The sequence below is a fragment of the Magallana gigas genome, chromosome 9, assembly GCF_963853765.1.
Source record: "Magallana gigas chromosome 9, xbMagGiga1.1, whole genome shotgun sequence".
Lineage (NCBI taxonomy): Eukaryota > Metazoa > Mollusca > Bivalvia > Ostreida > Ostreidae > Magallana > Magallana gigas.
In genome coordinates, this window is record NC_088861.1 from 43,344,370 (window position 1) to 43,488,548 (window position 144,179).

Consider the following 144,179-nt stretch of genomic DNA (forward strand, 5'->3'; position numbering starts at 1 on the left):
CATCACGATTATCTGTATGTTCTTTTTTTAAAAGGTCAATTAAATCAGTTTAGATGGAAATGTTTTTGTTAAAATAATATGTTTGACTCTGTTGACAACCTTAGTCGTTTTATTAATAATCTGTGCGAAGCGAGCTCTACCGGCATGGCGTGTGTGAATATAAAGGTCGGACTATAGTTGCACATTCATTCAACGGATTTTTGGCGTCAGTAAATCGGACCAGTAATGCATTGTTTTAATCGTCCCAGTAGTTCCCTGTAATCATGGCAATTTTTATCACTTCACACTCTCACGAGAATCAGCAAGACAATATAAAAACAATAACGATGTATACGACATACAGTCAATGCTACTTCTAAAGTTCACCTCACTTCACTCTCAATCAAAAATAATCGAGTGACGTCACAATAGTTTATTCATTGATCCAAAAGATTTTTCGGCGTCAGTTAATTTTGACCCACAATACATAGTACCAATGGTTTCCAACCTCACGTTCACGAGAATCAAAGTCAAACTTTTGAGAAACATATAAGGTGAGTAATTTTAAGAGCATCATGGTTTTTAAGTGAATAAAACAGTATACTTTGCGTACTTTTATTTCTCAGGGGAGTTTTAAAGAGTCAGACGACACTTAACAAACGTCAGCTTTATCGTCACAATAAGCACTGATAAGGGGAAATTACTCTAATTGAAGTTATTGTAAATCTGCTGATATGACCTCTCAAAATCTTGCAAAGACTAAGCTAAAGAACAGCTGAAGAATGAGGACATCTCTTTAGATACAGGAAACATTTTGAATTGCACTCATTTGGATGAATACCAACATTTATTTTATTCACTATAATAACGGTAATTTCCTAGAACGTACACGTAGCATCGTCTTTTTTTAAAAAGGGGGTGGGTGGGTGGATGGCAGCCTCATCCAAAAAATCTTTGCAAGCAGAAAGAAAAAAAATTATGAAAATTCTAATCCTTCAGCTCTTTAGAAGTTCAATGGTTTCTTTATTTTCACTTCCATTTATTACATGCGGAGGGAGGGGGGAGGGGGGCAACACCATGTTCTTTTAAAATGATAAGCAAATATCTTTAAGCGTAAATTAAAAAAAATTAAACATTAACTTTTTTTTAAAAGTGGAGGGGGCAAATTCATGATAAGTCGATTTTTTATGTGTAAATTGAAAAAAAGAAACATTTTTTAACTTGGGGGGGGGGGGGGGGGCTCTATGATGAGTCAAGTTGTCGTAAGTTTATATGTAAGTTTTAAAAAAATGTCTACTGCAGAAATAGGGATGAAATGACGTTACAATCACTTTCAAAAAGGCCGGAGATACAGTGCAATGAATATTTACATATGAAAATCTTTATTATTCAGCAACATTGTATCTGAGATTAAACTACTGTTCTACTTATAAATAAATAAATTATAACATATCTTATCAACTATGAATAATAAAATAAAATACTGAAAAATGTTTTATTTTTTTGCATTCAAATTTTACGTTGTTAATTTTAATTTTATTGATTTATCATAATTCATTGTTTGATCACATGCTGTGCTCGCCCCAAAGGTCCCACCGTAAAACATATCATTTATCTCTTTTTTTTTTACTTTTTAGCTCACCTGAGCTGAAAGCTCAAGTGAACTTTTCTGATCACAGTTTGACCGTCGTCCGACTGTCTGTCTGTAAACTTTTCACATTTTAAACTTCTTTAAAACCGCTTATCCAATTTTAACCAAATTTGGCACAACGTATCCTTATGGTAAGGCAAATATAAATTGCAGAAATGAAAGACCTATCCGTATTCAAACCTGAGACAACCTCGAAACTGTAGAAAAAGGGGGGTGCATTTTTAAAAATCTTCTTTGCAAGAACTACTGAGTCAAATTGAACGTAGTTAAGCATAAATTATCCTTCTGGGAAGGAAAATATAAATTGCAAAAATTAAGGGCTTATTCTTTTACTTTGAGTAATTTACGGAAATGATAATAAGACAGAGAGAATGAGGGTCAATCAGTTTAACTTCGGGTTCGGATTTCATATCTCAAAACCCTCTTTGAAACAAAGAAGCGGCCATTTTGAACGTATAAGAAATGGGCCAAACTGACAAAGATGAATTTGGTTGTTGTGGAACAGTTTGCATGCGAAAAGAATATTTGAAACGTGCAAGATACATTAATGCCGATTTTGTGAAGTAAATTGAGATTAAGTATTCCAATACGTTGACATGTTCACCTTTGACGGTGGTTTTAGCTCGTTTTGATTTTCGTTTCGTTTTCATGAATTACGGTTTGTAACTTAGGGGAACTATAGCCTGTTTTTTTGTAATTTTTACGTACCAATCAAATATAGACATCGGAAAATAAGACAGCTGACTGTTACTTGCGGAAAATAAGATACATTAACAGGTACGGTACTTTAACAAATTCTAATGGTAATACGGTATAGTTTTTGCGTAATAGTTGATGACTGCAAAGTGTTCAAGGCTAGTTTAAAGTATTTTCTCGTCTATTCAGTCTAAACGGAGATGAATTTGCTGATGGAAATAATAGGTGCGTGTACATGTAGCAGAGACATAAATAATTGTTAGCTCACCTGAGGTGAAATATACACAGAAATATCTTTAAAAATATTCTTCTCAAAAATCAAATGGCCAAAAAAAGCTGTAACTTGTGTGGAAGCATCCTCAAGTATGTAGATTCAAGCTTGTCCAAACCATGACCCCCAGGGGTACGGTGGGGCCCCAATGGGGGATCAAACTTTTAGATATAAATGTATAGAGAAAAATCATTTAAATCTTCTTTTCAAAAACCAGTTAACCAGAAAAGCTGGAACTGTGGAAGCATCTCACGATCCCCGGGGGTAATGTGGGGCTACAATGGTATGTCGAAATTTTTGCATAGGAATACATAGAGAAAAATCTTCTCAACAAAAACCAGTGGATCAGAAAAGTTGTAACTTGTTTGAAAGCATCCTCAGGTAGTGTAGATTCCAATTTGTTCAAACCATGATCCCGGGGTAGGGTGCGGCCACAATGGGTGGGTCGAATTTTACATAGGAATGCATGGCGCAAAATCTTTTTAAAAATTTCTTCTTAAAAACCAATTGGCCAGAAAAGCTGTAACTTGTGTGTAAGCATCCTCAGGTAGTGTTGATTTATTCTAGTTTTTTCAAACCATGATTTAAGGGAAAGGATGGGGCCACTATGGGGGTCAAATTATGGTGGTGCGTGTAATTCGGTATTATCTCTACGCAATAGTTGATTAATGCAACATGTTCTATTAAGATGTTCAGCAATTTCAATCTAAACGGAGATTATTCTCGCTGCTAGAAATATATAACTAAAGTATATATATATGATGAAAAATAAATTGAGTTTTCTCTTTGTTTTAGTGCAGTTTTTTTCTTGTTTTAATTGTTTACAAATTCCTATAATTTTACTTACCCGAGAGTCAAGCTTCGAGTTATAAGCAAGATACAGAGCTTTGCGCATAATGCTACTATATGTTTGTACACAAAGCTGAGGTCATCCTCTAGTTTGTTTATATTTTAAATGCAGCTATGCTGAATAGGAAATTCCAAGTTTAAAATTCTTAAGTTGAATGTAATAAAATCGTGTGAACAAAAACATGACTCAAACCAAGCTTTGTATCTTGCTTATGATTCTACGATTGACACTGAAATTTTGGTTGATCAATAGAAATGTCTTGCTAAAAGGATGATATGCTGTAATATCTTTCTGGTGCCCCTTAAACGATGAATTGCATAAAATCTACACAAATTTGTGATTGTTTTCTAACACAAGTTAATGAAAACAATGCCTTTTAAACAGTTTCCATAGACCTGACACATTATTATTATGAGGATAAAAGCATTATCGGTGTTCTTAAAAAATTATTGCAATGGAAACTCATCTTTGTTTGACAAACAAAGCTGATTTTCCATTGCAATGATTTTTAAGTGCAAATTGTACACATTTATTGTTTTTTAATAAAGATGAACATAATGGATGGGCATTGGTACAATAGAGCGACATGCCTGCCAATACATTAATTTGAATTATAGCTCTTTAACATATGTGACAACATTTTCAGTTAAGTTTATTTTCTTCAATCAATTGAGTAAGGATATGAAAGGTCATACGAAATGAATTCATGCCTGGTAAATGACAATCGTCTATAATGGGGAAGGCCAATTAAATTCTTCCATGTTTTTAATTGGAGGAATTGAGCGCATTCATTCTGGTGCATTAAGGTACACTTTTCTTCTTTCACATATAGAATTTTTTAAAAATACAATAAGTAGCAAGTAGTGGAGGGAGAAAATGTACCTTTATGCTCTCATGTATTTTAATCGTTTTATAAAGTGATGTGGAGAGGGCTAAAATAAAATGAACTGGAAGTTAACCGTGAACACCAACTGAAAATTTAGTTATTCATATTGCATATGATTTTATTTTCGGTAAAAATGGTATTCCATTAGGGTCAATATATCAAAGATTAAGTATATGCAAAAATTAATGAAAATTCGGATATTCATTTTTGGTTAATCTACCGAGGGGCCACATGGCACAATATCCTTTGAACGCCCTTATAAAGCCAGTGTTGCTCAGGTGAGCGATATGGCCCATTGTGCCTCTTGCATTTATTTATTGTTTATTTTTAATTTATTGTTTATTTAATTATTTTTTAATTATTTATCTATTTATTCATAGGTCGATTAATAAATGTTTTTATTTATTTATTTACCTATCTATATATTTATATTTTCATTTATATATGAATTTATGTTCATTTACTAATTATTCATTTACTTCTTAAATCATTAACCAAGTCGAAGTCTGTTAAACTCTGAAATAACCAATTTATGTTCATGTTTGGAATTGGAAATAAACGGTAAAAAAATCTCGGTCCAAATTGCTGCTTATATTGCATTATTGCATATGCGTATATTTGCAACATCATTAAGTTCAACCTTAATTCTCTCCTTGCGTAATGCAAAGAAATCGTTCTTCCATGTGTGCTGCTCCAGCCTGCCCTGTTCTGGTTAACCCCCAACCATCCATCGCCATGTTTATTGGAGGGGGGGGGGGGTCCACTCTTCTTTTATTTCTTTCGGCGTCCATCGGAGGGCCACAGCCAGTCAGTTCTTTATATTTATTTGCTATTAGAATAGCAGAAAGTTCATTTCTGTGTAAACTTTTGAAAGACGTCAAAATGATAACAGCATGCGCTCATATTTTGACGGCTGCATTTTTCCAAACATAAAACAAGATTGATAATTCCAAACGATTTGCCCTTATCAAAAGTAAATCTTAAGAAACAAATAAGTTTACCGGGACAGGAACTTTGCTCGTACAATATAAAAAATTTTGTGAAATATTTGATCACATGACCGACCAGGTTCATATACCGGTGAACTCTTTAACATGATGTTTATTCTTAAATGAATGAAAATGCACTTCCTCTTTACAATAAATAACATTTGTGTAGTTCTCCGACATCACCAATCAATAAGTTGCATTTGTCGGAATTATTTTTATACAACTTTGTGCCTGGTTTTTAACAATGCAAAAATGCTGTGCAGTACGACATATATAACTTTCAGTAATTTTGTGTTGTTATATAACAGTTTCGATATTTTATTATGTTTTACATTTCTTAACATTGCATTTATTTTCATGAAATGTTTGGCAAAATGAATATGTAAATTATGCATACTCTTTTTTTTGTTTAATGTTAATTCAGGTGTTCACTATAGGATATTTAATCCACTTCATAGAAATAAAATGGCAATATTGTGCTACCATAGCGAAGTAGTAACATTGTAATAGGGTAGAGGGTCTTTAACAATATCAATATCCTTGAGTACCATATATTTTCTTGTTAGCCTGCACAAAGGAACGACTTCTCTAGCAATACTTAAATTAAAAGAAGTGACATTTTATTAATATAAATATTTCGGACATGGTTGCTCCAGAAGGTAATGTGAAAAAAAACATGTTCACGCAAGTTCGGCGTGTTATTGTCATACAGCTGTATGGATAAATTAATATTTTGTCGAAGAATTCATTGCAAGGATTCACTCTCCTAATGTACGTTTTTTTAGATGGGTATTAAATTGAGAACGTAAAAATGTATTATTATATTATAATTCTTAACCGATTTCTTTAGATTTAAACTTTAAAAAATATTGTTTTATGCCGTGGATTGGGTTTAACGGGTTACAGCTATGTTTGCTTTAAAAGTAAAAGTTAAAATAATTCAACAATACGAATATCAATAACTTTCGAGTAATTCAAACCGGCATGTATTTTTGACTTTCCTTGTCTGTAGTTTTAATTATATTGTTTCATTGACCTGTTTATTTTGATGGTGACATTAAATAGAGAATGTACAATATCAATGAAGTATTTCACAACATAAATCTCTTCGTAATTTTTTTTTACTGTGTGATTCCAACAATTGCTCATATGGGGGATATGTTTGTTAATGTGACTGATTTTACTAGTTCAGTTTGTCAGAAGAATACATTTCTCTAAATTGAAAAAAAGTAAAACAAACCTGCATTGTGTCCTAAACACACTTAAATAAAAAAGTATGAATGTCATGAATTAGGGGATTATTTGACTGTAAATAATGTTTATGTATTCTCATTATTCATCTAGTTAACTTACACAATAATCGACGTAATATAGACGTATTATTTAAAAATATATATTTATACCTCTGTTCCTTTCTGTTAACTCTTTTCCCCAACCAGAAATAGAAGTGAAATGGTAGTATTGATTCATTTTCTAAAATAAGCGATTGTCTAAAATTACTTGCTTGATTTTACTAGTTATCACAAGATCTTCATCACCAAAGCAACACCATACTTTTTTAAACACTTGTTTTATATTCACAACACCTCGATTGAATATATTTTGTTTTATTTCTTCTATTTATACAGAATAATAAAAACAATTTAAACGACATTACTATATTATGCAAAACTGTAGAGTTGTCTACCATTCATTAAAACTTACTCAAGCGATCTGTGTTTATGTTGTGATCCTTCTCTTGTTATTCTTTAGACTTTTGAAATCATAAGTCAATTGGAGTTTTATGATATTTATTAAGCACACAGTTATCGTATACTGGTATAAAAGCAATATATAATCAATCTGCTATCAATCCAAAAATCCATCTACAAATTATTAATAAAATCATAAGTATAAAAATCAGTAAAATAAAATAAGCCATTGTTAGAACATCCTTTCGGGTCACAGTTCATAAGTGACTTATCAACGAAGTCCATTGTTAAAGGTTAATTACAATTAAGAGTCTTGTATCCGTTGACCGCTTTCCAAAGTCCAATCATCATCGAGAGTTTTATTCTTCCTTGTCAATCCGCTAACACCACGAGCTCTAACTACGCAGTTGTCTCTCTCGGTCAATGACCTTTAACATTGTTCACTATACACTTATTTCGTATCGAGCGCACAACAAGCTAATGACTCATTAACGTAAAGCAGAATACAATCATAAAATTATATTTCATATATATACAGCTATCTGGTTACAATGTACACTCTTTCCAGTTTAATGAAATCTTGAAGTTTGACCTTTTTCTATAGGAATTTTAATACCGATAGGATTGTATAAAATCCGATAGGAAAACTTAATATCCTATAGGATAACTACATCTCTGAATCAAATTCCTACAGGAAATACCATTCTCTTACAGGAAATATAATTCCTATAGGACTTTTAAAAAATCCTATAGGATGTCAATATTTTCTGTAGCAGAATCAATTCTCTGAAATCGTGAAGTTTGACCTTTCCAGGGTAGTGTACTCTTTTGAAGTCCCATAAGGATGCTTTTTTTATCAACTATATCAAATGCACATCGTCAGAAATACGTTTTTTTTTTTTTTAATAAAATCCAAAATGTTTGAACACTGTGCCGGATAATTATGCCAGTGCCAAGGTGGCATTTTTGCACCCGTCTTAGCTGCATATATCGAAAAATTCAAATATGCCATATCATAGACCATTGCTTACAGAGTTAACAAACCACCTTTGTCATCATTGTATCTGTCAGGTGAGATATCTACCTTTCAAAAACAAATTCCTTTAGGAAAACAATCTTTGTATAGGTATTTTTAAATTTCCTATCGAAATACAAGAACTTCCTATAGGAGTTTTAATTCCGATAGGATTTGATAATAATTGGTATAAAAGGATTTTTCGGAAACTGCATCTTAAGCTGGTGCAAAAATGCCACCTTGGCATTGGCATAATTATCCGGCACAGTGTTTTCGATAAAAAAAAAAATTTTAACATTATATCATCAATTCTGTAGAATGATCACGACCCCTTAAAGAGACTTAAAAAAATCACAAGATCATTGAGATACGGAAATGTCGGAATTTACGTATATTACCAAATTTCCTCTCGACTCCAAACTCTCTCTTCCTCGAGTTGTTTCAATATTGTTATCAATCAAATCATATGGAACTACAGATCTAGACAATCGAATAAAGTTGTTAGCTTCCGAATCTCTTATTGTTTCCGATTCAAAATCATTGAAAGGAGTAACAGACCTAGATAACTGAATGAAATTGGGTAATTCCAGTTGAAATACATCTCTATTCATTTCGGTTCTATAATCTGATACACTGTAATGATTATGAATAACAGATATGTTGAGCAACTGTCCTTGATGTGAAATTGTTCCTTCATTATAACCATTATCATAAGATTGAACATTACTGAAAGAATCTCTTGGAACATAATCTCTACTTGCGAATTGAACTACTTCATAACCTATTTCATGATTGTTTGACTGGTTAGAACGAATAGAAACATGAGTCTGGGTTGTTTCAATATTGTTATCAATCAAATCATATGGAACTACAGATCTAGACAATCGAATAAAGTTGTTAGCTTCCGAATCTCTTGATGTTTCTGATTCAATATCATTGAAAGGAGTAACAGACCTAGATAACTGAATGAAATTGGTTAATTCCAGTTGAAATACATTTCTATTCATGTCGGTTCTATAATCTGATACACTGTAATGATTATGAATAACAGATATGTTGAGCAACTGTCCTTGATGTGAAATTGTTCCTTCATTATAACCATTATCATAAGATTGAACATTACTAAAAGAATCTCTTGGAACATAATCTCTACTTGCGTATTGAACTACTTCATAACCTATTTCATGATTGTTTGACTGGTCAGAACGAAAAGAATCATGAGTCTGGGTAGAACCTAAACTACTAAGGTCATTATCTCGATCAACAGTGGATGCTATTTCATCATCTATAACACAACTACTAGACGGATTATGACTGGACATTGTCTTTAAAAGTACCTTGGTATTTTTTTCCATCACAGAGATCATTACTAATTTTAAAATTCAGTTGATCACTGCTTCTCAGATCTCTTGATATAGAATTTCGACATAAGTTATGAATAGCAACATAAGGATTCACTTGAAATCTGCTTCTTAGACCTCTTATATTATTCTCTCGATCACACTGAACATTACCGGTAGAGCGATTCAGTTGATCTCTATTTCTAGAACTATCTTGGTCATTATCTAGAACATACGTAACATTTTCATTATTAACTAAGCACTCTTTTGAGCGATTGTTTAGAAAATAATCATCAAGTTGACAATTGCTTCCAGAAGGACTTCGACATTTTCCTAAAACACAGGGATATCCACTGTTTCTAGAACTATCTTGGTCATGATCTAGAACATGCGCAACTTTTTCCTCTAATACTAAATAATCTCTCGACTGATCGTCAATATAAATTTCATTAGGTTGACCGTTGCTTCCAGATGGACCTAGACATTTTTCTAAAACACAGGGATATCCACTGTTTCTAGAAGTATCTTGGCCATGATCTAGAACATTCGCAACTTTTTCCTCTAATACTAAATAATCTCTCGACTGATCGTCAATATAAATTTCATTAGGTTGACCGTTGCTTCCAGATGGACCTAGACATTTTTCTGAAACACAGTGATTAAAATAATCATTGTTTCTAGAATTATCCTGGTCATTATCTAAAACATACGCAACCTTTTCCTCAAATACTAAATAATCCCTCGACTGGTCGTCAATATAAATTTCATTAGGTTGACCGTTGCTTCCAGATGGACCTAGACATTTTTCTGAAACACAGTGATTAAAATAATCATTGTTTCTAGAATTATCCTGGTCATTATCTAAAACATACGCAACCTTTTCCTCAAATACTAAATAATCTCTCGACTGATCGTCAATATAAATTTCATTAGGTTGACCGTTGCTTCCAGATGGACCTAGACATTTTTCTAAAACACAGGGATATCCACTGTTTCTAGAAGTATCTTGGCCATGATCTAGAACATTCGCAACATTTTCCTCTAATACTAAATAATCTCTCGACTGATCGTCAATATAAATTTCATTAGGTTGACCGTTGCTTCCAGATGGACCTAGACATTTTCCTAAAACACAGGGATATCCACTGTTTCTAGAAGTATCTTGGCCATGATCTAGAACATTCGCAACTTTTTCCTCTAATACTAAATAATCTCTCGACTGATCGTCAATATAAATTTCATTAGGTTGACCGTTGCTTCCAGATGGACCTAGACATTTTTCTGAAACACAGTGATTAAAATAATCATTGTTTCTAGAATTATCCTGGTCATTATCTAAAACATACGCAACCTTTTCCTCAAATACTAAATAATCCCTCGACTGGTCGTCAAAATAAAATTCACTAAGTTGACAAATGCTTTTAGAGCTACCCGGATATTTTTTCCGACCAACATCTGCAATTCTTTTGTCATCAACAAAACAACAATAAGATTGATCGTTAAGAGAGGAATGATTACGTTGATCATTGCCTTTGGGGCTACCTTCGTTACTTTCTCGAACAACATGTTCGACATTTTCATCATCATCGAAACAATGTATTGACTGATCATAGCGATCAGAAAGATCAACACATACATATGCATGTTTATAGTCATTTCTTTGCAAAATATTTTCCATGTCTTCATCTTTCAGATTCTTTATGACTTATGGTGTGCAGTTCTTGTTGACTCCTAACAGCAAGTGTTTCATGCTCCAATTGATCTAGAAAAAAAAAAATATATATATAAATATAATTTTTACGAAGAAGTATGATCTATCGATCTAACAGACAACAGGAAACAAAAAATTAGTTTGAAAATATATTAATGTCCTAGCAAAGTATTTACATTCCACAAATTTTTTACATGTGGAATGTGTGTAAAGCTACAGATGTGATAACACAGTTTCACACAGATGGTACTTAAAGCTTCAATTTCGAGCTTTGATTTTGGCGTCACAAACATTGAACGCAGTTACTCTGTAAAGTGCAACGTCAGAAGCGAAGATCAAAGAACATTCGTCTGACTGTTGCTGTTACTGTGGATCTTCCATTAATTTGAACTTATCCATAGGAAAACACAATATTTTTCTATGTATATTTCACATTTGCAGACAAGGATTAAAAAAATATAAATGTGATACTTTGAAAGAAAAAGTCTCATAACTCCAACGGTATGCGCGAACAAAATGCAGTAATCAATTTATATGCACACACCGTTGCATTTATGAGACTATGTCTTTCAACAAAAAATGATTCAATGCTTAAACACAATAAAGAATAACAAATCACTTTAAAAAAAAAAACCCAGTTTTTATAAAACAAGTAGCATATAGCCTCTCAGAAGTTCTTATCGCCCAATTCAAATAGTTTAACAATATGTTCAGGAATTTTTCTGTTGTATGAACATATATGGACCGCTCTCTGACGAAACCGGGGTTATTGACATCGCTTATATGACGTAGAAAATCGCACTTGAAAAGTTGACGTCATGTTGCTGTCTCATGCTTTCAGCACATGTCAATATAAACAATATTTAGTATGGTTTAAAAGAGTGCAGTGTCGTTGTTGAACATTTTGTGGAGGAATGGATTTCGAAATTGAGGTAAGCAAATATTTTTTTATCAAACAAGATGTATTTTTATTGACGATAGGCGTTGATTATTATGATAAAGGTCATTGACTTACGGAGAGCAATTTTTAAGATTGCCGTCTCTGTTATGTTGACATAATGATCTTTTAGCTGTTCGTTCACGTATATATGTATATATACGTAAAGACACGACACCAAAAACTTACAGAAATGTGTATCAGTAATACAAAAATCAGCCGAAGTCGGTATCTTGATACATGTTTGAACTGAACAAACTTTCTGCATGAGTTTTGTTTATAGATGCAATTATGCATTGTCTGTGTATTTGGATGGTGTACGAGCATTAGTATCCTTTAGAGTAGTACTTTTAGGGTATTTTGAGGTAAAACGAGTAGATAAAAAATGTGTTTAAAAGTAATAAGGAGAACTTCTTTGTAAGTTGTAGATAGTTTGCAAAAATTTGGCACTATTAGTTTCCTATTACAAATGTAGTGTACGTGGCGCGGTAGGTTAGGTCGGTGCGCTGGTAAATCTTATATTTTGCTATCGGGTGTTCAAATCCCCATGACATCGCATTTTTTTCTTCTTTTGCATTTTGAATTAATTTCTTCCTTCAATATATTTGGTTTAATAATAAATATAACAATTATGAAATATTTACAAACATATTTTTGTAGTCAGAAAAATATAATGCCAATCTTTTTGCACATTTATTTTTATGTCAAAATTAAAAAAAAAAACAATTAAACAAGCTTTGGGAAAAAAATCATTAACGGAATTAATATGTGTATATTCTTAATGTTATAAGGACAAAAACAAGTTTATTATATGAATTTAATGTTCGCAGTTTTCTTCTCTCTGATTATTAATAATAACTGTTTAGTAAGTCAATTTTATCACGACAACTTACAATTATTGAGTATTGACATACACCAAAAAATAACAAATTAAAAAAAAATTACATTCTATGGTTTGCAATTTTCATTAAATGCTACAATGAATTTATTGTTTTCTTATTGGTGTGAAATATTTATTTTTTTATTTTTATTTTCAGGAGCTAAAGAATTTCTCAGCACTTTGGATGGACTCAAAACAGCACTCCGGCAGCTTCCCATGTCACTGATCATTAAGATTAATCAGATGACGCGGACGACGATGGACCGGCTGATGAGACTATTGATTTAAATCGACGGGTTGTGCAGTTTCTTGATGATTATGTCTGGTCGGATCCAAATTCAGATGATGGAATGGACACGATGACGAAAATGAATACCACAAAAGGTAAGCGTCCATTGAGAATGTACCTCTACCCCATGATGATCCTGATCTGTTCAAAATCAGAGAGATAAAGAATCGTGGCTGTAGGAACAAGTGCGTTTCTATCTTCAGCGATGATACTTTGTACTCACACATCCTAAACATGAGAAAAATGTCAAAGGAAGAAAAAGACATGTACACCATGGGGTCGGTTGTGGACAGCTGCAAAGAAACGACAAAACGGGGAAAGAAAACACACGTTCTAGGCAGACTTTCAAGTTTTCTGGGGAAGAGGTTTGCAGAAATACGTTCCTGCTTGTTTATGATATAGGGAAGCATTTTCTTCATAACACCATCACCCATAACACATTGAGTAACACCACGCAAGCATTGGAACCTAGGAAAGAAACCTAGTCATTTGCTACAATATGATGACATTAAGTTTGTTGTACAGTTCATCTCTTGTTATGCAGATGACTTTGGGTTACCACAACCAGCTGCCCCAAGAGGAAGAGATGACACTCCTTCCATATACATTCCATCCGATACAACGAAGAAGGACGTCCACGAGAAATATGTTGAAAGCTGTCCGACATGCGCGGTATTCCTCGTTTTGCAACATCTGGAACCGGTGTCTTCCGCATATTAGAATAGCTAAACCAAGGGACGATGTAAATCGATAAAAAAAAAATGAGTTTTAGATGCATTTTTTTGAGGAGGAAAAGTTGGAGGCAGCAAGAAAAGTGCAGGAACACATCACACATGCACAGGCTGAAAGGAAAGTGTTCAACGATTGTGTGAAAAGGTCCAAAGACAGATACTATTCCCAAGACAAAATGTATGCATTCCTCATCATTCGCGGGAAATGGGCCCCCTGTACTTTAGACACTCTAAAAAGTCCATATATTTGGTGTCCGCTCCGATGGAGAACCAAATCAACTGCACTTTCTTATAAACGAAAATGAAACTTTTAGACCAGATGGAACCGAGGGCAAATACCAGATTCTGTTATTTCTATGTTGGATTGGGCCTTACAAAACCACAATTCGGGCAAACGACATGCACAATACACGCTGATAACTGCCGTGGCAAGAATATGAACCAGCATGTAATTGGATATTTCATGTGGCGAGTAATGACAACGCAACACAACAGAATGGAGTTTAAGATGCAGATCCCCGGACACGCACGGTCCCTCATCGATGGAGGATTTGCTCTTCTCAAGAAGTTGTATAGGCGGTGTGATTGTGATAGTAATGGCCAACTTGACGATGTTGTTAACATATCTTCTTCTACTAACACTGCTGTGAGATATCCAGCGTGGCAATGGAGATCCTGGAAAGAGTATCTGGGACAGTTTTTCAAACCAGTGAGGGGTATCCGCCAGTACCAACACTTTTTGTTCGATTCAAACGAGCCAGGCATTATAACGGCGAAGAAGACTTGTGACGGAACCGAGGAGAAGATTAAAATTTTGAAAGAGCAGGGATTTCAGTTCAGAGAAATAAGAAGACCGGATGTACTTCCCGCTGGTGGACTGTCTGAATAGAAGGTGCGTTATCTTTACTCGCATGTGAGACCGATTGTAAGACCTGCCTTCCAGGAGGAGACGTGCCCCTCTCCAGTCCAGTAGTAAACTTACTGAAGTGAAACTTTACTTTGACACATTTTTATGTAAACATTTTTTTCAGGAGATGGTGGACTTTTTATTGTATAAATCTAATTGTTATAATAGAATTCATCTATTAATTACATCATTAGATATGATTTGAATATATAAGTTAACAAATATGAAATTGAAGAATGATTTAAGTGAAGGATAATTAAAATCAATTTCCTATTTTATGCTATTATTTTTTGTGTATTTTTTTTATTCCGACTTGGAGAAAAAAAAATTTATATGATCAAATATGATTAACTACCAGGAAATTAATTAAAGCTTTTAAAAAGCTTTTTAAAAGATATAATCTAGATCTACAAATTATACAACTTACACAAAAAATTAACTAAGCACATATCTGAATGAAATAAAATGTGTGTAATGTGCGCAAATTCAAGGTAATTTAAGTGACGCCATGATGTTGTCCCAGTTATGAAGGATATAAAAATAAAGGCTGTAACAAGAAAACAAAAGGCCCATGGGGCCGCATCGCTACCTGAGCAACGATGGGCGTTCAAAAGATATTGTGCAATATGGCCCTCGGTAGAATAACAAAAAATAAATATTGTAAAGTATTCGAATTAAACACTTATTTTTGCATACACGTAATTTTTTACATTGTACCTTCATGAAATACTGTTTTTACACAGAATAAGAAAATCCTACGCAAGTAAGAGCACTAAATATTTTGTAGGGGTACACTGTTATATAACTTCTAATTCCCTGTATTTTCGTTCTGCCCCCTCCTCCACTTAATAAAGCGATCAAAATATATTAGAGCATATAGGTACATTTTCTTACTCAACTACTTACTAGTTATTGTATTATATGTTTTAAATATAATAGTTATTGTATTTTATCAAAAAAATCCTACATGTATATATGTGTAGAAGAAAATTGCACCTCAATGCGCTCAATTTCTCAAATTAAAAATATTCAACAATTTAATTTGTCTTCTCCATTATAATTAAATGACTGTTGTTTACCTCGCATAAACTCGTGACTTTTATAACTTTACTTACACTTGATTGATGAATACACTTGAATGAAAAATGTTGTCACGTGACATGTTAAAGAGCTATAAAAATCAATGTTACCGTATTGACAGGCACATCACTCTAATTTACTATGGTCTATGCACCCATTATTTTCATTTTTATTCAAAAATATCAAATGCTACGAACCAGGATAATTTTCCGCTGTAATATTTTCTTAAGAATAGCGATAATGAACTATGGAAACTGTTTTACCGATGTCGTTTTTATTTACTCACATTTCACATTATTCATTGTATAAAGAGGGGGCCCCAGAGAGTAGATATAATATACAGCATATCATTCTTTAATTTGTTTGGTGTACAAGTATTTAACATACTCTAATTCATATAGAATTTCTAATGATCAACCAAAATTTCAGCGTCAATGGTAGAATTATAAGCAAGATAAGCTCAAAATTTTGCTAGGTTTGAGTCATATTTTGTTCACATGAGTTTATAACATTCAGCTTAAGATTTTAAACTTGGTATTTTCTATTCGGCATTTAAAACGGAAAAAATGAATGGCCTCAGATCTGTGGACATAGAATTGTGAGCAAATCTCTGTATCTTGCTTATAATTCGAAGCTTAACACTCAAATATGGTAAGTAAATAGAAATTGTAAACAATTAAACACAAGAAACATGCACTATAACAAATAAAGAACACAATTTATTTTTCAAAATGAATCATATACATGTATATACCTAAATATTTCCGTCGGCGATATTAAACTCTATTTAAACTAAAAAAAACTCGAGAAAATGCCGAGCATCTCAACAAAACATATTGCATTATTCTACCATTACGCAAAAGAAGATACCGAATTACCGATAGCCTGAATGAATTGCATTTTAGTTCTTTCCTAATACATCAGATGTTGCTTAATTTGCGCAGGTAAACAGTAAACTGTTTGATTTACCGAAGTCTCTGTTTGATTTGATACGTAAAAATCAGGAAATACAAGCGACAGTTCCCAGGTTAACGCAAAGCATAAATGAAAACGAAACGAAAATCAGAACAAGCTAACATCAACGTTATCTGTGAAAACTGTCAACGCATTGAAATATTTAGCCTAAATTTACTTCACAAAATCGGCACCAATATATTTTGCATGTTTCAAAAATTTCCCTTCATACGCGAACTTTGCACAACAAGCAAATTCATCATACTAAGTCAGATCGACCCTTTTTCGTATAACGTCATGGCTGCTTTAAACAAAGAACCTCGTTTTAGAATTATGGAATACGAGTCTTGGTAAAATGGGTAAGCAAACCCGGACCGGGGCAAAATAAAAGCCGGGCCAGATCGGCAATCGTCAATTCCAATTACGCATTACTTTGCAGCAATATTTACAGCGAATACAAATATACTGGTCCATCAAATATCCCGAAATTTTAATGAGATTGGCAGATTAATACCTGCCAATCTTTGGTCTTGCTCAGGCCAAGTCTTGCCTACCCATTTTACCGTATGCCGAGCCCGAAGCTATTAAACTGATTAAAACACGCCTTTCCTTTATTATTATTTTCGTAATAACTCAGATTTGAAACAGCACTTAATTTTTGCAATTTATATTTTCCTTACCATAAGGATAATTTATGCTAAACTACGTTGAATTGAACTCGGTAGTTCTTGAGAAGAAGATTTTTAAAAATGCACCCCCCCCCCTTTTTCTACAGTTTTAAGGTTTTCTCCGCTTTGAATACAGATCGGACTTATTTCTACAATTTATATTCGCCCTCCCATAAGGATGCTTTGTGCCAAATTTGGTTGAAATTGGATAAGCGGTTTTAGAGAAGAAGTTCAAAATGTAAAAAGTTTACAGACGGACAGACAGACGGACAGACGGACGGACAGACGGACGACGGACAAAATGTGATCAGAATAGCTCACTTGAGCTTTCAGCTCAGGTGAGCTAATAGCTATAAATTTTCTAACCTGATAAGTCTTATTCTGAAGCAATATAATTTTTCATGCAAATATAAAAGTAATCCGATACCAAATATACATGCCTTGAAAAAGGAAATAACAGAAAGAATCTTAATTATAAGATATTTACAGTTAAATAGATGTAAATATAAGGAATACGAAAACCACTGGCAGAATATCTGTGAAAAATTGAAGTTATATAGATAAGTTTAAATTTTCTGTTTTTATTTGTTTGTTGATTTTTTTTTTGATCTCTGTGAACCCTCATATCATTTCAATTGTCCTCAGTATAGCATAGTCTATACATGTATTGTAATCCACCTGCATAATCTCTCTCTCTCTCTCTCTCTCTCTCTCTCTCTCTCTCTCTCTCTCTCTCTCTCTAAAAATCAGCTTCACTTCATATGAAATATACAAAATTGTACTATTAAGTAGAAAAAGCCTAAAGACTATGTAATATGTTTCTACAAATGTTCCAGTCACCTATTATGTCATATATGTACATATGTTGTGAAATGAAAATCCAATAAAAAACAATAATAGTATGTTTATAAATTATCAAAACTAAAATAAAATTAGAAACTGATTTTTAATTAGGAGAACCACTTCTACATGTAAATGTTAACCATTTTAACATTCAGATGAAATCTTCCATAAAAAGTTGATTTCATTTCAATAATCAAAATTTATCTTACCTATTCTTAGAACCTTGATGTATCAAATGATAAATTAACCCAACCTGAAAAAAAGAAAAGCAATCAAAATCTCCTTATGATATAAACATTTCATTAGTATATACATACTTCATCATATATTCGAGGAATAAATGTAACAATTTAATAAATTTGATGTTCATGTATAAAAAGCGTAGCAACTATGTTTGTAGCAGTTCGTTGTTAAAATAAAAAAGATAAATAAAATTATTCTTAATCAACGTAAATACATTTGAAATTCTATGAATAACACGTTGTTTTGTCATATTTTGAAACAAAGGGTATATCATTTCATCAAACATACGTGTTTGTTTCATAAATAGATACTTGGTCATAATATACAATAAAGTTCAATCTTAAGGGTGTTATTTACTCAGGGTTTGAGTTCTCAAATTCCGATTCTAAAAAAGTTCAATGTAATGAGTAAAATTTGTTCTAAACACATAAAGTATTTATGAAATGAATTATTATTGACAAAACATTCAATAGTTTTACTTTATTTTGGAATTATGCTCAAACAAAAATTGACTTTTACCAAACAGAGGAAATTCGGACTAAATTTTGCAGATTTTGTTTTCTTCTAAAAAATTTTTGGCAGTATTGTAATATTAAAAGTTAAGATTTTATATTTAAGTCTACATAATTTTGCATATTTTCCGTTGGTTTTACCTCACTTATTCATTAAAATAATCTTATGGCACGAATAATAAAAATATTGAAAAATGCTTAAAAACGATAAAAGACATCATATCTCAAAATTTTGATCATTGACCTCATATAAATTTTATGCCAACAGAATAAGGTCAATATAAGTGGTTCAATATCATAAATGTTTTTGTATTATCATCACTCAATTTTTTGTAAAATTGAATAAAAAATGGGTAGGGATTTGAAAACTGATAGAGGAAATTTGGACTGAATTATTTTTAAAAATTGATGCTGAAATCTTAATGTTGTGTACTTATTTAGTGCCACTATCATTCCTAAACTGTATTTTATTTTTTAAAGTGTTTAATTATTTGAAATATTTTTAAAATTAAGAAACTCTCAATCGTAGTGTAAAATTTTATGGGATTTTTCTTGATTTTTCAATAAATATTCAATGGCCATTAACTCAAAAAGTAGGTCATTGACCTACTTTTCTGAAAGTTAAAAATAACAATACAAGCAAAGGTCTATAACACACAATAGATGGTTTTTCGTTATCATCAGTGGATTTTTTTTTCATTCTGAGTAAACGTCATCCTTAAAGTTTATGATTTGATAAATTAACAGATGGTCGAAAAACAGAAGGATATTTTAAACAGGATTGTCAAAATACAATCAAAATACATGTACTATTGATTTTTAATGATCGATATGTCCCGAAGTTATCGCAGTAAAGTAATAAAGAAATATCAGTTCTGTCGTCAAACTTGTTTTAAGATACACATGATCTGACAATATTGGCGATAGTTATTGTAATAGCCGTTCAGGACAAAAAGGTATACCAAAAATATACCATAAGATATTATAAAAATATGCATAACAAACATGTATGATTACAAATACATTTTGTTTCCAAAACTATAATGCTATGTAGCCATTTCGGTTGATAAGTAATATTACAGATATACATGCATTTTATATTCTGTAAGGAAATATATTTGTTACGATAAAAAGGTATATTCAATTTGATGTGTTTACAATTACACTAATCGTACATTTCTTTGATTTTCAAAACCATCTGTTTAAACATTAACAACTACGTAACCGCTTGGTTCTTTGAAAAAAGAAGAGCAGATTAAGATATTTGCCATTATGACAATCCAAGATTTATATGTATATAAAAAAATTACAATAACAAACCGTCAACCATCTCAAAAATCCATAAAACGAAATACAAATTCAAAGCAGAGCAACATGGACCTCCAAAAAGATAGAGGTAGGATCAGGTGCCTAGGAGGAGTGAGCAAATTTTAGAAAAAAATTTGCTGCGAGAAAAAAGGGGTGGGGGCCATTGGCCCACTGATGCTACGTGCCTGAGGTATACATAATCATTAACAGATAGAAAACAATATACATGTTTGCATTTTAAAAGAATAAAAGAGAATGGGACCATGTTTGACTAGAAGAAATAAGTTAATTTGCTGTTTAATGTACATATATAAATTGAAGAATTTAAAGTCAACACTAGTTCTGAAAAAATAAACAAATTACAAATTGTTAAACCTTTTTGTGGCCTTTAAATGAGCTGATATGAATCACAGTCCAGGTCATACTCGACTTCTCATTAAAATGTATTGTGGTAGCAGAAAAGAATACAGTCAAAAATGATTATGGGAGAAAATTGCTAAATATGTTGTTTTATATCAGAGTCGTTGGTCGAGGTAACTCTAGTAAATAAGACCTGTTCATACAAACTAGTATGTCGTAGATAATCGATTAAACCTGTGCAAAGTTATTTGATGCATCTATTACTACGATTGACAACAATTGATTTTTGTTTTGTTTTTCAATTTAAAAAGCAGACTTAAAAATGAACTTTTGCTTGAATATAGAGGAACAGAACTTCAAAGAGAAAAATCAAACTTATTATATTAAATTTATAAAGTAAACTTACAAAAACAATCAATTATTCTCCAATCTGATGTTTAAAAAAAAAGGAATCCGTAGGTGGACCTGATTTTTGGATTTTTAAAGGTAGCGAATGTAATTGGGTCAAAACAGATGAACGTTCCGTGAAAACCGCTGTTGTGGCTTTTAAATACATTTTTTGTTACCTACAGGTAGTCCTATCTCGATGCATTGAAAATTATTGAACTTTGTATATTCATAAAAATCACTTTATCATTCATACATTTGAATGAAAAACAATCATTTCATTACATATTACAGAGGTCTGTAGGACAGCCTGATATGGCTTTAAAAAAACAGTTAGGGTAAAAGACCTTCTCATAATTTAACTGTTTTACAATACGTAATGTTTACACAGTAAGTTTGAGAACATATGTAAAAACATTTAGAAAACATATTTTAACACAGATCAAAAATATTAAGATCAAACAGAAACAATTAATGCCTCTTGTATTAAAATTTAATACACATACCTTCTCTATGTGCACCTTCTTTTTAACTGCGCAGTAGTTAGACAAACTTGTTCTTTAGTATAGTCCTGTTGGCTACGTCAACAAACTTGTATAGATCGTTGGAAAAACCAAAACAAAACGAAACCGAAAGCATGTAAAAATATTTATAAATGCTTTAATTTTTTAATTGATTTATTTTTCCGGGTTTATTTACACATTAAAGATGTGTTATTGGGAGAATGTTATCAACATTGGTAAACTTCTGGTTTTTCTTTTTTGCTTACTTGTTGTTACGGGGGGGGGGGGGTATTATTTGTTTTCAGCTTTTTAATAACATTGCTGGATCAAAAAAGAAACAACTGTTTGAAGGTCAATATGACATGTATTTCATCATATCTTAACAAAGAAATGTACATTTTATTAAAATGCGAATGCTTTTTTTAAAACAAAAAATAATATATTTAAAGAAGTACGGTATGTTGTTGAAACAAGGCCCATATAATCGCTGCAAGCACAATTAATAGAAGATAGTGAACGTAAAATTTCAAGGGTCCTGCGTTCAGAGTTCACCAGATTGTTACCTACAACAAGTTTTGTCACCAAAATCTACAAAATGTAACAAACGTTTGCAATTAGTTACCAATGTTGACTATTGGTGTACTTTCAATTTTAAATGAGGTCACCAAATCTACCAGCTGTCTAAAGCTAAGGCAAATTTGGAAGATGGCGTCATTATGCAAATTCAATGACTGCCATAGTTCACTGATGGCAACCAAATGCTCGTTTTCCACATCCCATGCATTTAAATAACTTTATAAATCTGTCGTGAAGATTTCTCCAATGAGTTGCAAAACTTCCAAAAATTTGACGTTCATCAACTTCGCATGCATTTGTTGTACTTTTTACAGAGCTTTCTTCCAAATAGTTTTTTTTATTCTGTTCGAACTGGCGTATTTCTTCACTGAAAACTTCAATGTCTAATATATCCATCTGAAAAATATGTCTAGAAAATGAATATTCTTCAATACGTTTACCTTCTATATATCTATAATCAGGCACGTAGCATCAACAGCATGGGGGGGGGGGGTAAAGGGGGAGGGAGCAGGATGGGGATGTTTTAATAAAGTTAAAGGTATATCACTAAGAAAATTCATGGTTTTTTAAATATTTCTTTTGTTTTGTTTTTGTTTTGCATGTCTGTCAAAATGCTTTCATCGAGGACAAGTGTAAACTTTTTATTTCTATTGAAGAGGGTTTGGTAATTTTTTCATTGTTTACAATGATTAAGTATTGCATTTCTAAGAATCAACATAAATTTTTATCAGTCGTAGAGCTATTAAGAAGATACTAAGCTCACAATTCTTTATCATAAACAAAGTTCGTGTCATGGTTTTGTTTACATATGTGTAATACTATTATATCGGTAAAATTTAATTTTTAACTGCTAATTCGTTGTCAACATGATTACACAGTTTCTAACGTTTGTTACATTCAGTTTAGGTCTAAACCTGGATTTTTTTTTCAACATGCAAAATGTAAGAAATGAAAACATGACCTGAGTTTTGTTTACATAATAATTAATTTGAGCTCTTTATCTCGCTTATATATCGACGACTGACTCTCAAATTGTGGTTGACCATTGGAATGCCTTAGCGAAGCATTGTAAACATTGAAAACGGAAAATAGGTTTGAATAAAACCGTGGCTGTGCCCATTTAAAGGGGCATGGTCACGATTTTGGTCAAATTTATTTATATGTTTTTATTATTAACAATGCTTTAGGAATGCATTTCTAATGCTCAAATGAAACTTGGGGTGCCAGTCGATAAGTTTTAAGCAAGATACAGGCCTCACAATTCATTCTTCGTCATGTAAACAAGACTCGTGCCCTGTTTTTGTTTAAATATGGTCAATATACCAGAAAAAACTTTTTCAAGCTGATTTGTCTATCTTTCATTCATTTTAAGCACAAATAAACAGTTCCTTACGATTAACACATTCATTTGAGGTCTAAAACTGGTTCTTTCACTTCAACATTTAAATGTAAACAAAAGCTCTATTTACATAGCGAAGAATTGTAAGCTCTGTAACTCGCTTATAAAATCAACAAATGACACTATATAATTGTCAGTTTTACATTATTTAAGGATGCAGCGGGGTCGCCGTGAGGACGCAGCTCCGGTGTGACAGGGGTTTAACATATAGTGTTTTATTAATATGGCCTTTTGCTCAGTTCTGAAATCGCACAATAAGATCTAATTGATTCTAAAAGAACAACTAATATTAATCTGTATGATACGTATCTTCTCATATTTTCCTCTTCAAGTGTAGCATTTGTAATGTAAAATAATTAGATATGCATCCAGGATGGAGGTTTCAAGTACTAGTACATGCATACATGTAAACACATGTTCTTAAGTTCATTGCTTAAATATAAATTGTAGAGATTCATTGATATGGGCAAGTACCGATTAAAAAAGCACGCAACAACAACCAAGCTATGTTGAATTTTAAAGAAATTGAGATCCAACGAACCGTAGCAAAATTCAGCCATTGTCCTCTTTAAACAGTTAAATAAAACCTTGTATGTACATTCACTAAACCGTGACGGCTTACAAAATCCCTTTCAGATATCCAAATTCATTCATCAAATCCATCCATCCATGTTTATTTTATGTATTTCGCAAAGTATGTTGTACAAAATAATTTACGGTATATGCAAGACTTAATACTGGTAATTAATGAAAACAATTTTTTAAAACTACTAGTATTTTCTTAAAATTTACTTTTAGGTGAATACAACGCATTGTATATTGCACCGAAAATATCAATATATTTATTTTCTCTTTAGTGAAATACTAGTTGAAAATGCAAACATCATAAACTGTTTATTGTCAACCACCTCATTGAATACTTTCACCAAAAGGTTTTAAAGTTTTATGCTTTAAAACAATTTCACATGATTATGTTGAATATTATTAAAGAAAAGTTATCAAATCTTACCTCCATTGTCTCACTATTCATACACAGGTTTTACTTGCGCGCAATGCCTTAAATACAAGTTGAGTTTGGCGCCAAGTTTGAGGCTGGAGCTTATTGGTTCTTAAAAATTTGGGTCGTTACAAAACATTTCTAGAACGGAAAGAGGAAGCGGAACGAAACGGAAAACATAAGATATTACATCATTTTGTTAAAAATAGTATAAATCGACGAGAAACATTTTAGGAACCGTCATCACATCCTTGGATCACCAATATTGTAGATGAAATAATGCCGGAAGTTTTTTTGAAATATATAATGTAGTTTATTGATATAAAGATATAGATTCTGGCTTTTGCAATGCAAATAACTTCTTATCAGATGTTCCTGTTTTGAACAACACCTACATGTGGAAGAATTTCATTACGTTTAATTTTGAATATTCGTTTATAAATAGCACAGGTTAAACCTAGTTTAAAAATATAACAAATGGCTTCCTCAATTAACTCTCAATATTGCATGTGATGTATACAAACAATACATGTGTATATTCGTCTGCAGAAAAGCAAAAGTTTATCATCTGTTGAGAAGGGTACCGAACGATCCGACTGTATTATTTGGGAATAATTATCATGTGTAAATGATATCGCATGAATAAACATGCAAGTTAAAAAAGTCATAAATAACATAATCATGATTATAGAAGTATCATTTATACTGAGTAACGCCATTAACATCATATATTTACATTATCCAGTGTCTTTGTCTGTGATAACACTACGTATCGATTTTGTAATATATAACTCATAATACAAATGACGCCAAATCGAGGCGCCAGCAGGGTTTGTTTATTTATATTTCAATATTTAAGGGTGTTATTTACTCAGGGTTTGAGTTCTGAAATTCGGATTGTTATAAAGTTCAATGTAATGAGTAAAATTTGTTCTAAACACAAGAAGTATTTATGAAATGAATTATTATTGACAAAACATTGAATAGTTTTACTTTATTATGAAATTAGGCTCAAACAAAAATTGACTTTTAGTCAAACAGAGAAAATTCGGACTAAATTTTGCAGATTTTGTTTTCTGCTAAAAGTTTTTTGGCAGTAGTCTTATATTAAAAGTTAGGATTTTATATTTTAGTGTATGTAATTTTGCATATTTTCCGTTAGTTTTACCTCACTTATTCATAAAAATAATCTTATGGCATGAATAATAAAAATATTGAAAAATGCTTAAAAACGATAAAAGACACCATATCTCAAAATTTTGATTATTGACCTCATATAAATTTTATGCCAACAGAATAAGGTCAATATAAGTAGTTCAATACCATAAATGTATTTGTATTATCATCATTCAATTTTTTGTAAAATTGAATCAAAAATGGAAAGGGATTTGAAAAATGATAGAGGAAATTCGGACTGAATTATTATTAAAAATTTATGCTGAAATGTTAATGTTGTGTACTTATTTGGTGCCACTACCATTCATAAAGTGTATCTTATTTTTTAAAGTGTTTAATTATTTGTAATATTTTTTAAATTAAGAAAATCTCAATCGTAGTGTAAAATTTTATGGGATTTTTCTTGATTTTTCAATCAATATTCAATGGTCATTAACTCAAAAAGTAGGTCATTGACCTACTTTTCTGAAAGTGAAAAATAACAATACAAGCAAAGGTCTATAACACACAATAGATGGTTTTTCATTATCATCAGTGGATTTTTTTTCCATTCTGAGTAAACGTCATCCTTAATCGTACGATGGCGTAAAATTATATAAATATAAGTAATAAGGAATCATTCTTTGAGTATTATGAGGTGATAATTTTGGTCGGGGCGTGATCAAATCCAATTAAGCCCGAAGAGCTTTATGATAGATTTGATCACGCCCCGACCGAAATTATCACCTCATAATACTCAAAGAATGATTCCTTATTCCTTATTTGTTTGTGTCATAGTGACGTTTCGTGTGCGTTTGTTCAGTTGACGACTTCGGCTGTTATTTCTTCCGTCTCAGTTTGAAACAGTGATAACAGTTTCTTGATCACTTTCTGTTTAGTAATTACTATTTTTATCATCAAACATGAAAATTAATCGTGTGCAAAATGTATGAACACATTATTTACGAGTGATAATGTAATTCGCTGCAACGAGTAATTTAGTCTCCCCTAACAACAGCAGACCCTTTAGTGATTGTAGGGTTAATTTTTAATATGCCACTGTGAAAAAAAAAAATAGCAAATTTCGGGAAAAACATAATTTTCAAAGTAGTTATAAATTACAAGTCAACAAAATTCCTTGCTGAATTTGAACATAGGATTTTTTGGGGTTTTGTGAAAGTCAAACAAAGAAATGTAACGTTATAAAAATGTTTCCAATTCCATTGAATGTCTATGTTGGGATGTATTGTCCACTCAAGCTCAATAAATGAGTGCAAATAAAAATGGGTATTGGAAGAAAAATGAAACAGTGTCTATACTGGTGGAATTATGTTCTTTTTAAAAGATTAATATATAAGGTTTATTTTCCTAATAAAATTTTAACAGCAAAGAAAGCGTTATTTTTGTGATCTCATTTCAAACATTCAAACTGTGACTAATGTACTAGGAAATATCCGTTACTAATCCATTTGTGCCTTATAAATGGTTCAAAGAGACATAAAAAGGAGAGGATCCTAATTAATTTTATTTTTTATATTAAGTACATGAAATAGCTGCAAACCAGTATTAATTAGACTTTTGCAGATACATGTACTTCCGATTAATTTCTATCTACTGTCAGCTAAAAGGAATAACCCGAATATGTTTTTACAAAATCAAATGTCATGTCATAAAATCTAATCATACAAACTATTTCATATTTGATAGAGACTAAAACTACAGGTTTGTTCAAATTTTATTCATTTAACTAACACCAAGACATCTAACCGTTTAAACAAAATCCATTAATCTTTTTATGTGTTTTGGAAACACTTATGGACTAACTTTGTATTACAAAATCAATTACAATTCTGCTTATTTTAATTTTTTTTTGTAATTTCATGGCGACATTGATTGCACCAATTTATTGAGTTTGAGTATGTCGTATGTAATAGAACGATTTTAACAAGTGCTTGGACTTTGAGTAGTTGTGTCAATCGGCGATGTGACGTAGACCTATCTATTTCATTGCTGGCCACTCAGTCATGGCTCTTTGAAATCAACGAGATTTGGCTGGCGTTTGAGCGAAGACTACACAATCGGTGTATATTTCGCTTGAAACCAGCGTTATTTTGGCTTGTTTTGACGCAAAATATAGATAGTTACATCCTACTGACAGTCCAAGGGCTTGTTAAAATGCCTCTAAAGAAAACTCACGGGGTTCCGAAGACCCTTAAACACAGCTTAGCTTTCAGCCAGGTAGGGAAGCTTCGTTTCCATCTAGACCCAATACATATACATTATGATGCACAGCGTACAATTCATATGACAAAAGTAAGTAGATGGATGGATGGATGGATGGATGGATGGATGGATGGATGATGGATGGATGATGGATGATGGATGGATGATGGATGGATGGATGGATGATGGATGGATGGATGATGGATGGATGGATGGATGATGGATGGATGGATGATGGATGGATGGATGGATGGGTGAGTGGACGGGTGGACGGACGGACGAACGAACAGACATACAGAGAGATAGATAGAAAAAAAAGATATTCGAGGGTTGTCCAAAAATTGCTTAGACAAATGGCGTAATTCAGTTGATAGAGAACACAGAAAGCTGAAACTTGTACCAAGCAGTTTGGAAGTATTCTGTACTGTAATTATGCCTTAATATCAAATATTGTTTGGAATTGTATTATTTAAAGTTTTAAAAATACCAGATAATTAATTCGACATGCAGCGCAACTTAAAAAACAAAAACTTCGAATCAACATACAAAAGGAAATTTGTGAAAAAGACAAATTTTCAAACATAATTTAAAAAAAAAAATAATGTTCATAAATCTATGTATTCTTCTATTATGTACTCAATTTCCAAAAAAATTACAAAGTTTTTAAAGATGTATAGAGCGCAGGGTTGCTTTTTACTAGGTCAAGGCTCCTCACTTCAAAAACGTTGTTACGAGCCTGCATGCAAGTGATATAATTGGGACCAATGTGATATGTCAATGAATGTATATAATTCTACTCGGCTAAATGTGAAACAAAATCGTTTCATGCTATGTCTTCATAAAGGGGAAGCATGGCCATTTTTCATTTTTTACTGTATCTTGGTCTTCGAATGCAGTTCATTGAAGGGTCGATCACTCTTACACGCTTACTGCATACTATCAAGTGCACAGACTAACTTTTACGATAATTATTTCCACGTGCAACTTCTTTATTTAGACATGCATTTGCAACTTATTTGTGTTAAAATGAGGGATGTCAACGAGTATTCGAGTACTCGACTATCGCTTGTCATGACGATCACCGACTAAAAAAATTTACTCGTTTTTTTAAGTAATAAAAAATATATACGGTAGTTTTTTTGGCTTCGAATGGAAAAGAAACTTTTCTTTTCTGCATTATTTTATAAACATTAATCTATAATTCGTTGATAAGGCACGGGACAATGGCATAACATGGAACTACAGGTGCTTGTTGACTGGACCCCCCCCCCCCCTCCCCCCCGCCCACCCCCCTACCCACCCCGATCGAGTTTTACAGAAAAACTCATAGGATTTATTCCCACATTACTAAAATAATCTTAAGTTTAAAGATTGCTACAAAATATATACCCAAGTTAATAAAAAAAAACCTACCAAAGACGGTTTATTAAAAAAAAAACCCTCTCCCCGTTGCACATCTCTTTTTTATGTTCAGAGGGTCGGGGGAGGGGGTGTTTTAAAAAATGTTTTTGGTAGGTTATTTTTCTCTATTTACTTGGATATACTGTATTATGTAACGATTTCTAAAGGTTATTTAAGTAATGTGGGAGTAAATCCCATGGGCTGTTCTGAAAAACTAGGTCGGAAGATGGGGGTCCAGTCAACAAGCACCTGTGCATGGAACAGGTCACATTTGATTTGCCTAAGATGATATGGAGCTCATGCTGCAATTCGGGTTATCGTCTTATAAGAAAAAGGAAAATTTAAGACATTTGCTGATGGATATTTGGATAGAACACTTTTCAATTCATTTTGATTAAGTCAAATATATTTAGTACATATTATTATTAAGTAGGCTTATTTAGTTTTTAAATGTTTTTGAGTTTAAGATTAGGTGTATGTGACAGAAGCAATATTTGATTTTAAAAGGACGCACAATTTCAAATAAATCAAGGAGTACTCGACTGTCGCTCGACTAAACCCCCGATTAATCGACTAAACCAACTGTGAAATTGACATTCCTAGTTCAAAATACAAGATGATTATAATATGAAACGTGCATAAAAACTCTAGCTTTTAGCAAGTTGCACAATTTTTTGCATATCTCTTGTACCTTGATACTGTATCTTTACATAGATACAAACGTCTATCTCTATATACAAGTTATTTGTCTATATCTATTATGTCCACAAGTTAAATAACCATGCAACTTTGGTATGCCAACATGCAATATAAATATGCAGAGATGCAATAAAAAAGGATTTGATATAAAAGAATTTAAACAAGTGATTTGGTAAAAATTAAAATAAATCAACTTTATGAAATATCAATTATATAGGTATAGATGAATTAAATCTTGGTTGCTTATGTCGACATGCATATCATTTATAGTCTGTCCCAAGTTACTGCTTCCATCACTTTTTCATGATTTTTAATAAAAATACATGTGGAAAAAATGCTGTTGAAATCGATAAAAGGGGAAATATCCAAAATATCTTCATTGACAAATTATAATTTTTCACTCATAAAAGTTCACAAGAACGTACAAAAATTCTTACGGAGATTTATAATGGGAAATGTTTACATCTTTTCTCAATTTGGAAGTACTCGGGACACCTCGCGCAATTTTTCAACGTTATCATCCGGGCTTAATCATGGCTGATTCAATGCAAAATCACCGTAGACTTTCTATTTTGGGATGTGTAATGAAACCTGAAGCGGTAAAGGGGGCGTTTCAAAACAGAAAATCTGGACATTTTTCATATTAGTGTATGAACGTAATTTGAGCACAAAGGTATTTATGATTATCGAAATATCAAGCAAAAAGTGGTGGAAGCAAAATCCCGGGACAGAGTAGAGCTATGTTGTTTATATAGAATTGGACATGGAATATTTGTCAATATAGAAATAGCTTATACGACTTACAGTTCTACATATTTTGCATTTTACAGGTCTGATTTCGCACACGGAGGATACAATCGGTCATTCGAACGTTTTTTCATTTTGATATTATAAAAAAGGCCCACCTTGCATATCATCATCATAACATTTTTTGCAATATCTTGCTTGTTGACATAGCTTGTTTTTTTATGATTATGTAGATTTTAAAAAAGGACCCATATGTATTAGAAATGAAAACAAACTCATTGACATCTCTCTTTTTAATTTAACAGCTTTGTTAGTCTGTATATCATCTATTTGAAAATGAATGGTATACAGTTCATTAAACTATATTTTCATCTACCGAGTATTATTTCCTCTATTTCTTACGGAAACTTGTAGTTAATTCATAGCTCTATAGAAACATTCAGACAGAAATCTACACGCCCCGTTTATCGATTGGTCGAAATCTACAGCGGCTGAAACTGATAAGAAACTGACAGGAGTGAAATTGACACGCCCTGTTTATCGAATCGTCGAAACCTACAGCGACCTAAGAAAAATCACGGACTGCACGAAATAATCATGATGCTGTCAGACTCAAAGTCTCACAGGAGACGATTTGGCTGTTTTTTTTTAGCTAACGTACTTACGTTCATTAACAGTAATTTAGTGAATTTTACTTACTTTTGATAATCAATGTACAGTATATAAATAGTGCCTGTTTGGGAGGGTAACAGTTGAAATTGACACCCCGAGAAAACCATTGTCAACCGACGCGAAGCGGAGGTTGACAATTGGTTTTCGAGGGGTGTCAATTTCAACTGTTATCCTCCCAAACAGGCACTATTTATTTTGTTATACTGAATGTCTTTTTTAAAATTTTTAAGAAAATTTTACTGCTTTTATATAGGAATAACGTGAATTCTACGGCGAACCGTACGCGCATAATTTTCGCGCATGTAACATTTTTTAATGTTACCCGTTGCCAAGTGCGTTGCTAACGCTGAGGGTAATAGTAAATATTATTAACTGTGTCTTAACCAATCAGATTTCAGTATTTAACATGAAAGTATAACAATATTAATTAGTCAAAAGAAAGATGTAAATATAAATAATAAAATGCTTTCTTTGATGATTCATGCGGGTTATGAAGATAGCGATCATTGCAGAAAAAATTTACATAACCCGCTAACGCGGGTTATGTATTTTTTCTGCAATGTCGCTACCTTCATATCCCGAAGGAATCACCAAAGAAAGCATTTTATTGTTTAAATAAACCAGTGCTAATTCGAACTGTATGACGTATCCAGAACAATATAACACACACAAGCTTTGGTAAGTCAGTGGACTACATGCCTTTATCTCATTAATTTGTTACTGAAAATTTAAAGTAAAATCTTATAATCCAATATCAAGATGGCGACTAAATCCGCTTATATAGTGTACAGGGGGGATGACACGTGTCGTTATGTTTTACCTTAACGCTTGAGATTCGACTTTGGGCATGTTTTGTTTCTAGAACCGACGACTTTCAATTATAAGGTGACACATTTGAGTTGAATCGGAATCACACAGATAATTTTAGTCACAATTTCTTGTTCTGCCCCTCGCTATAACTCTTTATAAAAATTGTCATTCCTTTCTTGAAACATTTTAATGATATACGGAAATTCAAAACACAATTCATACAATTCATGTATTTACATTCACGATAGAGTTTTCCTGAAATCGTTGTAATTCATATAGCTCTATGTTGACGAGACTAAAATCTACGCGATCCAATGAAACGATATTATTATATGCGCATTGCTTACCTTAAAAATACCTAAGAATACATCGATTAGCTAATTTCATGTCAACTTTAATTAGAAGATTGATAAGTAAGTCCATGGACTTGCACGGACTGACCTCAGACTTCATAGTAGTAGTTGTGGTTACCTGCTAACCTACACATATATATGGTAAATTGGCTGTTCCTTTTGTGTAACGTTCTGAACGACACAGATAATTTTTACTCACTTTTTACGGATAATTGATAAATAATTCAATGAAAGGTGCAAATATAACAGAAAATGTTTTGCTTTTTATGATTTATATAAAATATAAATCACAAAAATCAAAACATTTTCTGTTACACATGTATTTACATCTATCTCTGAATTTCATATTGATATATTTACATCTACCAAGTATGATACACTCTATTTCTTACGGACACTTATAGTTAATTCAAAGCTCTATAGAAGCAGCCAGACTGATCACGAAATCTACACGCCCCGTTTATCGATTGGTCAAAATCTACAGCGACTGAAACAGACAGGATTGATATCGACACGCCCTGTTTATCGATTGGTCGAAACATACAGCAACCTAGTAAGAAAAATCACTGACTGCACGAAATAATCATGATGATTTCAGACTCAACGTCTCTTTTGGCTATTTCTTTTAGCTAACATACTTATATACATTAAAGTAGTCCGAGTATCGCACTACGTCATAATACGGATTTTACAATATTGGTTCGACTTTTACAAAGCGTTTTTGATACCCGGTATTGATTTTGCTCTACATCGCTGTTGTAAACAATGGCAATAATAAGCAATTAGAACGGTAATATATGTATTTTATGAGAGATAGAAATGATTAATGTTCAGAAAATCAATTATGTTAAAGTAAAATGAAAAACGAAGTTTCTGATTAACCAGGATCTCATATATGCTTATATCTTCTTTGTTTTGACCCCCCCACCCCCGAATTTTTCTTTTTCTTTTACTAAAACCGGTTTAAATTTAGAGACAGAAGCTATTTTGATTTTAATCAATCGTCAATTAATTAATGTTTAATTGATATCTAACATTGTTGACAGATCTAGGCAGAAAACTGTAGCAAAATGTGATTTTTACGGATTTTTTCGTCAGGGTCTACTTGGTTTAGAGCTTATAGAGTGAAAAGTAATCCGTCAACATATAATTTATTTTACCAAATCTCTTTTCTAAGATGTCAATCTATAGAATAAACACCACGAATTTAAGTTTGAGTCCGTAAAATAGTAAAAAAATTACCAAACACGATACTAGCATTGCATTTTTTGTATACTATTTTGATACATCAGGTTCATAAAGCGTACTTACTTACAAAAATTTGCGCAAAATTATTGATGAGATATGGCTTAAATTAATATTTATACTCTATTTTGTATGTTCAGTCCTAATTTTCCAAAAATTGGTAATTATTTTTAGGAAAAAACGGACGTTTGGCAAATTTCATAATTGTCAATAATTTTCGCAAGTGGGCACACCCGTCTGAGAGGTGATAACAAACAAACTAGCATGTAAACATACATATTTTCTTTTGTATATGAATTGCTAGAATGTATATTTATCATTTAAAGCTAAGCTTTTAATGATTGAGCCCATTAAGTGCCGAGTATAGGACTACCTTAACAGTAATTTAGTAAATTTTACCTACTTTTTATAATAATTTCGTTAATTGGTTAAAAGAAAAATGTAAATATATTAAACAATAAAATGCTTTCTTTGATGATTCATGCGGGTTATGAAGGTAGCGATCATTGCAGAAAAAAATTACGAACGCGGGTTATGATTTTTTTTTCTGCAATGTCGCTACCTTCATATCCCGCACGAATCACTAAAGAAACCATTTTATTGCTAAAATAGTGTATGATACATACACCGTATACATCCTATGTATAAACAATAAGCAATATCAGTTATGGGAGATTTTGATATCAGCAGTGATGGTATAGAATAAGTACCAAGAGAGGATGGTATCAACTCTAGACTTTTAAACTGAGTTCTGTTAATAAATATTATAATAACTCTTCTATTTTTACCCCAAGAGCAGTATTAATTTCGTAAAGGGGGAGGGGGACTCTGATTTCAGTGATTTGCAATGTTACCAGTAATCATGAAGAAGTACATTTACGAGTCTTTCTTTAAGGAGGCTCGGAAGTCAACAAATTAACCCTCAGATTCATCATTCACCTCGTATTTTCCAGACTGATTTTGTTTAGCTATAAACTACATGTATTTTGTAGTGAAGAAAAATTTCATTTAGTTTAACTTAAAATTTGAATGTTTTCATTTATCTTTAATATATATAGATTTCTTCTTTTTGAAAAGTTCTAGATGATATCTCACCAGATTATCTCATTACCTGAACAGATTATCTCACTACCTGTATAGATTATCTCGATACATGTATAGATTATCTCAATACCTGTATAGATTATCTCAATACCTGTATAAATAATGTATAATCTATCTTGCTATCTGTATAAAATGCATAATATTCCTAATCTAATATAGATTATCTAACTTCCTGTATGGATTATCTTGCTACCTGTTTATATTATCTATTACCTGCAAATAATATTTTGCTACATGCTTGGATTATTTATCTACCTGTAAATATAATCTATAGATTAATTTGCAACCTGTAAAGAATATCTCACTACCTGTGTATGCTTAGTATTATTAATTCACAAGTACCTGTAAAACACAATCTCACTACCTGTACAGTATCTGTAGAGAATTTTTACTACCTGAACATATAATATAATACCTGGGTAGATTATCTGACTGTCATTTTACCACCTGTCTTATTTTGACATGTCTAAAGCGACACCCGATTTAACTCGTTTACCTTAGTTTACAATAACTTACAAATGTTGAACCAACCTAAGATTTAGTATAATCAGACTTTCTGTGTAATCAAAAACACCACAGGCTTTACTAAGTTCATGCAGTTTACAAATGCCATATAATCTTTTTAAGAATCAATCCCCATCACAAAGCTTATTTTCTAATGTGGGTGCTAGTTGTTTAAATGTAGATTAAAGGAGTTGGCAGCCGATTAGACTGCATTCCAACCTGAGCTTTATTTGCTTCCAAACTTGTCAATCCTTTATCCTATATTGCAGTGTAATGAAAATATTCATTGACAAGCTTATCCCTCCCCCTTTACACTCTTATGTTAAGGTTAATAGGGGAACGGATGAAAAGGGGAGGGTGGGGCAATATCAAATTAAAAAAAACCCTAATCTAGCTATCATTACTTATCAACAAATATTTTGCTTAATAATCTACATAATTATTAACTATCATGTACAAAAAGTGTGGACACTTGCAGCACCATCTTCGCTAGCCAAGAGTTTTCGGTCCCCATAAAAGGGGAGCAAAGTTTATGGGGAGCAAAGTGGACCGAAAACCCTTGGCTAGCGAAGATGTTGTGTTTGGGATTTTGTACTCAGGTTTGTATGGCATTTGCTTGCATTAACTTACTAGCTTAGCCATTAGACCTGGCAGACAGGATTATAAATCAATAAACATACAAGTCCTGTTTTATTATGCAAAATTAATCTTTATTGCTTTGAACAATCTTAAGAACGTAAAATATTTACCAACATAGGTAAGAGAACAGGATTGTGGACTACTGAAGCCGACTATTGAAGCCGTAGAGGTGGAATTCCGTCAAAGCATTGATATATACAATTATCACAGAAAAGGGGGGAACCTATATAAAATTGGAATTGGTGTATATATAATACTGTGCAATACATGTAAACAGTGGCTAATACAGCATAATAAAATTATACATATGAAAAAGGGGGGTAAAAAACAATGGCAAAAGGGTGTATATATATAAAAGCACGCTTTGTGTGTAATACTGATATTAGAAATCATGCAACAAGGTTAATATACAGATAAAATTTGTAAATTCAAAAATCAACAAGTTAAACTTTCGAGCAAATACTTAATACTGTTAGAATCCTTGCCAACAACAATCTGCAACAATCATTTTTTCACACACATTAAACTGGTTGTTTTCTTTCCTTTCAGAAAATATCCCAAGCTGTAGTACAAAGCACCAGCAAAATAAGTTCAGAATTTCTCTTGAGCAATTCGGATTGGTGCACACTTGTTTCAAGTGGTAAAAATAAAATAAATATTAAAACTCCACACAACAAAAATAAATCAACAAAAATGAATTATATAAAATCACAGATATGCAGTTCTAAGAAAAGTGGCTTTGTCCTAAATTTCCATGAAAATTCCCAATTAGAAAGCGAGTTTATTATCAAGCTTTTTCTTTAACTATTTTCCTGGGGAGCGGATCCATTCACTGAACGAATGACCTCCACTTCACGAGGTCGCTGGGAGGAATTCCAAACTTCTTCTTCTTATTGTCTGTTTGGCGACTAAAGAAATATCCACAGGTGGGCTTTTCCTCCGTGTAGAATGGCGCAATCGAGTTCATTTTCACTTTCTCTCCTCCGATAATAACATACGAGGTGCCTCCCTCCTTCACAATAGTAGCTGGGAGCGGATCAGACATACTGGTGGATTCTCGCTGAAATCGTTGAAAATGGCGAGAGTACCGCTTGGACCCCAGTCCTAGTTTACTCAGTCTCTTGTTTTCCAGTCGCTCCCAAGTCAGGGTTTTTGGATTGGGATTGAAGGACTGGAGATGTGTGAACCCTATTTCTTCCGGCCTTTGATCCAAGGCTGTCGGCATTTCCCGTTTCTTTAACTTGATTCGTCTTCGACGACGAGAGGGATTTTCTTCTTGTTTCTGGGTTGCTAACCAACTCCCCGTGTCCTGAATGCAGTAAGCCTGATTATCAAACGGTGGCAATCAATAAATCGATGAATAAAAGAGATTTAAACCCCGTGTGCAGTTTGGCGTGGAAAAACGCAAATCTTCTTCCAAGTTATTAGCGTCACAATCACTCTATAGCGACGGGAAAATCTAATTCGTGAATAGAAAACGCTTGAAATCCGGATTAAATTTTTACTTGCACTAAGTTGTAGAATAAGCTCTAAGAAAAAAAAATGATAATAACCAAACAAAACAAGCAACAATAATGAATGTACAAGCCCTACGATAACATTTGCAAACAGGATCCCCAAAATATTTATAGATTTAAAAAGGGGAGGGGGGGGGGGCGGGGTTATGGTATGTCGTGCGGTAAATATTGAGGCAAAGGACGTTTCAATCATATTCATAGAATTCTGCAAATATGCTTATATTTTAACACATCCCAAATGAATCAACATTGCACATACCCGTATGCATTCCCTACCTGAGTTCCCGGTCAAACTCACCCCCCCCCCAAGAAAAAAAAGCCATTAAAAAAAAAAAATAATTTCAACGATTGAGGCAAAGCCTGAAGGTGCGTGGTGCATGTCTTTTTTTGACAGATATATTTTCGAGATACAAAATCGGATACATAACTAAATAACAAATATCCAAATATTTAACTACTTTTAATTATTAGTTCATAGATTTTTCAGCAGATGCAAACGATTGTCACTCATCATGTGATAATGTTTCAAAAGATATTTCCATTTAATTTATTCGTATACTCCGGCATTCGGACATTGCTAACCATGAACATTTCATTTACAGTGATTATTTCTGATTTTAATGATTATAACTTAATTAATAGTAAATAGCTATTTTTTTTCTAATCCAGTATCGCCAATAATTTCCAACCCACCCCTGTCATTTCTAAGACACGGGGAAAATTAAGTGTGCATGTATGCAAGAACTTGCGGTACAAAATCGTATTTGATTATCACAAAAATGTACCAGTATACAAAACTAAGAATGGTGTGTGTTAAATGGTCGAAAACTGGTCAATGTCTTTATATAATCCTATTTTAATTGCTTAATAATATTGAATGAACACATGTGATTAAAAAACTAAAAGAAAGGCAACAGATCCGACCCATGCATGGAGATGTCAATGTCTTCTCTCAACAGCTAACTCAAATATATTTATATCTCATTTAATTTTTCTTAGTTAAATTAACCTCCTAAATATCGAACAAAAGTTTTCTTAATGAACTAATTTTTCTTGACCTAATTGCATGACTAAGTTTATGTGTGTCGGAAAGATTAAGAGGTCCATAGGCTACAGTGCTAATCTGAATTAAAGTGAAAAAAGTCTTTTTACCTATAACATCAAACTCTGGGCTCTTCTTCCAACCATGTTTTTTTAGCATGTTCTTATTTACTTCATCTAAGATAGAATTCCAAAGTCCTGTAAATTTTTCAGGATTTAAAGAAAAAGCACCTCTTTTATGGCCTCTTTATAAGTCCAGGGTAAATGGTTACATTAAATCGGGATATTTGAGTGGCAGTGCCACAAACTGTGATAGCATTGTGAAATTCTTCCATTATAATTCCATTTTATCCCTTCTTTGAACTTTGCAACCCTCTTGGTGCCCCATAATTTAATTTATCAAGAGTGACAGTTTGACAATCATTACAAATTGAAAACTGCAAAAATGGTTTTATTGAATGTTAGATACATTGACATCTAACTTTTTTTGCAAGTTTGATCTGAGAAATATGTCACCATGACCCAGTTTATCTTTTGTATATTGTAAATTCCGGAAGACTGCTTTATTAAGTTTATGGTATACATGAATTCTGCTATAGAACTTTGCATTTCTGCTGTCAAGGGCTTAGCATTGATGATTATTTCACACACATTTTTTAAATCTTGCTGCAAAACACAAATAACCTATCTGGTTGCCGACAGTCTCTGTGGAAATAGGGTTGAACAATAAAGGACTCTTTTTTTTATCAAGACAAAAATTTAAATTAAACAAATTTCAATGCAATTACAGTCAAACTTCGTTATCTCAAACTAGATGGAACTATTTAAAAACTTTGAGATATGAGAGTATTTAAGATATCGAGGGTAAAATACTTAAAAAATAAACACTTTGACATATCTATTACATACAGGATATTTCAGTGTTCGAGATATCGAAGTTCAACTGTACTTGATATTGCTTGATATAATACAGCCCAATAAAAGCACTGAGCTTAAATTAAATCAGCAGTGTTTTGAATGCTGCCATTTTGGTGAGTACAATAAAACAATTTATATATTGTTCTAGGGTTGCACACATTTATTGGCCAAATTTATTTGTACATAAAAATAGACAACACATATAAATCCAATACACCTCATCACAGGAACTTTGATGAATGCAGCACCGAGTGTGCTCCTCTCACAACCATGCAACACTCCCACTGTAGCCATTATCGGGGGTGATATTACAGCACTGAATAATAGTACAGTATAGGTGTATAAGTGCATGTATAACAACCATGCAATACTTTCACATTAACAGTTATCTGGAGTGATGATTCCAGCTGTAACAAAACTACACAACACTACCACATATGTCATTAGTCAGGGTGAATTTAACAATCAAATTAGTTGAAATAATCCTTAACATAGATCTATAAATCTTACTTAACACCTACCAGTACCTCTCAAAGTATAGAGTCAATTAATACACAAAGAAAAATATTTTGATCAACAAATCAAAGTGTTGACATGATAAAGTTATCTGTGTTTCCTGCCCAGCCTCATAAAATCTTTACCTTACAAAATTAAGAAAACATGAGGAAATATTTCATGCTTAAAATTTTCACAAGAAACATTACAGAATTAATATTAACAAAAACTGTTGTTATGAATGTATTATTGTTCAGAAACATAATACTAGCAGTAAATGCCATAATTAGCACAAAAATGAAATAAGGCATTTCAAATGTGTGATGGATTTCCTTTTAAAAAATAATAACCTGTGTATAAACTGTAAAATACAAAATTTCCAAAAAAAAAAAATTCCGACAAAATCTTCTCCCCAGTCCAGCTGTATATAAAAATACATCTTCATTTGCCAATGTACACTTTTAAACATTAATACTACATGTATATCTATTTTCTTTAATAATAATAACATCTTGGTTAGTAGAAGAAGAAATTAAAAAAAAAGTGTTTCACAACTCCAGAATATGACACCTTAAAAAATCTAAGGCATTTTGATTCTAATTTGAATAGGGAAAAAAATGGACCTAAGAGTTTGTTTGTAAAATTTACAAAATTATAAATTGTGACTATCATGATGAATGCTAACCTAACATCAAAATGCAAATAAAATACTGAAATCTGATTGGTTCCTACAAAGTATTGTGAGCTCTTCTTGTGTATGGCCATTTGTAGATCTAAGACATAACAATGGATACGCTCTTCCATGCACAGAGACCAGCAATGATCAATAAATGTCTTGTGTTCCTACTGTTCGCTACATGCATTTTGTGGGCATGATTTTCCTGTTTTATTACTTCAATTAATTTCAATGAATGAATTTCAGATTCAAGAAAGTTACATGTATCAATTTTGATCATCCATTACCATAATATAACTATGAACTCTTAATAAAGACAGTAATCTTATAAACTTAAATATTTAAGCACATTTTGCAATTTTCCTGCAATTAGTACAACCATTAACAATGGCCTACACTTGGCCTTTAACAAACATAAAGCTTACACCACTGCACTTTGAAACAATACTAAATGCACACAAAAGATTTAATCTGCACACATAACATGAATAGTAAAGCCATCTCATTGTACACCAAGCTAAAGGGAGATAAATCTACAATGTACACAAAGTCAAAGGGAGATAATCCCTGTACACAAAGTCAAAAGATGATAACTCTCACAGATTTGGTCTCAACAAGACATGAAAAAAAGTTATATTCTCTTAAAAATATATTTTTCATTAAGAAATATTTTTCAAGCTTCCATTCAATAAATAAAGAAGACTACCCACTAATGGTCCCCACAGAATTATAAGTATAAAGCCTATATGCTACGTAATATTGTCATCACTTCCTAACAACTCCAAGACGTTTTTGGAGGAAAGTCGAGGACATGCGGTTTCCACAGCTTTTCAGGAGTTCTCGCCCGCCGTATTTGTTCCACTCGGCCTCAAAATCTTTGCCCAGGATTTCAGCTCCCTTCTTACGAGTGAGTCCTGTCTCATCCAAACTCAACTCACACATTTGTAGATCATGGACACCTGGAAAGGACACGATGTAAAATCAATCATTCTTTTCTATGCATATCATTAAGGAACAAAAGACTTCTTCTATATCAAACTTTATGACCAACATACTTGTCTTGATTTTTTGCAATATTTTAAAATAAGAAAATATCAAAATGGTCATAATTATATGAAACTGTTTACTTTTTTTTTAACAGGTGCAATTTTTTGCCTTTTATTTCTAAAATGAGTACTTGTAGTGATTTTTGTTTTTATTGACAATAAGAATATTATTAATTATAAAAATATCCTAATATGCAAAATTCAGCAATAAACAGCACCCCAAAGAAAATACAGTTATACAAAGGTTCCTGATACCCCGGCCTTCTCACCTGCGACTAACAGCAGTGGATTCTTGTCTGGGTACAGCTCCATCTGACGGGCGATGTACTGACCGTCAAAGTGGGCGTACCACTGACCATGCTTCTTGTGGGTTGGGTCATCACGGAACTCGTCTGAGGGGCGGGCAAACGGAATTCGGAAAAACCTCTGCTGGTTGTCTGTGGTGGGAGCACCTTGTTTGGGGGCCAGACGCGACTCAGATGCTGTAAAAATACATCAGGATTATTTACAATTTTAAGGCACTCAGTGGAGCAATTGCTCTCATATCATTACAATGTCTATCATCCTTTTTATGTTTCTATGCATCTTTTCTTCTCAAAATAAGAAAACATATTCTTTGGATGTTCTCTTTTCTTTCCACTCACCATAAGATACTAGTTTCTCAGGACTCTTTTAAACTCTTTTCAAATCTCTCTCTTACTCTCTTGGTCACTCACCATTAGTTAGAACACTCTCTGGGGCCCTTTCTTCTCCTCTCTCATCAGACTTCTTCTTGTTCTTTTGTTTCCAGGAATGGTACACCTTTAGTCTTCGATGGAATTCCTCTCTACATGCATCCAACAGCTCAATGTCTGAAACATTAACAGTAACAAAATAATGTCTCAATCTTATTTGAAACAAAACATAGTAATATCATTGACACCTCTTTGTTTTCGGAATCTACCACAAGATGTGATATTGGCATTGTTAAGCTCATGGATCTACCACAAGATGTGATATTGGCATTGTTAAGCTCATGGAATCTACCACAAGATGTGATATTGGCATTTGTTAAGCTCATGGAATCTACCACAAGATGTGATATTGGCATTTGTTAAGCTCATGGAATCTACCACAAGATGTGATATTGGCATTTGTTAATTAAGCTCATGGAATCTACCACAAGACGTTATATTGGCATTTGTTAAGCTCATGGAACCTACCACAAGATGTTATATTGGCATTTGTTAAGCTCATGGAACCTACCACAAGATGTGTTATTGGCATTTGTTAAGCTCATGGAACCTACCACAAGATGTGTTTATAGCATCTCTCAGCTCAGCATACTTCCACTTGGAGAGATCATATTTCTTCTGGAGAGCAGCGGCCCGTGTGGCTCGAACCTCCTCAGATCTAAAACAAATAAATTATATTAAAAATCAATTAGTCTAATATATAACAAAGCTTGTTTTGTTAAAAGGTCTTCCGAGATTAGAAATAGCCCAAGCTTATCTTTAAAACAATGGCACAGTGATACATTGCTGGAGTAGAGTGCAGAGGGATAGGAAAAACTTAATGGCTGTATGTATGTAAAGCATGTCTATTGTATATTTAAGCACCTTACAGTCATTTGTATCAATCAGATATCTATTATTCATTAAGTAACACTGACTGACATTTATTAAGTTTGAAATTTTTTGTTTGATGTTTGAAAGCATGTTTTAAAATACTGTTTTTCAATGGCCAGTCTAATGAGTTTTTCCACATGATTTTATTTTTTTTAGCAAAAAATAAATTAGAACTTAACCACATCGCAATATTCTAGCGCTGAGCAGATTTGCAAAGGGAAAGAAGTGAATGTCAAATTATATGTACACGCTTTTACAATTGGAATATTCATTTAAACAAGTTCATTGAACACTTAGATATAATGATGCATGTTGGGAAATGTGATGCATTTTGGGAAATATCTTACTTTTTACTGTCCCCAGTGCTGTTAGTAAAAATAATATATGGTAAAGTAAAAAAGAATAATTAACAAAAAGTAAATAAAGACTTTTAATTAATTACATGTACCTTATTAAACCATAACAACCAGAAGATGGTCTTTATAAAAATATCAATTACATTACCATAACTTAATGAAGATTAAAATTTCTAATTTTGATTTGACATCAATGCATAATATTTGGTACACTGACAATTTGTATCTAGGAGGTTTTACGAGTCAAAGGTTTCCAGTGTTGATTTGCCATTCAAATAACATTTTATATACAGTAATGACTCCTATCTCTGTACGTAGTACTGACTAAATTAAAGCAATAAAATTAATATATATTTGGGTTTTAATTTGCCGTTTATTGTGAGAAGTCATACCACTGTAATACTATCTATATTTACCAGTAAACAACAGTTTCTAGTGTTGATTTATGTTTATTATGAGATTTTTTAAGCAGTAACAACTCATACCTCTGTAGCGGTGGGACGACCACATCCTCAACCTCGTTCTGATCTTCTGACGCAAGACGCAGCGCCAACTCACGATCACGTCGCTCTTGCTCCAAGATCTCCTGTCTGATATTAAAAAAAACAATGCATATCAATTCAATGACCAAACATTTCTTCTTGCAAATCAATTAAGTTTGTAAATTATCACAGGATGTTGGCTGCAACTAATGATTAAAAATTTTTTTGGTTTTAAATGGTGTTGGTAGGATCAAAGTACAGTGGAATCATTAGATTTCGTGGTGGCTCAATGTTCGTGGAATTTGTGGGTACCTTTCATCCATGAATTAACATCCTCCACGAATTGATAAATTAGGGTAATACAATCATGTTTCATTTTGTATGTATAGGAATATACACGAAATTACCTCCCCACGAACCTGTAACATTTAAGCAATCCACAAAAATTGGCCCCCACAAATCTTAATGATTCCACAGTATATTCATTACACTAATTTAACAAATCAAATTTAATCATACTTCCATTAAAACATACAAATTTTAGAAGTTTTAAAAATAAAATACTGAATTGAATAAAAAAATTATTATTTTTTCATTATTTTTTCTGTAAAATTTGTCTAACCCATTAAATGATTTTATCATTGAAAAATTCTATGGCATAAGTGTTTACCATAAAAACAAAGTGCCAGGGACTGGTGACTTTACTTCATTATATTTACATTTACCAGTGTCTTTGCCTGTGATAACACTACGTATCAATTTTGTAATATATAACCCATAACTTCAAATGACGCCAAATTGAGGCCCCAGCCGGGTTTGCTTATTTGTATTTAAATATTTAATCATGCGATGGCTTAAAATTATATAAATATAAGTAATAGGGAATCATTATCTGAATATAATGAAGTGATAATTTTGGTCAGGACGTGATCAAATCTATCATAAAGCTCTTCGGGATTTATTGAATTTGATCACGCCCCAACCGCAATTCTCACCTCATAATACTCAAAGAATGATTCCTTATTCCTTAAATAAGCATAATTATACATTATATCCGTCAAGTTTACAGCATGTAGTATAATCAGCGGGAATGAAAATCACTTTGCTGTAAGTGTCAATTCATTATTAAGCGTGTTCACTATAAGCGTTTTTTACAGTACATCATACAAATCTACCTTCGCCTGTTATCCTCCTTCTCTTTCTCCAGCTGTGCTGATATAAGTGCCTACAAAACAAATCGAGTTATTGACTTATGATTGAAAAACATACATTATATATGAATTATATACATGTAAAATACTCTAAAAAAAATTTATGCAGCAAAAATGAAACAGAAAAAAAATACTAATACTGTTGCTTTGGTACCCATAGCAAGCACTGCTTTATTTGATTGTATATACCTTCTGTTTCTTTTCTTCTTCTTCCCTTTTCTTTCTTTCCTCCTCTTCCTTCTTTCGTTTTGCTTCCATCTCTGCTTTCCTGTAATCGTAAGAAGATATTAAGTGAAGTCACCAGAAATTACATTATTTGAACTCTTGACCAGTATTTAATAATATACTGTAACAAATTACGCTATGAGAATGGGGACTGTTGTGAATAACATTGATTTCAAAAGTTACTGTTGCTACATGTATGAGATAATAAGGCTAAAAAAATTCAATGTTTTGACTCTCTGGCCAAATGCTGCTACATTGACCAATTTTACTGTCATAAGTAAAAGGGGAATAACTAATTTTCAATTTTAAGTTAAATTATGATAATTGAGTTATTCCCCTTTGCAAATATTGCAATAAAATTTTTTTACCTGCCTGCCACATTATATTTTGATATTATTGGCCTGAGAATCAAAAGAATAAATATTTTTGGCCTATGGGTTAAATAAGTGCTTGAGATATGTTTAACCAAAAGAATAAACATTTTTGGCTTAAGGCTTAAACAAGTGATTGTTTAACATACAGTTTCCTGTCTTCCTCTTCCTGTTTCTTCCTTCTCTCCTCTTCTTCCTTGCGCTTCTTTTCTCTCTCCATCTCTTCCTACAGAAGTCAAATATCAATTTTAATAAATAATCTAAAACACTATAACCATACTTTTTGCATTATGTATCTTTAAAAGTTCTTAAAACAATATCCCTTGCTGAACCCTTATCTCAGAACACAATGATTGCTATATATACCTATCTTGAGAATTATATGTTTACGTAAACGACTCAATCTTTTTGGTCATAAACTAAACTGTTTTCCAATCCTAGAGTAGTTTTCCATTCTTTGATTTGTTTTCACCATGAAATCCTTGTTCTAAGCCCTATCTCCTATCTAAGCCTAGTCCCCCTCCCTACAAACCTCACTATTAAACCAACCTCTTCAGCTTTTAACATTCCTCATACCCTCCCTATTTATCCAAACCATGCATTCCCAAGGTTCATTTCCTAAGTTAGTGTAACCTGTATTTCACTTTATAACCACCCTCCCTAACATGGTTACTTCAGGATGCCAACCTTTATCTTCCATACAGGACCTTTTTACTGCTATTGCAAACTACAGTATCCTGCTGAGGTACCTTTCTACTGTTATTGTAAACTACAGTATCCTGCTGAGGTACCTTTCTACTGTTATTGTAAACTACAGTATCCTGCTGAGGTACCTTTCTACTGTTATTGTAAACTACAGTATCCTGCTGAGGTACCTTCCTACTGTTATTGCAAACTACAGTATCCTGCTGGGGTACCTTAATACTGTTATTTTGTGGAGTACAGTATCCTGCTGAGGTACCTTTCTACTGTTATTGCAAACTACAGTATCCTGCTGAGGTACCTTTCTACTGTTATTGCAAACTACAGTATCCTGCTGAGGTACCTTCCTACTGTTATTTTGCGGAGTACAGTATCCTGCTGAGGTACCTTTCTACTGTTATTGTAAACTACAGTATCCTGCTGAGGTACCTTCCTACTGTTATTTTGCGGAGTACAGTATCCTGCTGAGGTACCTTTCTACTGTTATTGTAAACTACAGTATCCTGCTGAGGTACCTTCCTACTGTTATTTTGCGGAGTACAGTATCCTGCTGAGGTACCTTTCTACTGTTATTGTAAACTACAGTATCCTGCTGAGGTACCTTTCTACTGTTATTTTGTGGAGTACAGACCTGTATCTTCCTGAGGCGCTCCTGCTCTGCCTTGGTCTTCTCCTGCTCCAGTTTCTTCCTCAGATCTTGGAACGTCTGGTCCATCTGACTCAGCAGGTGGTTCATAGTCCTCTGCATCTCGTCCGCCGACATGTTCGTTGTCTGTGTGAAAAGGGAGAGAAAGGGATTAAGATAGGATACAGCAGAGAGAGAGAGACACACACACACACAAAGACACAGAGAGACAGAGGGACAGACAGACAGACATACATTGAAACAGAAAGAAACAGAGCAAGAAACCATTCATCTGTTTGAACAGGGAGAAAAACAATTATTAGTAGAAAAAGAGAGAGGGAATATGGGCAAAATAGAGGAAGGAGAACATATTAAAGAGGAGAAAGAAAGACAGATGTGGAAGCAAGAGAGGAGATCAGATGTCAAGTAAAATAGACAGGTTAAGAAAAAGCAAATGAGAAAGAAACATGAGAAGGAGGTAACAATGGAGCTAATCTTACTCTGATCTTGTGAATGAAGTCTTGTAGAGCTTTCTCGATCAGCTTGGCCTGTTTTGTGGCAGTTTCTTTTTCCTTCTTCAGCTGACTGATGATCTCTTCCATGCGAGATAGCTGTCCCTGGGACTGTTTCACCTGGACTATCATCTCATACCTGCAAAACAACATCATTTTCATTATATGCCTCTTAACGAACTTCAAAACATTGTCCTGTTACTATTGAGAATATGTTAAATATAGACCGAGGTCAACAATGAAACCATGGCAACCGCTATACTGTAAAGATCTAATTGAACAAATCAAATTAAACCAATTTAGAGAGATACAGTAATATCTAATTGTTTACGACCCCTACCTGCTTTTTTTTGGTTGGGTCAAGAGAATATCTAACATATTGTGATGGCCCTCACACATTTAGAGCTTAATAGGTTCAAGATGATATTTTGAGAGTTACAGATTTACATTGTACTTACTTGGGTCTTTACCTTTTCCCTACCCCCACCATTGTACCTACTTGGGTCTTTACCCTTTCCCTACCCCCACCATTGTACCTACTTTACCACACCTCCTATAGTTGTACTTACTTGGGTCTTAACCCCTCCCCTTATAGTTGAACTTACTTTACCCCTTCCCTCCCCTAAAGTTGTACTTACATGTACTTTACCCCTCCCCCTTTAATTTTACTTACTTGGGTCTGTTCCTCTCCCCTTTACCTATAGTTGAACTTACTTTACCCCTCCCCCCCTATAGTTGTACTTACTTGGATCTTTACCCCTCCCATACCCCTATAGTTGTACTTACTTTACCCCTCCCCTACCCCTATAGTTGTACTTACTTGGATCTTTACCCTCCCCTACCCCTATAGTTGTACTTACTTTACCCCTCCCCTACCCCTATAGTTGTACTTACTTTTTTAGTTGTACTTACTTTACCTTTTCCCCTATAGTTGTACTTACTTTACCTTTTCCCCTATAGTTGTACTTACTTTACCTTTTCCCCTACCCCTATAGTTGTACTTACTTTACCTTTTCCCCTATAGTTGTACTTACTTTACCCCTCCCCTACCCCTATAGTTGTACTTACTTTACCTTTTCCCCTATAGTTGTACTTACTTTACCCCTCCCCTACCCCTATAGTTGTACTTACTTTGTAGTTGTACTCACTTTACCCCTCCCCTACCCCTATAGTTGTACTTACTTTACCTTTTCCCCTATAGTTGTACTTACTTTACCCCTCCCCTACCCCTATAGTTGTACTTACTTTACCCCTCCTCTACCCCTATAGTTGTACTTACTTTGTAGTTGTACTTACTTTACCTTTTCCCCTATAGTTGTACTTACTTTACCTTTTCCCCTATAGTTATACTTACTTTACCCTCCCTGTACTTACTTAGGTTTGAACCTCCTGACATCCCTCCACATGCGGACCGTCTTCTGAAGCGTGATGATCTGGCCTCTCCTCCACAGGATCTTGTTCTTTACTAAAGGAAACAACAAACAGCATTTTATCATTAACTATCAATTGTAATGAATAAGGGCATGACATTTTCAGGCAGCATTCACCCCAACCCACCCATTTTAATGTACCTCAGACTGGTACTGTGGTTTCATTAATATTCAAGAATATCAATTTACGTGGATAAAGTGAAAATCACTGTTTCAAGGATACATAATCTTGTGACCAATGACTCTTAATCAATACAAATTGCCAGTAGAACTAATTGAACTTCAATGAACATTTAATTTCATGGATAAACTTAACAACGAAATCCATGAAAAGTGATATTCAATGAATATTGAGGAAACCACAGTAATTGAAATGCATTAATTTTTAATTTAAACTATCTCTACAAACAAAAAATAATTATACATGTACATGGTCAGTCACACCTCGTTATCTCAAACTAGAAGGGACTGGTTAAAAACTTCAAGATATCAGAATATTCGAGATATCAAGGGTAAAATAGTTAAAGTATACTATAGATGATTGTGACTTAAAAATCACTTCAACAAATCAATTATATTCAATATTAGATTGTGAAAGATACCTTAGTTCAACTCTATATTAAATTAATGTGATTTTTAGTCACATTATAAGCTTTAAAAAATCAAATAATCTTAGGTTGAACATTATATCCTATATCTATATCACAGTACATCAAAACAGACCAAGTAAAAATGTCAACTATTGTCAAGCCCTCTTAATTTTATATCCATTTACCTAAAGATAGCTATTTTTCCATACACACATGACTGACAGTCTTACATTTGATAACGGACAGGGCTCCCCACTGCGCTTTTTTCCAGCGAGAACACAGCAGCCATCGCTTCACTTTCTTAACCAGCATCGCCAGATTCTCAGGGTCGCTTTTCATAATTTGGTCAAACTCGGCAAACTTTCCGGGACGGAAAAAGACCTTGGTCAGACCGAACTTGAACTCATTTTCATTTAATCCCAAAGCTTTAAAAAGAGCCTGAAAAGAAGAAGTATAGATATTAGATTTCTTAACATGTAAAAATTGCTCGTCTATTAATGATTGTTCATTGTTTATAATTGTTCCTGTATTAAAGACACACTATCAATGAAATTCACTATAATATATAGTATCAAAAGCCCCTCACTGAAAAGACTTACTTAATTATAAGTTTACAGAATAGGGTCCACACAATTAAGCTACTGTATACAGGGAAATATTTTCCAACATTTAATTTTCGCCCCTTTTGCCATCCTCTTTATGAAAGAATTTAAAACTTGGCAAACTCCGTCTTAAATTATCTCTCTTTAAACACAACTGTGTCTCGGGGCGAATTCAAGACGGGACAAAACTGTTTGCAAGTGTGGAAGCTGGGGTAAAAACTGCATGGGGCGAAAATTACTACTGTATACAGTATTTTGTTCAAATCAATTTTTATAATGTCTTATAGTCTTAAGTTCACTGTGGTACAAACTGACCGCCACTGAATAGACTTACTTTACAGAAGAGCCTGGGGTCCAGACGAGCTATATCGGCCGGCATATACTTCTTGTACATGTTGTAGAGGTCCGAGAACTGGGTACGGGACGGGAACCCCTGCTGCATCAGCTCCAGCACGGAGCCCATACCTGACCAATCAAAATGCAGTGTTAGTACAGGGTGACTAATGTCAGGAAAATTCATCAAAGTGATTCAGGCTAATCTAAGTGTTTATTCAATATGAGAAATGCAACTTGAACATACATGTGTGTGTATCTAATGGTTTGTTCAACTTATAGTTTTCATAAATCGAAATATTTTTATAATCATTGTGATAATTTAAATCCATTTAAAATGAATTTTAATACTAAATTATAATTATCTTAAAAATCATTTGCAGTTTTTCTAAGCCTCTCTGTTGGTTTTTTTTTATTAACTAAGAGGCTTACAGAAACATTATTCATTTAAACAACAAATTTGACAATCAGTATGCTTCCTAAAAAGAATGTAGGATGGCCGACTTTGTGCTTCAATAACTTTCTGTATAAATGGTACCTGAACACTCGAGCTGACTAAGAATCTGTCCCCCCTCAAACAGGTGATCCACCATCTTCAAGTTGGGCTTGATACACCTGATGAAATTTGTTCCCTAAAGAAAAATTACATTCATTAAATAACTTGCATCAAAAACTATCAAATATTTAATCTAAAAAAATATTGTACAACTTTGATTCTGACAGTTGTGTCCCTTTCACTGCATTAACCTTGAGTTTAGTTGATACCTAAATTCTTGGACCATTCCTAAACATGTATTAAATTTGTTATTGATTTTCTCACTTTGATGAACATTTGATTCCTTGCATTGACCCAACAACGAAATTTTTCGAAAAATTGGTTTTTAACAAACATTGATAAAACTGACCGTGCTCTTGAGTTTCTCCATCAGGGTTTGCAGCTGGGAGCGGAACTTGCTGCCGACGCTGATGAAGTTGAGTTTTCCGGAGGAGACCTGGATCCCTTCAAACATGGTCTTCAGCATCTTGTTGGAGCTGTCCTGTATCAGGAACTCCAGCGACGCGTGGAGAGCATCGTTATTCTTCTCTATGAACAAAGTCTGTTGGGAGAGATAAAAAACTTGAACGTAACAGTATCATCAAACTACTCTTGCACATCCAGTTCATAAAGCATAATTTAAAAGTCTTATTAACCTCAGTAGGGTGGAATTTGTTTTCGTATTAAAATGAAGTCTGTGTATTATTGACAATCCCCATTATCAACTCTTCAATAGTTTGTGAGGGTGATAAAAAAAACTTTCAGCAGAATAATTAATTTACTAGGAGTATTATAACTAAAACAAAATTTCTCTGATTTAGTCTTAGAATAAAATTATGATTTAAGGGAATTGAAAATCAAATAAGTTCAAAAACAATTGATAGTTTTGCACACAGCTAATTCATTGCATTTCATTTGCCAAGCTTTTTGTAAACATGCATACTGTCAATGTACAGTAGGGATGGGACGATCCACCGGTGCACCGGTGCATCACCGTATTTATTTTGACGATATTTGGATCGATACATTTACCATTAATACAACGATACCTAAGCGAACTTTTTTTTACTTTCCAAAAATATCTGAGCTTCATATATCGGCTATTTTTAGTCTGCGCGCCTAATATGAAAGTACAAAGATGGTGGAAAACCTCGTAAAGTTGTCAAAACTGTTAGGAAGCTAAATCTGGAGTGTGGACAACTTTTGGATAACTTGTTTATGAAAAAGTAGTGTATATGAGACTAAAGTAATTTGTAAATTGTGCAACGCTCATTTTAAATATATCAAAATAACTTTGGACATGCGGTAATACATCGACAGATTGAATAAATTTTTAACCCTTATTCATGTTTTCATTTAGTTGCAATGTATCGTGATATGTATCATATCGCATCTCAAGTATCGTGATATGTACCGAATCGGCCAAGTACAGAATCGTCCTAGCCCTAATGTACAGTCAGTAATCAATGTGAATTTTCAGGACAGCTATAGTTCTGTGGTTAGTTTACATTCTGGTACTTACGGTGTGGTAACAGACTGCCCCCGCAAAGTGACGAATCAGGAAGCCCTCGTCATCGCGCACGTCACGGTGCATTTTTAACTTCGATTTTCTGGGCAACTACAAAAAATCCAAACCAAAATATACCCATCAAAGTAATTAACATAGAGAAAAAACATGGTGGTACTATATATTAGAGAATTATAGTAAATAAATACTACTTCAATAAATACTATGTGCAGCATTCTACTTTGTTTACCATTGATTTTGGTGAATGTATTATCAAGATGATTTTTTTTAAATTTTGGGCTGAGAAGGCATAAAAGGCTTCAAAACATGAAGAAAATAAGAATACATACACTGAGTCTGAAGTGAGATTTGTTGCGGTTGTGAACCTCCATGGTGAAGTGCTCGGGTTTGGGGGTGGGCAGTTTACTCTCCTCATCCAGGAGGTCAAAGATTCCATTGGCCTTCATCTCAATCAGTTCTGTGTAAAACAACACCAGCAAATCTATACAACAGTCTAAGATGACATTTCTTAACCTTATTAGTAATAACACTAAGCACAAAACAGAGACTTGTGATTTGATGTGAAGGGATATTTGTACTCATCTGAAGTTAAATTCTAAAGAGTAAGAAATACAGATACAATTACATGAAATGATGGTGATACCCAAACCACTTCATCATATACTCCAGAGACCTGTACACAATATACCAAACATACATTGTGTAGATCTTGTACATTCTGTACATATCTATCAGTTAGATTTACACCTGTACAAATCTGTTATAGATTTACACCTGTACAAATCTGTTATAGATTTACACCTGTACAAACCTGTTATAGATTTACACCTGTACAAATCTGTTATAGATTTACACCTGTACAAATCTGTTATAGATTTACACCTGTACAAACCTGTTATAGATTTACACCTTTACAAACCTGTTATAGATTTACACCTGTACAAATCTGTTATAGATTTACACCTGTACAAATCTGTTATAGATTTACACCTGTACAAACCTGTTATAGATTAACACCTGGACATGCCTGTTATAGATTCACACCTGGATATGCCTGTTATAAATTAACACCTGTTCATACCTATCAGAGATAGATTTACACTGGTACATACTTATCAGAGATTAATTTACACCTGTATATACCTATCACAGGTAGATTTACACCTGTACATACCTATACAATCCTGGTTATCAGTCCAAGTGATTTTCTTTACATTTAGTCCTTCTCTCTCGTACAGAACTTGTTCCTAAAACATACACTAAACTGTTCATACAAACACATCATACATGTAATGAGTCTGACTGAGGTCCTTGCAATATTCATTGATCTCTGAGATGTTTAAATATTGCCATCTTACCTCCTTGAGAATCCTCTCATTGAAAAACTGCTGTAGTTTTTCATTACAGTAGTTGATACAAAACTGCTCAAAACTGTTCACTTGGAAATATTCTGAAAAATTCATCATGTATAATTTTCCTTTATCAATTATAATTACAATGTAGAAGCACAGAATACAGTCATTATATAAATTTTAAAGCTTTTGGCAAATTCAGCCTAGCTCATGTCATTTACATTATGTTATGAGCATACATTTTTTGACAGTAATTTAGAATACAAAACAATATTTTAAAGCCCCCCCTCCCCCAATTCAAGATGACTTTCTCAGGTACTTCTGCAATGAGTCAAATACTGCCAAATTGATAATTTTTATTGCAATTTGTAAAAGGGGAACAGATCATTTTTTTTATTTTAAAGATTAAATAAGGAAAATTGAGTAATTTCCCCTTTTCAAATCTTGAAAAGAAACCTTGCCCACAGCATTATATTTTGTAAACTTTGACTTCAAAAAACAATTAAAAGACTTATAAATTATACATATAGAGTTATACTGAAAGTCTTATCTGTTTCCTCCTCACACTCAGAAGTCTTGCAGTAAGTCCAATCTAGCTATATAATATTTACAAATGTTTGGGCTGAGGAACTAAGGATTGATTTATAACCATACAAAGCCCATTATATATAGACATATAAAATATGTTTGCTCACCAAAGCCAGCAATGTCCAGTAGACCTATATAGCTGACAGTGGAGGAGAAAGGAATGGCTTTGTTGACACAGGCCACGATGTAATCAAACAGCCGACTGTAAATAGACTTGGACAGGGCGTCTCTAGCGCTGGACGCTTCACCCGCCTTCAGAGGTACCCTGTATAGTACCATATAGAACAATTAGTACATGTAAGTGTGGGGGATAGTTGCTCTACATTGTTAGCACTGAATGACTTGAATAAATACAGTCATAGAACCATTTTAACAAGATTTTGGACTTTCGGAAGAATGCGACAATCTTATCAAAACAAGTCAAAAATGACGCTGATTTCAAGTGAAATATACATAGATTGCGTAGCCTAGCTCAAAAGTCTGACAAATCGTGTTGATTTCAAAGAGCCGACTCACTTGATGGCCGTTCCTTTGGATCCACCCCGTGCAGTCTGCATGATCCTCGAGACCAGACTCTCTCTGAGTTCCTCCTTCGGCAGACCCAGCAGCGAGGAGGCAGTGTCCAGGGAGGTCTCTGTGGAGGGGGACACCTTACAACCACCTGTCAGGTAAAATATTGTACACATTTACCTTAATTTACAACAGCCTGTCAGGTAAAGAAAGATTTGCCTTTCAACATTTGAAAATCATATTTCACATCTTTTTTTAGATACTAAAAAGCATGTGCTTTTCGAACTTTAAACACAATTTAGTCCTTTAGGCAATTTACATATCAAAAGGCTTTTTGGCACTACAAGTCCTAAACAAAATCAAATTACTGAAGTACTGACGGGAGTTGATTTTATTGATTATCATTTATTTTAAAATCAATTTATCTTGCATGGCAATTAGTTTCTAGTTTGTATTTGAATTACGCACTATTTTATAATATGAATTATACGCCCAAGCGAAAACGCATTCAATATGAGGAAAATGTCAAAATTAAGGGCTTATAATCTACCTTTTGTGTCATCTGTGTTTTCCTCGAAGGTGATGTTGCCCAGGTGTAGGACGGAGGCCACCAGGGTGTAGATGGAGTGCCTGTCCTCGTTAGAGATGCCCAGGTGAGCCATGGCACTGTCACACACCTGGAAGTCTCGGACATCGTCTAGCACCGGGTCGTGGAGGCTACCCTGCTTCAGGTACTGCAAGTGTAACAGATAAAATATATAGTTACCAGATAGGTTACATGGATAGAGAGACAGAGTGAGACAGATAAAATATATAGCTACCAGATAGGTTACATGGATAGAGAGACAGAGTGAGACAGATAAAATATATAGCTACCAGATAGGTTATATGGATAGAGAGACAGAGTGAGACAGATAAAATATATAGTTACCAGATAGGTTACATGGATAGAGAGACAGAGTGAGACAGATAAAATATATAGCTACCAGATAGGTTATATGGATTGAGAGACAGAGTGAGACAGATAAAATATATAGCTACCAGATAGGTTATATGGATAGAGAGACAGAGTGAGACAGATAAAATATATAGCTACCAGATAGGTTACATGGATAGAGAGACAGAGTGAGACAGATAAAATATATAGCTACCAGATAGGTTACATGGATAGAGAGACAGAGTGAGACAGATAAAATATATAGTTACCAGATAGGTTATATGGATAGAGAGACAGAGTGAGACAGATAAAATATATAGCTACCAGATAGGTTACATGGATAGAGAGACAGAGTGAGACAGATAAAATATATAGCTACCAGATAGGTTACATGGATAGAGAGACAGAGTGAGACAGATAAAATATATAGGGTATATCCCTCTAACTATTTTTAGAATCGGTAGGACAACAAAGAAGTGCCTTTAAGAAAAATAGTCCCTATACTTGCAGAGTGTATATACATTTATTGGGACATTTTAAATCAGAATGTTTGACACATGTCAGAAAAGAGGATTTGCAATTTTTAAAACAAGTGTCAAAATTGAATTATCATTTGAAGAAAAGAATTGAAATTGTTTGATGTACACCCTTTCCAAAACTGAGAAATTCCCTACTTTTACTTTCATTTTCAGAGTTTTTCAATACAGACGCATTTTGCCGGAAAACGAATCTGACTTCAAACCACGAAATTTTAACAGGAAAGAGACAATTTGATGAGCTTTCATTCAAGAGGTCCCTCGTTGCTGAACGAAAATTAGGGCCGGAGCTATGAACCCTAACGTTAACATTACCGCCTATGGAAAATGCATTAGTGGACTATACCCATATTGAGCTCCATGCTGGTAAGGCATATTTCTTGTTTATTTGCAATTATTATGATAAACGTGCATTTTCTTTTGTACATCTTCTCATTTATGTGAATAAACTAAATTTCCAACAAGTTCAACAAGTTTAATCATTTTAATAGCATATTTTCCAAGAAAATATCCATCACAACACCCCCCCCCCCCCCCCCCCCCCCCCCGGGATTTTCAAAAAACCAATTTAAATTAAAGAAATTGTGATTTTAACTTGAATGTAATTTATTTTGAGTTTTTACATTAAAAAAATGAAAATGTATGTGTGTTTCTAATTATATATGAGTTTAGAAGACATTTTTCTAAATTTTGAGACCAAATATCACTTCGGGTTTTTAGTGCGATCATTTCAAGCGAGCAAAAGTGAAAGTAGAAAAGCAGAAAGTTTCCGGTGAGGAAAAATACTTCATTCTAGCAGTGTCCAGCTATCTAAGATTAGTTTGCATTGTAAGGGAATTGTATTAGTGTCCGGTAGGTTCCAATTCTATATTTATGATGATAGATTTGCATTAAATTGGCCAGGAGTAAATTAATTTGTCATGCATGTGACATGACTATATATGTACCGAAGATGTAGGTATGCACTCTTTAACATGTAGAAGCCTACCATGCTGGTTAGTACTTAATCCACAAAATCTATCTTTGTTTATCATAATCAAAATTGAATGAAATTATCAGTAATCATTTTAAGTAGATATTTACTAGTATTTATTTATTCATACTATTGAAAAAATAGATCAATATGTTGGGGTAGGGGTTGATATTGAATGTTATTGGGGGGGGGGGGTCTTTAGGCTGTATATATGTGTTGTGCATGAAGATGTAGTTATTGTTGCCTATCTGTTGTTCTCTCTTTCTGTATCTTTCCCCCTCTCTCTAATTCTCTCTGTCTCTCTCTGTCTGTCTCTGTCTGTCTGTCCGTCTGTCTCTCTCTCTCTCTCTCTCTCTCTCTCTCTCTCTCTCTCTCTCTCTCAACATATGGCTGCTTTTGATATGGAATTGCAAATGTTGGGAATAGTGTTTAATAATGTAGAATTTAATTCAAAACATTTCATTTTAGATAACATGTAAATTGAAATGGAAGTCTTCTTCAAAGAATAAAACACAACAATGAGCCACACTTGATGTAAGTAAAATTTATTTTTGTAACTTCACTCGTCCAAGTTTAAAAGAAGGAACCTATAAAAACTATATACCCTGCAAGGCCAGTATTTTACATGCAGATAATTTAGAATATTATAGATACTGGGAAACTTTACATTGATCATACATATTTCACAGACTTTGTGGGTATTTCTTGTTCTTTTGGATTTTGAACTTTAGTTAAATGTAGACTCTCTTCCACAGGATATGTCTTTTGATAATTTTTGCTAAATTTGTTACCATGGTAACAAGATACAAGAGTAAAAGAAAAAATCCTTATTAGCAAGTTTCTTTTCCCTATAATGAGTTAAGTCATGGTGCATTTGTTCCGAAATAAGGCTTAAATAAAAGTTCAGCAAATATTACACTTATATGAGTAAAAACAACTCATCACTATGACGTCATTATGACGTCATAGGTGAGGTAATCTCAAGCTAGCATCAAAATGGAGCAAAAACTGAATTGAGGGCCTCACATTATAGAGTCATATAACTTTATTATTTATAAACCAATACCTACGTGTAATACCTTGATGGATAGGGAAATTCCTATACTTTTCTATTTTACCTTTTTCGTGGTGTTTGAAAACAATTCTTTTTTGTAACTAAAGAAAAACTCATGATTTTTACGACAACAATTTTATAAAATCAGACATAATTGAGCTTTTTCATAAGAATATGAACAAAATAAATTTGGTAAAATATTGAATGTTTATGTTTTACATGTATTTTAATCCTTGAGATTAAATTTTCCTCAATTTATGCAATTTGAAGAGCATCGAGTGCCAATGAGCTATATGTTGTTTAGGTAAATTATGACTGGACTGTTTCTTCAAATTTCATGCATGTGTATCACTGCTGCGAAATCCATAGTTATGTATTGAATTTTTCCAAATTTGGAATCATGGTTCTTTATAGTGTCTAGAGTGAATATATAAGCTAAGAATTGTAAATAACCACAATGACTGTTTTATATTGGGTATATCCCTCTAACTATTTTTAGAATCGGTAGGACAACAAAGAAGTGCCTTTAAGAAAAATAGTCCCTATACTTGCAGAGTGTATATACATTTATTGGGACATTTTAAATCAGAATGTTTGACACATGTCAGAAAAGAGGATTTGCAATTTTTAAAACAAGTGTCAAAATTGAATTATCATTTGAAGAAAAGAATTGAAATTGTTTGATGTACACCCTTTCCAAAACTGAGAAATTCCCTACTTTTACTTTCATTTTCAGAGTTTTTCAATACAGACGCATTTTGCCGGAAAACGAATCTGACTTCAAACCACGAAATTTTAACAGGAAAGAGACAATTTGATGAGCTTTCATTCAAGAGGTCCCTCGTTGCTGAACGAAAATTAGGGCCGGAGCTATGAACCCTAACGTTAACATTACCGCCTATGGAAAATGCATTAGTGGACTATACCCATATAGCTACCAGATAGGTTATATGGATAGAGAGACAGAGTGAGACAGATAAAATATATAGCTACCAGATAGGTTATATGGATAGAGAGACAGAGTGAGACAGATAAAATATATAGTTACCAGATAGGTTACATGGATAGAGAGACAGAGTGAGACAGATAAAATATATAGTTACCAGATAGGTTACATGGATAGAGAGACAGAGTGAGACAGATAAAATATATAGTTACCAGATAGGTTATATGGATAGAGAGACAGAGTGAGACAGATAAAATATATAGCTACCAGATAGGTTACATGGATAGAGAGACAGATTGAGACAGATAAAATATATAGCTACCAGATAGGTTACATGGATAGAGAGACAGAGTGAGACAGATAAAATATATAGTTACCAGATAGGTTATATGGATAGAGAGACAGAGACAAACAGACATATGGATGGATAGACAGAGAAGAGGGAGAAAGTTTAATATCAGCAATATCAGTTTTCAGATAAAAAAATTAGTTGAGAGAGAGAGAGAGAGAGAGAGAGAGAGAGAGAGAGAATATTAAGTCTAAGAGAACGTATTAATAAAAGTATGAGAGAGACACACACAAACAAACAAAATTAACAGACACTCAGACACATGAACAATGACAGAAACAAATACTTGTGACAACAAGAAGATTGAATCTCATTGGAGACTAACAGTAAGGATGACAGGTGAGAGTAAAATCATGCAAAACATAAATCATTACTAGCTGAATGTCTTATACAAAAAACCTACTAGATGACAGAATTCACTGAATCCATTTATTATTTTTTAGTCTTTTTCTTAAAATAAATTAATTGGATAGTGATCCTTCAGCAAATGAGTGAAATATTAAATAATTAAAAGGAAGTAACTTTGAACAGGTTAGCTGGTTTCACCTACCATCTGACTTTTTCTGTCTTGTCCGAGTTTCTTGTCGTTTTCTCGAGTACAGAAGTACTGTGTACAGCCTCTGTTTAAATACTACAGCAAAAACACGGCAACAGTAGAACATACACATCACAACAAAACAGCAACGGGCAATACAAATGTACTCCAATAAGAAAATGGCAGTGACCAAATAATAGTTCAACATGCCAATCAAAGTAAAATTGAATGATGATAATGAAGGTACATGGTCCATTGCCAATGGTGAACTAAAACAAAACTAATTTTTCAATGAAGTAAGTCATAATTATACTGAATTAATTACCATTGTCAGCATTTAAATTTTAATCAAAAACTTACCGATACTTACAATGATAAAAAATAAATACTATGATCCCATTCTAACATATGACAGAGTTGCCCCTGCATTGAGAATTTTTTACCCATATCTGTTCTACTTTATATTCTTTAATAAACTATTTACCTCTAATACAATATGGGAATTATATTGATTTAGTAAAATTACAATTTTACATTGGTTAGTTTCCTATGGAGAATTGGCGAAAGTTCAGGAATGAGTGAAATTCAAAATCTTAATGAAAAATCAGGTTTTCTTTCATTTATTCATGAAAATCTATGGTGGACCAGGACAAAGAGTGAAGAATGTTTGACATCAAATATGGTTTTTCTGGAGACACTGTTCATTTAAAATTAACATGCAAATTTCAGAAGAAGGTTTTTCATTCATTCAAGGGGAGACAACTTCAATGACTATATTGACAACACTTACATGGAATTGATCGGGTGAGGCTAATTTCAGTTGTTTGCGTAGTTCCTCGGGCGCCCCGGCACACAGCCGGTAGAATATGTGATAGTTACGCTCGTCTCGACTCTGAACGATGACTCGCGACTTCTCCAGCAGGTAATGGGAGATAAATCCTCCAGCCACGGAATTCTGAAATCAGGGAAAACAAAACTAGAATCCATTTAGAAACAAAGCTACATGTAAATATGTACTTTTAATTTATTTATCCCCCCCCCCAAAAAAATGTAAAAATACACACTATAAATGCACACTGAAACTTTAAAGGAATCTTCCAATTAAAATTAAATAACCTTCAAAGGACTTTAAAAAAGCTTGTCTGGATAGACTTCGCTTCCATAATGACGTAATAATTGAATACATTATAATGAAAATCATAACAAGTAGTTTTTCGTTTAAAAATGCACAATTATTGCATAATTATTGTATCCCAAAAATCTTGAAAAAATACACTGCACATGCTGTTTTGAGTATACTGTATACATGCTTACATTGTTTATCTGGTATATTATAATATAATTATGATATATACACGTCCAATAGATGCTTCATATTAATGGTAATTTCATCATGCACTCCTTATTTCAGTCTCCAAGAGAAATGGAATTAATTCAGGGTCAACTCTCAACCATGCTCAAACTGTATACAAGGCCCTACTGGTCATTATAGAGAAACTGTATGTATACAAGTCATCACAGAGAAATTGTATACGAGGCCCTACTGGTCATTATAGAGAAACTGTATACGAGGCCCTACCGGTCATCATACAGAAACTGTATACGAGGCCCTACCGGTCATCATACAGAAACTGTATACGAGGCCCTACCGGTCATCATACAGAAACTGTATACGAGGCCCTACCGGTCATCATACAGAAACTGTATACGAGGCCCTACCGGTCATCATACAGAAACTGTATACGAGGCCCTACCGGTCATCATACAGAAACTGTATACGAGGCCCTACCGGTCATCATACAGAAACTGTATACGAGGCCCTACCGCTCATCATAGAGAAACTGTATACGAGGCCCTACAGGTCATCATACAGAAACTGTATACAACGCCCTACCGGTCATCATACAGAAACTGTATACAACTCCCTACCGGTCATCATACAGAAACTGTATACGAGGCCCTACCGCTCATCATAGAGAAACTGTATACGAGGCCCTACTGGTCATTATAGAGAAACTGTATGTATACAAGTCATCACAGAGAAATTGTATACGAGGCCCTACTGGTCATTATAGAGAAATTGTCTACGAGGCCCTACCGGTCATCATAGAGAAACTGTATACGAGGCCCTACCGGTCATCATACAGAAACTGTATACGAGGCCCTACCGGTCATCATACAGAAACTGTATACGAGGCCCTACCGGTCATCATACAGAAACTGTATACGAGGCCCTACCGGTCATCATACAGAAACTGTATACGAGGCCCTACCGGTCATCATACAGAAACTGTATACGAGGCCCTACCGCTCATCATAGAGAAACTGTATACGAGGCCCTACAGGTCATCATACAGAAACTGTATACAACGCCCTACCGGTCATCATACAGAAACTGTATACAACGCCCTACCGGTCATCATACAGAAACTGTATACGAGGCCCTACCGCTCATCATAGAGAAACTGTATACGAGGCCCTACTGGTCATTATAGAGAAACTGTATACAAGTCAATACTGGTCATCATACAGAAACTGTATGTATACAAGTCATCATAGAGAAACTGTATACAAGGCAATACTGGTCATTATAGAGAAACTCTTAGTAGTCCCTCTATTCATTGTGATAGTGTCAAATTGAATCAATACATGTATCATTAAGTATTTTTTTTCTGTAAGAAACAGAGAGTAAGAAATCGCTACTATTGAAAGGAATCTACAAATTCTGCATGTGCTCACTGAAATAACATGCAATTTATAGAGATTTTAATTGTATCAACCCAAGCCAAAACTTTTAATTGCTGCCAAATTTTAAGAATTCAAACTTCATATAAATTTTCTGAATAATATAAAAGGTATGTACAATCCAAAGTTTGAGTTTCAATCACAAAACAAACAGCATTCATTAAAAAAAAAAAAAACCCTAGCTTACATATAAACCACATGACTGAATTCTCATTAGTCCACACAGATTTTAAGAGGTTCTAGCTACTAAAAAAATGGAAAAAAATAAGGATAAAAATGTAAATATAAATCTGAAAATTGCAGAAAAAAATCTACACAAAACTAATGTGTAACATAGAGAATATTAAAAGACAAGTGTCTAAATACTGCATAATGTATAGGATCCACAACACACCATAACTCTACAACTTTTTTATTGAAAAGTTTTCAAAGATCGGTTTTGAAATAGAGTGAAAAAAATATGGTTGAATAGAATTTGAATGTGGTGGATCCTACCTAGACTTTCAATACTAATAATGTCTTAATATTTATCTTAATATGGTTCAAAGGTCACTGGCTACAGAGAGACAATCAGTTGGAAATTAAATTGAAGGCATTCTTGTCAAATAAAAAAAAAAATTCAATTGAACTAAACACCCTGCACACGAGTGATTTTTTTTCTCTCACAGACTTCCAATTATAAGCATCCTTTAATCTATCTGGTCATTACACAAAATTACTATAGTTATTATTTATGAACCATGATTGTAACTAAGACATGTTTTCAACACAGACTTTATAATTACTTGTACAAAATTTGTGTTTTTAGCAGGTGACCTTAGAAGTCAAAGTTCATGAACCTGATTAAAATCCCTGTCCAAAGCAGTAACACGAGAACAGAAATGTCAGTGCATTGTACAAAGTCATATAAGTAAGTAATATATAAGTATTAATATACATATATATATAAGTCAGTATATAAGTATCAATATACAGATATATATGTCAGCAGTAAATCTACCACACTCCACACCCATACATACTTGCTGATTCGCAGCCTGCAAAATAATGGCTAATAAATACCATGGCAATATTTTTCAAAATTGATTTATCAAATGAAATAAATTTCAGTCTCAAGTTAATTGATTTTTGTATGAAACAATATTTGATTCTGAAATTTATCTTGTTTTGTATGATGATTTGATTCTCAAGTTTTTAACATGATTTGTATGAAAAAATTTGATTCTAAAGTTTATCATGTTTTCGTATATAGATGTATTTTTTTTTTTACACAAACATAAAAACAACACATTATTAACAGCCCAGTTTGGAATAAATTCTTTGTGATCGTGGAATTAGTCTGTAAACTTAGATAATTTTAGTGTGTACGTGCAAGACACTTGGCATTTGCCTTAGATATCTTATAGCATTGTTGATGTACACTGTACCTTGTTATCAAAATGAATTTCAATGAATTTTCCGAATCGACTACTGTTGTTGTTCCTGACAGTTTTGGCATTCCCAAAGGCCTCCAACAGTGGATTTGCTGTTTAAAGACAAAGTGTGCATGGACTGAAATCTAGTTTTTGACACCAACAATTGATACATTATTAATTTAAGAGAATTTCATGATAAGAACCCTCATTATGAATTGTAGTACTGGGATAATAATAATCTTGTAAAAAACTCACACTCGAGTATCCTCTGCTCGAGCTGGTTGATGTGAGCGCCCCAGGACTCAGTCAGATACTTCAGGATATACTTGGTGGACTCGGTTTTTCCGGCCCCGGATTCTCCGGACACGATGATGGACTGACTCATCTTGTTGACCTTCATGTCACGGAACGCCTTGTCAGCTGAAATGTCCAGAGCAACTCATCTACATTACCACAGTGACACGTATTTCAGTATCTCAACATGCTCAAGTAGCTTATTAATAATACAATAATGAAATCTCAATTATTATTACAGATCGTGTCAAATCTCATTTTATTTACCTTTAGTTAGATCTTACTGAATCTTAGTTTTCCTTAAATCTAATTTACCTACTGGTAGTATTATTCTCTTTTACTTCTAAACTTAACTTTCATGCATCTCAGATTTTATAAAACCTAGTGTGTATACAATATTGAACTCATTTCCCATTATATCTTGTCTGAGCTTCTTTAATGTCATCTAAACTTCCACAGTTAATCCAATCACTTACCACATACAAGCTCATATAATAGAATTGTCTTCGATCTGCAGATCTATGCAATTTATAACAATCGCAAAAGTTTTGCTACTATTTAAAAATATTGTTTCGAGGAATCTTTTTAGTATATGTACTAAAATATCTTGCATAATGCTACTTCGCATTTGTAAAACTGTAGGATTGTATTCTTGTATGATTCCAACACTAGCAAAGATAACAAGTTGCAATCTTGTATGCTTACAAAGCTATATTTTCAGTTTCAATCTATTTACCTATAGCATAGACGTGAGGAGGGAGCGTGCCAAGTGATTTCCCCTTGTATTTCTTGATGGTGTTGGACGTATAGAGGTCGGGGATCTCATAGTAAGGGTTAATAGCAATCAGAATGTTGGCAGTGTACGTCTACAAGAAGAAATGAATAAATAAATACCACGATTGAACAGGGGCAATTAAGATTGCTGTAAATTCCTTATTAAACACGAAGAATTGATATATGCGTAAAATTGTGAGCAGATTTTAAAATCTCGCTTTTATTTTTCAGACAGTTTTGAGCTACTGTATATGAAATTATAACAAAAAATTGGTGTTTGCAATTTTTATGTTCTTGCGATTTGATGCAAAACAGAGGAATCGTGGAATTAAGAACTCGCGTAAAATAAGGAATTTACAGTTTATATAAATAACAATAATTAAAAGGACTGAAAGAAACGGAACCCACATTGACACGATAAAACATGGGACAATTAACATTTAGATTCACGGTCCAAAACTTGGACGTTTTTGTCGTAGTATATTATCCAGAATAAACTGCATGGGTATTTTTTTAAAGATCAATGCTCAAATGACAATAGTTCATCATTTTGAAAACAATTGAGGAATAATATTTACATGTTGTATAATTAACCCGTATGAGAAAGAAGGATGGACATATTCCAAGCTAAGGACTCTATACATAGTAGCCTCTGAGCAGAATACTTCTATCCCCCTGAAATTGATCAGTTCTTATGATTCTATCTGCATGCGCATGGATCAAGTAAATATTACTTACATAGATTTGGTTTTTCATGTACCGTATCCTCAGGTTATTCAGTAATGTGGCCTCATTCAGAAACATAAGAGCACCTGTAACGCACACAGATTCATTTTCAGACAACATCAAAGACAGATCATGAACATACATTCACTTAGCTTCAGATTAACTACTAAAAAAATAAATTATACATTAATTGTTTTTGTCAAATGTTTAGTAAGCATTGAATTTGGATTTACAACATGAAACCATGTAATATCTGTATGAATAAAACGAGCAAGCTGGTATGGATGTTATGAACATTAACTTCTCATATTGTGTAAAGAAGAGATTTTTAGCAAGAGAGACCTCTTTCTTTGACTTCTGGGACAAATATTTAATCAATGTTACCAGATTGCTTGTCATGTAATCACTGAGATCATTGTTTCTGTTTATAACTCAGATATCTACAATAGTCCAGTAAATCTCTGCTATATACTTACAGTTGTCCTCGACATCTTTGTTGTCATATTCCTCTGCAGGAAATGTCCGATCATAGATGGCATTAATGGTCTGTAAGAAAAATTTTTAGAAAATAACAAAAATATTAAACCTAACAAAACTCCCACTCAAAACAAGCAGAGTCCTTTACATTAGTGTTTATAAACACATTAAAGAAACAGAGAGAATTCCAGACTTCCTGTATATTAAGATATATAATTACTATCTTTATTTTTATTTCTGTGCCTTGGGGCGGGTTTAATGAGGGTGATATGTAGACTTACAGTCCCCGGGGCGTCGAACGGTTCTATAGCGATGCTGTCACTCCCGATGTCCACAATGCGCCCCAGCTTGAAGCCATCGGTGGCGTGCGGGACCCAAACCTTCTTACCCCCATCCATGGCAGGTCAGTTAGATCTGGGAACAAAGGTAAAGGTATGTAAATTAAGATGCTTCCATTCAAACAATAAAGGTATGTAAATTAAGATGCTTCCATTCAAACAATAAAGGTGTGTAAATTAAACTAGCTAAATAATAAAGGTGTATATTCACTAATTAAACTATATATAATAATTTAAAAGATATGTATGCATCAATCGTATATAAAAGGTATTCAAAAACTGTGTAGTATCTTGGAATTATAAAATACTACCGGTATTTTTATTTTATACTCTTTCGTAAAGGTAAGTAAACCTTGTTTAAAATTTTAATAGGTGTACCTTTATGGCATATACATGTACATCAAGTACCGTAACAATGTATATAGTTTCATCATTGTCTGTTAAATAATGCTAATTATAAATGATTTCAAATTGAGTTGACTTATGATTCAAATAATTTAATAATATGGAGCAGTTACCATAGACATATCACAACTTCATGTCTTAGTGCATGAAATAGTTCTTTTTTAAAACCATTTATTTGAGCAATCTCTCTTTCCATGCTGACCTCAGGTTATCTAAGGCAATCTATCATGCACATTTAGTTTTATGAGGCAAAATGATAGCTTCTTAAATTAATACTTTGCCCACACGCTTTTGATGTACAGATGCACATCCAAAGTTATATATAGACACTGTGACTTAGACCTGTCCACAATTATATATAAAGGAGGGATGCTAAACCTCTAGCTGCTGGCCTGTGTAACTCAGACTCAGTCTGAAAATATTCAGATGGATGACTTATACAACCAACACTTCCTTACTAGCTTTCAAATACTTCATTTGAAGTCTGAGACAAATTTATAAAAAATACTGACTTAAAAGTCATCGGTGAAAATTTCTGGCAAGGGTTGCTAATGTACACAATTTTATTCCTTCATGAGAGAAGAATCAAGCAAAAGAACGAACCTTAATCACTGTAGGAAAAACATGTACCCTATACTGGCTCCGCATTACGTAAATTAATAAAATGAATCACAGAATCAAACTGCTATGATGTTTTCTGAGGGGATGCCAAAGCTCTGTGCCTTAATTAACTCAATTTAATTACCTTGACTATCTCTTTAATCTATATGATGAAGAAACTGTAGCTGCTATTATGTGCAATATCCTTAAAACATTTTTTTTAGACATAAATGTACACTGTTTTGTATTGAAATTAATAATTTGTCCATTCTCCTCTTTGATTCAACATCATCAAAGCCAAATTTTATTATAGAAATTAATAGAATTTGGTAACAGTCAGGGTTTGCATTTAATTTTTACTATTAAAGGAAAAGGTTATGGTGGGCGAAGGAGTAATATTAAGGATAGAGAACTGGGGGATCCCTTTAGATTTTACATTAAAGTCTAAGCTTGACTGGCTGCTTGATAATCCTACAGTCAGAAGATTAGCAATATAACAAACACAGAAAGCATTAGCAAGCTCAGCCACTGCACTCACTGATAGCCATTAAAACAGTTATAGCATGATTTATGTTCTATTTGTTACATTGTATATATAAATAAAGAAAACAAAAGATTGTTGTCAATGCTACAATCAATATCAAGAGCCACACATACATTAGTTAACATATGTCAGCGACCTTAAATATTTCATACTTTAATATCATCTCTCTCTCTCTCTCTCTCTCTCTCTCTCTCTCTCTCTCTCTCTCTCTCTCTCCAACATTTGTACAACATTTTCTTGAGGATAAATTACTGATCAATTAATACACACACCTAGGTATTGTAATGACTATATATAAATAAGCAGTTATATATTTTCATCAGACACAACAAAAACCTCCAATATTCTGAAGAAAAAAATTGCAAATTTTACACTCCACACAGCCTGCTACACCCAATAATTATGACAGTGAATTTCACTCCAGTGAGCCACGATTTTATTGACTGATTTCTAGACTGTCTAGGTAAGTTAACACGCAGTCATCTCTCAACAGTCAGCAAAAATATACACCTGTTCTTTCGTTTCCATGGCAATCTACTCATGTAGTAGATCTATATAATACCTGGGTATTTCTCTCTTCTTCCATATTTAATATATTACTAACACAGAAATCTATAGCTAGCTATACCCTATGCTCACAATATTGATTTTGGTTCTTTCTCATTAATAAGAATGTAGCATCATTCATACAGGTATTAAATTCACTTTTTGCACAAATTGATATAATTTAAAAAAAAAATAGATTCTGTTTAGCAACACGTACAATGTAGGTGTAGATGATGAGTATACGTATGAAATGAAGTTCCACAAGTTCTAAATTAACATACATGAAAGTAATTTCAAATTCACTGCAATATCAGCTTATAAATATTTATATTTAAAATCTGTATAATTTGATCTTTACAAGATAATTTCATTTGGTACAAAAAACTATTCAGAACTTAAAGCATTTCTTGGAAAGATGAATAGGTTTTTAATCAGTACCCTTAAATTAAAGCTAAAATTTTCAACGAGCATCAAACCTTTGCAAACCAACTCAGGCCACATCAAGAGATGTAGACAATTATCATTATACACAGTTAAAATTTTAGGTCATTCATCATTATTTCAAAATATACCTGTTTGTTTGTTTTGTAAGGGAAAATATAGTGTTGATTCCGACATGTATTGAATGTTTTAATCTCAAGAAAACTATCAGATCATGGATTAAAAATAAGGCGTCAATCGGTATGCCTGCATTCAATGATTACCTGGTAGCTAATGGTCCCTAAATAATTAACCCCGAGCTCTGTAAACTTTCTGATAAGAGGGACCGATCCGCCCCGCTACATACGTCTGCACGTCTGTCGATGATGCGTCAGACGGAATGCCTCAGTTATTGTCTACTGACCCTCCCGCTGTTACATAATGTTAAAAGCTCAAGTCTTTGTTAATCTGTAATCATTACGAGTCGAAACATATACCCCGTGGTCTTAGACTGCTTATCGCGATATGCACGTTAAAAAAACAGTACTATAAAAAAAAAAGGTGGATCTCGAATTTGTGTACACAGTACCACACGATAACCACAAGACATCTGTTTCTATAAAATTCAGTGAATGACATTAAGTATACCTTTAAAGATTTAATAAAATCATTAAAAAATACGGTAAATATTATTGCCTACCTCCCTCGGGACAGCAAAACAATCGTCTCAAAGGTCTACGGCGAGATCAGGTGTGACTTCCGGTTACAGGTACCGGTGAATTGACATTCTATAAATAGACCTGCGTAGCCACTTTGCGCACTATTTTGTTCAGACAGGTAGTCGGGGAAGGCTAAAAACGCGAAAAATCCAACAGGCGCTCTTCGTCTTTCAGGAGAATATTAAAAATGTTTTACATGACAACAAACCAAGAATATTTTTGCATCGATGCATATTATCAATATCGCTATTTAAAAAAAAATATTCTTAAACTAAATGCATATTTTGTGGTTGTAAACAACACGGGGGCTCGGTTGTCGGACTGGTTGTCCCAGACAAAGATGTTTAAAATTAGTAATTATTTTATGTGTATTTCTGTGTGTATTAATTGCATTGAAAACATTCACTGAAAACCACTGTTTCAATCAGTTTAAAAAAGTGAATTCAATGTACATGAAAAATAAAAAAAAAAACATTTTGTCAAATATAAAGCAGTTGATAGATCTGAAGATGGAAGAAAATTTATTCTGACAAATTAATCAAAAGTCATTTAAATCATTTTTGACCTTCCAAACGAGTAAAATGATCGGGAAGGCAAGTAGATAAACTACATATAGCCGCAATAATTTAGCGGAGCGAGGCCCGGGATATGTACGACAGACGAATAGTGCCACATAAAAAATATTTTCATCTCGTTATAACGAGAAAAGACCTCGTTATAACGAGTAAAATTGATAAATCTCGTTTATACGAGAAAAGATCTCGTTATTACGAGAAAAGATTTCTTTATAACGAGTTAATTTTCTCGTTATGTATAAACAAGCTTATCTTTTAAAAAGATTGGTGAGCTAGCGCCGTAGCCATCCTAAAACACAGAAGCAGATTTCTAAAACATTGGTTTAAATTCCTGAATAACCAGGTTATACAAATTTAACTAAATTTTTCTATCCAATCAAATGCCGCGTTACAACCATAATTAAATTATTTAAGAAATGAACTCAATGTTTATTTATACAGTCCCACTCTACAGTAAATACTAAGTATAGTCCAAGTCATAAAAACACAATTCTATTAGTAACAGATAACTGCATAGTTTCAATCATGGATATACGGGATTTACGTCGAATTATGATTTATATACAAAAATGTACATGTATTCATACACGACCTGCATGTATATTGAAATTAATTCTTTTTGTATATTAACATTTTGGAGTCTAAAAACAAATTTAATTTATCCTTCAGATTAATAAATTGGTCAATTATTTTACTAATCAACCAGGACCTAGTCTCGTTCAACCAGACGCTCGACTGTCTCCGTAAATCTCTGCTCGTCGGAGATTTACGGAGACAGCCGAGCGCCTGGTTGAACGAGACTAACCAGGACCGGGTTGCTCAAAACACGTATACTGGCTAACTTTAACCACAGGTCAAATCCCTTATCCAGTGGTTAATTTTGACCACTGGTTAAACTCTGATTCTCAAAAGTTAACCTTTGGGTAAATTGCTTAACCAGTGGCTAAAGTCAACCATGCATTCTAGAGAACTGGGTTAAGTCTTTTGACCGGTGGTTAGACATAATTGCTCCTTGTTGTTGTTGTCAGTTTTGGTAGACAAGTTACACAAGAATAAGTAAATAGATATTTTTAGTCAAAATTTCGACACAACAAATTAAATTATTAAATGAGACATATTTTGAATTTTCATTCTATTGTAGAATTATATTACTTTTTGCATGCGTATCTATAAATACAGTGGGGCTTCAAATATCCGGACGCCCAGATATCCGGACGCCTCAGTTTACAGACTATTTTATTTCGTATCAGAATTTTTGTCTGTTGTTTTGTCTCAATTCACCTCACAGATCAGTGCTGTCTGTTTTTACTAATAAAATCTGTTTCACTATAAATTTTGCTTCATTTAACTGGACGGCAAAATCTAACGATACTCCGCTTAAATTCATACAATAGAAAGTTTATGCCTGTAGAGTTAGTTGAGTCTCACACCTTTTTCGAATGCTTGATCCTCATTAGACATTTGTTAGAGGTCGTATAAACACTCTTGACTTCTCCTTCACACCCCTGCGAATGTGTTCGGAATTTTTTCTTCATCGTTATGTAGTAAATCTAGAGGTACTCGAATGAAAGTTCACGAGACTTTCCCGGGATGTGTTCAGTTTCTGTGAAATTTCGTGCGGAAGTATAAGTGTTCGGATAATATTCTCAAAATACGTAAGTACTGGTCGTTTTTCATATCACATCCTACTTTGATTTAATATGTTATATATTTGACATCAAGTGCTTAGATTCTAGGAAATAGACTATAAACTCGAGGCAGGATTTTTAAACCACGTGGTCTAAATTTAAATGACAATTAACTTTCAAATATTTTCGACAGTACTAGTTAGACTGGATAAGTCACGCCTCACTGTACTTGGTTTGGATATCTTTACACTGTGCACCTGTCAAGTGTAATCACTTTAAAATATCCCTCTACTTCATGCCAACTGATTGGATGTGCATTGGTTGAATATTGTCGTGTCAAGATATAGATTGTTCAAACATAACGTAAATAGGCTCATTTCGCACTTAGACATATTAATTTGATAAAATGAAATATATCGGAACGGACAATACGTATAATATTTTGGTTAATATTTCCTGACTAAATAAAAATGTAAAGTAAGGATTCGTGTACTAGTATTAAAAACAGGGGAATTTTAAAGGACTTAAACAATAAAATGCTTTCTTTGGTGATTCATTCGGGTTATGTATTTTTTCTGCAATGATCACAATACCTTCATATCCCGAATGAATCACCAAAGAAAGCATTTAATTGTTTATATTAACATCTTTCTTTTAGCCAATTGATAAATTGATTATGAAAAGTCAGTAAAATTCACTAAATTACTGATATAATGTACGTAAACTTGTACGTTAACCAAAAGAAACAGCCAAATCGTCTCCTGTGAGACTTTGAGTCGAACCTCGTCATGATTATTTCGTGCAGTTCGTGATTTTTCCTATGTAGTTGTAGGTCTCGACCAATCGATAAACTGGGCGTGTCAGGTTTGGTCCTGTCACTTTTTTGTCAGTTTCAGCCGCTGTAGATTTCGACCAATCGATAAACGGGGCGCGTAGATTTCAATCTGGCTGTTTCGATAGAGCCATGAATTAACTATATTATTCCGTAAGAAATAGAGGGAATAATACTTGGTATAGATGTAAATATAAGCAAATAAATTATCATTTATGACTATACAGTACTTTGGAACAAAAGCGTCCGGATAACTGAGGCTCCACTGTATATTGCATCTGAAAAATAATGGAATGTGAAATACACATTATCTCTGTGAACTCTATCATGTAGATACATGTAGATTATTTACTAGCTTGAACGTGCAAGTTGAATATTTTTATTAGTGTCTATCATATCAATGCAAAAACATGTATACTATATAGATGATACTAGTAATTTATGAAACAGTGCATTTTTATACTATTTTTAAGGGGATGATAGATTCTCCCAAAAAATAAAAATAAACAATTTGAAGAAAATGGGGAAAGAGGGATAAAAATATTTTAATGTTATATGCTATAACTTCCAAAATCTAAATTATTTTAAAGTAAATTTGGTGGGGTTTTAAGTTAAGAATTAATGCGAATAGAAAATTGTTCAGCGACAGCAGTAAAGGTTGTGGAAAATTATTGTAACTCCTTTTATATGTGAGTTTTACATCTATTTCCTTTTCTATTGCTTTAGATCGCAATCCAATTATACCCCCTTACACACATACATAATTAAGGGTATGCAAGTTCCATATTAACACAATGTGAAGACTGCATGCAGCATGCGATGATTGCTTTTCTAATGATAATGACCCATGTGATCCCTAAATTGCTACATGGACTGATAATGAATCCTTGTACTATAAAATCAATCTTTATTTAAATAAAAAAAATTATTTACTGGAAAAAAAGGGGGGGGGGGGGTTGTTTAATCATTTTTGCGAGGGCTCAAGCTAGAGGTGAATTCATGTGTATAGTGTAAGTTTCCTTATTTGTTGATGAATAATATTTTATAATATTTTGTTAAAATAGCGTGGGCTTTTAGCGAGTTCAATAACGATTTTAGAGACTGATTTACCCCCCCCCCCCCCCTCCCCAAATCTTCACATGATGACTTGTGGCCAATGTTAGCTATCCACAGGTTGTTATGTACTCTTCATGAAATTCTCCTGATTTTTTTGACATTGAATCGAGAACTAGCAATGTCCCAATGCAAACTGAAAAAGCGGATCCGCTCCCCTTTAGCAATGGCCTAATGGAAACTGAAAAAGCGGATCCGCTCCCCTTTACTCACAATCAGTGAAAGCTAATAGTTACATGTATTCGAGCACACAAAACATTGAGTCCATTACATGTATTTTTATTTACTTGTATAGATAGATAGATTTATAAAGTCTTGAACTTGTTTAATGATAAATTAAGTGCTGTCGGTCCAAAGAGTTATCAATTTTTTTCATTAAGGAATACTAATCACTGGTTTATATATATCGGGGCATGAACTCACGACCTATGGAATCTTCGCTCCTAGGCAGTGGAATAACGTGTTCGGAAAAAAAAGTTTGACAGAGAACGTTGGAAAATGAAAGTCTACGTGTTAGAAACACCATGTTAAACTATATTAAACTATATTAAACATATTATATTATATGTTAAACATGTATGAGCCTGCCGGCAGGTGGGTGTTTAATTAAAAAGATATTTACTCTTAAAGGAAAAGAAGCCCAGGTCTATTGTACGCTATTCATTTCTGAATATGATAAAACTTGACAATGTATCACCTAGCGGTAAAATTTGAGATATTCATTTATACATGTAGGATTCATATTTCATTATTATTATTCAATAAATAATTCATTTACAATTACAAATATGCAAAAGAGAGAACTATACTACCCAGTATATATATATTTACATCTACCGAGTAGGATTCCCTCTATTTCTTCGTGAAACTTATCATTAATTCATAGTTCTATAGAAACAACCATACTGAAATCTACACTCCCCGTTTATCGATTGGTCGAAATCTACAGCGACCAAAGAAAGATCACGGACTGCACGAAATAATCATGATGATGTCAGACTCAAATTCCCATAGAAGACGATTAGGCTGTTTCTTTTAGCTACGGTACTGATGTACATTTACATTTATTTAGTGAATTTTATTTACTTTTTACAATCAATTTAATATTTTTTTAAGTGAAAGATGTAAATATAAACAATATAATGCTTTACTTGATGATTCATGCGCGATATGAAGGTAGCGATTATTGCAGAAAATTTTTCCTGCAATGTCGCCACCTTCTTGTCCCGCATGAATCACCAAAGAAAGCATTTTAATGCTTAAATATTTCGAGGAGAAATGAAAAGTTTTAGTGTGATCGCTTCGAAAGTAAAGGATCGACGGCGAATTATTTATTTTCGTGATGTTCCTCGTTTATTCAATTCAGCACACGCCAATATTACTTATTAGGTTTGTTACTGACTGTTTAAAGAAATTTGTGGGGTCGGTAAAGTCCATAGAAGGCGAGGCGGAGCCGAGCCTTCTATGGACTTTACCGACCCCACAAATTTCTTTAAACAGTCAGTAACAAACCTAATAAGTGTTTTGTTTTGTCGAGGACCTAAAGTTTGATATGTAAACAAACGTTTGTGTAGAAAATCCGTTCAAATAACGTTAAGTCCGCCATGTTGCGCTATAAATTTTGACGCTTGCCTTTTAAAGAAATTTGTAAGGCAGCCACGTGACGCGTTTCATCCAATGACGTCGCGACATTCTAGTCCGAGGCAAAACAATGTAGAATGTAGAATGTATGCTTCAACCATATTGCGCAAACAAATGAATATACCGTTGTTGATTAACGAGGAGTATTGCACTTAATTTACTTACATTTCCTTTCAATGAAAAAAAATGCAATCGCAAACTTGATTTTATTTGTACTAGTTTTGATTAATTATACCGCTAAAAGACGCGAGAAGAAGGTATTCGACGCGTAACTTTTCTTTGGCACACCTCAACCCGTGTGTGACGTTGCATGTACGCACAGCGTCATAATAACAACAACGTCACAAACAATATCGGCGTCACTCTGTGTTATAACAACGAAATTGTTAGCATTATAACCATGGGCTGCATTAACACAAAAGTGGCACCAATCCCTGAAAACATCAGGATTCGCACAAAGACGGAAAGAAAAATGCTAAAGAAAGCTTTAAAGAAGCAGGGCATCACTGCCAAAGTGACCAAAAGCGGGGTTGCTTTTGAGATCCCAGTCTCCTGCGACTTTCGGACGACCAAACTACCTCCGATTGGCAAACCAATGGAGAAAAAGGAGCATTTAACACACAGCTCCGCTACTGATATGATTGCGGCAGAAATCAAACGTAATTTCCATAAGTTTAAGTTTTCTTTAAATTTTTCACCAAGCCGCCTACTCTGTGATGTAAACTCTTCATATTCAGATTCTTAATTTTATTTACCAACAATTTTTTTGAATAGTTTGTTTTCGTCGTATTGTAGGAGAAAAAGCAGCTTTGCAGTTGGAGAGAGTGAGATCCGCCAGATCACGGCGTGAGAACGCAGAGCAGCTAAGAAAAAGTAGGTTTACGGAATACGTTTATGTACAATATTTTGTGTGTGGCTTACATATAAGTGCGTTTAAGTACATAATTATCTATAATTTTGGCCTATTACAACTGTCTTCATCTATATAAGTATTAAAAATGCACACGTATATCATATTACACTTTTTTATTACCCATCATATCAAATAAATTCAATCTTTAATTAGCTGCCGTGGAACGCAGTACTAGTATTCAGAGTAAGCAAGAGGAGGCCGCACTGAGGCGAGCGGATAGAGAGAAAGATTTAATGGACAAATTACATCGTCGCTCCCTGAAACGACAGACCAACAAGAAGCTGGCCCACCTATTGGAGCTGTTTGATATGCTGCAATAATTCTCACTGTTAAACTTCTATTTCAAACTGCGATATCGTCAAAATAAACTGGTCTCTATCTCTATTCAAGTTTTTGTGTTTTTCTTTGAGCTTATTTCAGTTTTAGAAAAGAACAAAGATGTGCATGGAAATTTTGGTTTATACGTCAAATTTACAATAAGTATAAATATGTATGAGTTTACTGAATATTGTGTTGTTTAAGGTTCAAAAGCAACGTTTTTTCGTTGAAAAACTAGCTAGACACTCAGGGCTGACAGCTAGTATAATTTGTCAGCCCTGCAAGAATTCAACCAGCCTGGAGAAAATAGTTGACATTTTAATTTTTTTTTTTAATTTGCACGTAAAACATTCAAAAATCTGTTTTTCTATTTTGTTTCGTCATTAAGTTGTTTTTGGTTGAAAGGTTGAATGCAAGAGAAGACACCGCCCACGAAGATGACAAAAGCAATAGCAAAAATCAAGCTCAATTGTGGCCTGAAACACAGAGGCATAAACATCTGCAATTTATCTTACGATCTTTAAAAATCGTGCATCGCTCTTTCGTGTACACAAATCGTTGCAAACAAATTTGTTTCTCTTCTAATATCAGCACTAAATGAGTGAAACAAAACAAACACAAATTTATATGCATATATAGTAGTCTATTTTTTTTCAGTTTCTAAATTCGTTTTCCAGTTTTATTCAAACAAAACATCATTTAAAAATTGCAAAAATGATACAAAAATAAGTAAAAGGAGTATTAAAATAAAACAGAATAACAGTAGCTTCAATATCACACAAAAACGTTAACAAAAAAAAAAAAAAAACACACACAAAAAACTTATCAATGCAAAAAGGAAAGACGATCAGCGTCACATGTACATCAGACATTCTCTCTCAATCATTATCAAAAGGTGCATGGGTATGGATTTCTTATTGCAAAAGAGTGTTGTAAGTAATTTTAATATGAGAATTTAATGAATTTGAGTTTTCCAGGGGGTGGTGGTCCGGACCCCCTTAACCCCTCTAGCGCTAGAGTTCGTTTACCAAAACTTTGTTGAACAACTCTTCTGCTAAAATATTTTAAAAGTGTGATTTCAGATAAACTGTTGTTTTTCTGTCCAAAATATTATGAATAAGTCGACCCCCATCAAAAGTCTGCCACAGTAAATCACCCAATCACACGTGACCTCCACTTCAGCCACTTTCGATATATTTGTTCTCTTGAAACATACAATGTCATATTTGGCTCGGATATAAAGGCGATTCCATAGATTTATAGAGGCTCGGCAAATCGTCATTCACCGATGAATCACGTCCTACGCTGATTAATATCTTGGATGGCAGTCACAAACCTCGATCGAATCTCTTTGGAGCTGTCCAAAAATGAAAATGCACAAACAGGCTTATCTATCTATCTATCTATCTATCTATCTATCTATCTATCTATCTATCTATCTATCTATCTATCTATCTATCTATCTATCTATCATCATTTATTTAACTGATCAGTGTATCTTTGAGACTTTGTAATTAACTAAGCTAAAGTATTGTTATATTTGAAAGTATATCAGTTTGAATGAAACATTAATAACGAGGCCCGTGTACAAGATCTTTTCTTTCCTAAATGTTTTTGTCTACAGATTATTTAAACTGCATGGAAGATTTAAATCAAACTGGTATATGTACCTGGTACAGAACTTGTAGGTTCTGGGGGGTAGGTCGTCCAGGTAAGACTGAGTGACGCTCCACGTATACCTGTCCTGCATATCGTCGGTCTCCTCAGTGACCAAGATATCGTCAGCAGGAATGATGGACCGGAACAGGTCTGCAACCTGAGGCCCGGAACTTCCGGTCGATCCTGTGGCCCCGTCCCGGTCTTCTTTTGTATTCTAAAAATAGAAAATCTGACTGTTAGTTTACATATGTATACACGTTCACGAAGAGAGGGTTTTAAAAAAAAATCGTGTGTTACTTAATCCTTATTGTTTCTATCAATAACAAAATGTAGAGTAAAAAAAATACATGTGTGGATTAATCATGGCCACCATTTTGATAGATTAAATGCTCGATGTTTCTCTCTCTCCACTCACCTGTTTGTATCTGCTTATGATAGCGAGAGCTGACCGAAACACAAAAACTGAGGTAGCAATTTCACACGCATGCGCCTTTTTGCCGACAATGTCCCGGATGTTGCACCAATGCACTGCACTATAGGTACATAGTTCACCAACGTTCAATTGAATTTTCTACAAAGAATACGTGTAGGTGTTTCAGATCTGTAACATCGATTTGTAACGAAATGCGTTGAACGCGACGTTACTCATTAGAGCCGAAAACTATATATACAAATTATATTTCAACTGTATGGATTAATTTCTACAATAGATTTACAGAATGCCATAACTGCACTCCGTTCTTGACATTATCGACATACAGTGAATGGTATAAAAACTCATTGCTCGCAGCCTAGCATAGATTTCATGTATCCTTTCCTTACTATGTGTAATTATCATTTCATAAAATAACAGATGGTACTGAAAACATGTAAGTTGGCAGACTCACGGGGTGAGGCAGTAATCGTCTAATGGCGGACACCCACTCACACAGGTCATCGTGGTTCTCACACTGTCGGAATCAGAACAGGAAGCAGGATTAAAAAGGTACGTGTACGTAATCATCGACACACAAAATGACGAGTATAAGTAAGGACAATCAGAAATTCTAAGATTTGCACACTCATTTTTGTTGTGCGTTGGCCAAATAAAAGACAATGCACATGTTTGTGATGTTATATTTCAACAGATAATGTACTCAGTAATTACATACTAAGAAACTGTGTATCGCATTGTAAATATGCATACGTAAATATGTCGAAACACTGACTTATAAAAAAGGGGTGGCGAGCGATTGCAGAACTGCTAATTGGTTGATCGCAAGTCGTTCCGACCGATTAACCGGTTACTGGTGAGTAATATTATAATTTCTAATTATCATATTATAAAAATCATAATTAAGAAAAAAATATAAGTCACATAATGTTCATTAGCCCTCTTTATTATTTATGATGATATTTTTAAACAAAAAAATTTATTTAGATCAACGAATCTACTAGTGGAATTATTGTAATACGTATATATCACAGTATACCATTTTAAGAAGACCTTTGACTTTCGATAGGACGTAACTATCTAATTCTTGCATCAAAACAAGTTAAACTTTCGCTGGTTTTAAATGAAATATACATTGATTGCGTAGTACAGAAAAATTGGTAGAGTGTCCAGCAATGAAATGGACAGCTATAGGCTTACGTCACATTGCTGCTTGAACAACGACCCAAAGTCCAAGGTCTTTTTAAAATGAAGTTACTTTTCTTGTCAGAGGATCAATGCCCCTTAAAGCTGAATGTTTACGTACCTGAAGGTAGTATGTTCTACAGCACGTGTGGATCTCAAACACATTGTCACGGTCAAACTGGGATCTAGGTACAGCGAAACAACAAACGACTTTTATTAGAAGTAACTAGATTTTCTAAAGGCATCTAATGGGTAATAATATTGAATTTTCAAAGAGAGAATACTATATAAGGAGATCTAGATCTGTTTTCTTGTCAGGATATTAAATGAGATTGCCAACAAATCGTATGAAAGTAAATAAATTTAATTCTTTGACGTTTTGTCACGTCTTTTAAGCCTTACGATGATATCTCTTGTACTCCGTTAACACTATTCTTTGGAATCACACCCAGCGCCTCTATGGACTATATATGAAATGAAAAAAATTGTAAAAATGTTAATATACTATATACAGATTTATTTTCGCCCCGTGTAATTTTCGCCCTTTAACACTTGCAAATAGTTTCGCCCTATATTGAATTAACTTAGATACAGTTGTGTTTAAAGAAAGATAGTTTGGGACATTGGAATTCACCCAATCTTAAATTCGCCCACTGTCAACAATGGCGAAAGAGGCGAAAATAAAACGGGGTGAATATTTCCCTGTATATATTAATTACTATGTACTGTAAACAATTTATTCGGAACGACTTTATTTCGCAAATAACCGACGATTAACTGGTTCGCGGCGACTAATTATAGCGTGAACGACAGATTGGTAAATTGTTTTATCAGACATGTTCGCGAAGACGCGGTCATCGCAAACCTCGCGAAATTTAATATCAAACACGATGTTTACAGTATTAAAAATTTCGCTTTCTCTTTTAAAGGTGTAATATATATATACTGGTTATACACCCGAAAAATGGAGCATGTTGTTTTAATCTTGTATGTACTTTTTGTATATCTACTGTTTGTTAGACCATTCAAGTATTGTTCCGCAATTTAACCTTACTGGCATTTATGATTTCCAATAACTCTAGATCTCTTTGAAGAATATATCCTCGCCTGTACATTTAACGAATATTTTCGTCTTGTTCGATGCGTGAAAGTAAGAATAAAAGAGGTCGGTTTCAAAAAGCATACCAAGTCTACTTTATTAGTTTTAACTGTTCAACTTGAATGTAAATATAATAAGTTTTGTTTAACATGTGAAGACATTGAATTACGAATCCTATAGCTATGGTATAACTTAAGATTTTGATAAAATACGACTTGATACGTGAAGCGGATAAGTAAATAAACAGACTTCGGAAAAAGTTATATCAAGATATAACAAAGACTAGGCACACTTTAGAAAACCTACCCCTGGTTAACAAGAACAAAAGACTTTTGTAGGTGTATCTGAGGAACATAACGAATCTAATTAAATAATATTTTATTCAATATTATATAAATAGTGCCTGTTTGGGAGGGTAACAGTTGAAATTGACACCCCGAGAAAACCATTGTCAACCGACGCGAAGCGGAGGTTGACAATGGTTTTCGAGGGGTGTCAATTTCAACTGTTATCCTCCCAAAAAGGCATTATTTATTTTGTTATACTGAATGTCTTAATTTTTAAGAAAATGTTATTGCTTGTATATAGGAATAACGTGAATTCTACAGCGAACCGTACGCGCATAATTTTCGCGCATGTAACAATTTGTAATGTTACCCGTTGCTTAGTGCGTTGCTAACGCTGAGGGTAATAGAACGGATTATGAACTGCGTCTTAACCAATCAGATTTCAGTATTTAACATGAAAGTATAACAAAATAATATATTGCATTGGAATATAACGGATTTGGTTTTTATAGGTCATTTCCAACATCATATGCATAACAGGTTAGCAAATTACAGATTCCTACCTGTTCTGATGTGAAGTACATTATTCCGTCCTGATTCACAACAAAATATCGGGACAACCAATTCTTCCACTGAGAAATACAAGGACAACCCAAGTTCATTATGCAGTTATCATTTCTTTACTCCTTTTTGATTTCAAATAAAGTTGTTCATTTTTAAAAGAAGGAAAATGCCCGATAATATTTTGTTATTCTTTTGAAACAGCTATTCTTTTTTTTTATATAATTATAGCTAGATTTTTACAGGCTTTGCAAAATCTAAACACGGTATTTATTTACGGTTCTCGTGGTGTAGAACTATGAAGGTACAGACGTGATGTATAGTTTATGCAGAGTTGCGTACCTTTCCGCCTTGTTTGATACAGTATCCGGACTTATAATGGTCCATAGATCCGGCGGACGTATAGAATATACTCTCACGTGCGTTTCTAAAGGTTGTTTTTCTTCGCTAAAAGAAATCAAAAGTAAAATAAACACAGGTCATAGCATACAATAATTTTTTTTTCATCAATATTCGTCTATGCAGCAACTGAAGGACAAATCCGTTGCATGTATCAGGAAAAAAGGATAGATTGTAACGATATTATGTTTTCTTTAAAATGCATTGATACGAGCAGTTTCAAATTCATCATCTTCTATGGCTTTAAAACAAATCATACTTCAGTGTACTGTCTATAGTCCCTAATACTAGTAAGTGTTTTGATAAGTTGATTACCGATAGATCTTGGTACAGGTATGTAAGTATTAATTTTGTCATGTTGTGAATTTTGAATTTATCGCGTGGCAATAAATACAAAATTCACAACAATTGTCATTTTGTATTTACTACCACTCGGTAAATGCAAAATTCACAACATGACATATTGATAAGACAGAAAAGTTATGAAAAGTACATAATGATATGGACGGTTGCTGACGCAGTGTGAAAATTAAATCATTGAAAAAAATTCTTTCAAGTTCCAGATAATTCTGTGAGCGAAGTGACAGAGTATCAAATGACTTTGAAATGTTCCTACTGTTCTAGGTAAAAGACTCCTGATTCGTCTGACCCAGTCTTGTACTTCCGCTGAAAACTCGCACTGTAAAAAAAGAAAAAAAACAACCTAAGAGAGAGAGAGAGAGAGAGAGAGAGAGAGAGAGAGAGAGAGAGAGAGAGAGAGAGAGAGAGAGAGAGAATCTTTTTCTTTTTTTAAATAATATTTCTTAGAGAGAAAAAGATCATAATTTAATTTTATTTAAAAAAAGAAAATTTTATATATATATATATATATATATATATATATATATATATATATATATATATATATATATATATATATATATATATATATATGAGAGAGAGAGAGAGAGAGAGAGAGAGAGAGAGAGAGAGAGAGAGAGAGAAATGACTTGTATTTTCACCAAATAAACTATCGTGCAGAAAAAGGAAGGTGAAATATAGACTGAAATAGACTTAAGTTGGTTACGTCAATGTAATAGGTTCTATCCTCGGTGTAGAGCTCGAACATTCCGTAGACTCCGCCAGTGTGTTTATTTCTAGATGTACGAATACATTACATTACAAGGAGTATTTAATAGCTATAAATATTCTGGGTATATACTACATAATGTTAGGATTAAATATAGAAATTGAATGATGCATATAGTGACATGCATATCAACAGTCAAAATATAATACAAACACTTCTGTGCTCGCGTGAAAATTGCCTAAAAACAAACAATTAACCCCCCCCCACTAAAAAAAAAAAAAAAAAATTCCCATGCACAGTGGCCCAAAGAAATAAAATGAATATCAGCTATTAAATAATTTCCTAATCACATATTATCCTGCATACATGACAACACTTACGTAACAAGTGTTATGTCTACAATAGATGTAGTAATTCAGTCTATAAATCTCAAAATATACAAATATCTTATAATTTCCTTATGCAAGCAAGGAAATATTCAACATTTTTACAGCTATGGACTGCTTTGTTTTATCAGGACTCGATGACTTAAGGTGAAAATAAAGAGGTTATTTCTATTCCCGTCAAGATTATGTGTTTCCCTCTTGTCTGTTGTTCGTTATTTTTAATAAAGTAAAAAAATCAAAATATGATAGTCTACTTCCTTGTTTCATTTTCCTTACTTATGTAGTCCTGTTCTCCTATACAACAATGCGTCTCAATTGCTTATATAATTATTATGTAATTACATTTTTTATATTAATTCACAGACAAGTGTACATCTGTTTGTTTTTAAAAATAAAATGCTTTCTTTAGTGATTTATACGGGTATGACCGTAGCCACATTCATGATTATTTCATGCAGTCCGTGATTTTTCGGTAACCTGGTTGAAACTGGATCGTGTAGATTTCAACCATGTCATGCAGTTTCTATAAAGCTATGAATCACAATCGGTTTCTTAATTAAGTAATATAGGAGAAAATACTAGGTGTATGTAGATACATGTATTTGTTAATAGCAAGGACCTAGCAAGTTGTTCAAACTTGCATTCGAACCATTATCATAGGATATATGTTCAACCAATATGCTTAATGAAATAAAGCACATTATGGATGATGAATGTTAAGTAGAAAATACATATTGCTATACTAAACGCATAGTACAAAACCTTCTGATAATAGTACCCAATGCTGTATAATCTATTCCTATACTTAGTATCACACTTGTTTAACATAAAACAATTTTGTAGTAAGTATTATATTTATTTCTATATTAATATTTATGAGACCCACTTTTGCTATATATACTTATTTTGTTATTCGAACCGATTAAGCCAACGAACGCGTATTAATTTCGACCCCGACTACTGTCTAAAATTCCATTTTAAAAAACGATGATACATTGAATAATATAGTTTCAATCTTAGGAAATATCTATGATTTTTTTCTCCGACCCTGACTCCCGAGTATAGTGTAAAATTCGATTTTTAAAAACAGTAATATATTAAATAAAACTATTTTAATCAAAGAAAGTATCTATAATTTTTTTCATACATTATACATAGATTCAATGTACTTACACATGGCTTGATTTAACGTGTTGCATCTCGTTTCTTGGAATAAAACGCAGAGGTTCCGTTGCCTGTGTCAATGTAACAGTCACATGTATAATGTATTGGTTTCTGATAAACGATTGCTTTTGTTACACATGTAATCAAAATTTTCATTACAAATGTTCTTTATACTAAAAAAGAACCCACACACGCACACAAAAAGATTAAATAAAAATTCAAAGATCGGTTTATTGTAAATACCAAAAGGTTTATTTACGATATTTGATGTCTGCTTATGTACATTTCTTTAGCAATAATAATTTGGAAAAATAGTGTGGCTTTTATTTAAACAATAAAATGATTTCTTTGGTGGTTCATTCGGGAAATGAAGGTAGCGACATTGTAGAAAAAATACATAACCTGCGGGAGCGGGTAACGCGGTTTATGTAATTTTTTTTCTGCAATGATCCGTACCTTCACAACCCGCATGAATTATCAAAGAAAGCATTTTATTATTTATATTAACATCTTTCTTTTAACTAATTAATAAATTGATTATGAAAAGTCAAATTCAAAGTAAAAGTAAAATTCACTAAATTAATATTAACAGCTAAAAGAAACAGCCAAAGTGTCTCCTGTGAGACATTGAGTCTGACAATTAATAAATTGATTATGAAAAGTTAGTAAAATTCACTAAATTAATGTTAACGTACAAAGTACGTTAGCTAAAAGAAACAGCCTAAGTGTCCCCTGTGAGACATTGGGTCTGACATCTTAAGTATAATGTCAGTATCTTAAGTATCTTTAGCACTTACTTCCTCCGACGTAAAATAGAACAGTCCGTATTCATTCAAAACAAAATATCTTCTTTTCCAGCTTTTCATCTGAAACAAAATATGATAAATACCACTGCATTTTTATTGCTCTTAAATGAAAAGCTATGATTTTAAAATTATAGCTATAATTTTAAAATTATATAAAAGTAATTTGTTTGAATAATATACCTGTAACCTTTTCAGCTACCGATATATAAAACTTTAAAAATTTGATTCTTTTATACAATACAACCTTTTCCAATTACTTGTACTTAAAAACTGTATTACAATTTACAGGAATAGCGCTTTCTTTTAAATACCCCCTCCCCCTTCCGTTCACGCAGTATGGATACTGCAATAGTACATACCGATTCTAGGAGGATCTTCCTATAGGATCGGTATGTACTATCGACACATTGTGTAGGAGGATCTTCCTATAGGATCGGTATGTACTATCGACACATTGTGTAGGAGGATCTTCCTATAGGATCGGTATGTACTATTGACACTTTGTGTAGGAGGATCTTCCTAAAGGATATCGGTATGTACTATCGACACATTGTGTAGGAGGATCTTCCTATAGGATCGGTATGTACTATCGACACATTGTGTAGGGGGATCTTCCTATAGGATTGGTATGTACTATCAACACATTGTGTAGGAGGATCTTCCTAAAGGATCGGTATGTACTATCGACACATTGTGTAGGAGGATCTTCCTTTAGAATATCGGTATGTACTATCGACACATTGTGTAGGAGAATCTTCCTATAGGATCGGTATGTACTATTGACACATTGTGTAGGAGGATCTTCCTATGGGATATCGGTATGTACTTTCGACACATTGTGTAGGAGGATCTTCCTATAGGATCGGTATGTACTATCGACACATTGTGTAGACAGTAAACTTATACTGTCATATATATATATATATATATATATATATATATATATATATATATATATATATATATATATATATATATATAATCCAAAATGAGTGAAAGGTGATATCACACAGTATATATAATCAAAAAAGAAAATGAACAGTTCCAAAGTTTCTATTCACTTTGGAACTGTTCATTTTCTTTTTCTTTTTTGATTATATATATATGCATTTTCTATACAGCCTTTCTTCCACTCCAACACAGTATCTGGCTATAATGACCGGCAGATCATCGACAAAGTGTATATACAGTAACACAACGCTATCTTTGATACAACCTTTTTCCCTCTTTCATACAGTTTCACGCTTTAATGACAGGTCTATCGTCGGTCTATCGTCGATGGAGTTTGTATACAATGAACATGTTTATGATTGTTTATGATTGTACTTTCTTTACAATCTATCCCTTCCAACATATTTTGATTTTTGCAATGAATAGGCCTATAAGCATTTTAGATAGGACGTTCTCAGTAGTCATAAATACACATTTTATTGTTAACAATTGAAATGTTACAGGGACAGCAATATCTCGCTCTGATGAACGATGCAATGTATATTATCTCACTGTGAAGTGTTTTCTTTATATTAACAGATTATTCCGCTTTGACTACCGTCAAATTATATCGGTTGAGTTTGTAAATGGTGAACTTATTGGTGAAGTTATATCCTGTAGTATGTATACAACCTCCCTTACCCCCCCCCCCTTCTTTCACACAGTATCCCGCTTTGATGACCGGTATATTACATGTATATCGGTAGGTTAAATACACAATAAACAAAGTTATATCTGTAGTATACAACCTTTCCCCTTTCTTTCACACAGTATCCCGCTTTGATGACCGGTATATTATATAATTGGTATGAACAAAGTTTTATCTGTAGTATGCATACAACCTTTCCCCCTTCTTTCACACAGTATCCCGCTTTGATGACCGGTATATTGTCAGCAGAGTGTTGACGGTCAGGCCTCTCCGCCCACAGATCCCGAACTCCTAGATCCTGAAATAGAAAACAACCCCGAACATATTGTTAAAAAGAGCAAGTTCATTTAGGATAATTTCCTTTTAAAAAAAGGCGAAAAGAAAGTTTTGATTGCATGTTACATTAAAACTGTAAAGGTTTACCACTGGTAATTTCTGTTTTATTAAAATAATCAATTTTGGCGCACTGTTTCGTCCGTTATATCTCTATAGGAACCTAACACCATTATTAAAATTGTCTCTGTCAACTATTAGAATATTCATAATGAGCTTTAATTATGGATTTTGACTAATGACCTGTGCAGACAGCAATCTGAAGGACTCGCCAAACTCGGCACTCAGTTTCTGCATTTCATTGATGTGGTTGGCCACGCATTGCATTACGTCACAGGCTTCTATAAATAGCAACAAAAAAGTCAGTTGTAACCGTGAAGTTGCGCGTGGGAAAGTTTATGTTTTACATTCTATTTGTCAAAAAATTCCTTTTGTTAATTGATTCATACTTTATAAACAAGAAAGTCTTCCTTATTTGAATTACCGACAACTAATAGAAGAGGGAACTTGGAACTAAAATTAACATATCATAATTCTATTTGATCTAAGAGACAGCATGATTTCTGTTGAGATACATTCATCTGTAACAGTCGTAACAGGAATATGTTCACAGCGTTGTACATCCCACTGAGCCGCACATCTGTACACCTATTTCTATTGGTAACAGAGAGTGACGTTTACGACTTTTACATGATACATTTTCTCACTACAAATATGGCGGTGCTCTTCCGAGTTCTCTAGAGTCAAACCCGCCATTTGACGAAGGAACAGCGGGTATTTCAGTATCCGCTGTATCGGTTGGATGATGAACGACTCCAGGCTGTTACAGTGTTCCTTCGTCTCGTTCTTACTCTCCAGGAAGTGACGTAACGGTTCATTCTCGCCTATTGGAGATAGAAAACCGCAAAAACGAGTTTTATAAGTCAAACATTCGCTCCTACAATATTAATTTACTTTATTTCATAAAATGATATTTCGAAAGCAATTAAAGAGAATATAAAGATTTAAATGAAACTCTAAATTGCCCATGCATTGCAGAACCGATAGACAAAAGAGATTGTAGTTTTTAAAGTGTCAATCATCTGCTTCCGGAGCCTTAAGAGTTAGACAAGTTTTCGAGGAACTTCAAAATATCTCCTTATCTAAAGGGAAAATGTGGCTGGCCGGGATCAATATGTAGTGCGCATAAGAGGTATAGGGCCCGAAGGCTGGCGTGCCGTAAATACATGCTATTCGGTGTGGAACAGCTCTGTATATATTGAAGTGAACGTTTCGATAAAATCTTTGCGGAAGTAAGAAATATGAAAAAAATGCAACCGATTTTAGAAACTAAATATTATGATTGATTTCTATCAAACATTTCCACCACACTTTTCTTTCATTTGATTTAACTCCAGTGTTGTTTTTAAAACTGAATCTACCAGCAATAGATACAGACATACATGTATAAAATTTGCAATTAAAAACACATCCTTTTTAGAGGGCCAAATGGTCGTGGCTATATTAATTTCTTAAGAGGAAGGGTTCTTTACATAAATATAGGTAACATAGGTAACATTTCAATTTTAAATTTATAAAATATGAAATTTTTCTATACTGAATGAAAATTTATGGCCGAAAAAAACATTTTTTTTTAAAAATCAAAACAAATTTGTTGGCCGCCCACCCTCCTTAAGGTATAAGTTTACTCGGAATGAAAAAAAATCCACTGATGATAATGAAAAACCATCTATTGGGTGTTAAAGACCTATCATGGTAGCGCTATTTTTCACGTTCAAAAAAGTAGGTCAATGACCTACTTTTTGAGTTAATAGCCATTGAATATTTTTTTAAAAATTTAGAAAGATCCCGAAACATTTTACACTATGATTGAAATTTTCTTGATTGTAAAAAACAACCAAAAAACTGAATGATGATAATCCTAAATTTTTTATAGCATTTAACTAGGTATATTGACATTACTCTGCAGGCATAAACGTTATATGAGGTCAATGATCAAAATTTTGCGATATGGTGTCTTTTATCGTTTTTAAGCATTTTTCAATATTTTTGTAGTGTGTGCCATTCGAATATCTAAACGAAAAAGTGAGATAAAACCAACAGAAAATAAGCAAAATTCTGTTGACAAAGAAATAAAATCTAAACTTCGAATATTACAGTACGACCAAAAATATTTCAGTGAAAAAGAAAATATGAAAATTTTAGTCCGAATTTCCACTGTTTTGCTAAAAGTCCAACTTTTTGGGACTAATTCCATGCTTTAGTAAAAATATCGAATGGGTTGTCAATGATAATTCATTTCAAAAATAATTTTAGTGTTTAGAACAAATTTTACTTATGACATTGATCTTTATAACAATTCAAATTTGAGAATTAACTCAAACTCTGAGTAAACACCGTCCTTGAAGATCCATAGTTTGTACCGGTTACGTGTCGGAAAAACCCAAAACATCCAGGAAATTTTACTATCGACAGAGATCTTGATGAAAAGCCAGATATAAAAGGGAGAAAACAAGGAAGAGATGAGTGATAAAATATTTGTGTGTACCAGAGTTAAGGATATCCTGCACTCTACTGTATAGTGCGCAGAAGGAACTGTAGATTTTGAACTGGTCCGCAGAAAACAGAAAAACGTCTCCGACGGCTAATACTGTGTTCTGGATTCAGAAAAGAAAGAAGAACGTTACAGAATGTTTGTAGTAATAATCAATGAAACCAACACTGTAAAATATTTCAGTGTTTTTCAATTAAGAAATAAAGTACGAGTTTTCATGAATTTTGCAGAATAACCTCCGAGGTCGAGAAATGTTATTTTGAAATATAAAAGCCGAGGCGATAGCCGAGGCTTTAATATTTCAAACAACATTTCGAGACCGTCTATGGGCAATGGTACTCAGGTGACCGTTAAGGCCTATTTGCCTCTTGTGTTTCATCTAATAGGAAAAAAGAAGCTTCTTTTTTTTAAAGATACATGTACATACTTAATAGACACGCATCTGTCAAACACGTGTTGGTGTAAGCAATGTAAAGGCGGGAAACAGATACATGGTGTATATATACAACATGTAAAGATAGATAACGTTTAACTTTTTGATAAGTCTTATTTAGAGTTCGGGTTTCAGTGAAGTCCGGGACTAGGCCCTCCGCCGCATGATATATTTCATGTCTTATAAAAGGTCATTACAAAGACGCTAAAATATGTTGACGTCACTTGTGAGACTATGACGTCATGTCCCCAAGATTCCACCCAAGGGAATATCAGTTTAGAATAGACTAAAAAAACAATTGACTAATACTAATCGTAATTGTAGCCCAACTTATAGCATTGTTTGCTACAATCAATATCACCTTATAGCATTGTTTGCTACAATCAGTATTAACTTAAAGCATTGTTTGCTACAATCAGTTTCAACTTATAGCATTGTATCTACAATCAGTATCAACTTATAGCATTGTTTTACTACAATCGAAAGCAACTTATAGCATTGTTTTACTACAATCGGAACGAACTTAGAGCATTGTTTACTACAATTGGTATCAACTTATAGCATTGTTTACTACAATCAGTATCATCTTATAGCATTGTTTGCTAAAATCGGTATCAACTTATAGCATTGTTTGCTACAATCAGTATCATCTTATAGCATTGTTTGCTAAAATCGGTATCAACTTATAGCATTGTTTGCTAAAATCAGTATCATCTTATAGCATTGTTTGCTAAAATCGGTATCAACTTATAGCATTGTTTGCTACAATTGGTATCAACTTATAGCATTGTTTTGCTACAATCGGTATCAACTTATAGTATTATTTGCTTCAATTAGTATCAACTTATAGCATTGTTTTGCTACAATCGGTATCAACTTATAGCATTGTTTGCTACAATCGGTAAAATCTTATAGCATTGTTTGCTAAAATCGGTATCATCTTATGGCATTGTTTGCTAAATCCGGTATCAACTTATAGCATTGTTTGCTACAATTGGTATCAATTTATAGCATTGTTTACTACAATTGATATCAACTTATAGCATTGTTTACTACAATCAGTATCAACTTATTGTTTTGCTACAATCGGTATCAACTTATAGCATTGTTTTAATACAATCGGTATCAACAAATAGCATTGTTTGCTACAATCGGTATCAACTAATAGCATTGTTTTACTACAATCGGTATCAACTTATAGCATTGTTTTGCTACAATCGGTATCAACTTATAGCATTGTTTTGCTACAATCGGTATCAACTTATAGCATTGTTTGCTACAATCAGTATTTACTTAAAGCATTGTTTGCTACAATCAGTTTCAACTTATAGCATTGTTTGCTACAATCAGTATCAACTTATAGCATTGTTTTACTACAATTGAAAGCAACTTAAAGCATTGTTTTACTACAACTGGTATGAACTTAGAGCATTGTTTACTACAATTGGTATCAACTTATAGCATTGCTTACTACAATCAGTATCAACTTATAGCATTGTTTTGCTTCAATCGGTATCAACTTATTTCATTGTTTGCTACAATCGGTATCATCTTAAAGCATTGTTTGCTACAATCGGTATCAACTTATAGCATTGTTTGCTACAATCGTTATGAACTTTGAGCATTGTTTACTACAATTGATATCAATTTATAGCATTGTTTACTACAATCAGTATCAACTTATTGATTTGCTACAATCGGTATCAACTTATAGCATTGTTTTACTACAATCGGTATCAACTTATAGCATTGTTTGCTACAATCGGTATCAACTTAAAGCATTATTTGCTACAATCAGTATCAACCTAAAGCATTGTTTGCTACAATCGGTATCAACTTATAGCATTGCTTACTACAATTGGTATCAACTTATAGAATTGTTTTACTACAATCGGTATCAACTTATAGCATTGTTTTGCTACAATCGGTATCAACTTATAGCATTGTTTTGCTACAATCGGTATCAACTTATAGCATTGTTTGCTACAATCGGTATCAACTTATAGCATTGTTTGCTACAATCGGTATCAACTTATAGAATTGTTTTACTACAATCGGTATCAACTTATAGCATTGCTTACTACAATTGGTATCAACTTATAGCATTGTTTTGCTTCAATCGGTATCAACTTATAGCATTGTTTTGCTACAATCGGTATCAACTTATAGCATTGTTTGCTACAATCGGTATCAACTTATAGCATTGTTTGCTACAATCGGTATCAACTTAAAGCATTGTTTGCTACAATCGGTATCAACTTATAGAATTGTTTTACTACAATCGGTATCAACTTATAGCATTGTTTGCTACAATCGGTATTAATTTATAGCATTGTTTGCTACAATCGGTATCAACTTATAGCATTGTTTTACTACAATCGGTATCAACTTATAGCATTGTTTTATTACAATCGGTACCGGTGAGTTATTCAGTTTTTTGTAATGTGACCTTAAAACAAAGGGCATGCATTTTAGGAGAATGATTGCAATTTTGTTGTTTAGATCAATCGAATTTTGAACCTCGACATCAGTAGTGTTTATTTTCAAAACAAGTCAGTATCTATAAATGGCTTGTAGTTTACTAGTATATGAACAACAGCACAAATCAGGAACGGTCAAGGTTTGGACTCACCCTGACGAGATCCTCCCTTTCTGATGAAAACACTTTACTGTGCTCCTCAATCACTCTCTCCAGTCTTTTTAAGAACGACCTTTGAACTTTGAGGATCTCTCGAAGACTCTCTGAGAGCTGTGTGATCTCCAAGGTCGTTAAGAAGGTCACGGTGGACAACGGGTCAAGGTAACGACTAGATAGGACCTCAAGGTTCTTGGAATATATAACAAACAAACACGTTTTTTTCTTAATCTCTTAATCTATTTTATCATTTTTTTTTCAAGATTATAAATGATGTCTTATCTTCAAATTCATAAATGATTTCTGTTTTATTTCTTTTGCTCAAATTCATAAATTATCTCTCGTATTCAAAGCCAAAGATTATACCTTGTTTTCAAAATCTTAAAATATTTGTTGTTTTCAAATTATGATTTTTTTTGCATGCATCGAACATATTCATGACAGAATTCCATTAATGAGAATCGGTATGAATAACAAGACAAACATCAATTATTTCTTGCCTTGAAAATTATATAATTTTAAAAAAGTTACATAATTTATACATACAAAATGCTTCTGCTCTTTACATGGGATTCTATTACTGCAGTTTTAAGATCTTGATCCGCACTACACCAAATTTTTTTTATGGATCGTTAGAGTATCATTTTGGAAGCATTTATTCACATTAAATTTTATACTCTACAGTGCGTTACTTCCAACCAATATAGATTTTCTACTTTTTCGTAACAACTACAAAAAATAGTATAAAAAATTTAGTGCATACATCCTTCTTTAAACAATGCAATCTTGCTACAGAACTGATACTATAACGATCCATAGAATAACATTTTGGTGTAGCATTCCACCTTAATCGTTCAATTAAAATGATTATCCTGCATATTAAACTCTGCAAAGATTAAAAGATAATCTTACCTTGACATAAGTCTTTTCCGTGTCTATAATTTCCGAGAGTAATTTTCTGAAATTTCGGGTGTTTGAATTGTCCGCCATCTTGAGTTTGAATATAATTTTATATCTGCTTTTAAAATCAAAACTGATTAGTATTTCATTAATTCGGGTTTTATAATCAACAGAAGTATTAAGCAAAGATTAAAAAAAAAAATGTCTGCAGAGATAAACATTTCCATGCCAGACGCAATTGCTAACATTTAACAACATTGTACATTAGACTGGCTATGATATAAACTAATGGCTGTTTAAGAGGGTTGGATGGCCGTGGCAATATTTAGACCATATTAATCTCCTAAGAAGAAGATCTCTATTTAAAGATATGAAAAGTACTTTAATTTTTTAGTTTAGATATTTAGTTTTTTTCTTTACCAAATAATAGTATATGGCTATATGGTATATACATAATTTTCAGCAATAATACGAATATATGTATTAGAATATTGCCATATTTATGTTATTTTCATTTCCTTTAATTAATATGCAAACCCTGTTTGCACCCCAACAATATGGCATTTGAAATATTGAACTGTAAATGCAAAATAGATTCAAAAACACTGATAAATGTAAATATTCACACATCAAAACAAACACATGTTATTTAAAGGACCGCCCATTTAACCGAGATCTGCCGAGCCATGAACTAGCGGCTACATTAGCTTCTTTGATATAGGCTGACTGTAACTAAGATAAAACACCTTAAAATGCTTTCAAGGGATTACAATCTGCATTTAACAATTAACATTAACATGTAAATTTTAAAAGAAACTTTGTAAGAAAATAATGCCGTCATATTTTAAGCAATAACGATAAACTCTCACTTCTGTGCTTTTGACACTGATGAGGAAGTTTAAAAGTTGAAGTATTATAAAGAACTGACAAAAATAAATAAAACACACAAACACACTCACACACAAGGGCTGCAAAAAATTATGGTGTCGAGAACATCGTGTTTAATCAAATCAAAACTTAATGACATTCCCCTAGAAAAGGGAAGTTCAAAAATAAAACCCCCACAGACTCATCAAAATTGATATACAAAACTAGAGTAGGTCGGTTGCCCATTGGACTTCACCTGTATTGTTTTCCAGATAAAGGGTCCCCAGATTATGTCATATTTATCGATCAAAGTTAGTACACATTAGTGATTATCGATCAAAGTTAGTACACATTAGTGATTATCGATCAAAGTTAGTACACATTAGTGATAGGCTTACTGGTACGTCAAATGTTTCAAAGTATATGCCAAAATATCGATATAAAAACTTGGACTAAATACATCATTGTAAATATATATTATATATGTATTGAGTCTGTTGACCTATTAGACGGTATATTTTCATTAGAATTAAATATCAGTTGTAACTTTGATCCTTGGGGAGAGGACTATGATAGGCACAGCCTGATGTCCAATCCTATTATTATCAAATTGAATGTACCTGAACCCGACGATAATGGTATGTTTGTTTTGATGAGAGAGAGAGAGAGAGAGAGAGAGAGAGAGAGAGAGAGAGAGAGTTTTAAAAATCCACTTTAAAGTATTTTGTATAATTACTATGATATGACAAATACAGTTTAGTATACGAGACCGACTTACCGTGTACGGTGGGGTGTAGCCTTTGCACCCGCTAGGGTCGATATCACTTGTACATATACTATCACTTTTTATTTCGACTGGTCGTGAAAACCACTGCGATAAAACAAGACCGAGTGTGTTCTTTCTAAGGCAGGATATTTCCTCATCTAGATTTTCCTGTCGCGATTAAATGTATATATCATTTACATATATAGACACAGGTGCTGAGGAAGATTTAGTAAGTGGGAACGAGGAAGAAGAACAAATTGTTTATTCGTTTTCGTCACCCGATCTAGAGCGGTTTATTTTATGAATGTAAAAAGAAACTTGATAGTTGGTATCTTACATACCACTTTAATGATGACATTGTTTATTATTTACATACCTTATATTCTTACGCCCAATTTTTTTGTTACACTGTCTGATTTTTTTTCAGGTCAACACCAATATTGTGACTGTCAGATTGCCATGTGAAAAAAGTTACAAAGTTTTCATGAATTACAAAGAACATACAATCAGTTTCAAATAGATGAAAATAATTATCTTTCAAAATACTGACTTAACTTCCTTGATAGACCGCTCAAAAGGGAAACTAATCATGCAAAGTTAGTAATTTGTATGTTAGTTCCGTAAGTTAAAGGAAACAGAGTGTGGGTAAATGGCAGTATTGAATGATGAGCTTAATTGTATTGTGGTGACACACACACACACACACACACACACACACACACACACACACACACACACACACACACACACACACACACACACACACACACACACACACACACACACACACACACACACACACACACACACACACACACACACACACCTTACAACATTTTGTAAGTTGTGATTATTAGTTATCCAGGCTCCAGGATCATAAAGCAATTATAGACTTAGTCAAAAGTTGTATAGTCTTATTGTCTCTTGATGGGAGACAGTGACTAAATTCAAATGCTATTAAAAGTGTCTTGATATAAAGTTGTTAATTGCAAATTTTATTCGTCATATTACGATTAACAATAATTTTATAAATGACGGAAATTTTGACTTAAGTCTGAAATTGCTCCATGATCCTGATGCCAGGTCCAAGCAAAGGTGTACGTGGACTCCCCCCCCCCCCCCCCCCCCCCCCCCCCCGCATTCCATATAGCCTGGGGCCGCATGCCTCAGTGCGTATGGAATACAACCCAGGGTAAATCACCGTACACCCTTGATTGGACCTGGATAACGAATATTTCTTATGTTGTACAAATTTTGAAACGATATTGTTTTACCAATGTTTTTAAACCTGAAAATCAAATTGATATTAATTGAAATTGTGAAGAAAATCATTTATTCATGAATGTTAAGATATAAGAAATTTGATAAATTATTTATTCATTTACTTCATTGAAGGTTACGATATAGGTGCACTTATTGAAACCAAAAATTGCATTGTGACGTCACATTTTATCTACACCCGGTTTCAGCAGGTAGTAAGGAAATATATTTACATTTGCAAATATGTTTCTTAAGGTAGCTCGCGGGTTTACCTGCTTGTGAGAAAACCTACCTTGAAAATTTGTCCACGCGATCCTGGTTTTATAGTTTTATTTCTAAAATTTATTTAAGATTTGTCTGCGCGGTAATAGTGTTATCGTGTTTCAAATACAGTGTCATTGATAAAATCAAGCAACGCCATTTCAATGAAATATATAGTAAAATGCACATTTTAACCGAGAAACGCATTACAAAACTATGCTCCAAACTTTTAAACGATTCAGACGAAATTAATCATACTCAACACAAAAACAGAGGAGATAATTATGAATCAATTCATAAAAAAATATCAGTATGTGTTCTCGGCCAATTTTTGGCAAAAAAAACTTTAAAGATTTAAAAGATTTCTCAAAACCTTATATTTTCATTACGACGTTAGCCTGACGTCATCATTTCCTTACTTCTTAGAACACCAAAAATGAAATGCATTTATTGACAAGACTAGATGTTTAACACATTTTAGAACATGATAATGCTTATTAGACATTATTGTGAATGTTATTTAAAAATGCAATTAATGTAAGGCTGTAAAGATACAGAAAATTGCTATTTTTGTTTTTATGAAACTCTGAGTCAATCAATGCAGAAATAAAATGCCAGGCAACTACTGACATTATAAGTAAGTAATCGAATAAAACAGTTATCTAAAAGCCAAAAGAAATTTAAGAATTTAATCGGTAGTACAGATTACGGAAGTTATAATTGTAAAAAAAAAAGCGAAGTTAATGCATCATTCTATTTTAAAACATGACTTTAAATGGTTTAACGCACACTCATTCTTTATCTTTATAGAACAAAATGTGACAATGTATTTGACATCTTTAAATTTTCAGCACTTGATATTATAAATCTTTATATAAACAGTCATAAACCGCATATAAGCTTTTTAAAATGTTTTCTTTTATGCTTCTAAATATCTCATTTGTCATTTTAAAATAAAATTATGAGTTTACTATGACGGTCAACTCTTAACGTCGATTCCTATTGTGACGTCAGCAAACCCGCGAGCTACGTTAATAGCGAGCGCAGCGAGGCGGCGCGAAGCGCCGCTCGCGTAGCGAGCTCCATAGACAACGTGTATGAACGGAGAAAATTCGAGTTGAAATCTGCACATTGTTCAAAGAAAATTTTGTGGACCCGCGTGAAAACGTTCTACTATCCCAGTGATCCTTTGCGGTGCATAGCAACATGGCGGAACAGGAAGCGTTTCTAAGGAAAATCTTACCTGTAAATCGCATATATCTTTCTGCATTTACCAATAAAAAGTCCTTTTTTTTAAAAACATTAAAGTAAACAGCACATATGCTTACGTAAATACTGAACGTTTGCTGACATATGACGTCATTTCCTTCCCCGACAACTTACGAAAACTGTCGAGCGCAAAAGAAAGTTAAGTATGACGTCACAGTGATCTCGCGGTTTAATTTCCCGCGATACATTTAGAGGTGGATCAAGCATCTGTACTGGATGAAACGTGTAGGAAGTACTCAGTATCAGTGTTAACGGTGACTCTTTGGCTGATAAGTTTTGTTTTGATAATTTTTTTTCCTTAGTAAATACACATGCAAGTTCCATGCTAAATTTACAGTCATATTGATCCAATCATATATGCATACGTTAGGTAGGTGACAAAAAATTATTCAAAAAGAAAAGTCCAATCATTATTAGATCTACGTGCAGCCACGTCATTTTGTAATAAATAAAAGAAAAAAATTAAACTTTTAAAATATCTACTTGTATTTGTTATAGTTGCATATGTGGTCAAACCTTTCAATTATATTGGATATCACACACTAAAAAAGGTTGAGGGCACATGTCTACAACGCTTATATAGCGTACAAAAATGAAAAAGATTAAAAACAAAATTGATGTCACAGAGGAAAATAATTAAAACACAGGTAACAACAAGGAACAAAATGAAAAATAACACAGACACACAATTTGTTTACTGATTTTAATGATCATTATTAAAAGGTAAAGGAATGATAAAACATAATATTATTGTATTTAATAAGTCTGTTTATAATAACATTTTATTAATGCTCAGTGGTAGTTTGTTTTAAAAAATGTTGATAACTTCGGGTTCCTTGCGGTGGTAAACGTTTTCGAGACAAAGCCAAAGTTTTTTTGGTTAGGGCAAGTCCACGGGTTGCATTTAACAATGATGACAGATGTGTGGTTCCTTCTGCGCTCGCCCCAACGGTCACACCGTAAAACATATGAGCGAGCGCAGCTCGCCGGCGCGCAGCGCCGGCGCGAAGCGAGCTCTACCGGCAAGGCGTGTGTGAATAGAAAATTCGGACCAGTTGCACATTCATTCAACGGATTTTTTTGGCGTCAGTAAATCGGACCAGTAATGCCTTGTTTTAATCGTCCCAGTAATTCCCTGTAAATATGATTTCCCATTTCACACTCTCACGAGAACAAGATAAAAGACTATGTACATCATGCATTGTAAATAAAATAATTCTATTACATAAGACTAACAGAGTTGTCGTTCCTTCCAGTGACGTCACAATTGATTTCTTGCACATTGATCCCACAGAATTTTTCGGAGTCAGTAAATTTCGACCCACAATGCAATTTATCAATGTCGGACGATCTCACTAGACTTGATTCCTTCTCGCGAGAATCAAAGTAAAACTTTTGAGAAACAGATTAATTGTGTAATTTTAAGAATATCATGCTTTTTAAGTAAACAAAACAGTATATTTCACTTAGTTTTTTTTCAGGGTTTTTTCAAAGAGACAGACGACACTTGACCGACGTGAACCTTTGACGTCACAATAAGGGGAGATTACTCTAAGTAGTTATTGTAAATCTGCTGAAATATAAATACCAAAATCTTCTCAAAATCTTGCAAAGCTTACTAAACGAATGGGGACATCTCTTTATTTTAATAGGAAACAGTTGTAACTTGCTCACATTTATTTTATTCACTATATATTTACAGTAATTTCCAGGAACGTTTTTTAAAAGGGGGTGCAGCAGCATCATTAAAAAAATATTTACAAGCAAAAATGAAAAAGAAATTCACAAAATCAGGGAAATTCTAATCCGGTTGAGGAATGGTGAGTGCGTAGTATGCATTTAGCTCTTTAACTGCTCAATGGTATATTTATTTTCACATTTATTACATCCTCCCGGGGGGGGGGGGGGTCCAAAACCGTTTTTCTTATATGATCAACAATTTTTTTTATACGTAAATTATATATTTTTTTTAAACGGGGGGGGGGGTACTCTATGATAAGTCAATTTTTTATATGTAAGTTTAAGAAAAATGTCTGCTGCAAGAAAAGAGGAAATAAACTGCAATAAACATTATGTTAAAATCTTTATTATTCAACAACATTGTATCTGAGATAAATTCTATTTTAAATAAATAAACAATTTTATAAATTATGAATAATGAAAATTTACTAGAAAAAATAGGCATGTTTATATTTTATTTTGCATTCAAATTCATTTACGTTACGTTGATACTTTTATTTTTATTGATTTATCATAATTCATTATTTGATCACATGCTGCGCTCGCCCCAACGGTCGCACCGTAAAACATATTATAAACCTATAGAATATAGAAAACGTTCAATTCTGTATGAACTTTTTCATGACGTCACAATGATCATAGCACACGCTTATCGCTTGTCGCTTGGATTATTGTAAACTTAAAATCTCGGTAATTTTAAAAATTGTGAACTATTTTTCTTTTTCAAGCGTAAATATAAGTAATAAAGAGCAATGTTAGAGAGTTCATCAGGATATGAAGTTGGTTGGTACGTGATCTACTGAGATGCCCTCGGATTCACGGGATTTGACTTTTTTAACTTTGCTGTTTATTTCCTAATTACGCCCGGCTTGTTAAAATTTATGCGACATAGGAAATAAAGCTTTTATTAATTGATGACTTCTGACTACTCGCTTACTTTCCGATCGAGTACTCGGATGAATTTTCTATGTTCTATTTCATGTTTTATATTCAGTTGATTAACATAAGTAATTGATCATTTAAAATTCTTTTCGCTGTTCTTTTAATATATTTTTACATATTTGATATCTGTGTCGGCAACTTGCACAGGTAATTATAACACTTATATAGAGCAGGTATTCAAGTCTGTCATTTCTATCAAAGGTTACCGTGAAAGATAGACTTTAATTATAAAGATATCGGTTCTATTTTTGAACTATGTGACCAAGTCTTTTTATTTTCAACCTAACAACTTTCATTTTTTGTTTATAGACTTATAGTAACTACCAAAACAAGTACTAAAAATAAAAACAAACAAACTAATCAAATACATCTATTTAAGACTTAATATAAAGTATGTTCTTGTTCAAAGCGTCGCTCTTAATTTAGCTATATTTACATCATCCAGTGTCTTTGTCTGTGATAACACTACGTATCGATTTTGTACTATATAACCCATAATACAAATGACGCCAAATTGAGGCGCCGGCGGGGTTTGCTTATTTATAGTTAAAGATTTAATTGTACGATGGCTTAAAATTATATAAATATAAGTAATAAGGAATCATTCTTTGAATATTATGAGGTGATAATTTCGGTCGGGGCGTGATCAAATTTATCGTAAAGCCCTGCGGGCTTTATTTGATTTGATCACGCCCCGACCAAAATTATCACCTCATAATACTCAAAGAATGATTCCTTATTCCTTATATATCTTATGTAACTGTATTAATGTTTTACTCTCAAGGCAAACGCATAAAAATTACGGTTCTAGTCATCTACACGTAATCAAAGATTTACAAAAGACTGCCATTGCATAGTAAATAAATTAATGCAAGGCAGAATGCTTGCGCAACCAGTAAAATTTGCCAGATGTCTCATATGGACACAACTTTGATCGGCCGAAGCCAATCACAAAAAGGAGTCAAAATATATCAAATGAATAGGGGAGAAATTAATTTTAACATATCTCAATGAGAAATTAAATGGATTAGGTAACAGGCAAAACCTACGTAAAGCCTCTCCAAAATACAAAGTCAAGTAGTGGTGTTATAGAATAATCTATATAATATATTGTTATACTTTCATGTTAAATACTGAAATCTGATTGGTTAAGACGCAGTTAATAATATTTATTATTACCCTCAGCGTTAGCAACGCACTTGGCAACGGGTAACATTAAAAAATGTTACATGCGCGAAAATTATGCGCGTACGGTTCGCTGTAGAATTCACGTTATTCCTATATAAAAGCAGTAAAATTTTCTTAAAAATTTTTAAAAAGACGTTCAGTATACGCGGCTATGTTAAGGCTGTCCGAAGCTAAATATATATCTAAAAATGATACTATTTTAATTATCGAAAAATACTTTAACTGAGCGAGTTTCTTTAAACTTTTATTATATAAATTAACAGTGACATCCAACACTAAATTAGATGTATTTTTGTGACGTCATATATTTTTCTTAAGCACGTGACGGGTGTATTCTAACACGGTAAATAATCTATAAAAATCGCATCGGCACAAGTGAATAATGTCATTAAATCAAAAATATTTTTATGAAAAATCCTTCGATGAGTAATGTATTTTGCAGTTCTTGCTGGGGGTTTATATAAATATTTCGTTTATTTGAAATATTGTCAAAACATTTCGGACCGCCATCGAAATTGGGCACATTTTTACCTTTTAGGCTCGATTTACACAAAATCAAGTCAATCGGTAGGTTTCCCCCAGCAAGATTCACATTGGTACTTATTTTCTCTCCAGATTTCACTTAAAATATACTAAGATTGTTTTTATCTTTCACTTGTGCCAAGCCGTTTTTTATATGCATATACATATCACCATTCATTAGATTACACGTAGCAGGGCGAGTCTCAAAACCATTAGTTTATAAATAGTTATTTACCTATTACGAAGCTTAAAAACTGTTGATTTTTTAATACTCCATATTGGTGATATTGAATTTAGTATCACTAGTATTTATAACAGTGTCTATGTAAAGGAATGAAGCAGTTTTATATTATGCACGATGAATATCACTTATTACGTTACGATACATTCCCTAAGAACGATCGAAAGGAATGCAGATCGTGACGTCAAAGTTAACTATGACGTCATATCTTATGAAGTACAGACAAGTGACTTTCTACATATCGCTGTGAAATTAATCGGGCAGCCTTAACATAGCCGCGTAACAAAATAAATAGTGCCTGTTTGGGAGGATAACAGTTGAAATTGACACCCCTCGAAAACCATTGTCAACCTCCGCTTCGCGTCGGTTGACAATGGTTTTCTCGGGGTGTCAATTTCAACTGTTACCCTCCCAAACAGGCACTATTTATATAGTATTGCCTGTTTACAGAGAAATTTATTATTGTTTTTTTTTGGTATACAGGACAAGGGATAATTGGATATCAAATAATAAGCTATACCTTTATCATATATAAATTGTTCGTTAATTTGTTGTTTAACAAATGCATGACATTGTATACATTCATAACTACATTTATAAACTGTTGTATGAAAATTCGCAACAACCATAAAGAATATAGTTGATATGAAAAGGTACACTAATGTCATTGAATTGATTAAAAAGTTTATTTCTTTGTAAAGTGTATCTTGGACATTCGAGTAAAAAAATGTATATGTCATTCAGATTTATACCCACAGTATGAACATTGACTCACATCGACTAGAAAATACTTAAATAAACAAGCATTAAAATTACCAGCTTCATTCCGTAATTGAGATAAAATAATATTTTCTTTCATAAACTGTAGTGTTTTTAAGCTTTGAGTAGTTTTTGTTTTATGAGTTTTGACATAAAAATGGCTTCTGACTTCTCGCTTACTTTCCGATCGAGTACTCGGATGAATTTTCTATGTTCTATTTCATGTTTTATATTCAGTTGATTAACATAATTAATTGATCATTTAAAATTCTTTTCGCTGTTCTTTTAATATATTTTTACATATTTGATATCTGTGTCGGCAACTTGCATAGGTAATTATAACACTTATACTTAAATACTTAAATAAACGAGCATTAAAATTACGAGCTTCATTCCGTAATTGAGATAAAATAATATTTTCTTTCATAAACAGTAGTGTTTTTAAGCTTTGAGTAGTTTTTGTTTTATGAGTTTTGACATAAAAATGGATAAAGTTAATGAATTTCTTATTTTTACATCAAGATTATTCCATAATTTAACTTTAAACGAAATAAAAAGTAGTCCGAAATAGTGACACACATTAAATAGTAAAAATTGCCATTAGACCTAAGATTATATGCATGTTCAGTTAGAAAGAATGGTTTAATTAAATCTAACAATTATTGTGGTGCTAAACCATAAATCTTTATGTAGATTAGGATAAGTTTATGTTTATCCCTTTCCATTCCTTGGGTTTTCCCAAGTTCACTTTATAATATAGTCTAGGAAGAGTTAACTCTCAACCCTGTTATCATTCTGGCTGCTTCAACTTTTACTTTTTCAAGCAATTCAGCGTTATCATTGGTAGAGTTGCTCCATACAACATCACCATATTCTAATATAGGTCTGATAAAAGTCAAATCTATTTTAACAAGACTAGTGTTTCTCCATCAAATGTATGCTTGATCAATCTTTAATAATATATACAATCTTTTGCATGCCTTCTTTTATAAATGCCACTAATATGGTTGGACCAACCACCATCAGACTGTAGATGCAAACTTCAGTGTACCTGACGTTTTGTTATTATTTATCATTTCATAATTACATGAAAACTGAATTGCTGGAAAGTTTACATTTTTTTCTAGTAAAGTAAATATCTACAGTTTTATTTGCATTAAAATCTACAGCCCATGCGTTGGACCAATTTTGTATTCTGTCAAGGTCATTAGCAAATAGATAAGTATCATCTGCAAATAATCTAATATTGTTTACAATATCATTAGTAATTTCATTCATATGTTACAGGAATAAAACAGGACCAAGTACTGAACCATGGGGAGCCCCCGCATCTAATTTCTGAAACAAGGAGTAAATCCTTGTAATGTTACTCTCTGTTGTCTATGAGTCAAATTATTCTCAATCCAGCCTAATATGTTACCCCCTCAAGTATATGAATAAAACATAGATGTCAAACTCTATCGAATGGTTTAGAAATATCACAGAAAATAAAACGTATATCTTTTTCTCTATCTAAACTTTATATAACTTTATCATAAATTTTCTAAAGTTTTATCTCCTGGCTGGAACCCTGAGATTTTAAAAGGAGCTCATTATCTTCAATGTAATTAAAAATTATTTGAACAATACCATTACCTTAAACAATAAGCTTGTTAATGAAGTTGTTCTACAATTATTCAGATTATCAACATCATCCTTGTTCTCATCTTTGCTAGCCAAGGGTTTTCGGTCCACTTTGCTCCCCGTAAACCCTTGGCGGATTTCATTACGAAAACTTGGTGATGTGGTGGCGCTATCTAGCGAGCAACTTGAGTTGCGCCCCTTGCATATTTACATTTTAATCGAATTAAACAACGGGTTTTATATACACTACGGCATTAATACAACTTGAAAACATGTTGACTACCGAATATCGGAACATAATTAACGATGCTATTAAATACGAATTAAGTTATAACCATGGGAAAGCACGGGATGTTTTATTTATAGTGTTTTGTAAGGATCTGTACCGGGAGTGAAAAAGTCGCCGATTTATATGAAAGCTTTCATGCCATAAAACCAGGTATCGTTGTCGTGAATAATGCGAACCAAACAAATAAAATAAAACAGAGCTCATTGAACCTTTAAAAGCAATAACCATAAGCAGGAACGAATATAATAATATATAATAAGGATAGGCAACTTCTACATTCGCCATGTTTACTTCCCATGCATTCACGCGAGCCTTGACAAGTTTGCAGAACTATGTATAATCCCAGTAAAATATATAGGTTTTTAAAGCGATCTGGTTAGACCATCGTTGGGGAGGCACTGTACTCGAGAACTTGTGCCTCAACTTGTTAAAAGCAACGAATGTTTTACCAAAGATCACACATGTGTTTTCTTTTAAAGTTTTTATTTACAAGCACTGCGATTGGATCAGCTACTCCCAGCTGCAGCCAATCATAAAACGGAGCTTGTCACCGAGTTTTCGTAATGAAATCCGCCAAGGGTTTATGGGGGGCAAAGTGGACCGAAAACCCTTGGCTCGCGAAGATGCCTTGTTATAAAAACATGATGACATGATATATCTGGTCCTGACAAGGACACTATAGTGTTTACTATGGTGTGGAATCAATGGTCCTGACGAATACTTTACATAGTGTTTATAAATGCGTGTAACCTATAGTCCTGACAAATACTTAACATAGTGTTTACTGTGGCGTAGAATCTGTGGTTCTAACAAAGACTTTTCATAGTGTTTACTATGGCATGTACTCTTAATGTTAGTTCTTCAAAAGGAAGTCTTCTTAGGGAAGGACCTACCCTAGCTTGTAACCAGTACTGCCTGTATCAGGAACAATAACCTTAACTCCCTAAGCGGCTGCAGATTTAACGAATTGAGAAAACAGGATGACGAAGCTAAAAGAAAATCAGCCACACACTGCAGATAAACTGTTGAGAAACATTAGAAAATGTAAGAACCCTAGCATTTACGCCAAAACTAGTCTCCCCTTGGGTACTTATTGCAGCCTTAAAGGTCAAGGTAGACAATGCCGCTGCAGGAGGCCATCCTGTTAAAGATTTCTTTTAAAAAAGCTTTGATAGTAAGTCCGCAACATGAGAGGCATCCTAATTTGTGTAGCTTGCTTTTAAACTGTTAGAGTCAAATGCAGACAGAAAGATGGATTGCTTCAGATGTAGCAGATTAAATAAAAGTATTTAGCAAGAAAGAAAGTATGAAATACAAAGGAAGTAAGGATTAGAAAGAGAAGCCAGTGAATTTTATGTCCTATTCACCATTTGTTATCCTCTTAAACTTTCACTTTTTTCCATCTGGTAATCCAGGAGTCCCTTCTATGGGACCAGATTATTTTGATAAAAATGAAATAAGATATTTGGAGTTTTAAGACACATGGGAAGGATATGTCAATTGGATACAAAAGAACATCTTAAAATAAAGTTAGATACCAATGCCTCATGGTTTTCTTGGGGGGAAATCATAGAAAATGAATTAAGATTGGGTTTCTTTTATTCAGTGATAATGATACTCAGCCTATTGACTTGAAAAAGGCAGAAGCTCTCTATCAAACACTCATTACCATAAGACAAGATTTAGAAAACCACAGGGTTAATGCATACGATGTATGTTGACAACCATGCAGTGGTTGCTGCATGGGAGGAGGAAGGCTTTAGATGCTCGAAAAAAACCCCAACCTAAATATGTAATGATTTCTGAAATAACTAGATGGGAAAATATTAATTAAAAAGTGCATTACATTTTGACCATTAGAAACCCTGCTTATACTGAGTTTCGGAAGCTATCGCTACAGGATTGCAAGCTATCCCCGAATAGCTGAGAATTTTAGCATACCGAATTTGGGCTGCATTCTAGATCTGTAGATCTAATGGCTTTGGACTCCAATGTCATGCTAGATATACACTTTTCCACTTAATACTATAAAAAACGCCATTTTCCCCTCACCCCATAGTTCAGTCAGATGGTGCAAATGTGTTTGCTCAGAATATTATCATACAATTGTCACCGTTTTTTTATTCGTATTGTTCAATAGCACCAGTTTTAAAATGCCTGCAAGAGCAAAACGCCCACCCTTACCTGACACCTTTACCTTGTAGGTGGCCCATTATTCAGTATCTTGTTAAAAAAGCCTTACTGCTTGATAGGGTTGGTAAAAATATTTCAGGGCCAACAAAACATCGATTTTCTCTTTTGTCCCATTCACATGATTTGTATGCAGCTGAGCTCCGTTTTAATTAATTTTAGAATGCAGGTGTCTTTTTCATACATGTTCTAACTTTTCCATACCTTATGTTCTTATGCCATCATGATGTAGGTTCAAGATTTTGCAAGATTTGTGGCTCAACTCAAAGTCATCAGGTTTCTGTTCCTGGGAACATTGAGGACTCTGGAGGTTCTTAACAAAGGATTACTGCATTATTTTTGGCTCTGGGTGCTCACCAACACATCACTCTTTTTATTCTCTTGCAGAACTGAGGGATGAACCATCCCTCTGATTTTAACCTGTCATGTGCTGTGTTTTTTTTTTAGCTTCGAGCAAACTTTCTGGACTTGAGTGAAGAATATCAAAATTCTTCCCACAAAATAGTTAATTATTCTTGTCTTTACAAGTACTTTGTTTTCGGTTGCTTACTAGAATACTGAACCCACTCTTTAATGCTAGCGTCAGTCAATTTTTTCATGCTCATTCTCTTTATATTGTTGCTATTGGGCTTCGAAATTTCCCAACATGAAAGGCGAACATTTCTTACTTGAGGACGACGGGACCCTGTGCCAAGTCGCCGCCAATTTGACTCGTTTCTGGTTGAGAAGGATTTTCTGATGCAGCTACGTTTTCCCAAGAGGAAATTTGACTATCAGAACGATTCAGATTGCCATTATTCCCCACAAAGGAAACTTTCAGATTTTGCATTGTAGTCTATTTCCTCCCCGCTTCTGTTTTCTTCTGCACAATCATCTTTTTGATTAATGTCCGTTTTCGTCCTACTGCAAAGTTCGTATGAAAACGCTTCGTTGCAAACTCTGTGTCTATAGCACTCTGAGTGGTAATCTAAAACGGCCATTTTTCTATTACGTTTTACACAAATTTGAAATGAATCTGACATTTTTAGACCGCAGGTTTAAAATATTAATCAAAGAAAAAGCACGTGGCCTTCTTCTCAAATACCCAAACAAAACTGAAAGGAAGTATGCTTGTGCATTATAGGTAAACACTAGGTGGTGGCACAGGGGTGGTCTCAAAAGTGCAGGCATATCCAAAGAAAATTTGTACATTATATTATCGGTAAAGATTCTAATGGGAGAACTCAGAATAAAATGTATTTTTTTTTAAGGGAAAACAGGCTAATTTGATTGTGATTGTACAAAAGGATTAGTTGCAGGCACTGAACAGTCCTTAGTCGGACAAATCAGGGAATTATTCGATTCGAAGGGAAAGAGAAAAACGTAGTAAAGATATCAAACATTTTTCAAAGTTTAGTTTTATGGGGAAGTAGAGCGGGAGAAAACGTAGGCGTGTTCCGCAAGAGATAAAAAGAACTCAAAATGATGAAGGGCTTTTTTAACTTATACTGTAGGAAAAACAGTTAATGATGGAATTTTAGATGAATTTTCGTTGATGAGAATGAATGATAGGATGGCGTGTCCTGTGACTGGATAAGAAAAATATGTTAAAAAGCTCAGTCAGTGGGTATCGATCTTTTCACAGGCTATCTTGTTAGACCTCTTGATAACTCTAGGAGGTACGTTGTGGATGCACATGTCACTACCCATGTTATACACAGTCGTCTTAAATACTATTTGAAATTATTCGGAATAGATGAAGAGGAGACAGTCTATAGACTACAAAGGGGTATGCAGTGACCATGTCAGTTTTGGGTTGTGGGACACAAAGGATGTCATGGACCATGTGAGCTGGTTTTCAGAGAAAAGTCTTGATAGGTATTCAAGGATGGGTAAAATGGCAAAATTAGATGTCTTTGGAATTATGATGAGACACATTTTCACTTACCCTGATAAAGAAACTAACATTTCTAAATGTTATGGGGGTCGAAAGTCCCTACTTAATGCTTTCTAAATGATATTAAAAAGCTGATTGGTCCAGTGTTCTATTAATGCACATTTCAGATTTCAAAACAATGGTTGTGTTTATTAGGTGTACAATGATGGACATTTATATACAGTAGGTCTGAAATTCTTAGTCATTTAAGCAAAAGCATGGCTATGGAAAATAATACCCATTGTTTGTTTAGAGATATTAAAATTTGTTCCCGAGGACAAAGCTAATAGGATTGTATTAATGATAAAAATTATAACCAAACTATCGGACCAAGCAACTTTGAAACTGGAACTGTATAGCTGTGTTAAAATCAGTTTTCTCCAAGAAACATTGGTTGCGCAAAAAGTCAAGGTTTTTTCCACAAGAATTCACATGTAGGTACGAGATCTTTGTTTAATTGTACATTTTTGAATTATTTTTATATTTTCTTGATGATTGATTGATGTTTTTTTCACTATGTGTATTTTTTAAAAAGTTTTTCTGTTGAGAATCTATGTACAATTGACCGCAAGAAATTGAGTTTTGGTGAAAGTTTTGGGTATGGTTTGGGTATTTAAGACTGCAAAAGGTATTATGATGTAATGATCGCCAAATATTATTTCGTAATTTATATGTGTTTGTAAGAGGCTCATGAGGGGTTTTAATAAATCGTTATTACAAGTTAAGAAAAAAAATAAGTCAAAGATTTGGCCGTGAGACCAATCCTACAGATTAAGGCAGATTTACAACGATTCAAAGCAGTTCTTATTGTAAACAAATCAGACATTGTGAACGTTGATGAGTAGCGCTATAATTTATATTGAAAGAAAAAAGAACGATTTTTCAAGTATTATCAAATCTTGTTTAGTAATCTATATAAGTTAGTAAGAGGCTCATTAGGCTCATTTACTGAATTTACTGGAAATGGACATTGATGGTAACCTGACTAAAAATGTTTATGATAAACATGACATTAAATTTTTGTACAGTCGACTTTCCTTACTTATGTAGCAATATAAGTTTATCATCTGTATGCATATAGTGTATGATTCATAGTGAAAGAAAAACGAACGCTTTTACAATTATTACCAAATATTTAGTAATTGATATAAGTTGATAAGAGGCTCATTTACGCATTTACTGGAAATGGAGATTGATAGAAACCTAACAACAAAACTTGATGATAAACGTGATGACTTCAATTTTTGTATAGTCAACTTTCCTTATTAATGTGGCAATATACCTTCATCACCTGGATATGGTGTTTTTGTCTCTCAGTTAATTCGATACGCAAGGGCATGCTATTCGTGTGATCTGTTACCAGGGCGAAGCAAGCTACTGACAAACAAGTTGATTAACAGGACTATTAACAGTCTTGTTTGAAGTCGTAAGTTCTATGGTCGATACAACGACCTTGTCAGCAAATACAATCTTCCACTTGGTCGCATGCCGACTGATGTTTTTCGTACTGATTGTTAGATCATTATTAATCACCTAATTGTCTACGTTTTTTCCCGATTACGACAGAGCACAACCCAGGTGTGACCGGTCAGCAGAGGATGCTCACTCCTCCTAGGCACCTGATCCTTTCTTTATCTTTTTAGAGGTCCGTGATGCTTTGCTTTGAATTTGTATTTCGTTTTATGGATTTTAGAGATAGTTGACAGTTTGTTATTGTCATTTTTCATTGATTTTGACAATTCTTCAAAGCAGTCCATCATGAAAACAAATCATACGATCCGATAGTAAATGAGCATAGCGCGCTATGAGTTAAATCGACAAAAAAAGAACACTTTTTAAAAAAAGCAAAAATCATTTAGTAATTTATATAAGTTTATAAGAAGCTCATTAGGTATATTTACGCATTGAATTTAATAAATCGATGATACAATTTAACAAAAAAAAAATTTGGCCGTAAAAACAAACCAAAACCCAACCTACGGTTAAAGGCATTTTTACAATGATTTAAAGCAGTCCTTTATGTAAACAAATCAGACGTTCCGAAAGTTGATGAGCATAGCGCTATGATTCATAATGACAGAAAAAGAACACTTTAAACATTATTTACATTTGAATGTCAAATTAACTTATAAAATTTCAATAAAGTGTTTGTACATCAAAATTGGATTTCTTCATTTTCTTCACTAATCATTTAAGTTGGTTAGAAGCTCATTGGGCTTTTTACGCATGGATTTTCATAAAACACTGGTACAAGTTAACAGCAAGTATTCTTTTTAAAGGAATGATTGGCATGTGATATATCACTTGACATCTCTCTTGTTGTAATGCGTTAACTAGAAGGCATGATGAGATGCTGCCAATTAGTTTTCTTGCTGAATCTGTAGGTTTAAGTCGTTAGCTCTTTTTCCCGCGCACTGGTTCTCGTTGCTCGCTTTGCACGTTATTAATCACATATGCTTGGAATTTTAACACACTTTTAGTGTGGGTGTACCGTATGGTTAAATTATGTTTGTACCTCTTAGACGAGAACTTCCTATTAAATCCCGATTTTGTTTATTTTTAGCCCAAATTGTCGAAGAAATTTTCGTTACAGGTTTCCTAGCAACGTATTTTCAATCACAGATGCTTGAAAATTTAACACAGGTTTTGTTGAGACATTCCATATGGTTATTTTTTAAAAAACAAATTCAGTGTGAACTGCCTGATAACGATCTCTGATCTTCAGTAATGTTGGAGAACTTTATATTATCCGGGTAAGTTACATGTATGTCCTTGATATTTGTATATTCATATCAGAGAGGGGCTATCACTAGTGAGTATTGGCTCACAAATATCTTGGTGTGTTAATTATTATTTGATATAATTGTTGTTATTATGGATAAATAAAATATCATATTTGGCGTCTTTCCTAATTTTTCTCTGATTTTCAGTTACAAATGTGGCCTTATCAACATTGAAGTTCCATTTACGTCCTCTCCTTTCTTATATTGTGGAAACCAAGGATTTGTCCAGTAATGTAGGCTCCAAGGACCATTAAGAAATGTAGTAGGTCTGAATTTGAACCACCATGCTCCTGCAAATAGCTCTGCACAGTGAGTATCAATAGCATCATTGTCGTTATCAATTGTAGAAAAATTCATTCCTGAAGACGGTGAATTTGTAACCGATAGCAAGCCATCATCTAAAAATAGAAAAATCACATGTTACAAATTACAATAGATATTTCATAATTTTTGCGCTATTAACTCAAACTGTGTGCGTTCGTGCGTTTTGTGCAGAAAGAAATTGATAAATTGTATTTTTTTCTATCTAGCGTAACTTTTCCAGTCATATTCAATCCATTTAGATGTAAAATTGCTGCAAATTATATTGTATACAATCATGTATTTAGAAAACGAAAAAAATTATTCCAGGTCGTTATTATTTTATTTGAAAGAAACCATGTTATTGTTGCCTTTGTATTTCTACTGACACCGACTTCATTTAACGCCAAATTCTCGCATATGTAAAAGCATACTTTATGTATAAAAGATCTAAAAATCGGGAGACAAAACCGAAAACAGGTTTTACACATCCGGGGATATGGGATTCCCACGATTCTCAGTGGTACTTAAAATGGGTTCATAGATATGAAATATAAAATAGAATACAGTAGCTATCTTTTAATTTATGACCATATCTAAGGCAGATGAGATTATAGTTATTTGATAAGGAGAGGGAGTGATAAAATGTTTTGAGCACACAGCAAAATCAAAGAGGTGGTAAGGACTTAACACAATGCTGTTAAAAAGGATTATAAGGAAGGAGTCTTCTCGTTACTATACATGCTTCTTACATTAAGAAATTCATGAAATTTGAACACAGCCAAAAGAAATAAGATATGAGGTTTATTTTCTTCAATGAAATAATAGAAAATAAGAATGTCTTTCAGCTTATACTATTAAGATAAAATAAATATTTAAACTTAAATTGGTTGTGCGCATTTTCTCTAATTTTCTTAAATTTTGCAGATAATTGGAATATTTTTTAAAATATTTCTGATTTTTACATATTATGAAGATTTATTTGAAGATATAAATTGACAAAAAAGATAATATATTGACCATTTAATGAGAGAAAAAATCGGATTTTTGTGACCCCCCCCCCAAAAAAAAAACAAAAACAAAAAAACAAACAAACTATTTTTAGAACAAGAGCTTAAAAGGCTTATAAAAATGTAATTTAATGGGCAAATCAAATTTTAAAAAGATATCTGAAACCCAGGTATCTTATCAGTAGCTCACATTAAGGATGTTCGCGGGTAGGTTAAGGCAACTTTTAGTTTAATGACCGTCAAAATTATGATCTATTTGAAAACTGTTTATTTTTATGAAAACAGTGCGGTATATTAATACCAAGTGAATGTGTTCACCAAGATATTATTTTTCTACTTCGGAATAGACTGGATCTTTGAAGCTGCCGTGCCATGGTATCACGTGACAGTTATAAATAGATCAATTTTTTACCTTAACAAAAAATCAAAAAGTGTAACACTACCCCGAAGTTCATTTGTCTGTTTGTTACAATAATTCGATCGGCAATTAGTTCAGGTTTATTAGTATTACTGCTAGAATCCTATTGTTAATCGCATAAAATAAATATTGTAAATATTTATCGGACACCCCATCAACTTCTATAATTTCATTGAAAATATTACGTATTTTTCATTTAAAACAACAATTCACAGGATTCTAGCAGCACTTTTCAAGTAGTTTAGGTCATACACCGTTGATATTTAACAAAGTCATCTTTCATAATATCCGGGGTAGTGTTACACTTTTGCCTTTTTTTGTACACACTGACAGAGGAAAGGCTGGTCAAGCCATATAAATGTCGATCTGCTTACCTTATAACATTCGCTGATTAAACAAAATATCCATGCCTGTATTATCCTGATTATATCCTAACTGACACTCATCTAAATCTTAGGTATCTGTATTAAATAAGTCTTATTTCGGCATTGTTTACACTGCATTCCGATGATTTGTCTCCCGACATGATCTTCTCTATTAAACATGCTTGTGACGTCATCAATGATAATTATACGTAATAGAGAAAAATCAAAGATATATTCAGTTAGAAGAGTTTTTAGTGATATTTTATGCCTGTAGTTTTTATAATTTAAACCAGAGATAAAGGTAAAATCGACATGTTTCTGAGTAAAATATGACATCATGCTGCTTATTGTGACGTCATTTTGATCAGAGGAATTTGATCGCTGAGAGTTGCCTTATCATACCCGCGTTGGATCCTGCGATCAAAAGTCTCTAAGTTTTTTTCTAAAGTATTTTTTTAACATCTACACACATATCTAAACCAAAATTCAAAACAAAATGTTGGGGTCTATATGCTCCTTTCGGTGCTACTGTGTATTTAATATGACCTTTCTGCACTGAAAGTGCAAATTGCACATAAATCGCCTTTCCCTCTATAATTTTTCTATCGATATGAACCATGGTATCAAATACAAATTTACATTATTTAGAATTAATAAAATTAAAATTATCATAATGAAAAAGTTTGCAATTTCTTCACCTTATTGATATTTTGACCTTTTTGCACTGAAAGAATACTATTTTTATTCATAAACGATTCAACATGCAATTAAATAATTTAAAAGTCTCAAACTTTTTCTCAAATTATGACAGACTTGTCAAAAGAAACTTAAATATTTAGAAACTAAAACCAAAAGTACATGTATATGTCAATAATGTAAATTTTGAGATATGGCATGAAATAAGCTAATTTTAGGGGAAAATTGGAGTTGATTTTTTCTTTACTTTTATGAAATATCACTTAAACATGCCAATATATGTCGATAGAAATATTGAAATATTGTTGAAATATGTTTTTTGAAACAAGACGAAGATATCCCAAGGCATAAACTATCTGAAAATTTGGTCTGCACGGAAAATAAGAAAGCTAAAATTACGGTACTCTAAAACAATTGAGTTATGAAAAATGTTCATTTTCTTCTTAAAAACCTTCCGCCACAAAATATAGTCCCTTACTACACTCTCTCAATATCGAGTTTTTTCTTCATTTTTTATTCAATATAGTTTATTTGGCATTGTAAAAAAGGAATTTACAAGTAGAATTCATATATGACACAGAATTTCCAGACTAGAGGTGACCCAAAATGGCTATCCAAAATCAGAGGATCGAACCTCTTTAAGTGAAAAAATCGAACTTCAATGATATTGTTTTCCTCTGCCAACGTTCCGCCAAAAATATAGTCCATGTTAGATTCTAAACTTTGATTACTTTTTCTATGCCTAGTTGTATGATAGTAAAAACGGAAGAAAATTACGATTTTTTAATTTCCTGTCATCTTGATTTAATTAATATTTAATCGTTACGTTCGACAATCCGAAAACCAGGAAGACTCCTTCCTTATGATAAATAAACTTACCTGTTTTTCACGTACATTATTCTCCCTAACCAAATACTTATAAGACTTTTACAAATGTAAATATGAGTTAAAAGTAGAAAACGTTTATTAAAAAAATGTAAAATGCTTAAGGCTCCCTGGTGCTGCATGTACGTGCCGGTGTTATAAAGTGCTTTTTCTCCTATCCATCTTCCCCCGGAAAAATGGCTAAAAAGCAGCCACTCTCCTCCGAAAAATGGCTATAAAGCAGTTTTTCCCCCACAGAAAGCTGACTATGTAGTAGGTTATTTCTCCTTTTTATAGTCAGATAACCCCCACGGAGGTACCTACCATATAGTGGATTTTCCCCCTTTTTTTGCATTCCGGTCATGTTTGTGGCGATTCATTTGTGGCAATAATTTGCAAAAACTGATATAATATTAAATTTCTCATAATAAATGATAATTATGGCTTTATTAATACTGTACATAGAATTAAATACATGTTTCTTCACATGCGCCTTCACAACTTTAATTTGTCATCATCAGTTATTTCACGTTTTGTTTCACCTTTTTGGAAAACCTTTTACGCAGATTTCGGAATATCTCGAAGCTTTATCATCTCATCGATGCTTATCTACAGCTTTGACTTCGACGTAATGAACACATTTGAGTGAAAGTACGCCAGTTTGTAACTTTAACTTTCCCATGTTTTACCATCTATGTATAAGCTCCTCCCAGGACACTAACTGCATGACCAATCTTGACTTAAGTTTTTAGAGGAAAAGATGAAGTAAACATTTATTACCCCCTTCGTCCAAAAGGCTATCAATGTTAAATTAATTCCGTTAGAATTGACGATCTTAAATACAATTATATATTTCTTCTTCTAAACATCAAGCGAGAGACAGGATGCAATGATATGATGAGAAACTGAAATTTTTTACTTTGATTGATGGGGTTCTTAATTATGGGTAAGGGGTATTATTATTGATAATGTATTAAAACCATGTGTAAAGTTAGTATTTACAATTTTGTTTTAAAGTAACGCATATTCATATTCATATTTTTAAGCACATTTTTTGGAAACGTGAGGTTTTATGAAAAGGCTTCACAACCAACGAAAAATCTTGTTGTTATTGCTTTGTTTCTTTTTCACTATTATTATTAATGTTTTTTTTTCTGTCACGTTTTTTTTTCAAAAATGCTTCAATCGATTTTAATAAAACTTTTAAATCTTATTTATGACAAAATTTGTAAGAAAATTACACGAGTTTTTTTGGTCCTCACTTCTGGTCCCGAGATATTAAGGATTTTATGTTTTTGCCTCTTCACGATTTTTCTCAAAAAGTTTTTAAGTTGGAATAACACAACTAGAAAAAGTCCCTCAAATTAACAGGACATTTTTGATAATGAAAGATATAATGATAAATAAACTGTACAAATGTCAAATAAGCGAAAAATTTGCTGTTTAAGAAACAAAGTACGAGTTATCGTGAATGTTGCAGAATAACCTCCGGGGTTGAGAAACGTTGTTTTGAAATATAAAAGCCGAGGCGTTAGCCTCGACTTTTATATTTAAAACAATATTTCGAGACCGAGGAGGTTATCCTGTAACATTCACGAAAACAAGAACTTTATTTCTATTCTACTTACAGCCCAGTATTTCTACAGATCGTTTCTCCTATAGAGAGACGATGTAGATAATTTTGACGGCTGTTCCGTGTAACCCCAGCGGTTATTTTAGTAATATTTACATGTGTATCGATCAAAGGAATCACATGCAGACAGAATTTTTTCTTGGGATTTTTGATAGTCTTCACTGTTTTATAAAATATCTTTAATTTATATTCCCAATATTTTGGGGGCAATTTAATACGATTATTACTACTACACATTATACATTTTATGTAAAAGCACGCAGTGCTAGGGAGGTCCTAGGAACAGCCGCATTGATCTCTTAAGAATAAACATTCGAGGCAATACACATCGTTTTGACTGGAACTAACACGTGAAATTGACATGGTTTTAAATCTTTTTACGGTTTGAAGTTGTACTTTCATGATCAGTGCGAGACAAATATTAGGTATTTACTGATGACGTTCGTTGTATATTGGAGAATAATGTCCGCGGCATTTCTTTGATCTCGGTAATAACTGTAATAGAAATGGGATTAAAAAATGAATATATAAAATAAGTAAGTAACAACAAAAGCCTGTGCGGGATTCGAATGCGGGATGTACGGATTACAAGTCCGACAAATTTAATCCACTCGGCTATGTCGTTTCGATCAGCGGTCAGCCATATTATTCCATCTTAAAATCTTTATTTTTTTTTTCATGCTTATTTTCTATTATTACCAATCAATACAATAGTTCTATACATAAAGACAAACACACCAAAAAAAGACAGAACACAAACTTTCACTCTCTCACTCATTCTAAATGTACAGTTACCATGGTTACTAAGGGGTTATATGATGCATGTCATAATTACATGTTGATATAGATATATGTGTAATGCTTATCATAACAAGTAAGCATATAAGTGATATCTTTTTTGTAAGTGTATAGCTAGATAGAAAATTAACGCACGTGTCCGTATAAATTACTTTAAGTAGTCATACATTGTAACAACAAATTTAAATTTCAAATAAATTTGTGGAAAGACACTACTTCCAATGCAATGGAGGTTCGTGTTGGCTCAAACACGATGAGGCCACACCTAAACACGAATTACAAAACGGTAATGCCACAACTAAACATGAATTTCAATGTACAATACGATGAGGCCACATCTAAACATGAATTACAACACAATGAGGCCACATCTAAACGTGAATTGCAACACGATGAGACCACATCTAAACATGAATTAAAACACGACGAGGCCACATCTAAACATGAATTAAAACACGATGAGGTCAAATCTAAACATGAATTACAAAATGATGAGGTCACATCTAAACATGAATTACAAAACGATGAAGCCACATCTAAACATGAATTATAAAACGATGACGCTACATCTAAACATGAATTACAACACGATGAGGTCGCATCTAAACATGAATTACAACACGATGAGGCCACATCTAAACATGAATTACAACACGATGAGGCCACATCTAAACATGAATTACAAAACGATGAGGCCACATCAAAGCAAGAATAAGGACAGGATGAGGCCACTTCTTAAGATGACTTACAATGTACAACATGATGAAGCCACATCTAAACATGAATTATAAAACGATGAGGCCACATCTAAACGTGAATTACAACACGGTGAGGTCGTATCTAAACATGAATTACAACACGATAAGGTCACAACTAAACATGAATTACAACACGATGAGGCCACATCTAAACATGAATAACCAAACGATTAAGTCACCTCTAAACACGAATTACAATGTACAACACGATGAGGCCACATCTAAACATGAGTTACAACAAGATGAGGCCACATCTAAACATGAATTACAAAACGATGAGGTCACATCTAAACATGAATTACAAAACAATGATGTCACATCTAAACATGGATTACAAAACGATGAGGCCACATCTAAGCAGGATGAGGCCACATCTAAAGATGACTTACAATGTACAACATGATGAAGCCACATCTAAACATGAATTATAAAACGATGAGGCCACATCTAAACATGAATTACAACACAATGAAGCCACATCTAAACGTGAATTGCAACACGATGAAACCACATCTAAAAATAAATAACAACACGATGAGGCCACATCTAAACATGAATTACAAAAGGATGAAGCCGCATCTAAATATGAATTATAAAACGATGACGCTACATCTAAACATGACTTACAACACGATGAGGTCGCATCTAAACATTTATACAACACAATGAGGCCACATCTAAACATGAATTACAACACGATGAGGACACATCTAAACATGAATTACAACACGATGAGGCCACATCTAAGCAAGAATTACGACAGGATGAGGCCACTTCTTAGGATGACTTACAATGTACAACATGATGAAGCCACATCTAAAAATAATTATAAAACGATGAGGCCACATCTAAACATGAATTACAACACGGTGAGGTCGTATCTAAACATGAATTACAAAACGATGAGGTCACATATAAACATGAATAACAACACGATGAGGCCACATCTTAACATGAATTACAACACGATGAGGCCATATCTAAACATGAGTTACAACACGATGAGGCCACATCTAAACATGCATTACAAAACGATGAGGTCACATCTAAACATGAATTACAAAACGATGAGGTCACATCTAAACATGAATTACAAAACGATGAGGCCACATCTAAGCAAAAATTACAACAGGATGAGGCCACATCTAAAGATGACTTACAATGTACAACATGATGAGGCCACATCTAAACATGAATTATAAAACGATGAGTCCACATCTAAACATGAATTACAACACGATGAGGTCGCATCTAAACATGAATTACAACACGATGAGGTCACATCTAAACATGAATTACAACACGATGAGGCCAAATCTAAACATGAATTACAACACGATGGGGTCTCATCTCATTATGAATTACAACACGATGAGGACACATCTAAACATGAATTACAAAACGGTGAGGCCACATATAAACATGAATTACAACACGATTATGTCACATCTAAACATGAATTACACAAGATGAGGTCACATCTAAACATGAATTACAACACGATGAGGCCACATCTAAACATGAAAGACAACATGATGAGGTCACTTCTAAACATAAATTACAAGACGATGAGGCCACATCTAAACAAAAATTAAAACACGATGAGGCCACATCTAAACATGAGTTACAACACGATGAGGCCACATCTAAACATGAATTACAACACGATGAGGTCACATCTAAACATGAATTACAAAACCATGAGGTCACATCTAAACATGAATTACAAAACGATGAGGCCACATCTAAACAAGAATTACAACAGGATGAGGCCACATCTAAAGATGACTTACAATGTACAACATGATGAGGCCACATCTAAACATGAATTATAAAACGATGAGGCCACATCTAAACATGAATAACAACACGATGAGGTCGCATCTAAACATGAATAACAACACGATGAGGTCGCATCTAAACATGAATAACAACACGATGAGGTCGCATCTAAAGATGAATTACAACACGATGAGGCCACATCTAAACATGAATTACCACACGATGGGTCTCATCTCATTGTGAATTACAACACGATGAGGACACATCTAAACATGAATTACAAAACGGTGAGGCCACATCTAAACATGAATTACAACACGATGATGTCACATCTAAACATGAATTACAACACGATGAGGCCACATCTAAACATGAATAACAACATGATGAGGTCACATCTAAACATAAATTACAAGATGATGAGGCCACATCGAAACAAAAATTACAACACGATGAGGTCACATCTAAATAAAAATTTCATCACGATGAAGTCACATCTAAACATGAATTACAACACGATGAGGCCACATATTAACATGAATTACAACACGATGAGGTCACATCTAAACATGAATACAACAAGATGAGGTCACATCTAAACATGAATTACAACACGATAAGGTTACATCTTAACATGAATTACAAAACGATGAAGTCACATCTAAATACGAATTACAATGTACCACACGATGAGGCCACATCTAAACATGAATTACGAAACGATGAGGCCACATCTAAACATGAATTAAAACACGATGAGGCCACATCTAAACATGAATTACAACACAATGAGGCCACATCTAAACATGAATTACAAAACGATGAGGCCACATCAAAACATGAATTACAACACGATGATGTCACATCTAAACATGAATTACAACACGATGATGTCACATCTAAACATAAATAACAACACGATGAGGTCACATCTAAACATGAATTACAACACGATGAGGTCACATCTAAACATGAATTACAACACGATGAGGTCACATCTAAACGTGAATTACAACACGATAATGAGGCCACATCTAAACACGAATTACAACACTTCAGTGTGGTCGGATATGTTAATGTGGAATTCAAAAGTAGAATGTCTTTACATCGAAATATCATTTATTCTAAGATTAGGAATACATAAAACCACAGGGGCCAAGCCCGTTTTAACATTAATTTCAACTTTTATTCTGCAACCACATTGACTTCTGACAGGGCCAGCCATTTTGACGTCTTCGAGAAAGACTGATTCTGATTGGACCATCAGGAATATTAACCAATGAAATTGAGTTTAACATTAGCTATCACAATGGCCAGTCTAGTCAGAGGTTGATGTGGCTGCAGAATAAAAGTTCAGTTTGGAGAGTATTTAAGGAATTTTATCGGATTTTAAGGATGTAAGTAGCATGCGCTTGATGTGAGATTTTAAAAGATTAGTGCGAATGTTTCTCGACTTGTTGCAATACTGCTGTTGTCAGAGGCAAAATACCATCGTGAGCCCTGGACCGGTAAATGACCGAGTAAAAATAAACTGGCGACTTCGAGAGAATAATGACGTATATCTCCGCTATTTTAAGACCCATCAACTTGAAATTCGGCACGAGTGTATCTCAGACATTACTTTTCCGAAAAATACATACATATTGCGAGTGTTTTAAAAATTTATTTATTTATTTCTAAGCTTTTGAAGCGAGCTGGTAGTTTTTTATTTGGGTCAGAGTTCGACCCCTTTCTTTATTTATGGTTACATTGAAATTAATGTTAAAACGGGCTTGGTCCCTGTGCATAAAACAAGCATATGTTGTAATTGGAATTTTTTTTCCACATTGCTGTAGGCTAAATTAAGGAATTCAAACAAACAAAGAGAGTGCAGCTAATTAAATGATATTTATAAAACCCGAAACGTTATTTTTTTTTTTTACAAAATAGACGATAGTATAGGATTCACGCACGATATGATAGGGTTAACGCACCAAAGAACAGAATACACGCACGATACAATGGGATTGATACACTTTTGAAAAGAATAGCCGATGTTCATGATAAACTTATAATTGCGTTAAACGATCTTCACGAGTAACACGATCAAGGCAGAATTTGAGAAAGAACACGTACAAATCAAGATATACGTGGAATTTCTTGTTATTAACAAATGCCAAGATGTTAATCATAGCTGCTTCTTTTGTACAATGTAAAAAATGACCAATTCAAACTTTTAAACAAAAATTATGGGCTTAAATGATCAATAAATAAACTGTAATGTTAACTTTGTTTTCATTACCAAACGCCGATCGCCGCGAACATTTCAGCACGAAGCTGGTTCAATTAAAATACAACCCTTATTCCAAATAAATATAACATCTATCATAAATATATTTCTTTCTGTATGAAAAAAATAATGAATTAAAAAATTATATTACATACAAGTAATATAAAAATTTACGCAGATGTAGATTCTGAGCACGATAATATTTGTAACATTATTTTCATTAACCTAAGCTCGAGCCGATAGTTGTGAACATTTCTACGAAACCCCGAGATTAAATCATACGGAAAATAGCGGGTTTAAAATACATTGAAAATACAACTCTTGTTTTAAGTAAATATAAATCGTATCCTGAATTCTTTTGTTGCTGTAAAAAAGGATGCATAAAAAACAAATTATATTACTTACAAGCTAATGATTACGCAGGTATACACACTACATACGATTTAATATAATTTATTATGATATGCAGGTAAATATATTACCTTGTTCCTAAGAACTTCGATTGTTTACATTAATTTTTCGTTCCACTGCTTACATTTATGATTTACAAATAATATTGGCTAATTTTGATCTAAAGATTTAATAAATTAGTATAATTGTCAAATGCTGGATAGGGTTTTACATTTTTTGTTCGATAAATTTTCGTATACGGTGCACTGAACACTTGTAACTTTGAAATAAATTCACCTACTTATGGAAATGAACAAAAGGATTAACACTATAGGATTAACGGAAAAACTGTTAAAAATGAACAACAAACCTGATAGGATTAACGCACGATACGATAGGATTAACGCACGATAGAACAGTACATGTATGTACACGCACGAAACGGTAGGGTTGATAGGATTAGATTGTAAAAAATAAAGTCGTGGGTACTGTAGGAGATATATCTTTGATATCTGTAGCAATGACGATTAAAGAGACAGTAATAATGTTCTAATTCACATTACCGAGACTTCCGTTACCAGGATCTGCAACTCTCAGAGTATATTTCTGTTCTTCGCCATCAATTGAAAACTGATTATACATGATGAAGGAAACCATTCCGTTGTAGCTTGACGTTATCGTAATGTAAAGAGACGAGTTCCGGTCCTTTGTTAACTGGTGTATAACATCGTTTCCTGTAATCATTTGATATACGAACAAAAAGATAAAGAAATATAGAACTGTTTACTGTATTCATACAAATCAATTTCGTAAAAACAATAACTAAGAAAACAAAAATAACTATATCGTCTTGTTTATTATCACTATCGAAGCACCGTGAATTATAAACTTCTTGTCACCCCCTCGCGCAACTTGTTGCGAAGAGGATATAGCATCGCTGCTGTGAGTGTGTGTGTATGTATGTGTGTCTATTTCAGCCTTTTAGGCAATATTCAAAGAAAACCCTTGATTGCATGTTTATCAAACTCCGTACACTTTATAAGCATGGTGTAAGGACAAACCCTGTTCAAGTGTTGCTGTTAAATGTTTATTAAAAAATCGTTAATTACAACACTTATAAAAGACATTTTATGTACGACTTGACAATATACATTTCCTGTTTGCGAAAATATACATTTCATATCAACTACTTGATATTTTGTTGAATATTTGTATTTTAATGATTCAATCAAAATCAAGAAAAAATTGTCATTTTTCCTTTCTTTTTCCAAATCAAATGTGTAGAGCGACGAGAGAATAAGAAAAATGTTTTGTCACTTGTTAGTCTTGGATAGATACATCTCTAATAAACATATTTTGTTTGTTCAAGCACGCGCTCAATGACTTCTGAAAAAAAAAATGTTTATAAGCAAGCCGTTTTATGCTTAAAATGTGAAAATGACGGGAAAAGGTGAACTTTATGAGTCATATTTCTAAATTGTTGGCGTTTAAATCTAAATAATAAACTATGCAAAAACTTCACATGTATATCTGCAGAAAGAAAAGTAAACAAATAACGTTTATTTTAGGGGGCCATTTAAGGTCCATATCATATATAGTCCTTTACACCTGAAATATTTTTTTTGACAATTGTAACGTTAGTATTTTTGAAAAAGGTGATGCAATTTAAATTTAGTTCCCTCAGAACTACGTGCACTATATCAAAGGCATTCCTTATGTTCTAGATATTATGTAATATGCAATTTGTCTGCAAATATCATCAAAGAGATTAAGTGGGATTGGAAACTTGCAATGTTAAAAAAGGATAGGATAAGATATGATACATTGTTTTTTTTCTAAAATTTAATATTAAGGTCTAATAAATATAAGACTGAATGACATAATACATCATTTTCCCAAATCTAAGGTAGATCTGATGATAAATTTCTTGACTATCAAGCATCCTTAATTTCAATAGATATATATGTCCATGTAATTATATACAAAGTTTTAAAAAGAATTCAATAGTTTTCAGATTTTTATTGGCTAAAGTACAAGAAAAAGACATATCTTATCCATACATGTATTAATGTCATAAATGATCTGGCACCAAAGCATACCTCAATGTGATTTAATAGATATTCCTTTAATATTCCGTCAAAATAATTTTGAAGGTTTGTTTTTATCAATACCATTTTGACATTTTGACAATTATACTTTCATGGCAATCAGGTTCAATTAATTTTCTAATGTCATAACTTTCTATTAACAAGATGAAAACATAAAAATACATCATATGAAAATTGAAGAATTTTAAAATGATAGCTTTTATCTTCCTTAACCTTTTGTAATGGTCAAAATAGTACGATATTATTTAAGCGGGGAAAATTTCTTTACCTGTATATTTATTCTAAAAAAATCGAGTTTCTGCTCTGTGCGAATGTTTTTTTTTTTAAATATGTTACTAATTGAAATGTGTTTTGAACATTTATTAAGCCATTTTCAATTAAAGTATGATAATTAGTAAAATGAGATCAATTTGGAAAACTATTTGTTTGCGGATTAAAATATTTTGAGATTAATAAATCTCGTTTAAAAAGTTTAATATCGTGTATTTTTCTGCTGAATCGAAGGAGAGTGTTTTGTGAAACTTGCATAAACACAGTAATGAGACCTTGCAATGGTAACGATAAGAATGTTGTTTTATATTTTGGAATATTTGTTCATTTTCTTTTTAAACAATGTATATTATTTCAAATATTTTCAACAGAAGTGTTTAATACCTACAATTATTTAAAAATTCTATTTGCTTTTTCTAGTCTAAGAGACACTTGTAAAACATGACTGAATATATAAAGTGTTTTTAACATTGATGTTGTTCAATAATATCAAAATTACTCATCCTTTACCAATCCAGTGGTCCTCATGAGGTGATCCAAATCCAAATTTGTACTCCGCCCAACTACGATTAAAGCTTTCTTCTCCATTAACTCGTCTTTGTATTGCCTGTCCAGAAAAAAAAATTAACTCTGTTTTAATGTGTAAGAAAGACAATGTTCAATGTTAATTGATTGTCTGATATATCATTTAAAAAACTTTAAAATGTAAGAGGCTGGTGATGACCCTAAAAATATATAAACTTGATTTTCATGGTTTTCAACATTGCTGAATAGTTATTATCAACGAGTAGAAATGTAGAACAGAATTGTATTGTTCTTGTAAACATGAATGAGTAAGAACATGATTATACGATATTTTTAAACATTAAAAAATAAATCAAAAATATAAAAACGAGATGCCAATGTACTAACACACATAAAAGATATCTCGTTTAAATGTGTATCGAGTGCTGGCAGAAGCTGCAACTTACCTTCGGATTTGTTTTTAAATATGTTAAATTTTTACCGTACATCCGGTAATTTTCGCAATGATCTAATTTTCGCTTTTTTGGCAAAAACTTTTACATCACAAACTATATGATAAGTACAAGTCATATCCCGTATTTTTTGCTATAAGAAACTTTTTTTAAATCGGAAATAATGGCTGACACATATAAACATGGCTATTCAGTTTCAACATTTTTGCAATTTTTGTGACACGCCAAAAATACCAGATATACGGTGATTCAGAAATACCAATGTCCCTTTACATTTTTAACAAGTTTTTGGTCAGATTTATTATGCATTTAACACAAGAACTTGCAATTTTTTCTTAAGAATAGTTAATCATTTATTTAACCTGAGGATATACTGATTTATTTTGAGTACTAACCGTCCACCCTCCTCCCTCTGTCTCCATATCACAGTAGACCTGGACAGGACGGCAATTAGGGTCAGACCTCTCCCACGGGTAAATAGTGTATACACCGGAGTCTAATTTTCCGCTGTTGTATAATTCCTTGCAGTCTAAAATAACAAATATTTTGTTAGATTAGTGGATAGTTTTAAGAACAACAATTTATTTATACATGCCTTTAAAAAATGCTATCAATATTGTACACATATCAAAAAGGCAAAGAGCAGTTTTTTTATTGTTTTTTTTTTGGCTTTTTTTTTATCTGAGGCAATGTACTTTTAAAAATGTATTTCTATCATTTTATAGACTTCGCTTTTATCCATCACTTTCTTGACTTCCCACGTAGCTTGGCTTCTGCTTTTTGTATAATTAGAGCAAATGATATTTCAATGCACCGAAGTTGTTAATAGATTGTTGATAAGAATTGACAATATATGGTCACAATTGAAAAATATAACATTGATATCATGTTCATAAACACACGACCTGTCTCAGCCATTTTATGTAAAAGGCATGCAACAGCGCGAGACAAAACTTTTGAAATGTAATCATGCATGGTTTAAAAATATATTTTAAGGAACAGTGAGCATATATTTGTTTTACTATTTCAACCATTTAATAAATTCATCCTCATTCTTTTGGATTCTAACGTTTTTGTTTAATAATGATATTAAAACTTTAACATATTCGCAACATCTGGAGATTTTATCAAGTGTGATTTAAATCAAAAAACCAAAAATCAAATTTCGAATGGAAAAGACTGACATGTTAAGTACATTGCTAATTTTTTTCTCCATTTTTTTGTAATTCACACAACTTTATATATTAAATTAACCCTTGCCATCTGAAGGAGCCTGGCTATACAACTAGATTTCGTATAAGAAATAAATATGCGCGACTAATCAAATACAGCTAAGAAACTACAATATACTTAATTTATATTGTTGATCTTAAAATAATTAATAATCAATAAAACCAACCCCCGTTAGTACTTTTCAGTACTTTTATTAGGTATAAGATTTAACTTAATACAAGTCAACGTTTCATGACCGCTCGACTTCAACAATTATTATTAAATTTTTATTCATGTTATGTCAACGTTGAGAAAATGGTTGTTTTAAATGCAAACAGAAATGTACATAACTAGTCACAAGATATTCAATGTATTGTCGAAATAACATTGTTGTAAAATATTGTCTAGGTTTGATAATTTCTAATATACACAGACGGTGTTTGTCAGCTGATCGATGTCATTGTGTTTTATATATTCCAAAAAAAAGGTAAAATTTACTTTTGAAATTCATACTCTACACCAAGCATGATATTGTTTGGATTTAAGATGAAAATTTGCACTTACTGTACTAAAACTTAAAACCAAATGTTTATCCGCTAATAAACTTACCACTAGACAAAAAATCATGCAACATGCTCAATCAAGATGAGCGATTTTGTTTGCTTGCTTAAAGTTCAATAAACAACGAAACCGAGCATATCACCCCTTTATTTATTTAAGTTTCAAATAACAATCAGGATTTGGTTTACAAACTTTCTATCATACCTGCATTTCCTAATGAGAACCCGGGACAGGCTATGCGTTTATCTGCTAATCATTGCTGGTTACATGTCGTAGCACAGCAATCAAAAATGAGAACCTGGGACAGGCTAATATGCGTTCAATCAATAATGACCTTAACGATGATGAGCACTCGTGTACAAAATTTCTAAATCTGTCAGAAATAAATTGCTTTGTGTCTGAAGTACTTAAAAAAAGAAAATTATAACTTAATCATATGATTTTTTCCTGTTTGAGAGGAAATTTAGGAAAGAAATAAGCAAACAATAAAACTGAACTTGTAAAATCTATTCTAAACAAATAAAATTATTGCGGATAACTTCACTTTTTCACAAAATAAACAAATGTTGATTGCGTGTTTTGAACATCATTGAGACCATTAGTCTCCGAGTGAAAACGTATTGTTCTCTAATTCGCGGTGGGAGAAAATTCGTTTCTCCCGGGCTAACCAGATTATTCATACCCCTAACACCAGTCAAGATTCATATAATATTTTCAATAAAAGACACGTGCAAATGTTTTAAAAACGTTTAATGTATACTATTAAAAAAGTAAGCATATTTCTATTTCTTTAAAAAATGAAAACCCTTTTCCCAATGCGAAGGCGTTTATTTTTTATTTACAGTAGAAATTCGGCACCTTAAATTGGTTTTTTGATTATTGTACAAGTTTCTATTTAATAATAGATATTCATCATTTTATTCGGAATATTTGAAAACGTTTTCCTTTATAAATATATGTAAATTATAATCGTCTAAGTATAGGAAATAGGTTTGGATCACCGTTTGCCAAGAAACTAGTATATTTACGATGATTTTAATGGAATTACCAATAGTATTTAGTACGTACTCTTACGTGGTACAAATAAATAGATGCTTGATTAAACGTTTGAAATAATTGATAGCTTTTAATATTTCTACTCTATATAGATTTGAAATAAATAATTAAAATGATGACGTAATTGAAATAGTTATAACTTATTGTAATGTGTATTTTAAATGAAATGTGAAATACTACAAGAAACCTTTGAATGTATAATATAAACAGCGCAAAATTGATCTCAGAAATTCTCTATTAGGTTGAGAAATATCAGTGATTATTTTGCCTATTTATTAACAAAAGGATGTTCATATCATAATTCATTTTTAATCGATTTTATCACAGAAAAATAATAACTATTAGAGGTCAAACAATCTTTTTTTAATAAATCTTTTACATTACAATGCACTAGTGCAAATATTGTTTTAACCAAAATGATATGAATATACACTGTGTAATATGTGACAAACATAACACATTATGCATTTAGAACTCCAAAATGTAATATTTATCAGAGGTAATCGATACATAATCTTGAAAGTAAGCAAAGAACTACACAACATACCTTTTGGTCGCAATGTAGGGTTGGTATAGAGCCTCCACCCAGTATCACTGACCGTTTGGCAATCACATGACCTGTAAAGGCGACACATCTTGGTCTGAGAGTTGAAGCTGAAACACTTACAGCCATCACCACACGAACAGGCGCAAATGGAGAGAGACGCCGAGGATAAGGTCTCAGACGGTGTGTTTATTGTCGCTTTATTGTCGAACTCAAAATTTACTGTATAAAGTTTGGACACAATTGCTTCAGAAACAGAAAGAAATAAAAACAGCAAATGAACTCGATCTACATCTATTGCCATGATTTGTACAGAAACTTGTATTCAATATCGCGTTTGTCAGCATTCATTTAAATGTCTAAAACATCGTTACAAGACTAAAAGGCCAATCATTCACCAGCTGGTGTTTTTGCTTACACTGTTAGTGCTTTTCCTAATGGCCAAGCTCATTGCTAAAAGATATATTGAACATGTTTTAAAACCCTATTCCTAGTGTATGTTAAACTCTAGATTGATTGGACAAGAAATGTTTGCAAGATTTTTCATTGGTTATCACTATAACGCTTCATAGGCTTGATTTATTGATCGCTGAAAATGTATTAAAAACCATAAACACGAACCAGGGAAAAATATATTGTCAGGATAATATATATAAATATAGAAAAACATATACGAGATCACGAACGAATGTGTAATGCACCTGCATGTTTTGTAAGGAATACATATTAAAATGAGTTATCATAATGCCAGAAAAAGACCTAATCAATATAAAGTAAATGAAAACAGGTATTAAAAAAGACACCAAAAATCATTATTCTTATTCTGCGCATGTACTGTATACATGTATAATGTGCATATATAAAGTAAGCATTGACTTTCAGGGCTTTAAGAGGTTATGGGGCACCTCCCAATAATGACAATTCTTATCAAAATAAACAATAAAACCAATAATAAATTTATGAAATGTTTTCTTTTCAACTTAACGCCGAATCACAATAGGTTAGAGCATTAACTACGAATCTGTAAGCCATGAGTTCAAATCCTGCGGGGTTTTAATATTTTTATCATACCGAAATCTTTTAAGACTTTTTTATCAAATATTGCAAAATTTGAACATTTTAAACCCGTGAAAGCATTTTAATTTAATGTTCTTTTATCCACAAGAATATCAACATGTGTACCATACCACCTTCATTTTTTAAAACATTGTGTTTTTATACATATGTATAACGCGAATGTAATACAACAGGTATTTAAGGTACTCCTTATAAAATGCAGAAAAGACTAGTTCTCTTTAAAAAAAATTCTGTATTAACTGTACATGTACAGAATCGTAATGGATGAACATACATGTTTGATTTTACGAGTAATCGTACCGTCTTTGGTTTGATAAGTAGAATCGATTAAATGAGTTTGTTCACCTACTTGAATGGTGTGCATACATAAAAGTGCACACGCGTCTTAGTCTCTATATTAGTTTGAGTCAGTGACATTCTTTAACTTTATTTAGCAATTTGTTGAAAACGTGTACCCAAGCTAAGGTTTTAAACAGGTTTGCTATATTTCTGATAAATCGCTGTTAAATATTAGCATTTCTATTTTACTTCCTTTTCAGCTGGATAATAACATGAAATGTCTCTGTAAAATTTTACATGGTTAAATGTCCAATATAATAATTTGTATCCTTTGATACTATGATATTTTACATGGTTTATTCGTTAGTATATAGAAAACTTTAGTGTGCGATTTTATATTAGTGTAAACAGATAGCCATGCTATGACCTTGAATTGCTAGTATTACATATTGGTCACTATGATACCTAGATACTGCGCGATGAATTGTGGTAATGATAACTAACAGAAAGAACTCTGTGACTTCTGTAGCAATGCGTAGTATTCCTAAATGATATTATGAAACCAGGTGCATAATACGGGCATAATATTATCCAAATTGAGAGTTTATAAATGTTATATTCGTCGGTTCTGTGTCTGCATCGATAGCTCTTGTACTCTATATTGAGTCATGTGAGTTAGTTATGTTATGCCATTTAACCTTTGTAACCTTTAGCTATGTATGTATGAATGTATTCGTAAGCAATTCATCATACCCAGGTGGGGGACTCAGAGACTTGGACTCGGAGACTCAAAACCTGCATCACAATATTTTTTCTGACAGTTCTGACAGTTTTGTTACTTTATTTAGAAACAAAATATAACTCTGGAATTTGAACACTAAAGGTTTATTCACGATCACCGTAAATGGGCCGAACAAGTCAGGACTGTCCATTATAAGTAAAATGTAAAATATACCCATGTAAAACGATGTTGAGCAGATTCTTCGATTTGAGCTGCTTTGAATTGTTGTAACTTTTAACTATACGATCACGCTTTAATAAAACTGCTTGTAAAAAACTACTAGACTTGGTGATCACTAAGCTTGAGCTGACCCTCACGTGGATCCATAAGAAGGAAGGGCTACATTTGCTTTATCCAACAAGTTGCATGGTGTATATATATTCGCGAAGCCTGCAAAACAAATATAAACATTATAACGACTTGCACAAAGCAAGCATAACATCACATAGTTGTAGACATTCTTCTTATCTCATACAATTTGATTTTGTGACAGCCCCTTACATGACATGAATTATTTTTTGGCCAAATCGATGATGCAACGTTGTGTAATGCGGTTACTGTAACATTGCGCAATAATATTTAGTATGTCATTTCGGAGATAAATATTACTGTTACTGCCTTAGTGTAAGTTTCCCTAAAATATAATATTAAAAAAATATTCATAAAATTAAGAATGCTCAATTGTAAAATAAAATCTTAGAAAGCATTTTTTGTGTACAGAAACACAACCGAATTGCTTTATTTACATCGCGCATCGCGTCTTTAGGATTACCTCGTTGATACATGTAGCTAGTCTTGCGTGAATTGCAGTTTTAATAATTAAACACCTAGGCTATGTGTTTTGCCTCATATTTTAAAAAAATTGGATCCTTGACATAATCCATTTAAATCAATTTTTGCAGTAAAAATAGTAATATGGAATATAAATGGGTATCTTTAAAAAACTAGGTCAATAGAGCGTTGAAGTGAGGGGCAGTGTCAAAAAAAGTTCTGACCGGAAGTAATTGATAAAGCATCACCCGTTTGTTAAGCAAATATCTATCACATGGGTAACAAGAAAACAAATTAACGCCAGCGTCAAATGTGCCGCAAAAATATGATTGCTGTATGAATCATCATTGGTTGTTTACATAAAAAACACACAACAAAAAAGAAAATAACGAGCTGGTTCTACTAATTTTTATGGTTAATTTTGATATATTTTCAGCAACACGTTTTGAAGTTTAACATTTTACTACTATTATTAAGAATCGAGTTCGTTACTGTAAGCATTTCTAACGGTAATTGAATGACCATTGCAATATTAATGAAGCAATGGAGAGCACATTGATTTGTACATTATTCAAATACAAAGTTCAGCTCATCATTATTCTCTTGGAGATTATGTATTTCATACTCTTTTTATTTTTGTTGCATTGTATTGAATTAAAACTTAATGATATCAAGGGACCACATGATAAAATTGAAATGGATTATTTTAAAGATGTGTATGTAAGATCATGCTCATCCGGTAGAGACTGCACAAGTTTTAAGGTACAAAATAAGCCGGATAACTTTTTTCCTAAATGGAAATATAAATCTTATCTACACTTAAAATTATGAAGACAATCATGATTGTTATCTAATTGCATGAGGTTCTCAGAAAAATTAAAAATAAATCATGTCAGCTCAAATTTGCAGGTCATTTCAAATTTTCAGATCTTTCATATTTTATTGTAAATAAATGATAGTGATGTCATGTCATGATATTTTTCGACCACATTTCACATGGAAGTATAACAAATACACAGGTAAAGTCATTTTATTTGACGCAGAACATACAAATTCAAATATATCATTAATATAAAATTTCATGTCATTCAGATCTTTACTGGTTCTGGTCTTTAGTATGTCCCGTATACCGATCTCAATACATTGTTTTTGAAAGGAATGAATAACTTCGAAATTTTCCGAATAGATTATAGTCTCGATAAAAACGCACCTAACACAACAGTCTTTGGCTTATTTTACATTTACGAGTAACACAAAAATATGTAATATTTTTAAAGGCATAAAACATATTTCTATATGCAAATTTACTTCATTAAAATAAGCATGATATTGATTCTATAAAAAATAAAACTATCCTGCAGAAACGCAGTTACAATATCTAAATGTATATCAAATAACAGACCGCCTTCTGGCGGCCCGTAATAAATGTGTACGTATAAGAGATATTGGTAGCATGTATCATATTCAAAGTGCTGATGTACATCTTATAAATTTAAATATATTCTAACAAAGATACTTTATCTTAGACAACGATGGGAAGGCATCAGTTTTTTTCCTTCAAATTATTGTAACAAGACTTCTCGGGCGACTTATTAGAATATTTACCAAGTGGCATCAGAAAACCGTCTAATGTTATGTCTTTGATATCGTCATGACACGCCAGGTTTTCATGTCACAGAGGGGAAAATTTTTATTTTTGCCCTCAAAGCTATTTTAGATATGTCATAGAAAGTGTTCAAGTAAATTTTGCTTGCTGTATATGAACTTATTTTGTCCAAGCAAATTTATTGTTAACGTTTTATGCATGTAGCGATTGGCTCTCCTAGTTGATTTATATTCAGAACATTTTCACGCAATGGTGATATAAGTGTTTCGTATAGATAGCAATATAAAGTTATTCCGTGAAATGAAATTGATTTCTGGATAGCAATAAAACTTTACAGATTTATCAGTTATTTTGCACTTTTTCAAAGTGTGTTAGAAAGGTGTATCATCTTTTTTTTGATTATGGAAACATTATCGCACTTTGAAAAAAAAATCACAAACTCTAGGACTCAGCCTTTAATAAGTTGATAGTATGATGATTTATGAACGCTACTGAATATAATGAAAATAAGTGAAAAGGGAACTCAGGGAGCAAAATATGTGTTTGTTCACAGTGTGATCTTCATGCTAATAAGATAAATATTGATTTTTTGGTCAAACATAAACGTTCTGTTTTCCTGGGATTTATCATAATAAAACCAAATCAAAACTGAGAAAATTTATAGCAAAGTTAATTTTATACATTTCTTCACATACATGTATATACCGTACATTCTATCATTCAAATTGAAAACATCACAAGTGTAGGAATATTAAACAAAAATAGAAGTTTGTTTCTAGTTAGATTTGATTGACATTAGTGTTCCATATACTTCTCCCATTGACTTATACTGTGACGACCAAGGATACACGTAATCCGAAGACCATGGACCGTTAAGATAGGCACTATAACACAAATTAAACCACCAGCCTCCTGAATTGAGAGAAGCGCAGTTCGCATGAATCACCCAATCATTGTCCATATCAAATGTACTAAATTTTACTCCATCATGCCCATTGTAATTTGGATTTAGCATGGCATCAACTAAAATAAAAAATAAGATAATGGATACATGTAGAAAAAATAAACAATTAAAATTAAAAATTATTAACAGTTTTCTATATATAAATCTGTGTATTATGTTAAACTCAGAAATATATTTATACATAGTATATAAAAAGGTTGTAAAATTCTTTCTTCAAACATGATAGAACTAAACGTTCTCAACCACATGATATCTGATTTTTCAGACCCGTTGCACAATATCAACAATTTAAAAGATTTATTATCCAAGCCCCTCGTCAGTTATAAACGAGAAGTCGATAAAAAAAAATATTAGCCCACTTCACATTTTGACTAAATATCGATTCAGTATCTCATAATGAATAATAATGCAATTTCTTAACTCATGTCAAACACAGTTAAGATATCGTTTTATTAATTCAGCTATACTGACTAAATATTAACAGTCTTCAAACTATAGTTTTCATCAACCCTGCAAAGAGCCTAACAATAATGGGCGATGCATATGGCAACGGACAATGGCAAATGACATGTATTAATTATGAATTAGATGAACATGCAAATGAATTCCATTAAAAAGGTTTTGGAATAAGGACATTTGTCGAAACGTTTTTGAAATTAGCTTAGAATCAGTTTGTATCCTTGAAAAAGAATGGCAAACTCTTAAAGGTACCTCACTACATCCAGACATATACTTTTTAAGACACTACGTCACGAGATGGCGATTTAAATGTTTTGTTAAATTGTTTGTATCAATCGATTCATATGTATAACGCAATAGCCCAGTGGTTAAAGTATCAGGCTTGTGAACCGCATGGTATCTATCATAATTAAGAAATTTTCCGCTGATTTGAGAAACTGTTTCAAGGTGTAGGGAGCCACCTTAAATGCTTTATAGGAAAAACATAATTTCGAATTAAAACAACGCAAATCTTTGTAAGGATGTTCAAGTGAAATGTCTTACTTCATAAAAATGGTAAAATGTGTGATTAATTAAGACATAAGGATTCATTCTTTGAGTATTATGAGGTCATAATTTCGATCGAGGCGTGGCCAAATCCAATAAAGCCCGAAGGGCTTTATGATAGATTTGACAACACTCCGACCGAAATTATCACCTCATTATATTCAAAGAATGATTGCTTATTACTTATAATTATATTACTTACAATTTGTACACTTTAAATTTTAACAAACATCTTTTTAAAACCATTGTTTTTTTATGAGGCAAATGCTATGTCTTACTAGGCGGCGAAGCCAATACCGTTTTTTTGGTTATACTATAAGACACGCCCATTTTTGTGTCACTCATGTTTTCTAAAGTTGTTGGATTTTAGAGTTCAAATTAATTCGTAATATTATAACAGAAAACGACAGTTGAAAATGTAAACACTGAATAATATAAAATAAAATTTCAGATAAAGAGAAATAAAAACAAGTCCCTCCCTCGAAAAAACCCCAAAACAACCAAAACCAAAAACAAACAAAACTAAACTTTTTGCAAGCGTTTGGTCATGTTTCCACCAACTATGCAGCAATGAAAAAATCATATTTCAATTTTATTGAATAACAAATGAGCTGAAAAAAAAGGAAATAACTGTACCTAGGCTTCCATTTTTATAGTCTGCAATATGAAGTGTATAGCTTTGCTCCTCACTAGAAACAGAAAACTGTCCATACTCTGTGTGTGATAGAGTTTTATTTGTGGACGTTATGCTGACGTACAGACTTGAATTTCGCCCCTTTGTTAGCTGATGTATCACATCGTTTCCTGAATAAAAAAAGATAAAGGGAAATATGCAAAATCATAAGCTCTGGTTTTTTTTATATTTGAGGAAAGAGTAAAACCAAACTGAAATTTTTGTATCGTACTTACATGAAGTTCCTACATTTATCAAAATATATCTTCTATTGCTATTTTATTTGGTTTGAATTAATGTAACAATCTGAGTTATATAAATGAAAGCAAATGTTGAGTCAGACATTGATATATAAAAATTAAGGACTAAAATTAGCTTATGTCTTTATAGGTCACACATTTTAGAAACATGTACATATTCATAAACTTTGCCATTTTACATAAAAGTTTGAGCTTCGATAATGAGATAAAAAATTCCTTACCGATCCAGTAATCCCTCTGAGGGTTTCCAAATCCAAATTTATAATCCGTCCAACTACGATTAAAGTTTTCTTCACCATCCACACGTCTCTGAATCGCCTATCAATGGACAGTACTTTTTCCGTTTTACAGCAATTACACAGTTTATTATCGAAGGCACGATTTCAATTTTAAATATATATATATTGTAAAGGCGTTAAAGTACTAGAATAAAACATGTATATTATTTCAAAAGAAACTGATTTTAAACAACATTTGTTTTGATTAGATAAGTATTTGGAAACATTAATAGAATTCAAACTTAACTTCAAAATAATTTGTTAATAACTTGTGAAATATTGAATTAAAGTGATTTAAAAAAAATATAATACTCTCAGACTTACAGCACACTTTCATAAAATGAACATATAATTTGTTTTCCTGTTACCTCACTGAACTTCAGAATGTTAAACCTGTAAAAATACTGACCGTCCATCCTCCTCCCTCTGTCTCCATATCACAGTAGGCCTGGACAGGACGGTAATTAGGGTCAGACCTCTCCCACGGGTAAATAGTGTATACACCGGAGTCTACTTTTCCGCTCTTATATAAATCTTTGCAGTCTGAAGCCAATGAGAATGTTAGATTATTTAAAATTTACTGTTCCATTTATCATGTACATTGACTGCGCTGAATTTGATCAGTTGTTTTAAGATAGCTCACTCGTCACGTTTTCATTTCATCGAGCACATAATCATTGAAAAAGACTATGATTACATTATTTTAATCAGCACAGAAAGATTATTATTCTTTAAAATTATATAACATTCAGAAAATTTTTTTCATCTGCGTCCAGATTAAGCATGGAAATGCTTGTAAAATAAATATGGTTGGTTTAATTTTGTAGGAATTAATAAATTTCCAAACTATCAAATGACTCATCGTCCTTTGAAGAGCGTTTATATAATGTATTTTTGTGTTTCTATGTAAATATGTGTTAAGGAGTTAAAACACATGTTTCATGTATTTGCTATTCAACATTGTAATATTTATGTTTATGTGTATACTCCAAATATACTTGTAAGTATTTGACTGACTTCATTTCAAACACAACAACCGAACATATTATACTTTTAATTTCAGAAATCTAGATCATTCGGATTAACAATAGTACAAATGTTGTTTTTATTAAAATATTATGAAAATGCATTTTGGAATGTGTTGACAATAAGTTAATAATGTTGAATAATAAAATTAATTAAAAATCTATTTAATTGATGGTTTGTAAATAACTTGGAAATGAAGTAACATACCCTTTGGTCGTATTGTGTAGGATCTCCACCCAGTATCACTGACTGTCATGTTTTGGGTATCACACGAACTGTGAAGTCGACACATCTTGGTCTCAGAGTTGAAGCTGAAACACTTACAGCTATCACCACACAAACAGGCGCAAATCGAGAGAGATGCCGCTGGTAGGGTGTTAGATGGTGTGTGTAATGATGCTTTGTTGTCATTCTCTGAACTTGCTGTATACAGTTTAGACACTAAGCCCTCAGATACTGATAGAAATAAAAACAGCACCTGAACTCGAGTAACGCCAATTAACATAGTGAAGTCTGTTTATGATAAAAAAAATCCCTCTCTGAAACTAGATAAACAAAGATTGTAACTACTTTCAAAGGTAACATTAAAATCCTCAACCAGAGAGTTGTGCCTTTCTTGACACCTTTTGGTTTTAAAAATGTGATTAAGCTATATCTAACGAAAAGGTTGCATAATGATATTATAACGGTTTAAAATCGATCGCTTAAATGATTGGAAAACAAAAAGGGTTGGACATTTTTGATTGGTGAATAAAATAGTTATAGTTTTGATTTTGGCAATAATTGCTACATTGTTACATTTTGCAAATATTACCTCCTAAAACTCAAGCAAACAAATGTAAATGATGATTAAAACGTAAGATAACAAACAATCCAAAGGTTTGATTGAAGTTTTGAAACCCTTTAGAATTTATATCACATGCTATGATTACTATTCAATAATTATTTTAAAAAGTTTCCTTACACGTATGCAAAATGTTGAAACATAAATTATGTGCTATTGAAATAATCTTATAGAAACTTCTCTTTGATTAAACCTTCAATAATTTCCTTAGATGTATCTAATCGCAAGTGCAAAAAAATCTGCATCAACCACATACTTTAATGAAACGGGAGGAAATGTTTGTTTTGAGTCGTGAAGGTCTAATAAAGGAAAAAAATAAGTAGGTTTCTATCTATCTATGGTTTAAAAAAAAAACAAATAAAAACACTATAAGATATATTAATAGGATAAGAATTTGTAACAAAGTTACATTGACTGAGCCGTGTTTCACTAGTTGTAAGATTCTCATTACAGGCGAATAAAATCAAGTAAATAAACATTTATGTTCATTTTGATCCCACACTAAACTAAACGTAGATTTCTGTAGATATCTTTAGTGAGTTACATACTCGTTGATGACAAGAATCAGTCTACAGTTTTTTTAATTGAAAAAGGTTATTGATTTATTGGTTTTAGACTAGGTATCATATTAAAGCTCATCTTTTGTAACAGATGGTAAACGCTTACTGAAAGCTGATATGATGTTTTAATTTCCGTTCAAATTGGAACATTTGATCAAAATTCAATATAAATTTCGAATATGAATATATATCTCGTACTACATATCAAAAAATGACTCCTTCATTTAAAATTAGAACAAATATTGAAACAAATGGTAGTTTCATGGAGGAAAAAACCTCCAATATTTCCAAGGTCGGTTGTGTACATCCTGTTTCTGATAGTCACGTTAAGATGATTCATACGGCATACTCTATTAGCATTTAAACTGGTCAATTGAGCAACCATAGCCCTGTATTTTTCCACGTGACTGATGGCCATTATAGATGTGATTGGTAAAACAAGTGATGATAATTATTAAATACCTGTCAACAACTTCCAAATACTCCCAATTTCAAACTTCCTTTAGTTAGCTATTGACACATGGAACCGTCGTTTGATGAGCAATATGCAAATATATTTTAAAGAGAAAAAGTCTCGTATAAACATATCGAAATGATTTTTTTTCTTAGTTACCAAACTATAGTAAACGGATGAGGAAATCCTATCCAAATTTTTATCTAGATTTGATTGGGGATTTGTTTACGAACCTGCATCATATTTAAAAGCCGTTGTAAACGAATATACCCGACTGTAATCTTTAATTTTCAAAATAAACATAATGCTGGAAAGCACACCGGAAATTGAACTTTGTTGATCGTCAGTGAATTAATTTCTGTAAATCCCGATGGGCATCTTAGAAGCTTTGATGAAGCAAATTTCATATCTTTATGAACTTTTTAACATCGTTGATTATTACTTATATTTACGTCTAAGAAAGGAAGCTGTTCAGAATTGTAAACATTATCGTGTTTCATGTTAAAATAGTGTAACCATCAAACAATAGGCTGCAGTAAAAACAAAGACATCAAAAACTAAATTTGTAAATGTTTTATATTAAAATATAAATCACTAGAGTGAGAGGAATCTTAAACATTTACATGTAGTTGTGACGTAGAACTAAGTACTAGGATTGGATTTATAGTTCATCCTTAGATTGGTAGCAAATCACGGTTCTACCAGACATACAATTAAAATCACACGCATGTTTTATTACCACAGATTTATTGAAATAAACGTGACAGCTGGTACATCAGTGTTGTATATCTATACCTTTTGGATGTATTTGGATTCTCTATATTATTGCACTGTTCCTTAATAACTGTGCACATACATATCAAATAATCTTTAAAGAAATTTCACTTTCAAAATTAATGTATCAAATCTGAATTTCATAAAATATTATTTAATGATTTGACCATCATGAATAACAACTAGTGGCATGTCAAATTTAGTATAATCATGTTTAAAGCACATGTATCTTCTGATTACCTTCAAAAGGAGAAGATTTTATTTTTTTTCTAATAACATACTTTTAAAAAAAAAAGACTGTTAATGGGATAATCATATTTAAATGGATAAAATAAAGGATTTTTCTCAAGTAAGATATTTCTATGGCATTTTAATCGATTGTTTAACAAAACAATTGTAGCATACACTTGCCAATATTTGTAATACTGTACACAGAGAAACTCCATATCTCCAACATTTGGTTTCTGCAATAAATTAAGCTTGTCATGTCATCCAATATTGATGATATCATACATATTTACTGAGTAATGTTCCTGTATAAAACATGGCAATTTGTGTTAAATTAATAACTTATAACAATGGAGAATAAGCGTTGCAAATATTTATTATCAAAATACACGCCAAACAAAATCTTTTATCTTCAGTTTTCCTTTTATATTCATAATGTTTTGAAAGGTTTTTTGAAAAGAAAATGTTCCTAATAATGTTCTTTTTTTATGACAAGATACTCTTAATTGGGTCGTACTAACATCATTGTTTCATTGATATTTGTACCGTTAAGACCTTGTGGATACCACAGAAAGAACCCGTTTTCCAGGAACCATGGACCGTCCTCTTCATTGTGGTCGT

At 32.9% G+C, this 144,179-nt stretch overlaps 8 protein-coding genes and 1 long non-coding RNA gene across 19 annotated transcripts; 3 read left to right on the top strand and 6 right to left on the bottom strand.

The window, feature by feature from the left end:
• Positions 1-7,095: 7,095 nt before the first annotated feature.
• LOC136271313 (putative uncharacterized protein DDB_G0282133) lies at positions 7,096-21,771 on the bottom strand. 2 transcript variants are annotated; one of them, XM_066071061.1, is made up of 3 exons: positions 21,685-21,771; positions 18,578-18,621; positions 7,096-11,130 (listed from the first exon to the last, which is right to left on the bottom strand). In XM_066071061.1, exon 3 carries the CDS (start codon positions 11,044-11,046, stop codon positions 9,337-9,339), a length of 1,710 nt encoding a protein of 569 aa, XP_065927133.1. In that variant the 5' UTR covers positions 11,047-11,130; positions 18,578-18,621; positions 21,685-21,771; the 3' UTR covers positions 7,096-9,336. The 2 variants fall into 2 exon arrangements, with proteins under 2 accessions (XP_065927133.1, XP_065927134.1); XM_066071062.1 differs by lacking the exons at positions 18,578-18,621; positions 21,685-21,771 and adding an exon at positions 17,892-17,959.
• LOC136271916 (uncharacterized) lies at positions 13,256-15,088 on the top strand. Its single transcript, XM_066072503.1, has 3 exons — positions 13,256-13,280; positions 13,631-13,899; positions 13,976-15,088. Exons 1-3 carry the CDS (start codon positions 13,256-13,258, stop codon positions 14,219-14,221), a joined length of 540 nt encoding a protein of 179 aa, XP_065928575.1. The 3' UTR covers positions 14,222-15,088.
• Positions 21,772-39,820: 18,049 nt separating the features above from the next.
• On the bottom strand, positions 39,821-70,910 carry LOC105337636 (unconventional myosin-VI). Of its 7 annotated transcripts, none has more exons than XM_034479684.2 (33): positions 70,772-70,910; positions 67,500-67,632; positions 67,218-67,287; positions 66,754-66,827; positions 65,978-66,107; positions 65,203-65,367; positions 64,960-65,057; positions 64,555-64,569; positions 61,578-61,742; positions 60,803-60,883; positions 56,008-56,191; positions 55,464-55,608; positions 55,055-55,212; positions 54,366-54,457; positions 54,182-54,254; positions 53,337-53,464; positions 53,002-53,097; positions 51,850-52,041; positions 51,483-51,576; positions 50,946-51,076; positions 50,240-50,447; positions 49,364-49,454; positions 47,978-48,128; positions 47,484-47,624; positions 46,300-46,376; positions 45,744-45,822; positions 45,519-45,568; positions 44,347-44,451; positions 43,853-43,870; positions 43,187-43,290; positions 42,615-42,749; positions 42,168-42,380; positions 39,821-41,811 (listed from the first exon to the last, which is right to left on the bottom strand). In XM_034479684.2, the coding sequence occupies exons 2-33, from the start codon at positions 67,614-67,616 to the stop codon at positions 41,618-41,620; spliced, it is 3,774 nt and encodes a 1,257-aa protein (XP_034335575.2). In that variant the 5' UTR covers positions 67,617-67,632; positions 70,772-70,910; the 3' UTR covers positions 39,821-41,617. The 7 variants fall into 7 exon arrangements, with proteins under 7 accessions (XP_034335575.2, XP_034335576.2, XP_034335577.2 ...); XM_034479685.2 differs by lacking the exon at positions 70,772-70,910 and adding an exon at positions 70,356-70,490; XM_034479686.2 differs by lacking the exon at positions 64,555-64,569.
• LOC117686305 (uncharacterized) lies at positions 56,865-59,887 on the top strand. 2 transcript variants are annotated; one of them, XR_010709749.1, is made up of 4 exons: positions 56,865-57,296; positions 57,651-57,782; positions 58,372-58,437; positions 59,694-59,887. It is a non-coding gene; the product is annotated as an uncharacterized lncRNA (long non-coding RNA). The 2 variants fall into 2 exon arrangements; XR_010709748.1 differs by lacking the exon at positions 56,865-57,296 and having other exon boundaries at positions 57,599-57,782.
• Positions 70,911-76,901: 5,991 nt separating the features above from the next.
• Positions 76,902-77,876, top strand: LOC109619917 (hypothetical protein). Its single transcript, XM_020071182.3, has 3 exons — positions 76,902-77,238; positions 77,375-77,452; positions 77,646-77,876. The coding sequence occupies exons 1-3, from the start codon at positions 76,980-76,982 to the stop codon at positions 77,810-77,812; spliced, it is 504 nt and encodes a 167-aa protein (XP_019926741.3). The 5' UTR covers positions 76,902-76,979; the 3' UTR covers positions 77,813-77,876.
• Positions 77,877-78,429: 553 nt separating this feature from the next.
• Positions 78,430-97,182, bottom strand: LOC105337635 (rho guanine nucleotide exchange factor TIAM1). Of its 2 annotated transcripts, none has more exons than XM_011442459.4 (19): positions 96,998-97,182; positions 95,365-95,470; positions 94,450-94,644; positions 91,379-91,487; positions 89,538-89,714; positions 89,074-89,171; positions 88,691-88,795; positions 86,850-86,918; positions 86,062-86,123; positions 84,500-84,569; positions 84,050-84,112; positions 83,377-83,481; positions 83,037-83,105; positions 81,490-81,551; positions 81,209-81,272; positions 80,357-80,419; positions 79,885-80,040; positions 79,481-79,683; positions 78,430-79,167 (listed from the first exon to the last, which is right to left on the bottom strand). In XM_011442459.4, exons 2-19 carry the CDS (start codon positions 95,440-95,442, stop codon positions 79,104-79,106), a joined length of 1,812 nt encoding a protein of 603 aa, XP_011440761.3. In that variant the 5' UTR covers positions 95,443-95,470; positions 96,998-97,182; the 3' UTR covers positions 78,430-79,103. The 2 variants fall into 2 exon arrangements, with proteins under 2 accessions (XP_011440761.3, XP_019926739.3); XM_020071180.3 differs by having other exon boundaries at positions 78,431-79,167; positions 95,365-95,467; positions 96,998-97,181.
• Positions 97,183-113,034: 15,852 nt separating this feature from the next.
• On the bottom strand, positions 113,035-132,414 carry LOC136271816 (microfibril-associated glycoprotein 4-like). Of its 2 annotated transcripts, XM_066072346.1 has the most exons (5): positions 131,982-132,414; positions 129,001-129,134; positions 128,139-128,235; positions 125,814-125,984; positions 113,035-114,365 (listed from the first exon to the last, which is right to left on the bottom strand). In XM_066072346.1, exons 1-5 carry the CDS (start codon positions 132,280-132,282, stop codon positions 114,115-114,117), a joined length of 954 nt encoding a protein of 317 aa, XP_065928418.1. In that variant the 5' UTR covers positions 132,283-132,414; the 3' UTR covers positions 113,035-114,114. The 2 variants fall into 2 exon arrangements, with proteins under 2 accessions (XP_065928418.1, XP_065928419.1); XM_066072347.1 differs by lacking the exon at positions 125,814-125,984.
• On the bottom strand, positions 122,826-123,710 carry LOC136271396 (keratin-associated protein 9-4-like). The gene is made up of 2 exons (XM_066071365.1): positions 123,440-123,710; positions 122,826-122,989 (listed from the first exon to the last, which is right to left on the bottom strand). Exons 1-2 carry the CDS (start codon positions 123,708-123,710, stop codon positions 122,826-122,828), a joined length of 435 nt encoding a protein of 144 aa, XP_065927437.1.
• A 3,501-nt stretch (positions 132,415-135,915) lies between the features above and the next one.
• Positions 135,916-141,333, bottom strand: LOC105328738 (microfibril-associated glycoprotein 4-like). The gene is made up of 5 exons (XM_034478501.2): positions 140,906-141,333; positions 140,082-140,215; positions 139,616-139,712; positions 139,098-139,265; positions 135,916-137,515 (listed from the first exon to the last, which is right to left on the bottom strand). The coding sequence occupies exons 1-5, from the start codon at positions 141,201-141,203 to the stop codon at positions 137,268-137,270; spliced, it is 945 nt and encodes a 314-aa protein (XP_034334392.2). The 5' UTR covers positions 141,204-141,333; the 3' UTR covers positions 135,916-137,267.
• Between the last annotated feature and the right edge of the window lie 2,846 nt (positions 141,334-144,179).

What these genes read in the sequence shown, in the direction of transcription:
- LOC136271313 (XM_066071061.1), bottom strand. Translation starts at nt 11,046, where the DNA reads ATGGAAAATATTTTGCAAAGAAATGACTATAAACATGCATATGTATGT.
- LOC136271916 (XM_066072503.1), top strand. Translation starts at nt 13,256, where the DNA reads ATGACGAAAATGAATACCACAAAAG. An exon ending in GAAAATGAATACCACAAAAG is followed by an intron (nt 13,281 to 13,630) that starts GTAAGCGTCCAT and finishes TAACACATTGAG; the next exon opens with TAACACCACGCAAGCATTGG. An exon ending in TGGAACCGGTGTCTTCCGCA is followed by an intron (nt 13,900 to 13,975) that starts TATTAGAATAGC and finishes TTTTTTGAGGAG; the next exon opens with GAAAAGTTGGAGGCAGCAAG.
- LOC105337636 (XM_034479684.2), bottom strand. Translation starts at nt 67,616, where the DNA reads ATGGATGGGGGTAAGAAGGTTTGGGTCCCGCACGCCACCGATGGCTTC. An exon ending in GGGCAGTCTGTTACCACACC is followed by an intron (nt 52,042 to 53,001) that starts GTAAGTACCAGA and finishes CTCTCCCAACAG; the next exon opens with ACTTTGTTCATAGAGAAGAA. An exon ending in TGCTATAAACACATCTTGTG is followed by an intron (nt 42,750 to 43,186) that starts GTAGGTTCCATG and finishes TTAATGTTTCAG; the next exon opens with ACATTGAGCTGTTGGATGCA.
- LOC109619917 (XM_020071182.3), top strand. Translation starts at nt 76,980, where the DNA reads ATGGGCTGCATTAACACAAAAGTGGCACCAATCCCTGAAAACATCAGG. An exon ending in GATTGCGGCAGAAATCAAAC is followed by an intron (nt 77,239 to 77,374) that starts GTAATTTCCATA and finishes GTCGTATTGTAG; the next exon opens with GAGAAAAAGCAGCTTTGCAG. An exon ending in CGCAGAGCAGCTAAGAAAAA is followed by an intron (nt 77,453 to 77,645) that starts GTAGGTTTACGG and finishes ATCTTTAATTAG; the next exon opens with CTGCCGTGGAACGCAGTACT.
- LOC105337635 (XM_011442459.4), bottom strand. Translation starts at nt 95,442, where the DNA reads ATGGCGGACAATTCAAACACCCGAAATTTCAGAAAATTACTCTCGGAA. An exon ending in AGAGCACCGCCATATTTGTA is followed by an intron (nt 89,172 to 89,537) that starts GTGAGAAAATGT and finishes TGCTATTTATAG; the next exon opens with AAGCCTGTGACGTAATGCAA. An exon ending in GGAGTCTTTTACCTAGAACA is followed by an intron (nt 83,482 to 84,049) that starts GTAGGAACATTT and finishes GATTTCTTTTAG; the next exon opens with CGAAGAAAAACAACCTTTAG.
- LOC136271396 (XM_066071365.1), bottom strand. Translation starts at nt 123,710, where the DNA reads ATGATATTTCGATGTAAAGACATTCTACTTTTGAATTCCACATTAACA. An exon ending in AGATGTGACATCATCGTGTT is followed by an intron (nt 122,990 to 123,439) that starts GTAATTCATGTT and finishes ATTTATGTTTAG; the next exon opens with ATGTGACCTCATCATGTTGT.
- LOC136271816 (XM_066072346.1), bottom strand. Translation starts at nt 132,282, where the DNA reads ATGGCAATAGATGTAGATCGAGTTCATTTGCTGTTTTTATTTCTTTCT. An exon ending in CCCTACATTGCGACCAAAAG is followed by an intron (nt 129,135 to 131,981) that starts GTATGTTGTGTA and finishes TTGTTATTTTAG; the next exon opens with ACTGCAAGGAATTATACAAC. An exon ending in TCCTGGTAACGGAAGTCTCG is followed by an intron (nt 114,366 to 125,813) that starts GTAATGTGAATT and finishes TTCTATTTTTAG; the next exon opens with ATGATGGCTTGCTATCGGTT.
- LOC105328738 (XM_034478501.2), bottom strand. Translation starts at nt 141,203, where the DNA reads ATGTTAATTGGCGTTACTCGAGTTCAGGTGCTGTTTTTATTTCTATCA. An exon ending in CAGAGGGAGGAGGATGGACG is followed by an intron (nt 139,713 to 140,081) that starts GTCAGTATTTTT and finishes GTCCATTGATAG; the next exon opens with GCGATTCAGAGACGTGTGGA. An exon ending in TCAGAGGGATTACTGGATCG is followed by an intron (nt 139,266 to 139,615) that starts GTAAGGAATTTT and finishes TTTTTTATTCAG; the next exon opens with GAAACGATGTGATACATCAG.